Source organism: Taudactylus pleione, unplaced genomic scaffold, assembly GCF_031769625.1.
Source record: "Taudactylus pleione unplaced genomic scaffold, aTauple2 ptg000139l, whole genome shotgun sequence".
NCBI lineage: Eukaryota > Metazoa > Chordata > Amphibia > Anura > Myobatrachidae > Taudactylus > Taudactylus pleione.
Genome location: NW_028284541.1, coordinates 6,423,011 through 6,544,906, shown reverse-complemented (window position 1 = coordinate 6,544,906; position 121,896 = coordinate 6,423,011). Strand labels below are relative to the sequence as shown.

Below are 121,896 nucleotides of genomic sequence, written 5' to 3'. Positions count from 1 at the left end.
AGGCGTCTTGACGGGATTCTAGTTTAGAGGTTCTGGTAGATAGTGAGGAGAGATCTGATTTCATGGATGATGCAGCTTTATCCAGTTTGGATTCTAGAGAATCTCTAAGGTCTGTGATAAGGGATCGCAGAGCCATTATGTCCTCTTTGGTGGATAGGGCTGAGTGTGGCGAATCCTCTCCATCCGTCTGGGGGGGATCAGGGGAAGGTGGGTCGGTGGTTGCGGAGGACTTATCGCCCTTGGAGAAGTGTTGGGTGATATCACCGCACACTAATTTTCTAGTATTAGCGTTTGACCTGTTCATGGGGTTGGTGGGGACGGTCGTCAGAGGATAGTGAAATGGTTGAGGGGCTTTTGAGCCTTGTTGAGCAGTGACAGGAGGCGCAAAATAGGGGGAATCTGCAGGTATGCACAAAATTGAGCTGTGAGGTCTTCGTTGAGAGAAGAACCACAGGAGGGCACTACCCCAGCACTCTCAGGGGGTTATTGATTCAAATAGCGTAAATATATCAATAACACATATCCATTGGTGGAGGGGGTGATGCTGTGGAGACTGGATTTGCTGGAGGGCGGTCAGCAGAACCCCCAGAAGTAAAATAGAAGTCTACAGGTAGGTCACAGTTAATATGGGAACCCCAGGAATCTCCTGCAGTTGCAGTGGCCGTGCAGGGGGAAATTGAGGGTCTGGAAGTTATCAGTGCAGACAACATTGATATGATGACCAGAGAATCAGGAGGGGTACATCTGTAACTGTCTAGGGGGCAAGGGTGCCTGGTGGGAGTGAGATTGACTACTTAGCTTTACAGTATGTGCCTGATGAAGGTCAGTAGCCGGATGCCTCTAATTCAAGTCACAATCTGATTACTTCAATGGTTCCAGGCGCTGGGGGGGGGATCCACCCATAGTTCTTTGAGTGGATGTAGAGAGGGGCGACCACTGGGTCGGATCACCAGCAGCTGTGAGGCAGACAGCAGACAGAGTGTCTCTAAAATCCAGCAGAGAATTTTTTTTTTTAGATATTTAATTTTCTATGTCAGTAGCAGAGAGCCTAAGCAGCTATAAGGGACTTTGCTGCTGACACCCACAAGCAAGTCCCCAGTCAGTAGCGCTAACCCCAGGGATATAGTAGCAGGAAACCTTGAGTGAGAGAACACTCAAAACAGACTCCCAGGTACCTGTTCTCCCGACCAGCATGAGGTCCTGTGTCTGGCAATGGGCTGTCCAAAATGGCGGTTGGGCCCCCCCATGGGTCCGCTGTTCTGGGCTCTGGCCGACCCTCCAAACAGGTGAGGAAGCCAGTGGTAGGTGGTAACGGCGTCTCAGGGGCTGAGCAGGGATGAGATTAGTGAGTCGCCGGGAGCTGGAAGACGGTGAGACGTAGCGGCCGAGCGACAGTAATTAAGGCCGCGGCTCCGGGTTTGTAGAGGCCGAGGCTTGTGGAGGTGTTGCAGAGATGCGCTGTCAGCAGTGGAAGGGAGCCGGTGGGCTAGGAGCTCGACCAAGGCAGCAGGGTGAGTGCCGCTGGGCACGGGGATCCCCCAAAACAGATCCAAAAGGCAGTAAACAACGGAGAGCTGATATGAGGCACGTCCGTCCACACAGCCAACCAAGCCACTACCTGATCAATTATATTTTACTCAGACTTCACACAAGATTTTCACAGACAATCACTTGACATAATAATTGCAATGACTCTGCTAACCTTGGGATTGAGGATTAATTTATTATTATTATTATTATTATTATTATTATTAATAAAGGTATGAACCACAAAAATGTATTGTAGTCAATGTTATTCCCATGCACAATTTTAATCACCTGTAGATAAAAAAAAAAAAAAAAAAAAAATGCACTCTCCCAATGAATAGTATAAAAAATAAAAGAACATTTATATACACATCGCTTATTTGGGGACTATCTTTCAGAAAATCTTTGCACTCAGCGTTTTCTCTGTCTCTTTGGGATGGGAATTTCTGAAAAAGGAACAAAACAAAAAGGCATTAATGACTTGATTCATATATTCTCTTCTAGTTTAGTCATTTTGAAGAGATAAATACAATTAGCATTACTGAAATGGAATCTTTAATAGGGATGATGTGGAATATTTTAAAATCAAATTTGAAGCACAGTGAGATTAAATCAGAGGTGATGTGTTTCCCATTCCCACTGGTTAAGAGATTATAATCTGGTGTTCATTCTAGCACCCTGCAACTGTCACAATTAATGCAGTTCCACTTTTCCGTCTGGGGTGTCACTGTCTGCTCTGGTGCTTCAGGTGATGCAACAAGACCAGAGAGCGACACTCCAGGCAGAAAAGAGGACCTGCACAGGTTGTGACAGGTGCAGGGTACTAGAATGAACACTAATAATCAATAAATCTTATTTTTAAATTGTATAAGTAGTATAGCATTAGATAATAATATAGATAATTATTATATGGTGTGTGTAAAAGCATGCCTGTTATGTACACTGATGAACCAAAAAAAGATGACACCTGCCTAATATGCTGTTGCGCCTCCGCATGCCACCAAAATAACACAGTTCGCCCAATGTCTCTACTCTACAAGACCTCTGAAGGTGTAAATTGCGAGATGGAGACACCATGGATCAGACATGTTTTTCCAACACATGCCAGATATTTGACTGGATCAGGATTCGGTGAATCTGGATGCCAGAATACCACCATGAACTTTTCATCATGTTCCTTAAAACAAATTCTCAAACAATACAGGGAGTGTATCAGGGCGCATTATCCTAAAAGCCACTTACATCAGAGAATGCCGTTGCCATGAAAAGGCTGCACCTTGCCCGAAACAATATTTAAGTAGGTGGGATGTGTCAAATTAATATCCATATGAATGACCAGACCCACAGTTTTCCAGTAGAACATTGCCCAAAGCATCATATTCCCTTCCACCGGCTTATTTTTTCCCAGCATGCATCCTGGTGCCATCTCTGCCCTATGTAAATGGCGCACACATAGCTGGCTGTCCACATGATGCAACAGAAAACAGGATTCTTAAGACAAGGTAACTTTCCATTGATCCAAGGATCAGTTCCAATACCCACATTGCCATTGTAAGCGCTTTCGATGGCAGACACGGGTTTTCATGGACACTTTGACTGGCCTGCGGCTACGCCGCAAGGTTCTATGCACTGTGTGCCATGACACATTACTCCCATCACAATCAATGAAATTTTCTGTAATTTGTACAACAGTAGCCCGTCTGTTGGATAGCCTTGTTGACCTCTCACATTAATAAATCTTGGCCACCCAAAACTCTGTTGGCGGTTAGTGATTTTACACTACTGTGACCACTGTCAATAGCAGGGACGGACTGGGGCTGTAGTTCAGCCCTGGCAGTACACCCTGTGCGCGCACCTTGGACGCGGACACTGGCAAAGGGGGCGTGCCGCGAGTCACTGTGGCCTGGTCACGCGGCACGCCCCCGTCTCTTCCCAGCCCATCACTGCTGTGGCAGTGCTTACCTCCCCCTGAGCGGCGCGGATAACCTGTATCCGGCACCGTGGGGGTGGAGGAAAGGGGCACTTCCTCCCTCCTCGAGCCGGCCCTGAGGCCATCGGCCCTTCTATCATTTGCCAGAAGTGCCCGATGGCCAGTCCGGCCCAAATTTCAAGAAGTGTCCGCAATTTTGGCCACCACTGTATATGTCACAGTGAAGGCTTGGGTTAAATAAAACCTATACTTAAGGTATATGCTTTATATGGCTCCTCACTTACTCCTTGTGCTTGGGCTGCGATGATCAGTGTGCCTGACAGGTATGAGTTGCCCTCTGTCACTTTGATGCTGCAGCCAGTGTCAACACTGTTCTGGCTGCTTCCCTCTCACAGCTGTACCTCAGCGTTGCTATTTAGAGCTGTCCCTGGCCGTTTTATATTTAGACACACTGAGTTGGCCCCGCCTCCTAACCCTCAAGCTCCTATCGGCTGCCGGTCAATCTCCTAGGAACTGGATCATGCTTAATATGCTAGCTGCCCTAAGCTTCTGCAGTTTCCTTGAAAATTGCCTGTCCCAGGATTCTCCCTATAATAGGATTTTGGTACTTACCGATAAATCCCTTTCTCCGATTCCACAGGGGACACTGGAGTCTCAATACAATGGGTATAGGAGTGGGTTAACCGGGAGCTGGCACACAAACTAAAAGTAGCTAGCTCCTCCCCCTCTCAGGGAGGGTGTCCAGTGTCCCCTGTGGAATCGGAGAAAAGGATTTATCGGTAAGTACCAAAATCCTATTTTCTCCTTCATCCACTAGGGGACACTGGAGTCTCAATACAATGGGGAAGTCCCAGAGCTTACATCCCGGGTGGGAGCGCGCTGAGAACCCTGCAATTCTGCACGGCTAAACTCAGAAACGGAGGCCGCAAATGTATCAAAACGATAGAACTTAAGGAAAGTATGCTTTCCTGACCAAGTAGCTGCTCTGCAAAGCTGGTTCAATGAAACCCCCCGAGCAGTCGCCCATGAAGGACCTACCGAGCGCGTTGACTGCGCTGTAATGGTACTAGGTGGTTGTCTGGAAGCCACCACATAAGCCTGTCTGATAGCCAGGCGAATCCATCTTGAAATGGTCTGTTTGGAAGCCGGCCAACTTGGACGGGCCAAATCAAACCTAATAAATAAAGCATCAGATTTACGGAGAGATGCAGTCCTGTCCACGTAAATCCTAAGAGTCCTGACGACATCCAATAATTTTGAATTAGGAGAATCGTCTTTGAAAACTGGGACCACTATTGGCTGATTTATATGAAAAGCAGTCACTACCTTGGGAAGAAAAGATTTTTGAGTGCGCAACTCCACCCTATCTTCATGGAAAATGAGGTAGGGAGGGCGACAGGATAAAGCACTGAGTTCTGGCACTCGCCTTGCTGAAGCGAGTGCCAACAGCAGAACCACCTTCCAGGTTAAGTACTTTATCTCCACCCTGTGCAATGGCTCGAAGATCTCAGACTGAAGGAAAGCTAAAACGAAGTCCAAATCCCAAGGTGCAGTGAGCGGTACGAAAGGAGGCAGAATTCTGAGGACTCCTTGGAGAAAGGTCTGAACATCCGGAAGTAAGGCCAATTTTCTTTGAAAGAAAATTGACAACGCAGATATCTGTACCTTCAAGGAACCCAGACGAAGGAGAGCTGTTAGACCAGCCTGAAGAAAAAGGAGGAGACGTGATATCCTAAAGACTGACGGAGGGTAACTATGTCTCTCGCACCATACAACATATGCCTTCCATATGCGATAGTAATGCTGAGAGGAGACATCTTTCCTGGCCCAAATCATAGTGGGAATCACGCCAGATGGGATCCCCTTGCTTCTGAGGACGGCCCTTTCAGTAGCCAAGCCGTCAAACGAAGCCGCCTAAAGTCTTGATAAACGAACGGCCCCTGCCGAAGAAGATCCTCCTGAAGGGGTAGGGGCCATGGTTCGTCTATTAACAGATTTTGTATTTGCCAGTACCATGCTCGCCTGGGCCAATCTGGTGCTACTAGCAGTACCTTGACTCTTTCTCGCTTGATTCTCTGAAGTAAGCGTGGAATGAGAGGAAACGGAGGGAAGAGGTAGATGTAATGGAAACTCTACGGAGCTGTCAGTGCGTCCGCCGCCGCAGCCCGAGGATCCTTTGTCCTGGAGTAGTAGACTGGTAACTGGTGGTTTATTCTTGACGCAATGAGATCGGCCTGAGGACAGCCCCACCTCAAAGTCAGTTGATGGAATACCTAAGGATTGAGTGACCATTCCCCCGGATGGATGTCCTGCTGACTGAGGTAGTCGGCCTCCCAGTTCTCTACCCCTGGTATGAATATTGCATAAATCACTATTGCGAATTCTTCTGCCCAAATCAAAATCCTGCTTACCTCCTTCATTGCGGCTCTGCTTTTTGTGCCGCCTTACCTTTTGATATATGCCACCGCCGTGGCATTGTCCGACTGAACTCGGATCGCCTGACCCTTCAATATAGGATGCGCCATTTGGAGGGCATAAAACACTGCTCTCAACTCCAGAACATTTATGGACAGTCTTGCTTCCCGTTGAGTCCAGTTCCCCTGAAAATGCTTCCCCAGGGTCACTGCTCCCCACCCTCTCAGGCTCACGTCTGTAGTGAGGAGTATCCAATCCCACATTGCAAATCTTCTTCCTGCCAACAGGTGGGAGGAATTCAGCCACCAGAGGAGGGATGTTCGTGTTTGAGGCGCTCTGATGTAGAAACAGGTGGGATCCTGACCACTGGGAAAGAAGATCCAATTGAAAAGTATGGGTGTGAAATCTTGCATATTGTATCGCCTCGAAAGCTGCTACCATCTTCCCTAGAAGACAGATAGAGATGTACAGACACTCGGCGATGTTGTAAAACCATGCGCACCAAGTGCTGAATGGAGGCAACCTTGTCCTGGGGCAAGAATCCTCTTAGTTCCTTTGTGTCTAGTATCATTCCCAGGAATAGTAGGCATTGTGTGGGGATCAGGGAGGATTTTTTTAAATTTAGGATCCATCCGTGTTGTAAGAGAATACTCTGCGTTAGGTGAATGTCCCTTAACAAGTGATCCCTTGACGAGGCCTTTATCAAGAGATCGTCCAAGTATGGAGGAACAATCACAATACCCTGACAATGCAGCAGGGCCATCATTTCTGCCATAATCTTTGTAAACACCCTTGGTGCTGACGAAAGACCGAAAGGCAGGGCCTGAAATTGAAAATGTGAGTCTAGTATTGCAAAACGAAGAAAGGCCTGATGTGGGGGCCATATAGGTATATGGAGATAAGCATCCTTTATGTCGAGGGACACTAAAAACTTGTCTCTCTCCAGACCCGCTATCACGGATTGGAGAGATTCCATTTTGAATCTTAAGACTCGCAGATAAGGGTTTAATTCCTTGAGATTGAGAATGGGCCTCATGGAGCCGTCCGGCTTGGGCACCACGAACAAACTGGAATAAAACCCCTGTCCTTTCTGGTGGGACGGAACTTTCACTATTACCTGTACTGCCTCCTGGATTTCTACTCGTTTTTCTGTAACCAGAGGTAAACCGGGTCTTGAAAAAACGAGGAGGCTGCATCTTGAAATCCAGCTTTAGGCCATGAACAATGACGTCCCGAACCCAGGCGTCCTGACAAAACTGGTTCCAAATGTTTTTGAAACGTAGGAGACGAGCCCCACCTCTGGGATCCCCCAAATGAGAAGGGAGAACGTCATGCGGCAGGCTTTGCAGCTGCTTTATCCTGCTGTGAGCTGGAGCTGGAGGTAGCTGACGCCGCTGCTCTACCCCGGCCTCTGGTACCCCTGGAGAAAGCCGGGGCTCCTCTGTAACGCCCTCTAAATCTCCCAGGGGCACGAAAGGACCGAAAAAAAGATAGATATTTCTTGTTCATTTGAAATCTCCTATCTGGATGTTTCCATGCTATAGAGAGAATATCATCCAGCTCTTCCGATGCTGGAAAAGTAACGGACTGCGTTAAACTTTTACCAAAAATAGACGGTTTTGCAGTTACCTCTACATCCTCCACATGTAACACTTGGCGTACTGCAGTAATTAAAGCGTCTACGCCCTGTGATGCAGGTTCAAATTCCTCAGGAATCTGAACCTCCTCCTCTTGCACTTCCCCCTCCTCTGGGTCCTGAAGCTCCTCTTCCTCTGATTCATCCCAATGTAAGGGATTATGAATCAATCTCTTACTAAGGACCTGAGTAGATGCAGGGGGTGCCTGGGACATAGCTTTTGTAAGTCCCTCTACCGATCTGGCTAGAGATCGAGCCCAATCTGGTTCAGCTGCTGTCTGTATTTGCCTATGTCTCTGCGAGCTGCTTCCAACTCAGATGACAGGTTTCATATAACTGATGCTAATTGATCCGACCACATAGGCTGGCTCACATTAACAGAGTCCTGCGGCTGAGACATGCAATTATCACACAGTAAGGAAGCATTAGGCTGTCCCTGTGTGAATTTTTCCCCACAAGTTTTGCAGGAAAAGGATTTTTGGGCTGCCTTAGACCCCTTGGTAGACATCCTGTAGTGTACTGTTTACACACACACACACACACTGAAAGGAAATAAGAATAACAATTCACACTCTAGGACTAACTGAAAGGGGCATAGAGGGGGATAAGCAATGTTCCCTACAGAACTGACTGAATAGCGCTGTAACAATAATAGCAAGTGCTGTATAACTGAGTACTAGCCTGACTCGAAGACACAGTCTGCTCTTTCCACTCCAAAATGGCCTCCCAGCATTCTTTAGAAGCGCTGAAGCTGATGGGAGGCAGGAGCAGAAGACGAACTTAGCCGCCGCCGCGCCCCCCCCCCCATCCCCCCCCCACTCTGGCGCCCTCCGCGCGAGCGGAGGCACTGTGGAATGCCCGCCTTTAATAATGTCCTGGCTCCTCTGCTAACCAGGGAGCCAGGAAACACTAACCTTGGCCCTGCCATAGCTGCCGGCGGCAGGCATGTGCCGTGGGAGGCCGCTACGAGCACTGTAAACAGAGTGTATCTGGGCTCCCCTGGAGACTGAGATCTCTGTAGCAGGAGACCTCAGCGCAAACCTTATGCAGCAGTGCTGAGGTCTCCCCCGGCAGCTCCATCGGTGTAGACAGGCAGGGGCAGTAAGCTGCCTGTCCGTCCTTCTGCTGATTGGAGATCTTTATTAATTAAGCCCTAAAAAGGGAGGCATACGTCCAGCTCCCAGGGCACACTTTTTTTAGACTAGACTGACCTGGGGGGGTATAGAGAGGGAGGAGCTAGCTACTTTTAGTTTGTGTCCCATGCAAACGCCTGCCGTTTGTGGACGGCCCCACTGACATCACCAGCTCTCTGGGGCTTGCGGGAACGAGACCCTACCACAAGGGTCTCGTCGCAAGCCCGATGGTCGCGATGGTCTTGACCATCGCAACCATCATCCAGGCCGCTCGCATAAGCTGTGGGTGGTAACCCACAGCTATGCGAGCGGCGAAGAGGCCGCAACTAACAAAACAAAAGCCCGTCCTGATTCAGAGCGAGCCTCTGAATCAGGCCCTTAGTCTCTAGGAATATACTGGGCTTAATAATGTCCCCTATGTGGGAGCTGATGCGTCTGTCAGGTATGGCTACTCACTGTCCCCTCAGCCTGTTCAGTGCTGTCTGCCTGTCACTGCTTCTACTCAGCACTGCTCCTTGTAACAGCGCTGCTTCAAGTGTCAGCTATGTGGGGCTTGTGTGGGTGAGCTGTCTCTTACTCACTCAAGGCTCAGCGCTACTGCTGCAGCCTTGTCCTCTGTAACCTGCCCCACCTCCTGGGTTTCCCTCTCCTATAGGCTGCTGGCCGAGCTCTTATGAGCAGCTGGGGGAAGGCCTGGCTTCCCCCAGCTTCCACGGACTTCCCGCTCTGCACTGGGGGAACTCACCAGGCCACGCCCCGACCAGCGCGGGTCCACCTCCCGCTTCCCCATAGCAACAAATCAGCTTCGAGGTAGCATTTAATAAAGTACACTCTATAAAATGATAGGTACAAGCTAATTGGTTACTAGGGCAATTTCTACACTGGTCCACTTCTGTGCTGTTCTCACTGTTTGATACAACAACCCCATAATCTCATCACACCATGTATAGGTGACAGCAAAGCACATGGGCAGCCTGAATCTCTATTAATCAGGATCCATGTTAGTAACATAGGAATGCTGGTGGTGATGAAACTTGTTCATGTCACCAGTTCCCAATGAATTATAAGCTTACATTACTTAAAATGGTTCAGCCCACAAAATGGCTGCTCCCACTGTATGCAAGTGGCAGGTCTATTTACCTGCGATAGTAGGAACCACCTTAATGAGATGGTTACCTCATAAACGTGTGGCATTGAGAGCATGTCTGCATGTCCTGGCTGCACAGAAGTGTCCCCGCTGCACTAATGCTACGCAACATCGGGTGGGGAGGATCGATTGAGGAGTGTGATGGATGGCGAGTAAGAGGGACAGAATGAGCGGGACGGATGGCGAGTGCGAGGGACAGCATGAGGAGTAGGATGGATGGCGAATGCGAGGGACAGAATGAGAAGTGAGAACTAGTGTCAGCTGCCGCGACTCCCCAGCTGTCAGTCACAGACATTAGTACAGATTGACAGCTGGGCGGTTTGTAAAAAATGCCCCAGGGAGAACACTGCATCCATACAAATCTTATATCCAATTGCAAACTAGTATTTAATCTTAGACCACCTCCATTTAGTTTTTTTTTAACTGACTCACCCACTCTATACTCAATGTTTCTATTTACCTTATGTTCCGGATTTCCTCCATTTCAACGTATTTACAGTTGTGTCCTCACTCGTATTTGCTGCAGTCACGTCAAACAGCTCCTCGTGGCGCGCCTGGTCCCATGACACTGTGCTAGCGCGGGTGCCTTTTGTTTTGCCGAAAATGTATCTAAGTCGCAATGTGATGCGACTAGGACGCACCGGGAGACTGCGGTTTAACGCGATATGCGACACTTGTGTAACCGTGTGCCGGTTAGCATCTCCATCAGCATGCCAAGTGCTACGATGCATCGGCCACAGCTTTTTTCCCCCACATCAAGTGCCATGTACATTCTCAGTCGCACACAGATATACACGTGTCACATATCAAATTTATCAGACTTAGACGCATTTTTGGCAAAAAGACGCTAGAAGAGTTGCACAGGACCTGGCGGATCACTCACGACAGGCATATCGCGCTGCATGGCGTACTGTATATTTGTCCCTCCAGCTTACCAGATACACATTGTATACAAGTAGTAGGTAACAACGGTACCCTGCACAAGATATTAATGGTGACCCGGTGCTGAGATCTTCACCTTCACTGCTGGATGAGGAACCCTCCTCAGGAATTGCCGGCATGTTTACAGGCTTCTTCTTTGCCACGATTGTGCTGCCTGCAAAGAGATTGACATCCCACAGTCGGTCACTGGATACAATGGCAGCATATTTGGTGGTAGAAACACAGACTGCATGGAGAGATCCCAGTAGCAACGCTCACAATACACATAAAAAGATACCCACATTGAAAATGAGTGGTGGCAAGAGGTGGCAGCCCACAACTGAAATAAGTGGTTCTTCGTATTTTCTAAAGTGCAAGTAAAAGTGTTGTCCAAAATGGCATAAAACCATAATTGTTATTCTACTTTTCTTTTTAGTAAATACCCTTGTGGCTTGTACCACTCTCTACTCCCATGTAAGAAAAATTGCCAGGATGCTGGAGGATCATTCTTTGCACCCCCTCCCCAACATTAAAGATCCAATAATTGGTACAGGAGGTGTGGCAACATTTCAGTGGGAGTATGGTGATGCCCAAAAGAGCTTGTCTAGTGCCTTTCAAGAGCTAGGCTACCCATACCACCCCCCTCTAAATACCTACTTATTTCAGCACAGACCCGAGCCCTCAAATCAGGACAGTTGGTGGTGTGTCATTGTGCAGCTATGGAAGGGTGTGGGTGAAGGTGGTGTAAATGTGGCACTTGACAAGATCGGCTTCATCATCTGCCAATCAAATGCTATATTTGCTATAAATCTCCTGGCTCTGCAGGGATGCATTACCCACATCCCTCAAATGGATCAGGTTTATTATGTGCACACACTATGCCAACATGCCCCCATTCACTACACAGGTTGCTTACCAGCAGGTGATGAAGTACAGATATGCACCACACCAGTGTTTCCTAACTCCAGCCGTCAGGGTCCCCTAAGTGCACGTTTTCCAGATCTCCAAGTTAATGCACAGGGTCATGTGTCACTGTCTGACATATTTTAGAAGATCCACAGATGGAGTTAATTATTTCAATTGTGATACTGAGGAGATCTGTAAAACCTGTGCTGTTGGGTGTCCCTGCTGCAGACTGGAGTTGGGAAACACTGCAGTACACCATAGTAAAGAATGAGACATTGCCTTTCATTATTCCAACTTCCATTCTATTTTTTGCCAGTCTAATTGCAGATTTGTTATGGTTGGTTATTGTATTTCTGCCCCATGTTAAAAAATTACAGTGTGATTAGAACACAAAAAAGCCCATTCATTAGGCTATGTATCTCCAAGAATTTGAGGTTCTACATTTACTAAGCACAAGGAACAGACACCCAAAGGTTCATTTGTGACTTGCAAACAATGGCGTGCCCACACTTCTGCAAGTGACTTCTCTCATCCACTAAAAGCCAGGTATGGCCAAGCTGTGGCTGTCCAGCTGTTGCAAAACTACATGTCCCAGAATGCTTTACCAGCTGATCGGTGGGAGTGTATGTTGGGACTTGTAGTTTCACAACAGCTGGAGAGCCACATATTGGCCAGGCCTGTACTAAGCCTTGTGGAGCCACCTCTGAAACATACATAGTGTAATGGAGCATACACACAGCCAGATTGGTCAGATCTGTCAGATGAACGATTTGAACGATTTTACCAAAGATTTGAACGATTTTTGACTGCACTAAAATGAATGGAATCGTCCAAGTCTGACTGCAAACACATCAGATGTCAGATATCGTTATCGGACCATCGGGAACGCGCATCGTTCAGGCATGTCAGATTTTCCTTCAGATATGAACGTTTGAACGATTTTTGAAATCGTTACCATTCAGATTCAGAGTAAAAATCTGACCGTGTGTATGCACCATTAAGAGCGAAAAGTTGCTTCTAGCATTTTAGGTCATCTCCTCGGTTTAGCCTAGTTTAGGTCTTAAAATAATCATGAGAACAAGGAGACATAGGTAAAGTCTTTATCAGTTAGTGTCTAGAAAAGCACTTTCTACAAGAGTCCAACTGCAAACCAAAATGGGTCTCATTAGAAGAAGTACTAGGATGAGAAACCATCAAGTGTTTTTGCAGTATAGAAAGCCCCCCCTGTAGTTGCACCTTCTCTACCTTTCAATTCCCCATAATCCCTTTAAAATACCACCAATTACCTCCTGCTAATTTATTAATGTGTGATAACGTTCTCACAATATACTGGTTTAAGACATAACCTAGAGTAGTGCTTCTCAACTCCAGTCATCAAGTACCTCTAGCAGGTCATGTTTTCTGAATTTCTTTCATCATGAACAGGTGAGTTTATCTATTTTGCTAGTTCAGTAATTATCCCACCTGTTTCCAGACAGAAATCCTGAAAACATGAACTGTTGGGGCTATTTGAAGACTGTGGTTGAGAACCACTAGATGCAAGGAACATGAATGACATCACTGGAAGTTAGGCATTCTGCCACATGAGGCATGGCCAAATCCAGAACAAAAAAAAAAAGCTCAGAAGTCGTCTGTAATATGTGCGGGGTACAATTGAGCAAGAAAAAAATTGCTGTTATAAAAATTGAGTTTGGTTTTAGTAAAAATAGTCCAGTACCTCCCACTATGAAACACAAGATGCCGGTCAACAAAAGGAGAGGCTGCAGTGTAGAACATATGTAGGTAAGAATAGGACACATAGTTATCACTTTCATTTCTACACAAATGCCTCCTGTGTAGAGTGTTAGGGGTAAATTTACTAAAGGGAGAGTTTTTAGAAGTGGAGATGTTGCCAATAGCAACCAATCAGATTCTACTTAACATTTTACTAGCACCTTCTAGAAGATAATAGCTAGAATCTGATTGGTTGCTATGGGCAACATCTCCACTTCTAAAACTCTCACTTTAGTAAATTTACCCCTTAAAATTTGTTGGGCATTTTAGATTTAGTTCAACTTTAAATAAGGAGAACATGAAACGAATTCCACGTTTTGCATGATATCTAGAAACACTGTTACATAGGTAAGAGTTTCAGTGGAAAGAGCGAGATACCTCTCTTCTGTGCTTCCCGCGCAGCCTTCCTTCTGGCTCTGCCTATCCTTTGCCTCTTGGCCCTTGCGCTCCCATGATCAGACCCAGACTCAGAAGATACCAGCTGAACCTGTCGGTGCCGCCTGGATTTGATAGACTGTTTAGAGGGATTTACAGAGAAAGGAGAACGAAAGAGTTTATTTGCAGCCAAAGTCAAAAATCTGTAACCAACCCGTAATCAGTTCTAGAATAGTGGCCTCTGGAACAGGGCTGCTAATTGCAGTTCTCAACAATATTCACCAAGGCCTAATGCTATACTCTGGCTGATCCCATGGGGGTCTGTTTGTGCCAAGCAGCCATCTGACAACCAGACCCGGTAGGCTTCCATCACATCATCCTCAGGCACTACAATAAGGTTAAAGCCACACAATCAGCCACACTAGCTAAATGTGGCAATTAAAGTAGTATATTTGTGGTCAGCATTACTTACCTTGTTTTGCACTATTTACACATGACGACATTCCTACCACCCAAAATGATGAACAAAGATCAAGAGTGTATCCTTACGTCTAGAGATATGTGTGCACTTATTTAACCAAACGTGGCAGTTAGAGGTCACAGGCTAACATGAAGGGGCGCATATTAAAGTATCTTTGCAGGATCCGTTATTGAGGGTTACCTAGGATGTAAGAAGGAGGGACTGCAGTGGATATATGCCACAGTCCCTCCATTTCTGACCGCAATAGCAGCCACCATAGGTTTCTTCAGGGGGTGCTATGTTGTCGAATTTACCAAGCTCGAGAATGCTCTGCCATATTTTCCAAGATCTTTTTCTGGAGAGGGATCCCCAATTCTGCCTGGCCACATGCTCCGACAGATGGTGCAAGCACATTAGCGTAGCGCAGCGTACTAGGGCTGCGCTACTGTGCTAAGCAGTAATTAAAGTGATTGTACATGCGATGACTTTACTTTATCGCTGACCGCCAAGATGGCCTCCTATCAGAGCCCTTGTCCCGGCGACTCAGAATGAATACATTTAGAAATATAAATATTTCTGATGGCTGCAAAGTTTCAGGGGCAGACTGCAAGAAATGATAAACATGCCAGAAAGGCTCCTGTGCCTAAGGTATTAAGGAGAATTCAGGAAACGTTACTATAGAGGGAAGGCGATGCCCCTAGGCACAAACCTAGAGAGAATTCTGTCACTGGCAGGACTGTATCATCACAGACCCCGGCTGCTTAATGCTACAGTTTTACATCTTCCTTTTAAGTGAACTAAGAATGACTGGCTTGCTGGAACTTTTTAGGGTATTGGAGTAAAACTCAGCGTTTCACTAGCCAGAGCAATACTTTACCTGTGTCGCTGAAGTATAACATTTGGATTTTATTTGTGCCAACATCTGTGCTCTCTCCGAACCCTAAAAATACAAAAACAAACATCAGCCAATACAATCACTTTATGTATAAAGCTTGCAGAGCGGTGCTAAGAGGTATAATGAATGCCTTGTACCACAGTATTATGTACCTCTGACTCCTGAGAAGTGCCTTCTTTGTCATCCTCATTTTTGGTTCTTGGTGCCTAGCAACAGTTAAAAATATTTGATATTAGCAAGTGTGTTGCCCATCATAAAGAAACCAAAATCTTCTGACCCCTGGTGGTCACACTTCATAACAGCAAAAATGGGCAGAATTAAAGTGGAAATACATTATAGTTGTGATCGTTTTCACTTAACCCATGACCAGAACCTTACGGAGTATTTGTAGACATTATTGTGACCGTGCCCTCAGTGATTACAGTTGCATAAAAATAGTATAACCTGTACAAGGGTAGATATTTTGCGTACTGAATATATAGGAGTATGCAGCATTATATGTCCAGTCCTAGCTCATATCAAGGAGTAGGCATGTCACTTACTAAACTGGCGACATTTTGTATGAATATTGGCTCCGCCCACAAAATGGCTACCGCCCCTCTTTAAGGTGACAAATGCATTTTACAGGGCAATAAAACCCCAAAGTGAATTCAACAACATGTCTGTCACTATGAGGATAATCTCAGTCATGTATATATTTACATACCCTTTTTTCCAGTTTCCAACGCTGATGTTCTGAGACTACAGATTGGAGGTTACCAGCAAATTCTTCCTTTATCAGGCTCAGAGCTTTATCTGGCTGTGATTTATCAGCAGAGATCAGGCATTTTGCTTTCTGATAGTGCTCATGAATATTCATAATTTCCTGAAAACCAGAGGAAGATCAGTCTGTCTGAACATATAGAACATAATCCTGACATCAGATCACTCGAATAGGGAAACAGAAAGTGTAAACTAAATAAACATACCTCCACAGTTTCTGTTGTAACCAGATCGGCTACTCTGTCTCTTATATCCTTAAATTCTTCTTTACCGACATCCCTCGGAATGCTCCTCTGTGACTTGAACGTCAGCTGCAGAACACACACATAACATGGTGATAATGAGTACAGCAGATAAGCTGGGAGAATTGCCATCTATAACTGTACAGGCTGAAGAGGAATTCCACAAAGTATGCTTTTCCTTAATGTTACGGCGTTTGCTTACTCTATCCAACCTCCAAAGGTTGCTAACTGCACATCTACAGATGCGTCCTCCTACACTATTGCTGCAGTAGCTCCAAACAGCCCTTCTCGGTGCGCCAGGTCCTGTCTGACTCATCTTTCACGAGTCTTTTTTTGTGCGACTGCAGCGGCTGAGGCTTTTTTCCACGCCACTGACCATCGTGCTTTGTATACGGATTCAGTCGCACAAAAAAGTACAAGTGTCGCATATCAAATTAATCAGGGCAGTATCGTGAAGCGTGTTGTCACACCCATTTGAAACAAAGATGCATTTTCAGGCAAAAAATATGAGATATGGTAAGAACTTACCTTTGTTATCTCTATTTCTACGAAGTCCATAGGGTTCCACAGGATACCTTGGGGTATAGGTGTGACGTCAGTCATCGGGCACCATAGAGTTAAGCTTTCAGCCTCCCAGGATGCACTAGGGTCCCCCTCCTATACCCCGCCCCCGAGCCAAGGCACCTCAGTTAGTTACCAAGCCATAGGCCGGAGGAGGAGAAGGAAGAGAGAGAAAGAAGATCTGGATACACACAAGAATCACACTCTCACCAGAGGGAGACGGAAAAACCGGTGACCAGAACAAAGCCCATCTGCAGCACAGGTGCGACAGGGCGGGAGTCCTGTGGAACCCTATGGACTTCGTAGAAATAGAGATAACACGGGTAAGTTCTTACCATATCTCATATTTTCTACTTCAGGGTCCATAGGGTATCCACAGGATACCTTGGGGATGTCCCAAAGCAGTATCCTTTAAGGGTGGGGACGCTCCTGTGCTGAAAGGAGAATCCGCCGCCCGAAGGAAGCATCCTGAGAGGCGAAGGTGTCAAACCTGTAATACCTCACGAAGGTATGGACAGAGGACCACGTAGCAGCCTTGCAGATCTGGACTGCAGATGCACCACGTCGAGCTGCCCACGAAGGACCCACAGACCTAGTGGAATGAGCCTTCAAAGAAGGAGGAACTGGCAGACTTTCATGAAGATAAGCTTCAGAAATAGCCATACGGATCCAGGCTGCCAAAGTTTGCTTTGAAGCAGGCCAACCCTTTTTACGGAAGCCATAGAGGACAAACAAGGCGTCCGACTTCCTAAACGAAGAAGTGCGGTCAACATAAGTCCTTAAGGCCCGCACAACATCCAAAGTGGCCTCACCCACTGAAAGACCAGGTGAGTTAAAGGCCGGAACAACAATTTCCTCGTTAACATGAAACTGGGAAACAACCTTGGGAAGAAACTCAGGCCGAGTGCGGAGCACTGCCCTGTTCCCATGAAAAATCAAGAAAGGGGGTCTACAAGAGAGAGCCCCTAAATCAGAAACATGTCTGGCCGAAGCTATGGCCAGAAGGAAAACAGTCTTAGCTGTTAGCCATTTAAGATCCACTGAGCCCAGTGGTTCAAACGGCGGTCCCTGAAGAGCCCTCAGGACCACAGCCAAATCCCAAGGCGCCACAGGTGGAACAAAGGGCGTCTGAATGCGGAGAACACCTTGCATAAAGGTGCGCACATCCGGGATTGTAGCAATCCTACTGTGAAACCAGACAGACAGGGCCGAAACCTGTACCTTCAAAGAGGCAAGGCGAAGCCCATGATCTAGTCCCGCTTGTAGGAAGGCAAGTATCCTAGACAGATGAAACTCCCGCGGTGCATAACCTCTCGGTCGACACCATTGGAAGAACGTATGCCACACGCGATGGTATATCCTCGCGGGCGACGGTTTCCGAGCTTGCAACATGGTACGCACCACAGAGCTGGAAAACCCCCTGGACCTCAACATGGCTGTCTCAACAGCCACGCCGTCAAAGACAGCCGAGCCAGGTCCGGGTGAAGACAAGGACCCTGCGATAGAAGGTCTGGTCGTAGCGGCAACTGCAGAGGACTGTCCACGGACAGACCCTGAAGGTCTGAGAACCAGTGCCGTCTGGGCCACGCTGGAGCTATCAACAGGAGCGTCCCTCCTTCCTGTTTGAATTTCCGGATTACCCGTGGAAGAAGGGAAACCGGAGGAAACAGGTATGCGAACCGGAACGTCCACTGGACGGACAGAGCATCCACCAGAGACGCCTCTTCGTCTCTTGTGCGAGACCCGTACACCGGCAACTTGTTGTTGTGCCGGGACGCCATGAGGTCGATCTCTGGAAGACCCCACCTGTCCACCAGCAGTTGAAAAACGTCCGGGTGCAGAGACCATTCCCCCAGATGAACGTCCTGGGGACTTAGAAAGTCCGCCTCCCAATTTAGCACTCCCGGGATGAAGATCGCTGATATGGCCGGAAGATTGCGCTCCGCCCATACCAGGATCCGAGACACCTCTACGAGAGCCGCCCGACTTCGGGTTCCTCCTTGCCTGTTTATGTAGGCCACGGTGGTAGCGTTGTCCGACTGGACCTGCACCGGACGACCCTGGAGAACCCGATGTGCCTGCTGGAGAGCATTGAAGACCGCACGGAGTTCCAAGATATTTATTGGAAGTGCCGCTTCTGCCGGTGTCCACCTGCCCTGGAACAAGTGTGGACCCGAAACTGCTCCCCAGCCCCGAAGACTGGCGTCCGTTGTCAACAGGACCCAATTTGGTACCCAGAACGGACGTCCCTTGCTGAGATGGGTCGTCTGCAACCACCAGGCAAGGGACAGGCGAACCTCCGGGGTGAGCACTATCGTCTGGGACTTCAGAGACTGAGGCAGCCCGTTCCACTTGGACAGGATCAGGTGCTGCAGAGGTCTGGACTGAAACTGGGCATATTCCACCATGTCGAACACCGACACCATGGAGCCCAGTAACCTCATCGCCAAGTGTAGAGACACCCGGCGGCTGTGCAGACAACTGCGCACCTTCGACTGTAAAGCAGAGATCTTTTCCTCCGTCACAAAGATCCTTTGCTGTCCCGAGTCCAATAAGGCTCCGAGGTGCAGAATCCGCCGAGACGGGATTAGAGTGGACTTCTGCCAGATGATTAACCAGCCGTGCCGTTGCAGCAGCGCAATGGTCAGGTCCAAGTGGCGTAGAAGGAGCTCTGGAGATCCTGCCACTAATAACAGGTCGTCCAAGTACGGCAACATGCGGACTCCCTGCAGCCGCAGAGAAGCCGCCATGACCGCCATCACCTTGGTGAACACACGCGGTGCTGTCGCCAGGCCAAAAGGTAACGCCCGAAACTGAAAATGGTCGCTGCGGATTGCAAACCTGAGGAACTGTTGATGGCGCAAAAGAATAGGGACATGCGAGCTGCAGCAGGCGGCCTCCCACTTTGGGATCCCCCAACGGGAGGCCCGGACCGCCAGGCCGCAGGCTTGTCATCAGGCTTAGGGGCCGGACGTCTGGTACTCCATGCCTGCTTCCGGGGCTTGGCCGATTTTTTGGGACCAGCCTGTCGTGGAAAAGACTGTGGTTTGGGCCTGCCCTGGGCCCTATAAGACCGAAAGGACAATGGTCCTGAACCAGAAGGAGCCGCGGCCGACGGGAGACATGCCGATTTGGCTGCCACCAGCGTGGCCACAATCTTGTCCAGATCTGGACCGAAGAGAACTTCTCCGTTAAAGGGCAACGCCTCCAAACCCTTTTTGGAGTCAGCGTCCGCCTTCCAGGATCGCAACCACAAGGTGCGACAAGCAGCCACCGCTGCTGAAGAAATTCGAGACACCAGTGTACTAATGTCTAAGGCCGCCTCGTTGATATAAGTGGCCAAATCACGGAGATTACCAATCAACTCCGTTTGTTCGGCCGGACAGTCAGAATCAAAGGACGCCTCCAATGAATCCGCCCAACGCTCCATCGCTCTGGCAACCCAGCAAATGGCCATAGCCGGCCGCGCTGCCCCCCCCCCCCGCAAGGGAATAAGCGGACTTCAGGCAGATCTCCACCTTGCGGTCCGTAGCATCCTTAAGGGAGGACATGAAAGGCATTGGCAATGTGGCACTATGGACAAGACGTGTCACATGAGAATCCACCTGTGGAGGGGATTCCCACTTAGCAAAATAATTATCCGCGAACGGATAAGCCACTGCCAGGCGCCTCTGCGGCTGGTATCGCTTGCCAGGCTGTTTCCACGCCTCCTCTAAATGGTCCATTAACTGGCCCGAAAGAGGAAAGACTGTGGCGTTACCCTTCACATCCTTAAAAAAGGAATACTTGGATTTAGCAGCTGGGGGAACTTCGTCCTCAATCACCAAGGCTGTGCGGACTGCTCGAATAAGTCCAGGAATAACTACCTTGGACCTAGCGTCAGCGTCCTTAGTATGGAGAGGTTCCTGATCGTAAGGATCCAGAATCTCCCCATCATCAGACGTCCCTTCGTCATCCTCATAAGGAGCCGACAGAGACGCCACCGGCCGTTTATGTGGCCGCATCACAGACTCCCCCTGCAACACATCCGACAAGTGCTGTACCGAACTCGTCAGGGAGTTAACCCACGCCGGCTGCTGAGAAACCGGGAGAGGGGAAATAGGGAGACTGCGGGGTACCACCAATTGTCTTGGGAAACCCTGCATGGGTGACGACACCACCGACTGCTGGGACAAACCCATCTGTGTAAACGCGGGATGCGGAGCTAACTGGCCCACTAAGGTTGTAAGCGCCTGAGCGAAACAAGCCCAGGGCGGCTCCTGTACCGGTGCTGTAACCGTAATAGGACGCGCCATCGACAAACACTGCCGGCAGAGGCCTTCCGCGCTACCTTCCCCCTCCGCTAAAGGTACTTTACATGTAGCACACTGTAGCCGGAGAGGAAAGTCACTTTCAGACATGATGGTACTAAGTATGTGACCCCTCTCACCAATTGTATTTTAAAGAGGTGAGAGACCACCCTGCAGCACCGCGCCGCAAGGGCTTAGCAGAAAGAACAGGGACAGTAATAAAGCTGACAGTCAGAATAGAGGATACAGGCAGCAGCGCTAGCACAGTCACATACAATGCAAAGAAAATCAATTCCTGCACTAACCAGCGCTGATCACTCAACTACGCAGACACAGGGTCTGGTAGGACACAGCGCTGCATACACAGACCTGACCACAAGCGGAGGAGAGGTATGCGGGGGGACCCAGACCAAGAGGCTTCCTTCCAGGCATCCAGCAGCGTTCACCATGCGTTCAGGAAGATGGCCGCCGAGGAGCAGAGAGGAGGCTGGCCTGGGGGAGGAGCGCTGCCACAGGGCCAGTCGGCAGTGTGCAGAGAGGGCTGTGTGCAGCAGGGGAGGCACCGGCTGTGAGACAGGGAAGGCGCGCTCCCCTGGCATGCATTTAGCCCCTGGGACGCCGCAGCGCTACCGCTCTGCTGCGGTCCGCTGTCCCAGGGGGGTAGTGGAAGCGCAGGTTCTTACCTGAATCCACGCTGCAGCCAGTCCCCAGGGAGCCCCCTGCCTGGGGACTCTGGACCATGTAACAGCGGGGACCCACCGCGGGACCCCGCTGCTTACCTTGCTGTCCCCCTTGAATCCGGCCATGGTCCGGAACATCTGGGGTCACCGCTAGCTGTGACCCCAGATGTTCACCAGCATCCCCGGATCGCTACCGGCGTTCTGGTACCGGCGGGGGTATAGGGAAGACAGCATGCACGTCAGGACTGACTGTCCATGCTGTACAACCAGATGTGCAGCCACAGCTGCATGTAGAAAAGCTTCAGGGGCTCTTCTTAGCCCCCACTCCAACAGGTGCACCCGACTCCGGCCGGGCACCAAACTAAACTGAGGTGCCTTGGCTCGGGGGCGGGGTATAGTGCATCCTGGGAGGCTGAAAGCTTAACTCTATGGTGCCCGATGACTGACGTCACACCTATACCCCAAGGTATCCTGTGGATACCCTATGGACCCTGAAGTAGAAATCCCAACACTCTGCAAGCAGAGTCGAACTGGACCTGGGGGCTCACTCACACCAGGCATCTTGCGCCACATGGTGTTTTGAGGCTCGGTGCAGGAGGACACATCTGTATGTATACTCCAGTGTTAAGTCGCATACACACTAGATGATACAGACCAACAACGGCACCAAATTGGGCTGCATGTACAGCTGACTGGGGATAAAGTTAGCGATCTGCGGGAGCGTGCATCGTTAGTATTTCGGACCATACACACTAGACGATTTGAACTAAATATCGTTCGACGATATCGTTATCATTCACTTTTATCGTCTAGCGTGTGTACACGGCATGAGGCTTAAGTTTTCAATATCCGCCCAATGAAAGCATCCAGAATGGTTCATAGTCTCAGGATACGGATTTCTGAATGTAAAAGAAGGAATCACAAGTAAGGATGTGCAACCTAGTGATAAGTCGGACACAGATTCCTAACACAGGCACAAGGGAAGGGGCATAGAATACTGCCATACGCCGGTATGAACAGTGCGAGATAAGTGATAATCCACACATCACCTTAGCATAAACTACAGCCACACATTTATTTCCCAGCACGCAATGTGACCGGCGTGCGCGTGACTTGGAGATAGGCATAAGAAAGCAGATTGAAAGGATAAGGTTGTTTTCAGTGAGCAGAATACAGTATTCTTGTTGAATAAATCTTTTTTTTTTTCCTTTGTAGGATTTCAAACGGTCAATGCATTTTACAGAATACCAAGGAAGGAAGAAAGTTTCGTCTATTTTTGTGCACCACAAAAAGACAAAACTTTTTTCCTTCCTTGGTATCATGTAAAATGTCAATATCTTTGTCACTTGGCTGCACCCACTAACTAATAAAAATAAGGGGTTCTCTATCCAATATTAATGTGTGCAGATGTATCTGTTCCTTTGTTTATCAAAACTGTCAAAGAACCAATAACAAATCAGCGCTGGAATAATATTGATAACCAGCCGGATATTGCGACGGAAGAACAAATGAAAGTGTTGCCCAACATCTCTTTACTTATATTAACAATTGAACATTTGCACAGAACGCTTTTCTTACCAGCGTGGGCATAGCTGTGAAATAAAACGCTTGGCTCCGACGCATTTGTCTGAAGATGTAGACTGCATCTAAATGCTGAGCGCTAATGAGATCCCCATGAAATTTTTCTATTTCACTCCAGTCCTTAAGAGCGATTCGTATCTGCAGGAGACGAAACAAGAAAATCACATTTTGTCTCTCTAATCCCGTACACCACAGGATGCCTGCAAGTCCAAATAACTGGAATATTGGCTGTAGTCTTTGCTTGCCAGTAACAGAGTATTTAAATGAGCTTCACTGCATGTGACATTAATCACCAACACCAAGTGATCAAGAAAGCAAACATCTGTGGAGAAGGTAACACAACTGGTGTTTGAAGTGGGACAGGGGGAGGCAACAGTGCGAAAAGCTGCTCACAAGTGTTTACCATGGGAACCAGGCAAAACAGTATTACGCCACCAGAGGTCTTCAAAAATAAAGCTCACATGTTGTTGTTTAGCAAATATACATTGGCCTTTTATGTTTAATGAAAGTTACCCATTTAAACTCCAAACTATCTTTTAAAACCTTAAGATACTTTCCACGTATTCCACTCAGTTATTACTTGAAATGAACAATCTAGAACTGATGATATTAGACACACTGTTTTATCCATTTGTCGAAGAATTAATGTACTGTACAGGTGATAATGATCAGAGTGTAATGTACGTGGCCAGATTTAAAATGAATCCACATTTAATTACAACACAGTAATCTGCAAACAGACCAAAATGCTAATTTTTATATTTCCACTATGGCAAATTAGATGGGAAAGGACACTCAGGTTTATGATTCGATAAGGTTATGCTGCCATTTTTTTCTGACATTTCCTTCTCTTCTTACGTTAGTGAGTAAAAATTGTGAATGGTGTAACTGACCATGCAATGAAACGGAATAGAGAGACACATTGGGTAACATTTACCAATAGGCATGCTTATCACATAAAGAATAACCATAAAAATTCTACCTTTTGTTTAGGTTGACATAGTTGCGTGTTGTATAAGCCATACATCAGGTATAAGGCACCCACTCGTATCTGAAATGTGTACGGTGGTAGGAAGTATGCACTGACCACAGACAATGCTTCTTTTGCGAACCTGTTGCTTTCTAGATTTCTCATCCCACCGCTGCGATGTAATAAAGATATTAATACATAACATTATGACAAGAACAAAAAAAAAAATCAAGTGCTGAGTTTATCCTCTGGCTGAATTATTCAATAATAAACCAAACATTTCCTGCTGATTTGACGAGCCTTACAGGGCAGCAACAGTTTGTCCTCTAAACTGTAAGCACTGGAGAGCAGGGCCCTCCACACCTTGTGTCTCACATCTGTCCCTCCGCATCCTGTCCATCTTTTGTGCCATCACTAACTATATAATCGTTAAGTGATTTAAACATGCTCTAAACTGTACGATCATACCTCCTCTGAGAGTCTACACATGTTCTGTCTTGATTCACAACTGTTCTCACATGATTTGTATGTTCAGGTCTCTTGTTTTATTTATTTCCTTGCTGTTCCAGCGCTGCTGAACTTGTGGCACAAGTAAATATTTTATTGTATTACATTTAAATCAGCGGAGGGGTGGACGCACTCAGGCTTAGCAACTATAAAAATAAAAAATCATGCCCACAGAAGCGTTATACTGTCAGCATAACGCTGTTGTGAGCCGATTGATTATAGTTACTAAGCCGTGAGTGCCGTCCACCCCTACACTGTTTATGCTGCTATCCAGGAAAGGCACCTTGCGCCATTGACTGATTATACATAGGAGTGCTGGGCATTTATCGGTTGATAGATATATATCTATGTATATATATACACATATCTCTGAATCTGTATACGAAGTGCAACAATGTTGCTGCTACAGCTTTTTTTCATTCCAAGTTTCATTGCGGATCATATACAGACTCGGGTGCACACAGATATACAGTACAAGTGTCGGGAGTCTGCTGGTGCGAACTAGTTGCATCGCATTGAGACTAGGAAGCATTTTCGACACTAGCAGAGTAGCACGGGACTTGATGGCTTACTCAAAGCCAGGCAAGTCATGCTGCGTAGCGGCTTGAGGCTAGATGTGTGATGATACATCTGTAGATCCTCGCTGAGGAAGGTTTCCGGGTGCGGATCAAGCTCCGGACAACAGAATCAGAGAAACAGAGGGGAGAGGGGAGCCCAGGACAAGAACCAGCCAAAGGGTGGGGGGCGGGGGTGGAGAAAACAGGGGAAAGCCCCACCCCTGTCTGGCTAACCCTATGGACCTGCTGTTAATGGCATCCCTGTTGCAGCTGCATCCCTGGTGGTCTAGCGGTAGCATAGAAATAACTGTGCACCAGCTGCAAGGAACAGCCAGTGACTGCCCATCCCACCAGCGGCAATAGCCGCTATAAAGACTGGTTCCTCAGTGTGGGAAGCCGCTCACATGGCCACGCCTGTGAGGAGGATGTGGCTGATGACAGCGACACAGTAGGCAGCAGTGCTGGTCGCCAGGGTGACGGAGCAGTCAGCGATACCGTGTGTAACGCTCACCGCTGACAGCCCAGAGCCAGGTAGAAATGAGAAGAAAAAAATAAATAGAAGTTAACAGAGGCTGCAGCACAGCCTTAATACAATAAAAAAATGTAATAAAAAATGCCCTCTTCCTTGAAGCACAAAAAAACCGGGTTTCCCGAGCTTCAGGGGTATAGGGGAGGAGCCTGTGCTGCTCCCAAAGAAGTTAACTCTTGGGTGCCCAGACTCCTGCAGCTCCACCTACTGTATACCCACAGCCCCAGTGTCCACCAGAGGATGATAGAGAAATTTTTTTTGCATGTGGGCTAAATGCTGGCTACTTTTCCATGTAGCCCACAAATGCTGGACAGCTTTATTGTTACACTGCAATTTAGATTTCAGTTTGGACACCCCCCTCCCAAATCTAAATCTCTCTGCACAATTTAAATCTGCCCCACCTGCAACGCATACTCCCAAATTTGAACTAAGCCCTAGGTCCGCACCTGGGCTGGCTCTGCCGAAAACAGTACCCACTGGTTATACATAATGTGTGGAACGGATCATGTTATATCAAACACAGAAAGCAAGATGCATATTATCTCCCTATCCAATAACAGTGTTGTTTTTGCAATTTCTAAAGTACACTGGTAAATTTGAGTATGGAGCAGCCATTTCTGGACTCAATACTCTTAAAAAATGCAGTCTAATAGTTCTCTAGGACAAATTGACATCAATGTAACTTCTTTGTGTGACACTAACACTATACACTTATACAGAGCAACAAATCAAATTCATATTTAGCCCTGATTCCCAAATTTCCGTAAGAGACCACGCAATAACTTACTGGAATATGGTAGAGAACTTCATTTCTTTCCATATTGACAAAAAATCCTCAAAGCGCACACTATCTGTTGCCTGGAACCGGCCGAGAAGATTCTCACAGTCTTCTTTCAGGCCAGGAAAACTCATGCTGTGTAGAGTCTAACAATGGCAATCCCTAGAACAACGGGAATAAACAGGAAGTCATGTGATACAATAAGAACTGACGCAGTACTGTGTATGTGGACTGTACAACAATTCATCCTGTTCATTTTCTCATTGAGGACATTGGGCCCGATTCAGAGATGGACGCTAATGCAATCGCATCTGCGATTTTGCACGGAACGCAGCTGTGAAAATATGCTGTTTCCAAAGCTTACCCGAGCATAGGGACACTCACTGCTGCCTTCTCATATCGGGCCGACGACGTGCAACAGCGTAAACATCGAGGCACATCGGGCAGCCACACAGCATGTAAATCAAGTCAGACCAGCAGCAAACATTGCAGCTCTCATGCTGCGAAGGAGATCGCAGTAGCTAGTTTATGCACGCACTCATGAAACAGCGTTTAAACAGACAGATACGGCAGCGTTTTTCTAACCAACCCCCTCATAACCTCCCCCAAACACTGAATACCAGTCACTCACTTTGCAAACGATTACTCTGTGCGAGCGCAATTGCAAAACAATCACTGCGCGTGCAGTTTACACGCATGCGAAATGGCAAAAGTCACTCGATCTGCGTAAATATCGATATTGCGTAAATCTCAGAAACGGGCCCATTGTTTCACATAGAGGTAAACCCTTATAAAACAAAGAACTCTAGATTACATATAAATGAAAGTAAAAGGGATTAACCATAGCTTGGCTGTAAAGACCAATATAGATAATCCAAGGATTTGAGAGTATACGTGCCTGCATTAACTAGATATTTAACTATGTACTGTGCATAACATTATATTTGTTTTACAATTAAAGTACTTTTAGGACCTTATTTGGCATTTCATAACCTCTATATCCTTTGCTACAAATATATGGCAGTTGCAGATGTGTGGTTGTATGAGGGGCAGCACAGATGGTGTAATGGTTAGCATTACTGCCTCACAGCACTGAGGTCATGGGTTTGATTCCCACCACAGCTCTAACTGTGTGGAGTTTGTATATTCTCCCTGTGCTTGCGTGGGTTTCCTCCGGGTACTCCGGTTTCCTCCCACACTCCAAAAATATACTGGTAGGTTAATTGGCTCCCTACAAAATTAACCCTAGTGCGTATGTGTGTGCGCATGTGATAGGGACTATAGAGTGTAAGCTCTTCTGGGGCAGGGACTGATGTGAATGGCCAAATATTCTCTGTAAAGTGCTGCGGAATATGTGTGCGCTATATAAATAACTGGTAATTAATAAATAAATTACCTCATCTCACCCTGGACTTGAACAGATATCAACATGTGCATAGCTACAGCAAGTGAAGCATACAGCTGCACTTACTAGCAGATAATCTGTCCATAATGGTTTCTGGCCTAAAGATAAAGCTTCTAACAAATTGAAAATGTGGAGAAAAAGAAATGAAATTGCAGAATACCCAGACCTTATATTGCATCATCTTAAGAACATGGTAGATGTAGGTTTATGGTCTGTCCATCCATTGATGACTTACTAATCTTTATGCCTGAAAGATGCACTCTAGCCAAGAATATTGCACTGTCCTCAGACATAGCCAATCACTGCATCTTCAGTGCTGCCAGTTAGATGCTCCTAATGTGAGTTGGCCAATCAGAAATAGACCAACTTGCAGACAGATCTTCCAATAGTTGTGGATGTAAATCTCTTTTCCTTCCTGTTATTAGGACAGATACATGGTGAGGATTGGAAGGAACAATTGTACAGTGCGTGCGCATTATATTAGATGTTTCCTCGCAAGGAAAAATTGTGAGCATGTGCTCTCCCACAGCCCACCCTCCCTTCTGCTGCTCGGGATCCAGCACTGCACCCCTGTTCTGAGTGAGTGAGCTGGCTGAGAGTGTTCTTGTGTGATTTTACTATCAGAAGTCAAATTAATTGTTTAAAACAAGGAAGAACTAACTTACCAAAACTGCACAAGGTTTCCAACTGCTGGGGACATCAGTAAATATGTAGAGAAATTGTCACAGGTCACTAGCTGGGGAGAATAAAAAAACAAAACAAAACAGAGCTCAGTGAAAGCTGAACATCTTCCCGACATTACTATACTGTAGCACATAGCACACAGGAAATTTGCAGTACAGATTAGTATGAGACACTGTTCCCCTGAAAGCACCTTTTCTGTTTCCCTGAACATCTTTCTCTTGTAGATTTTATCACTATCGCTGACATCTGGAAAGCTTCTACTATAATTCCACTAATAAAAAGCTTTCATAAGGAGCTATGTTGTTGTAAGATTGTCTTTAAACTTCTTTACCTCAATTGATGCAAAGTTACTAACTCATAGCAACGAATTAGCAAAAAACACAATTTAGGTATGCTAATAAAACAGGCTGCACTCCCCCCAATTGCTGCACAACAGTGGTTCCCAAACTGGGTGACCGCAGAGTAGTTGGTAGTCCCAGGGCCTGTGCTGAGTTTCTCGGCACCCAGCACCGTCCTGTGCTACACTATTGCCCCTTCCCTTCCCCGCAGCTTATACCAATAACTCCAGCTTATGGGTGGTGGGCAGGGTTTTTCCAGAGCCAGCCTTGTGGTGGTCCTGGCGCCCTTGTGCGGCCGCATTGACAGAACGTGCCTGGGTGGTCCAGTAACAAATAAAATTATGTGATAGGCAAAACCAGAGCTGGTTGCTACCAATCAAAAAATGTTGACAAAGAAGCGCAACCCTGTCCACCGCCACCACATTACTGAACCTAAATCACTTAAGCGACCCAGCTTCCGACAGGCCGACATGATAAGCTATACACACTAACCAATCGGCTGGCCAGACATCACAACTGGACGTGCATTTAAATTTGCTCACCCAGTTGTGATGCCAGTGTCAGCAGTTCCTGCGGCCAGTGTACGGATGGTCGGCGAGTTGCCCATAGACGCATGCACCGATATATCGGCTGTGCTGCAGAGCTGACCTGATGTGTCTGTGAACTAAGTCATTCATATACATATAGTCTGTACACACCCGCAGATGCACCATGCGATATGTCGTTCATCGCCTATACAAACGACATATCACATATGTACCCAGCATAAGGATGACAGGCAAGCAGGATTTACTTAATTTAATAATTTTTGCCAAGTTTCTCAAAAAGAAACTTTTGGCCTAGTGTTGTCAGGGGAAACATGTTGATACTCTAGGATGCAAAGATTCAAAACATTTTGGGGCCCACTGCTGTACAGGCAAAAAGATCTATTGAAGAGGGGGAATTCCCAAAAAACAAACAACTGCTTTATCACACTGTGATAGATGAAGTACTAACCGAACAGCTCCTGTCATGTTACGAGCGGAGTTTGAAAAGTGACAGGCGCTAGTATGCATGGCATGCGTCAGTCTACCCAGTTTATAATATGGCAGGCGCCAGTCTCCCCAGTTTATAATATGGCACGCGTCAGTCTCCCCCGTTTATAATATGGCACGCGTCAGTCTCCCCAGTTTATAATATGGCACGCGTCAGTCTCCCCAGTTTATAATATGGCACGCATCAGTCTCCCCAGTTTATAATTCGGCAGGCGTCAGTCTCCCCAGTTTATAATATGCCACACAGCAGTGTCCTAAATTCATAATAGGCTATATAGAAAATTGCACACAGCAAAGCAACAAAACCATAATGTACCTCATAACACCGCTGCAAATTCATTATTTGGCGCCAGGGCGGTCAGCAAGTAAGCAGAAACATAAGTCTTAAAAATGTGAAGCAGCCCCCTCCCCCCTTCAGACACATATCAACCTTTCCATAATTATATTATTATTTTAAAATAATACATTCATGTTCATAAATCAGAATATTGTTAATACAAAGGGGATTCCCCAATTGCAGGAAGCTCAGTATGTGCATGCCCACAGCCTGTCTGCAGGATACAGATCTGTGAGAGCAGATGCTGCCTATTACCAGGATGGGACATACACAGTGCAGCCGCCTGGACACAGTCTCCCATGCATAACGGTGAATGTGGAAAATTAGCCAGAAGGACGCGAGAACATGGAACAAGATCTAGTCCGGAGACGATTGACAATTGTCTCGGATAGGATTAGCCCTGTCCCGGAACTATATTCGACTCCAACTCCTCCGCTGGCCAGAAAATTTACTGCGCATGCGGATTCGGCAAAAATGCGTGCATGGCAAAAATGCGTGCATGCGTGCGTGCGCACCCAGCGACTGTGTTTGATGACGGCAGGGTGGCGTGCGTGCGTACGATCAGTGTCGCAGTTTGCATCACTGATAATAAAGTAGCCTGAAAAATAATGATGTGTGCTAGTCACAGTGTATGCCTGGGGTCTTCAACCTTGGCCCTCCAGCTGCTGTGGAACTACACATCCCAGCATGCACTGCCATAGTTTTAGCATGTTGTTATAGCAAAAAGGTGGCAGTGCATGCTGTGGTGTGTAGTTCCACAGCAGCTGGAGGGCCAAGTTTGAAGAACTGTATGCGTTTAAGCCTTTAACCCCGAATTTCTTCAGCCCAGCAGACTTTGTACGTGTTTTCTAATAATAAAATAGCATTATAAAACAAACTAGGACAATGGCCGAAGTAGATCATCTGTTGCTCTCCAGCTATTGATGGGCATGCTGTAACTTGTAGTTCTTCTACATCTGGAGACTAAGCAGCATGGGGTTTCATGTACAGTTTGAGTGGTATGAGGGTTAGCTTTTATGGCAAGGGGTGGATTTTCTTTTTAATGCCTGTTTTTTTCATTTTCTTTTTTCTTCCTATGCCAGCCAGAGCTGTAACTGCTAGGGATGTGTAAGCGGTGCAGCATACAGGCCGACATTTCCGTCTGCCTCCTCCAAGAGCAACTTCTAATGGCATCATCGCAGCCCCGCACCTGCTGTACAGAGCCAAGATTACCAGCATTGTAAAGCAGGGGGCTTGGCTACAATGGTGCGATTCAGCACAAGTCACATCATCAACCACCCGTTTTACTCTGGAGATTCGGGAGCCTACTGGCTGTTTCGTGAGTAGGCATGTAGTGCTGTTACTCAGAGTGCATTATCACACACATTTTATATAGACAGGTTAATAGGCTTCTGCTGAAAATGTATTATTATTATTACAAGTTATTTATATGGCGCACACATATTTCGCAGGGCTTTACAGAGAATATTTGGCCATTCACATCAGTCCCTGCCCCAATGGAGCTTACAATCTATTTCCTATCACATACACACTAGGGTTAATTTTTGTTGGGAGACAGTTAACCTACCAGTATATTTTTGGAGTGTGGGAGGAAACCAGAGTACCCGAAGGAAACCCACACAAGCACAGGGAGAACATACAAATTCCACACAGGTAGGGCCATGGTGGAAATCAAACCCACAACCTCAGTGCTGTGAGGCAGTAATGCTACCCATTACACCATCCGTGCTGTCCTCAATTAAAAAAAAAATCAAAACATTAACCCTATTATGTATGTGTAAATGACTGAAACATTATCTGTAGAGCACTGTATAAATAACGGTTAATAAATTAATACAGATGAAAGTTTAATGGGCAGAGTGAAAATGGTACAGTTTGGTGCAGTGCACTGACAAGCCCTGGATTATGCCATTTGGGTATGGGATGCCGGCGGTCGACACCTGTTTGTAGGTATCCTAACCCCTCTACTAACACCACCACCACCACCACCCCCCACCCTAGTGCCTAACCCTAACCCTGCTACTTGCCTTCAGGATGCTGGCGTCGGGATTCTGATAGAATCCTGGCACCCGAATCCTGATACCTAAGCACCGGATCCTATGTGCCAGGATATTGAACAGATCCCTTTGACTAAAATGCCCATGTAATAATGGCTCTCATTACTTGTACCGTACACATTTTACAGTGCATTAGCTAAATTCCCCCACTGTTTTTGGTTAAGTATGGGTTCCCCTGGTGGTAGGTTCACTTTGAACAGTATAAATCAATATTGGGACATCTTTACATTATATTTTATGGCTTTTTTTTTCACGGCTTAATATGTCAGCGGTGCACAGATCTTGGCAGACTTCTGTGTGCAGTGTAACATAAGTCACAACATATCATACACCGCAAAACACCACACATTCAGTAGATATAAAGTGGGTGTCATATTAAATTTAAGAACCAAACCATTTTTTTTATCCAAATTATGAGTTTTCCATGCATACACATAGCTGCTGACCTTAATAACTAGGGACAGCGCCAAGCTTTAAAACTTTTGTCCCTAATGTGTTACTTTAAACCTTTAGAATACCAAATGCACAGTATTCTGTACTGCACAATGAACACAACTCTCACCTACCTCTGCCAGTATGGGTACAGTGCTATGGAGAGTATGCTGGCGCTGTGTGCACCCACGAGGCAACTTCTAGTCTGGATGTAAAGCGAAAACTTTCTGCAAGTGATTCACTTCAGATAAAAACGGTTTCATTTATCTATTGTATGAGTTTCTTAGGTGTATATATAAAGGTTTTTGTTAAGGTGTCTTCTGCCTTTTCCATGTGGAGTCTCACTCCATCATACTTATATAGCATAACTTTAAATGGTCTGCAGACTAGGAGGATTGAGAGATAAGCTATTAATCATTTATCAAAGCACGCATATTCACTTATGTTTCCATTTGAGGTGTTGAAATACACTATACAAGCTCCTTTTCTTTTTAAATTGGTGTTCCCTGCTGGTTGGAGTTCAGTATACTATAAATAATTTGTGTATGTATATGTAGAACTGGCACACAGGGCCTCATTCAGAGCTGTACACTAGTCTCATCACCGCTGCGTCTTTGTACGCAGAAGCGATGCAATATTATGCTAATGGCGCAGGAGGCATCTTGCGCCATTGCCTGTTTCTGTGACCCGATGCACAGCCATCAGATCACTTGCGTGAACATCGGCTATCTGAGTAACCCGCAGGTAGCCGACACGCCTCCGTTTTCTGGAACGCTGTCATTTCCCCCTTCCTTGCCACCAAATGGGCACAGCATGTCAATCTTGCTGTGGCATAGTGGGCACTGCAAGCAATCTCGCAGACACCGATCAGGAACATGCTCAGTACAGATCCTGTGCGTGCACGGATTGTAAACCATTAGGTTTGCGTACAACTTTGAATTAGGCCCACTGTGCGCAAAAGATTGCAAACTATAATGTAGGTCGATGGTTGGCAGACATCTAACCATGGCATCCTTTAGTACAGAAGCCACCCAAGGTTACAGCCTATGTTCATACTCTGCAGCAGCATTCACCCTTGAGCATAGCACCTAACATAAGCACTATGGCCCTCATTCAGAGGTGGTCGGAGGATGCAAGCGGTCGCTCAGAAACCGGCCGCCTCTGTTTCGGTCGTTAGGCTGTGGGTTTACACCATAGACCATCCCGACCATCAGGGCTTACGACGAGACCCTAGGGTAGGGTCTCACTTGTCGTAAGCCCCGGAGAGCTTCTGGCTCTGTCAGAGCGGAAGCTCTCCACTGACATCACTAGTGATGTCAGTGGGGCCTCCCCCAAACGGCGTGGGAACGCCTCCGTTTGGGCTGCCACCCCCCCGGCCCGCCTTCCAAACGGGGCGAGCTGTCAATCAACATCGACAGCTCGCCCCCCTTTGGAAAGAGACCCGCTACGACCGGCGCTGTCGGTCGTAGCGGGTCTCACGCATGCGCACGAAGGAGTCGGCTCCCTCGTGCGCATGCACACTGGACGAACATCGAGGCGGCCGCGTGGTCGTAGACCGTATGGCCGCCTCTGAATGAAGCCCTATATGTACTGGGAGTTATTACCAATCGTGGAACACATACTGACTGATATTTATGTAAATGTTTTACAGATACTCTAAAACAAATGCACTGAATATTAGTTGCCTAGAACGAATTGCAAATTGAACACTAAATAACATTAATGTAGTAGTGTTTGAGAATTATTATATTAACATGGAGACAGTTGGCAAAAACAATAAAAAAAACCTCAGAAATCTCATTTGGCTTTGCGCTTTGGGTGTAGTCTCAGGATCCAACATGGTCAGACCAAATTTATAACACTGCTTTGTGATGTACTAAAACACATAAAAGGTTACATTTCACAATTCTTTTTATAAACAGACATATCAGTTTTACTAGGTACAGTTCTGATCAAGTCACAATCTTCTATATATACCTCATTCAGAGAAGGACACTTTTGGACAGTAGCTACATCTTTGGACATAGCTGCTGTGCAAAAATATGGCAATGCCTGCAGGAGGTGTCTGAAGGAAAAAGACGCCTCCTGCTGGCACCTCAGATCCCATGCCTGTGTCTGAAGACACAGCACCAGCGCGATATGCACAGCTGTCCCTGCACAACAGGGAGGTGCCGGGCTGGAGAGGCGGCACCACCTTCTCCATTTGCCAGGCACCCGCTGAGATTTGGTTACCAGCAGGCACCCGGTGGCTCCCTCTCTGCAGCCAGATCCTACAGTGGGTGTAGGGAGAGGCGTCATGACATCAGTGCAGAGTGCGAGGAGCTGCCGAAGGGCGGCGGGCGCAGGGATTCAGGGTAAGTATAGTGTTGTGTGCATCTGTCATGTGTCAGGGGCACTACTTCTGTGGGCATTATGTGTATAAGGGGCACTAGTTCTGTGGCCATTATGTGTATAAGGGGCTTTTTGGACAGTAATGTAGACTTAGACTGGTCAAAGGCCATAGTGTGGGCCCTCAAGACCTTGCTTCATACAGGTGACGCAATTGCTCTCGCCTATCCCAAACTCAAGTCAAATCTATATGGTGAATGTATTTTTTACATAGAGCTTGATGGCAGAGAAGAACCAGAATCAATCTAGTGTGCCCATTTATATATTTATACAATCCTCAGATAATCATCTGGAAAAATACAAAGGAATAAATAGAAAAATACAAAGGAATAAATATTAATAACTATTTCTAATGCATGATTAAATTCTCCTACCATATTAGCCTGTCAGTAGGGTAGTTCTTCAAATGTAACCATAACCCCCTACCATCCAGCTTTAGTGCATGCCCTTTTCTTCAGATACTTTTCTCCCAGAGCAAAAGGCATCATCTGAACTTTGTTGGCCCGTCTAACCGGATACATAACGGTCTGTCATTTACAAAAAAAATACAGCATTTCCCTCCAATACCATGGTAGTCACATCACAATAACGATATCAAATATTACTGCTCCAAGCAGAAGTCTTCGCGGTATTCCACTGGTAACCTCTCCACCAGATAAACTGGCTACATTGAGAACCACTGTGGAATCTATTCTTCAACCAATATTGGATCCATTTAACTAGCTCCAAAACTGATCCCAAAAACTCCAATATACAGTTCAGTCTTCAATGTGGCATTGTTTTAAAAAGCTTTATTAAAATTATTATGCTACATGGCTCCATCTTTATTAAATCACTCATCCGTTCAGAAGAAATTAAAAGCAGACATGTTCTACATTAGGTTTCCCCATGATTCTTTATTCCAAGCCATTTTGTATCTTTTAAATTGCTGGAGGAGACATTCTTCAATTTCTTCAACTAATTTCTTCCAACCCTCCTGATTTAGTCAGAACACTCTCGCTAACCTGCGATCAGCACATTTGTACCAGTTTGCGAGAGGCATTGACCAGGCAGCACATGGCGGAGACCGGTTCTTTTACTGCGGAAGGCAATAAAATGTTTTTCTGCCAAGCTCACCAATGTGGGGGCCATGACCACAGCTGCTATGGCATAGGAGGGAGGGGAGGAGTCAAAAATTATCCGCACTCTAATTTGTGACTGCAGTGCAAGAAAAAAATGGCTGCCCCACTAGTGATTTGCACCAAAGAGCAGCATGCAGTGAATAATTTTTTGTGGTCCGAGGGTGTGTCTTGTACTGATATTTATGGAAGACTTTGTGTACAGTATGGAGAAAGTGTTATGTCACCTAAAATTCAAACAAAACACAGAGGACTACTATCCAACGGTGTTTGTGTTGTTCCATGACAATGCACGTCCGCACACCGCTGTTCATACTGTCAACACTCTCCAGAAACTTTGTTTTGAGGTGTTAAAACGTTCTCCCGATAGTCCGATGGGACAAGATCAGGACTATCACCTGTTTGGTCCCCTGAAAGTAGCCCCAAGAGGACAAAGATTCACGTCTAATGAAGAGGTGAAGACAGCGGTGCATTCATGGCTCGCAGCTCAGCCTAAAACATTTTTTAATGAGGGAACACAAAAGCTTATTGACAGATGGACAAAAGCAATGAAAAGCAGGGAGATTATGTTGAAATATAATTTATCTTTTCTGAAAGTTGATTAAATTAAATTTTACAGCCAGAGTGCAGATAATTTTTGACTCACCTTACTTAACGCCTTTACTCTTTGCCAGTGTTCTGGACTGGTCCCGTTACCGTGTCAATAATTCCGTTAATGGTTTACCTTGCACCATTTAAGCTTGTTTTATTTAGCATAGTTTAAGTGTGTCATATGCGTGTTTCATTCCTTTAAAAGATAAGCTGCATACACACACGATTTTAGTAAATGAACAATTTTAGGAAACGATTTTCGTTAATTTTTTTCAAAGGGACAAATGAACGAAAATAGTTTACTAAAATCGTTCATTTACTAAATGTAATGAACGATTTTTGCATATTCCCTTACTGAAAATCGTTGGTCAATCTGACTGAACTACAAACACGCATGAACGATAATCGTTCATCGTATTCACTCAAAGTGAACGATTTTTTCAACGATATTCTCGATAATCGTTCAAAAACTCGTTGTGTGTGCATGCACCGTTACTATTAAGCCTTTTGCTTTTTTTCCCCCCTTCATATATATTTAAAAAATAAATAAAAATAAGTGGTTTGAACACTTTTCTTAATGAATGTGCCATCTTCTCCTTAACCACTTCGCTGGAATATATATTTATTATCAAATGACAAAAATATTTAAACCTGTTTCAGCAATAATTATTATTATTATTTTATTTTTTTACAAGTATGCAGATTTGCTATTAAAATTATACTGATTAATGCTTAGCTATTTATGTAATTTTAACATTTAAAAAAAAACAAACAAATTTTTGAGATTTGAAAAAAAAAAAAAAAAAAAAAAAAAACTGCTGCGTTAACATATACATGGTGTGTACATACATATATATATTTATTACACATATACACACACACAGTGCCTTGCAAAAGTATTCACACCCCTTTGCATTTCTCATGTTTTGTTGCCTCACAACCTGAAACTAAAATGGATTGTTTGAAAGTGTACATCATTTCATTCACAGAACATGCCTACAACTGTGAAGTTGTATTTTTTTTTTAATATTGGGACTCAAACATCATTTAGGACAACATAACAGAAAAGTTCGGCGTTTTGTTATTCACACCCCTAAAGTCAGTACTTTATCGAGCCATCTTTTGCGTCAATTACAGCTGCAAGTCGCTTTGGATAAGTCTCTATGAGCTTGCCACATCTTGCTCCAGGGATTTTTGCCCATTCCTCAAGGCAAAACTGCTTCGGCTCCTTAATGTTGGATGGTTTCCGCTTGTGAACAGCAATCTTCAAGTCTGACCACAGATTCTCAATTGGATTGAGATCTGGGCTTTGACTAGGCCATTCCAACACATTTAAAAGTTTCCCCTTAAACCACTCGAGTGTTGCTTTAGCAGTATGCTTCAGGTCATTGTCCTACTGGAATGTGAACCTCCGTCCCAGTCTCAAATCACAGGCAGACTGAAACAGGTTTTGCTCATGAATATCCCTGTATTTAGCACCATCCATCTTTCCCTCGACTCAAATCAGTTTCCCAGTCCCTGCTGTTGAAAAACATCCCCATAGCATTATGCTGCCACCACGTTTCACTGTGTGTTCTTGGGGTGATGGGATGTGTTGGGTTTGCACCAGACATAGCGTTTTCCTTGGTGGCCGAAAAGTTCAATTTTAGTCATCTGACCAGAGCACCTTACTCCATACATTTGGGGAGTCGCCCACATGCCTTTTGGCAAACTCAAATCGTGTCTTATTTTTATCACTAAGTAATGGCTTTTTTCTGGCCATTCTTCCATAAAGCCCAGCTCTATGGAGTGTACAGCTTATTGTGGTCACATGCACAAAGACAGCAGGCTCTGCTGTGGAACTCTGCAGCGCCTTCAGGGTTACCTTTAGTCCCTGTGCTGCCTCTCTGATTAATGCCCTCTTTGCCCGGTCTGTGAGTTTTGGTGGTTTGGACACCTTCTCATTCAATGGTTTTTGTTTATTTAAATTTTCAACATAGTAGATTAATACTGAAGACATCAAAACTATGAAAGAACACATATGGAATTATGTCGTAAACAAAAAAAAAAAAAAAGAAAAAAGTGTTTAAAATATAAAACACATTTTGATTTGTTCGATTCCTAAAAAGTAGTCCCTTTTTGCTTGGAAGACAGCTTTGCACACTCTTGGCATACTCTCAATCAACTTCATGAGGTAGTCTCCTGGAATGGTTTTGAAGTAACTGGTGTGCCTTGCCTTAATGTGTTTGAGACCATCAGTTGTGTTGTGCAGAGGTAGGATTAGCACATAGTGGACACCTCTATTTGACTACTGTTGTAATCCATATTATGGCACCAACCGCTCAACTCAGTAAAGAGAAATGACAGTCCATCATTACTTTAAGACATGAAGGTCAGTCGATACAGAAAATTAAGAACTTTGATGGTTTTTGCAACCTGCACTTGAGGATACCTTCAAACGCTATGATGAAACTGGAGCCCATGAGGACCGACCCCATGAAGGGAAGACCAAGAGGTGAGGTGCTACTTAACAGCACCTCAGATTAGAGACCACATAAAGTCTTCAGAGTTCAAGTTGCAGACAAATCTCAATATCAACTGTTCAGAGGAGACTGCATGAATCAGGCCTTCATGGTCGTATTGCTGCGAAGAAGCCACTACTGAGCATGAAAAAGAGGAGAATTGTTTGGGCCAAGAAACACAAGGAATGGACATTAGACCAGTGGAATCCTGTAATTTGGGTCTGATGAGTGCAAATTTGAGATTTTTGGTTCCAACTGCCATGTCTGACACGCAGAGAAGGTGAGCGGATGGTTTCTGCATGTGTGGTTCCCACTGTGAAGCATGGTGGAGGAGGTGTGATGGTGTGGGGGTGCTTTGCTGGTGACACTGTTGGCGATTTATTCAAAATTCAAGGCACACTTAACCAGCATGCATTCTGCAGCACCATGCCATCCCATCTGGTTTGCGCTTACAGGGACAATCACTGTTTTTCAACAAGACAATGACCTCAAACACACCTCCAGGCTATGTAAGGGCTACTTGACCAAGAAGGAAAGTGTGGAGGCCAGGTCATCTGACGCAGCACTCCATCAATCACCCGACCTAAACCCAATTGAGCTGGTTTGGGATGAGTTGGACCGCAGAGAAGGAAAAGCAGCCAACAAGTGCTCAGCACTTATGGGAACTCCTTCAAGACTGTTTGAAAACCATTCCAGGAGACTACCTCATGAAGCTGATTGAGAGAATGCCAAGAGTGTGCAAAGCTGTCATCCAAGCAAAAGGGGGCTACTTTGAGGAATCTAAAATATAAAAACATTTTGATTTGTTTAACACTTGTTTACAAAATAATTTCATGTGTGTTCTTTCATAGTTTTGAGGTCTTCAGTATTAATCTATGTTGGATATAATTTAAGTAAACAAAAACCATTGAATGAGAAGGTGTGTCCAAACTTGACTGGTACTATCTATGCAAAGTTTTCTGTGGGGTTTTCTTTTTAAATCATATATAGCTGCTGCAGTGCTGCCTGGGAGAGGAGGCGGAGACACTGGGGAGAGGGACACCAGCAGGGAGCTCACACACAGTTACACAGTTACAGACTCAGACTGTGGGCGACCCTCACAGGAACGCCAATCACAGACTGGGTAGAGAGCAGCGCAGGCAGCCTTGGCTGCCCTGAGCCCTGCGAGATCGGGCTGTAGAAAGACCGTTCCTGCAGCCGCGCCTCCTACATTGTGGCTGGATCAGAAGGAGGGAGATGGGAAGAATCTGTGATGAAGCAGAGGGGCCGGCACTGCTTCCTGAGCTCGGCAGCTGCTGGTAGATTAGCTTCCAGCAGCTGCCCGTGGGCGTTTGACACGCGGTTGCACGAGATGGGACCATGTCAGGGAAAGCCCAGCTTGGCATGGTTGCATCTCATGCGACCACGCCAGGAGTTAAGGAACGTAAGCTATTTTACCATCTCATGAAATATATTGTAGTTATTTTGTACTCTTCACTTGCATTTCACAAAATATTTAAAATTTGATGTCACAGACTAGCTGTATACATTTCAGTAACAATGGCCTAGTTGACACAAGACAATTTGCTAGCATGTGTGGCCTGGTCCACGTATATTTATTGATGTAATAAAATACAGTTAGTGTTAGATCCAACCACAAACAGCAAAAAGGATAAATGGAGAAACATTTTGCACAGTCTGCAACATACAATCACACTGAGCAGATGCCGAAATCTAAAAGGTAACTACAACCTTTCGGAAAAAAAACCCCTAAAGTTTCTAAAAAGAAGTCTTATAAATTGAACATTATATGAAAAAAAAAAAATAGATGTTGACAGCGGAGAAAGTGCATAAAATCAAATACCAAGCAAACTGGACGTAATATACAGTTCCGCTAGCAATACATGATTTGTTTACGTTACTACAAGTGGGCAGCAGACTATAGATTTCATAGAGTTACACAATTGCCATGGATTCTTACAACTACAAGCAAGGAATTCGCATTCAGTCTTCTCAGAATTTTTTAAAATCTTTTAGTAAATGATTTTGAGCTGACCAGTTTATAACCCTCTTCAAACCCTGTGGAGATTACATTTTAAATCTCTGCCTTTACATTGCATTTAACATGTTTAACAATGGTATACATCAGGCCTTAACATGATCGGAGACAATATAAACTAAAAAAAGGAATACAACACAAAAAAAAATAAGATTTTTAGAAACTAAATCTTAAAAATTTATAATATTGCGTGAAGAACTGCTGGTATTTTTTCGTTTTCTTAAGAAAATATATATTGTGCGACTGACTACAATGCACCGCTGTTAAAGCGTTCTTTGTGCATAACGACATAGGAGATGTAAGTACAACATTTAATCACTGAAACAAGCTAAAGTTCTGTTGGAATAAGAATGAAAATGCAGAGGGAATTTGGACTCAATGATTTGTGTGACAATTTCTTTTAAGCATGAAAAAAAAAATAAAACTCAAGGTGCATATCTAAACTTGCATTGATATATATTTCAATGAAGAATATGTATCTGGATAGACAGTGCTGGAAGAGATTTGTACTTTAAAAAAACAAATTAAAAAAAAAAAAAAAACACACACACACACACACCACATGAAGACAGGAGAGCAGGTGTGGAATCGAAATGGTGCTAACTGAAATTGTGCGGTTTTGTAGACAGGCTGCTAATATCAGGTCTAGAAAATATAAATACACTGCTTTGGGTGGAGAAGGTTCGCAAGTGTCCAGAAGTAGAACAAATTAAGAATCAGTTAGCTTGATCGAGGGCCCTTAATAACTCCTCTCCCTGTAGTAGGTTCCGGTTTCCTTGTATAGGGGCGTTCACTTCGCAGTCATAGCCAGTTAGCTGAGGAAGCCCCGAGCTATCCAATGACTGTCCAAGCAATCGGCTGGCCATATCTAGAAGTAAAAGAACGTACAAACCTTAGAGCCAACTTCGCTTCAATATAATAGATCAAAAGTGGACAGGTTAGATCTAAAATGGCTAAAAAGAAAACTAAAGCCAGCCCTTTATGTACACTTACAGCACAACAATTTCCTTTCCACAGTAATGCTGGGTTCCTTTGAACAGGCGGTATATCTGTAGTGCATCAGCGGGTGTGTACAGAGGGTAGGTCTGTGAATGACGTCGTCCACACAGACATATCGCATCTGCCCTGCAACACAGGCGATACCGATACATCTGGCAGATTTATCGGCATGTCTGGCTGCGTACATGGACGACCCGCCAACTGCCCATACTCTTGCTGCAGGGACCCAGCGGTAACACATCTAACTGGACGGGCAAATTTAAATGCAATTGTGAGGTCAGCGCAGACACATCGACCGAACGATTGGCAAGTGTGTATGCACTTTCCAACCGTAAAAGTACCCATCCGCTAGACCAGGCTTGTCCAACCCGCGGCCCGCATGCGGCCCAGGTCGGCTCGTAATGCGGCCCGCATGCCTCTCAAGTGTCCCAGATTCAGCGGGACATTCACGATATGTCCCGCTGTTCCGGGATTGCTCACTGTAGTCCCGGCGCCCCCAGACCACGCCCCCACGCTCTCCTTCATTCACTGTGCCGCCAGCGTAATCACCAGTGGCGGGCTGGGCCGGGGGGCAGGGTGCCATGTGCCCCCCGGGCCGCAGCGTCATGCGGGCCGGTGCAGTCTGTGTCACTGTGACACAGACTGCACCGCGTGTGTAGCGCTGACCGGACGGAGTCCGGTCAGCGCTACACAGCACAAAACACAGCCGCCGGAGCCGGCAGCTTTGTGTTTGCTGTAATCAGCAGCCGCTGAGAGTCTGTCAGACTCTCAGCGGCTGCCGCTGCTCCCACTGCGGGAGCCATCTTCCGGCTCCCGCAGTGGGTAATGGGAGAGCCGTCGTCATGACGACGTCTCTCCCATAATGCAAAGCGGCCAGAGGAGCCGGTGGAAGCGTCGGGACCAGGAGCGGGAGTTTCAGGTAAGTGTTTTTTTTTATTTTTATTAAGTCTCTCTACTAGGGGGGGGGGATTACTATGGGGGCACTACCAGGGGGGGGATTTCTATGGTGGCACTACCAGGGGGGGATTTCTACTGGGGGCACTACCAGGGGGGTGGATTACTATGGGGGCACTACAAGGGGGGGGGGGGGGGGGGACTACTACTACTGGGGGCACTACAAGGGGGGGGGTACTACTACTACGTTACTGTTATTTTATTTTATGTGCGGCCCAAACCAAGTTTTCATCTTCTAATGTGGCCCAGGGAAGGTGAAAGGTTGGACACCCCAGCACTAGACGATTAAGTTGAGCGATTGAACGATATCATTATCGTTCAATCATTTGCAAAAATGCCTAAAACAATCAGCGATACTCGCTCCCGCTGATCGTTTAGACGTCTATCATCGGGCAAACATGCTGGACAACCTGACGATATCAGGTTCAGCATATTTGCAGATGATTGACGTGCCTACACTGAATGACTGCTCGTTTAGTGTAGGCACATCACAGACTGACAAACGACTGCACGATTACAATGTCTTAATCGTGCAGTAATTTTGAGGTCTGCTAGTGGATGGGCAGCTTTAGACAGGTCGCCGCGTCAACCTGGTGTGTACCCAGCTTAAATCTCCTTGAAGCCCTCAATGATTCCACAGGAACATGCAGTTTGATTGGTTAACATAATTATGCAGTACAATTTCCTCTGTACGCAAGTGGTGAAACATTCTCAGGTAGCACAATATGCATAAGTACCTGTGGACAATAAGAGGATTGTTCTCTGCTCGGCTCCAGTTGGCTTTTCCAGGTCTAAGCCTTTTACACGTTTCCACAAGAGAGAAGAGCTTGGCCCTGGGTCAACATTTGTTTGGAATAAGGCTCCCTGCAATTGAAAGAGAATGACTCATTAAAGCATTAAAAAAATATTAGGCTCAAGATACAATTTTAGAATTAAGTGTCACATACAAATAAATTAAATTTACTTTGAAGAGCAAATAAGAGGCACTCAAGTGAAAGTCATAGAACTTTACTGTTAGGGAGGTGCCAAGAGGACCAGGCCATGCAGTAAGGCTACACGTGCTTCCCAGGCAGGATGCTTTGTGGGAGCAGATAGCACTGCAACATTTTCCAACTGACTTATTTCGCAGGTGGTCGATAAAACCTCAGAGAGTGAATGGGGGTAACAGTGCGTTGCAAGAGGATATCAGAGGTGACCCAAAAGGCTTGCCTCAGGCAGCAATACATTGAGGACTGCCATTGGCTATAGGAGTATAGATGCTATGAGTATTGAGAACTAGGTATAGTGTATTAAGCTGACCATACACTGAATGATATTAGTTACAATCCGGTTGATGCACAACAGTTCTGAATCATTATTGTACAGTGTATGTGCATGAATGGTAATTGGTCAACACTGAAAACTGAATAAAACACATTTGCATTTGCTGTAATACACATCATGCCCAGAAATCATTCCTTGTATAAAGGCATTATTAAAGTGTTAAGAGTCAGCCCATCGTACCCACTGGTCAGATCATGTGCTTACTCATTCAGTGTATGGCCAGCATTACACAGATTTTAATTATTAAATAGCATGATATAGAAAGGTACACTCAACAACCGGAAATGCGGAGTTTACAAGTTTACACTGTAAACAGTAACACTGCCGTGTTAATAGGTTGTATTTTACAACCAGGGGCGTATCTTCCTATTGGCCAGGATGGCACTCGCCAGGGACGCCGACCGAGGGGGGGGGCGCCATTGCCGCCCGGTGGTGCCAACCGCAGCCAGTTCTATCCCTTTGTGGGCACACCGATTCCCTGCTGCCCGTCCCAGTGATTTCCCAGCTACCCGGCGCTTAGTATACACATAGACACTGAGTCTGTCACAATCACTACAGAGTGACAGACTCAGTCTGGATCTGGCAGCTCTGGGCGGCCGCGTGACCCCTTAGTGATGTGTGACATCACACACCATGCGTGCTTTGATAGAGAGGACACACGCCTAATGGCAGCATCTAGATGTCCTTCATAGCAGAGGTCAGGGAGCGGTCAAGGCACATGCTGCTCTGCTGACTCTGGCGGCCGGGACCTGCGGGGGTGAGGACAAACAGGCAGACAGGAGAAGTATACAGCAGAGGACTCGGGCCGGGGAAGTTGGGATCTGTCTGTGATGGGGTGATGGGGGCTGGGTGAGGGCGGTGATGGGGGCTGAGGAAAGTGATGAGGGCTGAGGAAAGTGATGAGGGCTAAGGTGATGGGGGCTGGCTGAGGAAGGTGATGTGGCTGTGAACTGAGGTAGGTGATGGGGCTGGTACGAGGAACGTGATGGATGCCGAGGAAGGTCATCGGGGCTGGCTGAGGAAAGTGATGGGGGCTGAGGTAGGTGAAGAGGCTAGCTGAGGAAGGTGATAGGGGCTGGCTGAGGAAGGTGATGTGGCTGTGGGCTGACTGAGGTAGGTGATGTGGTCTGAGGAAGGTGATGTGGGTGATGAGAGGCTGATGAGGGGCTGAGGACGGTGATGAGGGGCTGACGGAGGGAGTGGGACCAAGTTCCAACCCACTGGCCTGGTCTTGACTTTCTGGAGGGAGACATTCACTGGTCTGGACTTTCTGAAGCGACTGGAGGCTGGTCTCCTGCAATTAGCTCTGCAGCTATCTGTGACAGCCCAGCAGGTGAGGTCACTTAGTCTTCCGTAGGGGGGCTGGGTGGAATTAATGTTTGTTTTTATCCATTTTCTGGCAATGAATCAGTGTGTGATATTTTATATCCTGTGGGAGCAATCATTGAATCATTGGAGGGGGGCGCCAGTCCCTTAGTTTGCCAGGGGCACTCGGACCCCTAGATACACCCCTGTTTACAACCTTAGGAGTCCACTATTATAATGACAGTGTATAGCAAGCATTCAACTGCTAGAGCACTTTACGGGAAACTTCAGCAGAAATTGCACTTGCAGGCTAGAAGCAGGATTTACCCGGCAGCCTTGGCTGTACTATTCTACTATATACTTGAGCCGCAAAATGACAATATTCATTAGCAGCATAGCATGGACAATGGCTTCACAAAAAATAAAGAAGGCCGCACTGCTGTGTCTTGAAACAATACAGTCCACAATGTATAATCTATTTTAGATGTATTCATATAAGTAAAACATTATAAGTAAGGTATTTCTTGTGAGCACTGTGGCTGGAACAGATACAATTGGTACAATTTATTTTTGTTCTATATGAAGTTTTATTATTCACTGCTGTGATAATGTGTGCATATGGTATGTTTTTATATTTTACATATATGAATAAATCTGAAATAGATTATACGTTGCGGACTGTATTGTCTCAAGACACAGCAGTGCGGCCTTATTGTTTGTATTGCAGCGCGGTGGGCAATTTGCCTCTTAATTTGACGCTGCACAAAAGTCCAGGAATGATGATGTTCGTCCATGTAAGATGACGTTTAGCCTCTTTCTGAGTTCCGTTTTTTTGGAGGGAAAAATCCGAACTCAACGTGCAAACTCGAACCTATCCGAGCCTGCACATCCCTAATATATATTATATATACACACACACACACACACACACACACACAGGTTGAGTCTCCCATATCCAAATATTCCGGAATATTTTCAGCATGACTGAAATAATGAAACCTTTGATTTTTGATGGTTTAATGTACATAAACTTTGTCTAAGGCACAAATTATTAAAAAGATTGTATAAAATAACCTTCAGGCTGTGTGTATAAGGTGTATATGAAAAATAAATGAATTTCATGTATGTACACAAACTTTTTTTTGATGCACAAAATTATAAAAAATATTGTCTAAAATGACCTGCAGGCTGTGTGTATAAGGTGTATATAACAACACATAAATGCATTCTGTGTGTATATTTGGGTCCCATTTCCAAGACATTTCATTATAATATGCAATTATTCCAAAATACGGAATATTCCGATATCCAAAATACCCCTGGTCCCAAGCATTTTGGATATGGGAGACTCAACCTGTATATATGTTGAATACATTTACGCAATGAGAGGCCTTGTTACCTTATTTATTGAACCACTCTTGTATTATATGTGGAAGTTCACATATTCCAATAGATATAGGCACACAGCGGAGATTATATAAAGACTGCTGCAGATGCTATTGCCCAGTGTCATATAACCGAAGTGTAGTTTATACACATTATAAAAACCGGCACGTTTCAACAACCATTTGGTTACATCAAGGAACCAAATGGTTGTTGAAACATGTGCCGGTTTTTATAATGTGTATAAACTACACTTCTGTCATATGACACTGGGCAATGTCTATTTAGATCATGGTATTTCCTATATAAAAAGGAGCTTTGTGCAGCACTAGAACTTTGAGCAGTATATCCATTTGTAATATTTGCATTTTTTATTTATATATTTATATTGTACCAATATGCAACCAATTTGTAATTTTAGTGTTTATTATGTGTTAAGGATTTTTAGACATTAAAAAATATTTTTCTTCCCACTGTGCCCCCCCCCTGTCCCCGGCCTCATTGCTCCTATGTGCCCCGATATGCCAGCTATCAAAGTCTGACAATAAACCGATTATGCATATCTCTTGTGCAGCTAAACTCCAGATTGCAAAGGCCTGGAAACACCCTTCCCCTCAGACTCAGCAGGAGCTCCTCAATCGTGTTTGGTTTGTGTCCAAAATGGAATACATTTCTAGCCTTCAAAACAATACAGTGGACAAGTTTCACAATATTTGGTCTCTATGGTATAGGATCCACAATGCGACCTGTCCTGGCCTCGCCTAATCACTAATTGTCAACCCTGTTATTAGTCCATCATTTTTCTTCTCTCTTTTCTCTCTTCCCAGCTCACGCCCCTCCCCTTGTCCCCAAATCCATTCCCCCTCCAACCCTTCTGAGTTTATTTTATTTCTCTTTTCTTCTCTCTCCTTTCAACTTACTCTAATCCATTACACTGTGATTTATCACCGTGTATGATGTCTATTATAGATTGTAAGCTTGCGAGCAGGGCCTTCCTACCTATATATCTGTCTGTTATTACCCAGTTTTGTTCTATTAATGTTCCAATTGTAAAGCACAACGGAATATACTGCGCTATATAAGAAACTGTTAATAAAATAAATACTATATATATATATATATATATATATATATATATATATATACATACACACACACATACACACTATGCCCACTGTGACTACTAATTTTGTTTGTTATTATTTCTCCGATAGTACTTGTAATTCGATTATTGATTTTATTTAAATAAGTCTATATGACTTAACAGTTTGAGGCAACTCTTACGATATCCAGAGTTTTTGGCTCCCCTATCTCCACAGCCAATATCCTGATATATTTTGGTACCATTGGCGGCTTTATCTGCAGGATGTGAGCTCTTTGCACCTCACCCAATTTTATATGCTCTGTTTATTGCTATCTTGTATATGGGATTTTGTTTGTTTTTTTTCTCTTTGTCTTTTTTATTCCCCCCCTCCCCTGTCCCCAACTTCCCTCCTCATGATAGATTACTGTGGTTTACTCTATAAAATGTAACAGTTAAAATATAACAATACTAAAAGTGGTTTGAAAAACTTTCTATTTACTGTAATGGTGCATACACACGATCAGATTTTTCCTTCAGATATGAACGATAACGATTTAAAAATCGTTCAGTCGTTCATATCTGAAGGAAAATCGTTCATATCTGACATGCCTGAACGATGGACGATCAACGATGCGCGTTCCCGATGGTCAGATAACGATTTCTGACATCTGATGGGTTTGCAGTCAGACTTGGACGATTCCATTCATTTTAATGCAGTCAAAAATCGTTCAATCGTTCAAATCGTTCAAAACTTTGTTAAAATCGTTCAATCGTTCAATCGTTCATCTGACAAGTCTGACAAATCTGACCGTGTGTACGCTCCATTACTTTGTAATCTAATGGAGCGTACACACGGTCAGATTTGTCAGACTTGTCAGATTTGTCAGATGAACGATTGAACGATTAAACGATCTGAACGATTTGAACGATTTTAACAAAGTTTTGAACGATTTGAACGATTGAACGATTTTTGACTGCATTAAAATGAATGGAATCGTCCAAGTCTGACTGCAAACCCATCAGATGTCAGAAATCGTTATCTGACCATCGGGAACGCGCATTGTTGATCGTCCATCGTTCAGGCATGTCAGATATGAACGATTTTCCTTCAGATATGAACGACTGAACGATTTTTAAATCGTTATCGTTCATATCTGAAGGAAAAATCTGATCGTGTGTATGCACCATAACACTTCACTGATTTTTTGTTGATTCATGCTGTGTGTACTTGTTTTTGCTTTGTATTTTTGTCTCCCATTTTTCTAGATAAAAAAATAAATAAATAAATTTTTTCTCGCATGAATACTTGACTTTACTTTTGGTTAACACTTGAGCTGCATACACACACACACAAACGATTAAGTTAATGAACGATTTTAGTAAACGATTTTTTCCCTTGAAAAAATTAACTAAAATCATTTACTAAAGTTGTTCATTTACTAAATGTAATGAACGATTCTTGCATATTAACTTACTGAAAATCGTTCAGTTGACAAGTCTGCAAGTCTGACTGAACTACAAATTACAAACTACAAACGACAAACGTGAACGCGCATGAACGATAATCGTTCATCGTTTGACTCAGAAAGTGAACGATTTTTTCAAACGATTATCGTTAAACGATATCGTTTAACGGTAATAGTTCAAAAAATCGTTGTGTGTGTATGCACCTTTACGCTGTCTTCTATACACCCATTAGCGTCTTTTGGGAAACCTAGCACAATTCCCTTTTCATTAGACAGCTGCAGTGCCGGACCATTTAAATAACTCCTAATTAAGCGCCAGGTCCTGACTCCTTTCTGACTGAATATTGAGAATACAGCATATTAATTTGGTAGGCTCTAGGGCAGTGGTTCTCAAACTCGGTCCTCAGGACCCCACACAGTTCATGTTTTGCAGGTCACCAGGGTGGTACACAGGTGTATTCATTACTCACTGACACATTTTAAAAGATCCACAGGTGGCGCTAATATCTCACTTGTGATTCTGTGAGGAGACATGGAAAACATGCACTGTTTGGGGTCCGGAGGACAGAGTTTGAGAACCTGTGCTCTAGGGACACCACTGGTGCAATGAGGTCTCTAGTTGCTACTGGATCTACATGCTTACCATCAGTCCCGCCCACTAAATGGCAAACACCATTGTGGGCCAATTGGTGCGGTAACCATTTACTAAAACATAAGACGTTATACTTACGATTCCCACTGCCTGAAACAGAGGGCCATCACTTTCGATTTTACGTTTTCTCTGGACATTATGTAATGCAATCATTTTCGGATTTAATTCCTCATCCAGAACTGCAGGTCTGTAAAACAGAAAACCCACATTTGTCAATGGGCACTAAAGTGACTTAATGCAGTTACCAAAATGTTACCGGTTTGTTTGCACTACCTGACGCATCTGCCACTATCAATACTTACATGGAAATTAGGTCCTACACAAGAGTCAGTTTTGCACAAGCAGCAAAATTTGCTCAGCATTTTGCCATAGGTTTAAAGGAGCTATTAAAGCTATTCCTCATTCTGCTGTTTATATTTGCAGAGACTTGATCAGGATTTTATAATGCAAAATAAGTCAGTCATACTACAAGTACAGACTGGCACACTGGTATAAGCAGGGCTGTACTGAAACAGTCAAGCAGCCCTGAAATGCAAAGCCCACCACCCACATATGTAACTAGCTGTTGGAACTACCACCAACTCTGTACAGTACCATGGACAGACACTGGTTGCTGTACCTTTTACCAATACTAAACACAGGACTTGGAGGCCCCATTGTAATAATAGTCCAGTGCCCATATACAACGGGCTGCTGTTAGATTCTAAGGCAGCGGTTTTCAACCGATGTGCCGCGGCACACTAGTGTGCCGTGGCCGGTTGTGAAGTGTGCCGCGGGGCTGTCAGAGCCACCGGGCACATTTTACTGTACTTCAGCATCCCGGGCCGCTGAGCTCCTCTGGGAGACTCAGGCGCGACCGGGTAGTGACCTGCAAAGATGCGGCGGCGTGACATCACAGGTCACGCACGCCGCGTTGTCCACTGCCCCCCAGCCCGCTCTGCCAGCCAACGCCCTGCGCCAATCAGCCAGCCCGCGCTCTGTCCAGGAAGGCTCTGCAGTCTGCCTGGAAGCCCGCCCGCATGCGATCCTGCTGCAGTGTGAGTGACAAGGGGGGGGGGGGGGGGAAGAAATGTTGGTTTCATGGGGACCAGCCATAGTTTATTTTTCCTGGGAACCAGTCATGTCATTTTTTTTAGTGAGAACCAGCCATATGTTATCCAGCCATATATTTGCCTATTTAGTTGGGAACAATGTGTTTTGTTTTGTTTTTTGTTTCTGTGGGGCCAGCCATAGGTTTCTTTTTCTGGGGGGAGCAATTCTGTGGGGCGCAATGTGGTATGGTTGTTTTTTTTGTGGGGAGCAATGTGGGGTTTTTTTTCTGTTAGGCCAGCCAACGGGATTGTTTTATTCTTGTGGGGGCCAATGTAGTGTGGTTTTTATTCTTGTGGGGGCCAATGTAGTGTGTTTTGTTCCTGTAGGAACTAATGTAGTGTGTTTTTTCATAGTCCGCGCACACCGCATCGCCGGATAGTGTGCCTTGGCAATTTTAAAATCTTGTGTAGTGTGCCGCGAGTTAAAAAAGGTTGAAAATCACTATTCTAAGGGGTATATTTATTAAAGCGCAGAGTTTTAGTGGAGATGTTGTCCATAGCAACCAGATTCTTCTTAACATTTATCTAGCACCTTCTAGAGTTAGAATCTGATTGGTTGCTATGGGCAACATCTACACTTCCAAAAACCCGCACTTTAGTAAATATACCCCTAAGACACCACAAAGACTCAGCAGTCAGTCATTCAGAAGCTGAAAAAAAAAAAAAAAATTGCAGTCATACTAATTGCAGATTTCCAAATGGCTGAAATCGCTACGTGATGTGAAACAGCATTTTGCTGGCTTTAGTAAAAAGGTATTTAAATGGTATATAAATGAATGCATTAAAGGAGACAAATTTAATCGGGTGAGTTTACAAAATGAGTTTAGCAGTAAACTTTCACACTTTTTATACTCGCCCAATGTAAGAGTCCGAGAACATGCAAACTTGAATGTTTTTATACTCCAGAAAAAAAAAAAAAAAAAAAAAAACTCAGATGTTTTCCCAGTTTGAAGATAAAAAACCTCGACCAATGTGAGTTAACTGCTAAACGCTCACATTTTTTAAACTCTCACTCTAATACATTTAGCCCAAGGTCTTCAGTTAGGTTAGGTCATATATCACAAAATTGTCAGGTGACAATTTTTCATTGTTATGTTGATTAAAGAAACTGGTGTTATTCATCTTAATGAATTACCTTTTATTTAATGAAGCAGATATATTTGGAGTTCCCGGACGGGATCGGTCCTTTTCTACTGTTTTATCCAGTCTTACAGGAGAACTTGTGCGACTACGGCTTCCATTATACGGGGAGGCAGGGGCACTCTGGAGATCTTTAACCCCTCGTGCGGGTGACTGGACAATGATGGTTTTTGGGTCGTTCATTGCTTCGGTTGTAATTGGTTTCAAGTCAGCGGTGGTAGGTGCAATGGACGGCTGAAACAGATTGGTCATACTTCCTAGGGGCTGCACAGATTCACTCTCTAAGGCAGAAAGCTGGTCAAAGCTTCTCAGCTGGAAGTCATCATCCATTGGGATGTATGGTGCCAACATTTCCAAATCTAAATCCGTTTCCTGTAATAAAAAGAAAGATTCTTCATCACACTGCCTGGACCAAGGTGATTGTGTAACCACCATTATAGGTTTAGTTAAACCAGAATACCAATGAAATATGCAAGTATGAATGTACGACAACGCTCCAGGCACACTGTCAGTAATGCATATATATGCACCTGTGCAGAGAATGGAGTCTTTGCTTCTGTGTCTATAGCAAAAAGTTTCTCTACCAAGTCCATCTTGAACTCTCCGGAAAATTCACCGTCAACATCAAAGCAATACTCGGCGGGAGTACCGGGCTGCAGAAATAAAGAAACAAGGGTGGCCGCTTAATAAAAACCAATGGCACATTTAATTGTTCAGTAGATTTATAAATTTGAGAAGGTTTCATAAGGTCCCATTTATAACAGAAAAAATTAACCAAAGTACATAAAAACCATCTGCAACGGTGGATGTAGTATATACGAGGGCTGATCGAAAAGTAATGAGACTGCCTCTATTTTTCTGTCCCATAGGCAGAAGTGGCAACGATATGCTGGTTATTGTGAAGCTCATACATCGATGTGTCTGAACCTGCGGTTCGACTACTGCAGTCTTGTTTGGTCACAGTGAGTGGAAGATCTTCGTACGTTTCGTCATGGCGGATGAGGAAGACGTGTCTGAGATTACGTCAGATGTGTGATTGAATTTTGTGTTAAACTTGGAAAAAATCGGAAATTAAACTCATGAAATGTTACGGCAAGCATGCGGTGTAGAAACAATTAGCCGTGCTGCGGTATTTCGGTGGTGGAAGCATTTCAAAAAAAGTAATACGCGAGTGACTGACTATACGCGTTCTGGGAGACCTTCCATCGTGGTTACAGATGACAACATTGCCAGAGCTGCGGAGATGTTGCAAAATGACAGAAGGCTAACTTTAAACAAGCTTTCGGCTTCACTTGGCATCTCATTCCAACAGGCTCAGCTTATTGTGACAAAGGAACAGAAAATGCATCATGTGTGTGCCAGGTGGGTACCCAGAAATCTCACAGAAGAGCAGATATGACAACGAGTTGAATCATGAAAGAACACCATTGGAATGTTGGAGAGGATACCCGATTTCCTAACATCGATTGTGTCATGTGACGAATCATGGATTAGTCATTATGATCTGGAATCCAAACAACAGTCCAGTGTATGGAAACTCACATATTCACCTCTGCCCAAAAGATTTTCTGCGATTCCTTCGGCGTGTAAAGTCATGCTTCTGCTGTTCTTTGATGCGCACAGTATGATCCTACAGCACTGGGTTCCCCATGGACAGACAATCAATGGCGACTACTATGCAAACGTCCTAAAAACCCATTTGCGTGGAGCCATGAGGAATTAAACACATTTGCTGAAGAAACAGTGGTTTTAGCACCAAGACAATGCCTGACAACATGTTACTGCTGTTGCATTGGCCGCACTGACTGAAATTAATGGCATGGCACTGGCACACCCTCCATATAGCCCGGACTTAGCGCCCTGTGATTTCTGGGCATTGCCAACCCTGAAAAAACAACAGTGGGGAAAGAAGTTCTCAGATGAAGTGAAAAATGCCACAGCTGTAACATTAAAAGTGATGTCACAAAACACTGCATATCTTTGAATCGTCGTTGAAACGCTGCAAATATTTATTGAATGTGAAGGACGCTACTTTGAAAAAGAAAAACGCTCAGATCCTGTGGAGTCATTGGATTCTGAATATAAAAATAAATATAAATCAAAATCAGTCTCATTACTTTTCATTCAGTCCTCGTACAAATGACTTATTTTAAAAGAATACCAATAAAGAATATGGAGTTTTAAATGACCCTTCATAATTTAGAGAACGCCCAAACAATGTACACTGAAGTCCCAAAAATCATGGGATAGCTGCCTAGTAGTAGGACATCGTCCGCTCTAGCCCGGCGAAGTGCAGCAACTCGATGTGGCATCTATTTCACAAGTGAACGGAACACCTCTGAAGAGATGTTGACTAGTGTTGTCCAGATAGCTTCCCACAGCTCCCTGATATTTGTAGGGGCAGGAGCTTGGGTGCGAATGGACCTCTCCACTACGTCCCATAAACGCTTGATTGGGTTCACGAACCTGGTTGCCACACCATTTATCGGAACTGTCCAGAATGCTCTTTGAACCAATTCTGGACAACTTGGGACCAATGACACTTATGCATTATCCTGTTGGAATATTCCATTGTAGTTGGGTTACATTAATCCCAGGAAGTGCTGCAATTGGTCATCAAGAAATGCAACATAGTTACTGGTCAATGACGTGTTCAGGCAGACCAGTGGACCCAACCCATGCCACATGAGCACACCTCACACAATTATGGAACCACCACCAGCCTACGCGGTGCCTTGTTGACACATAGGTGCATGGCCTCATGTGGTCTGCGTCACACCCGAACCCTACCATTAGCCCAAAACTACTGGAACAGTGCCTCATCGGACCACGCCACATGTCAGTCGTCCAGGGTCCAATAAGAGACGTCACAAGCCCAGGTATTGCGCGGTGTCTGGTGTTTTAGTGTTAACAGAGGCAGTCTGGTGGGCCTTCTGCTCCCATATCCCATGGAAGCTAAAGAACGTTGCACTGACCTGCTGGATATACATCTGCTACATCCTGCATTGAATGTGGATGTGATTGGTGCCGGTCACGATTAAGCACCCGTGGATGGCCACTGTGCTGTCCACGGTATGTGGTAACGCCTTCCATGAGGTATTTCAGGTACATGCATGACACCGTAGATCGAGGAATGTTGAATGTCCGCACAACTTCAGAAATGGAATGTCCCATCCGTCAGGCACCCACTATCATGCCCTGTTCAAACTTCAATAATTCACGTCGCCTTGCCATGAGCAGCTTAGTTGGTTTTCCAACTGACTCACGAGATGTCAAGATTACAACTGATGCCGGTCTGGCAATTTCCAAGACGTCACAGTACGTTGACGCCAACCACCACTACCTTTAAATACTGCTATCACATGACTTCTGCAACCTCAGCGTAAATGCTTTTCTCTTGTTTATGTTCTATTGATTAAACCACAAGTGAAGCAACAGGGAAAACAAAAAGACCAAAACACGCTACATTACAACAATTTCGTTCACAATTGAAAATGCAATGAGATTGTCTGGCATAACTACTAATGGATCATTTTATTTGGCTGACAAAACTAGCCATGTGACCGGTCATTCATTAATCTGATAGTCAAGTATGTTGGCACCATTACTGCTATTGACTGCGAAATCTCAATGCTCTACAAATTCAGTGGACATTAATTATGCTGTGGCTTCTGTTAAAAGCCCCAATATAGCCCTGTCCTTACCTCTGTAGAGTTCTGGCTGCTGCTGCCTGATGGGCTGGAGGACCTGGAGAGCTGGGGAATGGTGAATGCCAACCGCAGCTGTTCTGGTCTAGACTCCATCTTAACTGCCACCTCCCTATTGAGGGCAGGGTCGGCATCAGTGCGCAGAGGCTTCGGCTTCTCTGACGCTGGAACAGGTGACACCAGCATGCTTTCTACAGGCTTACTGGTCGGGTGGAGCATTACATCATTATACAATGGGACATTGTCAAACTGCTGCTCAGAATCTAAAGGAGAAAAGGAGGTGTTCAAAGAAATTACTATCAGCATCTTAAAAAATAACAAAACCCAAAAAGCAGGAATTAAGGGCCGGATTTAACTTGGTAATCGCAGTTGCTAATACGTACATAAATCGGCAGGTTGTTGCATACTGCGCATGCATCGCAGTGTGCAAACCAGCCACTGCGATCACAGTGACTACGCAGTGGGGGAGGTCTGCAAAACGAAGGTGTGCCAGTGCGTTTGAACGCCATTGCATGGGCATGCGTAAATTATCCACTGCGATGCCCTATGTAGCCTGAGGCCTGATAGCGTGCGATGAGGTAAGCAATTTCTGAGTAAGGTCAGAGCTTGTGCAAGTGTGCCTGCGGCTGCGATGGTGCTCGATTGAACCAATGTTTTTGCAGTCTTGCTAAACGGATGTGTTGGGCAAAGTGGGCGTCTTTATGTAGTGCTGCGACGGCACAGCGATAGCAATGAATTAGCATACTATCGCAGCTGAACTGCGTGCACAATAGCAATCCTTGCTGAATCAGGCCCTAAGAGGTCTTAAAATATTAAATTGCCTACCACTAGAACTGAAGTCCAAAGTAATGATCTCATCCCCAGCATCTGGAGCAAGAATTGTGAGCGCATTAGGTTCCTCCTCTTTCAGTTCATCATACAGGCTGTCAGCAGAGCTATTCTCTTCATCCAATTTAGTAAAGATTGCAGGCATTTTCATTTCAGAAGACTCTGCAGACACAAGAGTGGGCTCTGTCTGGCCGAGGGACAATATCAGCTCTTTCTCTACAATGCCACTAATGAATGAAAAATGGTTTTTAGTCATTAATCACTATGGAGACATCGGATGTGAATGAAATAGATCAGTATTTTCTAACAAACCAAGAATATTTCAAGCTGTGGCCCAACAAATTAAAGACTAAAGCATGGAGCGTATATTCACATGCAGCGCCTGCAGAAGCGCATTGGTTTAATTAACTAAAATAACGTTGGCAGCGCAAAACAACTGTAGTAGTTGGCATCCTCAAAGTTACCTCTACCCAACAGCAGCATAACCCCCGGGCACAGTGCCTACTAATATTTGCACTTTAGCTGTGCGAGATAATAGGCGACATGTACATAAAGAATGTTGTGATGGAAAGCACTCACCTCAGTACATAGTTAACACACACAATACACTGTGGCTGCGAGTTCTTGGTGTTGTATATAACAGTGGCTTGTGTTTCCACCCAGACATAACCACCTTGCTTGGCCAGCATTCTGTACTGTCCTGTTGTCACCTGTCCCTTTGTGAACACTAGGGAAATAAAAAAAAAAAAAATGAACAAAGATTTTTTTTTTTATTTTAACAGAAAACTACTGTCTGGCCTAGGTATGCATAGTATGCAATTTCAATTAAAGAATCAAAAAATATTGTCTGTTCTATCTAAAACACTCTTGCCTTGCATAGCTTTAAGCTGGGTACACACTAAGCGATATATCGGATGATCTAGATCGTTCCGTCGTGGAGTGGAACCATATATCAGCCACATCGCTCAGTGTGTACGCAGTATCGCTTGCTCACGAGCGTCGTTAGTCGCATCTTCTGATCTGCTGTGCATGCAAGGCAGATCAGAAGGTCCGGCAACAGGTATCTGATGCGGCGGCGGCACGATATATTGGCCGGTCGTACACCAGACCGTGCATTGTGTATGGACTACCCATCACTGGGTATACACATCATCTAGTGTGTACTCAGCATTACAGTGATGCAATGGTTAAGTATCCTATTGTTCCCAGCTCCCTGGGTGGGAAAGAGTTCACAATACCATCTCCAAGTAGGTGCCCCCCAAAACATTAACACCACGGACAGTTCTACAGGACAAGATTTCTGCTAAGGTTGGCGTCATGCTGCTTAAGCAAGAAAGCATTGTCCTCCGAAACCTGTGTGATACACTAGCCCAGGGGTTCCCAACCACGGTCCTCAAGGCACACTAACAGTCCAGGTTTTGAGGCTAGCCAGACTGGAGCACAGGTGACTTAATTAGTACCTCAGTTATTTTGATTTAACCATCTGTGCTCAAGCCTGGATATCACCAAATCCGGGACCGTTAGTGTGCCTTGAGGACAGAGATTGGGAATCACTGCACTAGCCTAAAGGTGAGGATCTCAGAATAATGACAAATCATGCTGCTACTCCAGGAGCAGAGGAACCAACAGATCTTATTTATTAACATTTAGTTTTATAGTTCAAGCATAATCCGTAGCATTTTAGAACTGTGAAGAAACAGTAATAAGGCAGGACCTAATAGACAGGGGTAAGAGGGGACCTATTCTTGCACGCTTACAATCCCTAGGCCTCCGGGCAAAGAGCGTCCTACATGTGCACATTTCTCTAATAAAAATCTCTAAGCCACAAAGTACACGTTAAAGAACTACTGATAATACAGAGAGCCAAAACAAAAATGTTTAAAGCTCAATATGGACCACCACATTTGAATACTCTTCCCAGCACTTACTGTTATGGTGCGCTTTGGTCAGGTGGTCAGAGTCCAAGGCATGATAATACTCATACACTGAGCGCCCCAGGAGCTCCTCCGGCTCATAGCCAGCTAATTCTGTTACCCTAAAGAACAAAAATATAAAAGTCATACATTCCAGACATGCTAATTTATTGTTATTTTTTGCCTCACTGAAGTAAATAATGAGAAGCAAAGGATTATTTATAAAAGGTGCAGGGTGCGTGGTGCCCTGCACTGCATACCCTACAACCAGAGCACACTTGCCCCGTGCCAGCAAGTTGGTCCCTCCTCCTTCGCAGCTCCACCTTGCCAGTGACATCTTCAGGAAGATGACACCGTGCAGTCAAAGCAGAGACAGTGGCATTGTGGGAGCCTTTGCGTATCTTCCCGAATATATAACAGGAAAGATGGCATACAGGTGGGAGGGGGGACCGGCTTACCAGCACAAGCTAAGATGCAGAGTGGCCCGCTTCTCAGAAGAAGGGCCCCGCTGCACATTGGCCCCCTCGGGCATTAATATGCCCCTGATGAGAAGGCATATTCAACATGAAATGAAGGAAATATAATATACTCTGCGGCCAATAGGTGGCAGTGATGTACCAGGATAGAGGACTATCATTGCAGTGACCTATATTTCATTTCAAATGGCTGTTCTGTTGCGTACCTTTCATCACAGTATGAGAACTTCATGTCGAGGCTGTGGCGACTAAGGAACGTTTTACTGTCCAATGGAAACTCAATATTAGATGGGTGCGGGATAGGCTCGCAGATCAGCACCATGCAGGTCATGGGCGGCTTTTTGTATCCACAAGGGTTCTGGTTGTTGCAGGAATCATATACACGCATGTGCCCTGTGCAGTGAAGAACCTGAGAACAGATAAACATAATTCAGGTTTCCCAGAACTGCAGAATACAGGTGTGTTCACACACATTAAAAATGGCACCTCCCTGTATGTATGTGATGGATACACTCTAGTACTAAGTGACTAACAGGATAGAAGTAAAAAAAAAAAAAAAAAAAAAAAGGAGTTTGAAAAGAAAAGGCTAGTCGCACTAGTTAGTATTGTCCCTAATATTAAAGTCACTCCGGAGACTATGGTCAATGAGTAATGATCTTGTTCCTACACTTGTCACATTTTCCCACCTTCCACGTGGCAGACTTTACATTCACTGTTCTCCCTCGACTCGTCAGTGTGCACTTCATCCGCAGGAAGAAGCTCCTCTCTGTGATTGGTTCCTTACCCTTTTTTGCTGGTCCTATAGGAGGTGGTAGGATACGTGGGTTAATGTGAATTACATATTTTCATAAGAGAACTATTTAATAAGAACAATATTATCTATTTACAACTGAGCGAGGCTTGCCAATACAGACCACAGCACTCCCACCTAGAACGGACCATTAGACTGGCAGTCTGACCTGACAGCCACCGTTTATACCCCTTTTACACCGACCTGAAATTCTTGGGTTGATGCACGTGAACGGGCATCAACCCGGGATCTATGTCTGTGTAAATGGATCCACCCGGGTCCAGGGCCCTGGGGATCCAACTCGGGTACTTTGCAGGGTTGACTGGCGTGATCCGGGTCACAATGACCCGGATTGTGCAGCATTGCCGCCTGACATAATCTCCAAGTGTCCACTGCAACCAGTACCGGCTGAGCAGCACACCCCACCCACCCACCCTCCCTCCCTGCCTCTGCGGAGTGAGGTAAGAGGGTCAGGGAGGGAGAAGAAGAAGTACTGCTCACCTGCACAGGAAGAGCCGGGTAAGTGCTGACCCGGCTTCTGTGTTTACGGTGCCGACCCACTGCAGTGTAAAAGGGTTCTGATCCGGGTTGGAAACGTGATCCAAATCCCAGGTCAAACCCTTGACTTTGATATAAAAGGGGTATTACTATTTTCACAAGCATACATACATGCTCATTTGTGAATGTTATTAACCATTTTATAGATGAACTGCTTCTATACTGTACAGTGGTGACTTTAGAGTAGACTATTTGACCGGAGCCATTTTTAAGCCTATAAAATAGAAGCTAGTAACACCTCCGAGGCATGAGGCCATGAATGGCGCTAGTTCCTACTGACAGGCTGCCTTCTCATTAATATTGGCTGCATCAAGCGTATGTAAGCAATGGATACATTGTAAAGTCTGTATTGTATTTATAGGGATTGGCACCTTACAGCAGTACATTTATTTTATTTTGAAAGAAATTGAATTTGAAGATTATGTAACTAATAAATTCATGTCTGACACTCTGCAGTTGGTCCCAAAGCTTAAACTGCCTGTGCTAAAGAGTCGCTATGAAAACCAAGTTCTTTCGCATTTTGAATGCAGAAAGGTTCTTTCTGTTCAATTGGCAGTCTGTCTGCGAATCTGATGAAAAGGTTATATTTCATTCCCATACATTCTGCAATGCTTTGACCAGAAAGTATTGGTAACTCCAAATTACTAAACAAAAATATATTGTTTTTAGAAGATCTCTTGAGACTATCTACACATCTTCTCAATCGCAGTGTAAAAGGTTTCCACCATACAGACAGCGGTACAAATGGTACAGGGTACCTACCATTTCTGAAGGTCAGCATCTCCCTCAGTTCCTCATGATCACAAGGATGGGTGTAGTCAAACACACTGTGCCCAGTAAGTTCAAACTGTAAAAAAAAACAAAAACACTTTAAGCAGATGAGCTGAATTCAAGACTGTTCGAAAAATTCCAATCTGCAGTTGGCTTTGAAAGTTCGCCAGTGGAATTTGCCGTCAAGCGTTTCTAGCCCTAATTCAACCACAAAACACAGCAAAATAAAATCATCAATGGTCATCACAGCTCTATTCGTACACTAAGCTCTAAAAAATTTGGATTTATAGAGTGCAAACTGACCATGATAAAAAAAAAAAAAAAAAAATGAAAATATTAAAAGAAAAAAATATCGCCAAAACTTTGCAGGTCTGAAACAGCCTGCCCTAACATGAAACTATTAGTGCAAAATATCCTCACTAAATTACTAATCTCGACTGATAATCATGCTCTGTGCTGTTATAGTCTGACTTCATGCCCCCACAGGTCATGAAAAGACCCTAAGACACATGATGACCTGTCCTCACTAGGAAATCCATAGAGCTTTTATACACACACACAATGTTGCTGGAACACATGGATGGACAGGACATGAAGGATAGCAAAAAAAAAAAAAAAAGTGCTTAGACCTTTATTAGAATGCATCGTAAAAGGCACAAAACTTATGTACACAGTATGAGATTACAAAATAGCCAGTGTCTGATAAACCATTAATTTGTAGTAAGGGCACAAGGACTTGAGGGGGGGGGGGGGGTGACAATCAGTTGCGGAATAAAATGAGGAATGCTGAATTCATTCTATGTTGGTGGCAGCCACATGGCTTAATTCAAGAGGCTAATCTTATCTAGCTAGCGTTTATTCTAGCAGCCTGCACCAACCCGTGCAGTACCGCTTTCCTGCCTGCAGTGTTGCTCTCTGCTATGGTGCATCTAGCACACTTATCTAATGCAAACGAGCGACACTCCAGGCAGAAGAGAGGAACTGCGCGGGTTGCGACAGGTGCAGGATGCTCGAATAGAATGAACACTAGTTATCTAGCCAGCCCAAGGCAGTGTTAAGAGAAGTTTTTAAAGTGACTACCAGATGGCTGTCCTCATGTGACTATGTAACTTACTGCTAATACATTTGCATGGATTAGGTTTTGCATAATCTTAGTTACCTGCAGAAGCACAGTATGAATGGCGATTTTCTGAGCATGCATACACACTATGCTGTGTGTCACATGGGGAGCTACAAGCTTATTAGCCTAAGGTGCCTGGAACCCTTAACCAGGCCCTGAAGAGAGCCCAGCAGAGGAGAACCCTGTCCTACCTGTGTAAGTCCCATGCACTTGTTGACGTTCTCAGATAAGTAAATCATATCTCCTTCCTCAGTCAGGACTAAAACAAATCCTTCCAACGCTTTCAGATAAAAGCAATTGAGCTGCTTCTCCATTTCAGACTCCCCATCCAAATCACCTGAAAGATACAAAAAAAAAAAAAAGATATATATATATATATATATATATATATATATCCCTTGTGACCATATGTCAGTTATAAGGAAGATCATTGTAATAACGGAACATGGTTTCGTATTAATAATTTATCTTGTTGAGTTGACCTTTGATGATGGATATTTGGAATTGCTATAAATAGTTTTGAGAGGAAAAAAAAAAAAAATGTTATGTCTGAGCTTTCGGTTGCTATAACAACTATAACAAACATCTGGTATTATTTACTGGAGACTAAAAGGGGTGTACTACAGTCTACTTCTTGGACATCGTCTGGGACCTAAACACTACTCTCAAGTAAGTAAATTCCTCAATATCTTGAGACCTCAGCTCTTTAACCAAACACCCAGATTTAGAAGCTGCCTTTCTGTTGTGTAGCTAAACCTGTAACACACCAACATCATAGTATCTGGTGCTGTAGTGAATCTCAGTGGCAAACACAGGATTTTGAAAGGGGGATAGGGTTTCCAAATTCTTAGTGCCCCCAGATGTGGTACCACCTTCATGAGTTAGCTCCAACCCGGCTCTGGCAGTGGGCACAGCAGCCAATGAGAGTCTGGGGAATCAGGGGAAAAACTAATCATTTTGAAAATAAATCTTTTTTTTTTTGTGAAAAAACTATTTGACATGTTAATCATACTCAAACTGTTCAGGATATATGTTCCGTTAAGAGCCTCCCTTAAATGTTTATCTAGCACTCCGTGAAGAGAGTCTCAGTGGAGAATGTAGTGATGGGAGCAGAGCACCCGCTATCTACCCAGTGTTTCACACTTACCTGCATCGAGCAGCCTTCTAATGCGCAGGTAACTGATGGCGAGTCTCATTATGGAGGCTTTATCCAGGTGCGAGCTGACATTGTGAGGCAATGGTAGCTGGTGGGATAGTTCATAAAAGACCTCAGACTCTTTACTTCTCCGACATCTTGCCGCATCTCGGGATTTCTCCTTCCGACGCTCAGAACTGATCCTGCAAATCAGATTTGACACATTGAGCTAAGAAAACAGGAGCGATACAATTTACTCTGCATTTAGGATGAACACAAAGCTGCAGAAGCTTGCTCTGGCTAGCAATGTACTGAATGTGGTTCTACATTAAAAAGATGATACAACTATCAGAATATAAATTTTATTGTGGATTTCATTGTAGAATACATTTGAAACAAGCCTTGCAACTAGTTGAATGAGTTCTGTATGCACTCCTACAAATCCCACTCAGTTGCAAGATTTGTTTCTCCTGTGTTCTACAATGGTATTACTAACACAATGGTTTATGGCTAAAGAATCTGCAGCTAGAGTTTGTGTCAATGTATATGTAATATATTCTGGTACTTACAATACTACACTAGAGGGCGTCATTTCTCCAAAAAAAAAAAAAAGAAAAGAAACTTACTCATCCCAATGAAAGTGACGCAAAACTCCGTTCTCACTTGTGTACGCAGCAATGCAACGCCCTGACATATGGGGCAGCTGGTACACATTACACACTGTCGCCCGACATGTCGGGCACCGGCTCCATTCACCTGCCTGGCGTCATTCACCACATTGACAGATATGCAGTACATGCTGGTCAATGTGATGAACGACCCAGAGGGAGCACGCAAGGGCGGAAATAGTGGGTACACACTTGCCGATGTAGACGACATGTCGACCAGATCCGCCAGATTGTGCGACATATCGTCTAATGTGTACCCAGCTTCAGTGAGAGCAGAAACTAAGACTAGCACAGATTAGTCCACCCACCAACATCTGCAGCTTTCTAGTATTTAGTCATGAACCCTTCAGCTTCTTGGGATTTCCCCCAAGATAAAAAGAGCACTGAAGAAAAACACATCACATTAAGAAGTCACGCTAAAAATGAATGAAAACAATGAACACAGACTGGCGCAAATTGTAGTGAGAGAATTTACTTTAGTTTACAGCCAAGGAAAAATAGGGGCTGTCCATAAACCCCACTGAATTTCTATAGTAATAGGTAATTTTTCTGGCACTAACCATAGTATTATAGCATTCTTGCTGGGCAATTTTCCTTATTCAAGAAAGAGCTATTCATTAATAAGAGAAATAGTATGTTATGATACCCATATGGAATGGGTATCATGACATAAAATAATTTGCTATTAAAAATAGATATCGATCTATATCATCAGGTCTTGACAAATCCCAGGGGTCAGGTTGCCATGGCTACCAGATTCTGCTGCCTGGCTACCAGATTTTGCAGTGAGGGTGCCTATAGTATTGTGGAGTTCATTTCATGCACAGGAGTGCATGTGCTGAGTTTCGTGTAATCATTGTCATATAATCAGTGTGCCCTGGAGGTACGCCAATTCCAATGTTGACACAATGAAATTTGCTTCACAATTCATAGACAATGCAAATAATGTTAAATAAAAAACGTAAAAGTATATATAACGGCAGAATATAGAATCATAAAAAAATTATATATATATTATACACACAAAAAATTTTTACATTTTATGCTTTATTTTTATTAAGTCTTACCAACTCAGTTGTAACGCATTTCGCAGACAGGTCTTCCTCAGGCAATGACTGCCTAAAGAAGCAGCCGTCTGCAAATAAAAACTGGAGCGAAATAAACGGACTGCCAGCCTAATTAAGTAAAGCCTGATGCACATAATCTAGGTCAGAGGCAACAACCCATACTGGGAGATGCACCAACTGGACACCCAAATAGTATAACTTCCTACCCGGAAGGGCAAGGCCCCCTTCTACCCGGGGACGGCATAAGGTTTTGTATGCAATACGTCACGCTTATTTCCCCAAATAAAGCAAAAACAAAAATACTCATGTCCAGCAACTTCAGGCAATAAGGAAACAGGAAGCTGAACTGGAGAGTGCTGGAGGACAGAGTCATTTTGGTTGTATAACAATCTTCATCAGGTTCACCGTCCCCATAACTGACAGGATTGGACATTAAGGAAAACACATTCCTGAAGAGAATGAGTAGTCTGAATCCCTCGATATTTAAACTGTAAACACTAGCGTAAAGGGAAATCATAGGACTGGGGCTTAGAGAAAGTAGCATAACTGGCAGGGAAAACCAGGGACTTGTCAAATTAATCAGAACACTTGAGAGTTAACCAAAAGTACCCACCACTGCCAATAGAAAAGTCAGGGAGCATTGCATATCTGATAAGAACATAATATCGGCATACAACGCAAGCTTTAACCTCCCGACTCCAGATCATAAGCTCATGGGACAGCAAGAGACAATGGCAATAACAAACAATGAGGGAGAAAACAGGTAGACCTGTCTAGTGACCACACCCAGAGAAAAGGTGTCAGTGACCTATCCATTAACACACTCTCAGCTGCAGGACATGAATACAACAAAAGGATCCAGCCTATAAACCCATCGTCCACCCCAAAACGAGAAAGTACATCCCACGTATGAGGCCATTCAACCGAATCAAACGCTTGGGCCACTTGAAAAGACACGACCAAAGCATCCCCCCACACCATCATGAATGAGCTGTAGGTAAGAAAACAAACATTTCAAATTAATGGCAGTCAACTTTCCTGGCATCAAACCAGTTTGATCAGGATGGATAATTTCTAAAACTACCTTATAAAAAGACGTAAAGCGAGAATTTTTGCCAACATTTTAATATCAGTAGACAATAGGGAAATGGGGCAATAAGAATCTGAATAAGCCAGATCCTTACCAGGTTTGGGGATCAGCAGAATCAGAACCTCCACCATAGACTAAGGTAATGAGCCAACCTCTAAAAAGCGCAGCAAGAATTTCCAGTAGTATAGGGACAAAAACTCAGATGGGACTTAGAAAGTTTAATAGTAAGTACATTAATACTAGATACTTTACTAGAAGGAAATGATTTAATTGCAGCCTCCACCTCCTCCACAGAAATGGGGGGACTCTAGGGGCAGTATTTAAGTTGTTTTAGCGCGCCCAATCTCCTGTCTAAAGTGACGAGAAATTGCGGGGCGCTATTCAATTGATGCCAATTATCACGCTGATCATACCCAGAGGCTGGGTTTAGCCACGTAAAACAGCTACACCTGGCCAAAGTGCTGGGCGCGATTGCGGAAAGTGCCATTTGGGCGAGCTGAAATGCCAGAGGTGGCAGCTGATCGTGCCCAACAGGAGCAAAAATTGATCAGTGGTTCAGTGCAGGCACCCTCCATTGAGGATGAACATGGCCAATCTGTCGTTATCGGCAGACTGACCGGCATGTTCGGGTGATGACTAATGTCGGAAACGACCAGCAGGAGCGCAAATCGCTGGTCGTTTCCAACATTTACATGCCCGATTTACGAGCGATTGAACGATAACGATGTCATTATCATTCAATCGCTCTGTTTAATTGGGTATTGGATGTGCGCCTTACCAGGCATCTACAAGGCTCACTTCTGCTACTGACCAAGGAAGAACAGTACAACCACAGGAAGGGGGCTGTTCACCCACTCTCCACCTAACTAAAGTGTTATCTAACAATGCATTGAAAAACCAGGAACATTGGGGCAGTTAGGAATTCACAGCATTTCGAAAGTATATCCAAGAAGGAGGAGCGGGGGTTGGTGTAATATAACCAACTAGCAAAATAACAGGGGAAGCATGGAATGTACCACTGAGGAAAACAAAACAACCTAATGGATCTATCTGTAATTTGAGGCATACAACACAGACTTATAGATCAATACAGAGAACCCCCTTGAATTATAGCATAAAGTATAATAAAAGGACCAGCACCCACCCAGGGTTTCTTTAGGGAAACAAATTATTTAAACTAAAGACAAATGTGAAAATAAGTTAACTATCAGGGTGGAGGGGGAGGTAACTACACCTGTGTGCCTTAAAGTCAAGACACAACCAGTCCAAGAGTTAAAAAAAACAAAAACAGAAAACTTAAAATATGCGCAACAAATACAAAATAGAGTCTGCCCACATAATGGTAGAACAACAAAAACTTCCAAGCGCTTTCCCTATTAAGATAATAAAATGTACATATACGGTAATAAATGAGGTATTTTTCTACTATAAGATACAATACGACAAATAGTTATAGGAGTTAAGTTTTAAATAACAAGCATAGGGTAATCCGTAAGAACTATATGATGTGTGACCCAGGGATGGTGCAATACGATGTAATGATACATAGTGTGCGTCGTACAACAGCGCAATGTGTGCTGCATACAACAGCACAATGTGTGCTGCATGTAACAGCTCCGCACCGTTCACTGCATCATCACATCTGCTGTGCAGAAGAGCAGATGGGACGATGCAATGAACTACGGATTGGGAGTACATATTATACGTTGTGTACAATATATCATTCCGATCCACATCAGGATGATCTAAATCATATTGTGTGTATCCAGCTTAAGTCCCGTAACAGTCTTAACCTGGACACACTGACCTGGATTGTTGTACCTCAGCAGAAAAGTTTAGTTAAATAGCAACACGTCCGTTAAATTCCAGTGGGTCCGTGGTTCTGGCTAGGCGCAAGACGGTGTCCTGGTCCTTGTAAAGTAGAATTTTATCCAGAAATGTCCTTGGAGGTGCTCCTGGTGGGTATATATGGTGAGCCCGTTCAACAGCGAATTGGGGAACGAAGGCATCACATCCAAAGGCGGTAGCCAACCAGTATTCCAGTTTTGGGTTAGTACCTTCCGCCTTTTCAGGCAAACCAACAAAGCGAATGTTGCTGCGATGAAGGCACCTCCATGTCGAACCATGTATACCAACAATCCAGTGTTTGAGACTCCAGGGAGGTCAAAAGTGCTGGGAGTGGAGATCTAGTAACCTCAAGCATGGAAATACGGGTCTCCATTTCTCAAATCCACTCCCTGATCTTCTACATATCCTGACGGAGCAGCGAGATATCAATGTTCCTCCGCCCCTCTGTCAGTCAGCCTTTTTTAAGAGAGTCAGTAATGGCCCGTTAAAAATGTTTCATGGTGACACCGGAAGCCCCTTAGAAGAGGGCGATATTTGCGAATCATCAGAAGGAGCCTAAGCATTCGCCGTAGGAATTGACGGTCAGGGGTAGAACAAACAAATATTTTCAATCTGGCAGCTGCTGAAGCCTGGCATCATTTATTCATTATAAAGAAGAAGGATGCAAGGGCCACAGTTACAATGAGGGGGCCACACAGTCTAGCAGTATTCAGAGCACACTGCAATAATAAAAATCCCCAGAGGCAGTGAGATGCAGGAACGATAACTTCAGCCCCAAGCACTAAAAGTCCACTCATATAGGACACACAGCAAGCCCAACACCAGAAGCAGGCAGCACAGTGCCCCGGAGGAGAGCTGAACCACGAATCAGGAGTAGGGAGGCTTCACACTGAATCTGGGCAGGAGGTCACAGCATGGACACTGGAGCTCAATACAGCCGCGGAGCTTATGACAAGAGGCCGGAGGTAGGAAACTAGAAAGGTCACTGAAGGCTAGGAGGATCAATGTAGAGGATAAAACAGCTGGAGCGCTTAGGACACACGTTCTACTCCATTGCCATCAAGGCCACCCCCTCCCCTTTATAGATATTTTTATTGCACATTGATTTTATGTGCATAACTCAAGCAATTCAAAACGTCTTTTACTTACCAGAGAAGAAATGAGTAGAGGAACTTTAGCCTGAAAGCAAACCCAGTGTACATACATTGGGCGGAATTCAATTGATTTCGCGGCCCGCATCTCCTGTCTAAAGTGACAGGAGATCGCGGGCCGCTATTCAATTGTGGCAGCGTTTCACGCTGATCACACCCAAAGTGGTCGGGTTTAGCCGCGTAAAACGGCTAACCCCGACCAAAGTGTGGGCGCGATCGCGAAAAGTGCTGTTTGGGCGCCCAAACAGGACACTTTTCGCCGATTTCAGCCCGCACCCCTCTGGGGCTGCGAGCTGAAATTGAGTGCTAGCAGCTGATCGCACCCGACAGGAGCAACAATAGAATAGCTCCGTCGGGTGCGAAGGGGAGAATAATCAATTGAAATACACCCATAGAGTGTAGAGTTAGATTTCTTACTTTTTAATTTTTGTGTTTCCAGAACATATGAAATCACTATAACATATGCATGTATTTGTTACGTGAATAGTCAATAACAAAAATCTAGTTATTAAGCACAATATAATATGCTGGTACTAAATAAAAAATAAACTGCAGGACAATAGTTAGATCACAAACGCATATACGTGCATTGTGGTATGGCTCCCCATGTCAGAGGAAAGGGGGAGGCACACAATGGCACATGGCTTGAGGTGAAGCAGGAAGGGGCTCATAATTACAAGGCATTTCTACAAAACCACTAAATCATCATCATCTAGGATTATGACCAAATCAAAATTTCAGCTAGAATTATTTAATAGCGGGTAAAAATATAACACACACTACAGCCAGATCACAATATTTCAAGCAGAGCTGCACTTAAGCTGGGTACGCGCTTATAGATATCATTAGTTCTAACGACATATTGGTAGCGCGTCGGCGAGTGTGTACACCAGATATGTCTGAATAACGTCGTTCACAAACATCAGGTCGGCCCTGCAGCACAGCCGATGCCGATATATCGGTACATCTGCGTGTGTGCAGGCAACCCGCCGACCACCAGTACACATGCTGCAGGGACCGCTAACACTGACATTACAAATGGGCCGGCATTAAAGCTGTGTCCACCAACTTTACAAACCAAGGAGATTGGGCAGAGAAAAATGTTGAGACCCTAAAACCCAGGATAATTAGGGGGAGCGGCACTATATACACAAACATCAAATGATGTACGATGTAAGCATTTCCCAAAACAAATTCATAGGCTGCGATTGAAATGTTGTAGACGCCCCCTGCTGGATGCCTATATGAATAGGTGCCAGATGGAGCAATTCAATTGGTTCTCCGTTCAGGTGGCCATTATTAATTATTGCAGCAACAAGCACCGGGTTTATCCGCACAGTCTAAAGAAGTGATTAGGGCACCAAGACGTTTTGGCGCACAAATCACCATTAGGGCACCCCCAAAAAAAACAGGCTTTGGACACATTTCTTCTCGCACCGCAGGAGGCTTCAGGAAGAAAGGCGTGTTCCCCACAGCTACAGGCATCCGAACGGAGCACAAACTGAACTGCTCTGTCGGGGCGCCTATTCGTAGCATCTACAATTAATCGCTCCTATAAAATCCTATTCAAGTGTGTGTTGAATAAAATGATTACATCAGAGGATGGTCAATCCTGGTATTGTAGTCACAGAGGCAATAAAGCAGTGCTTCTTAAATCCAGTCCACGGGACACATTAGCAGTGCATGTTTTCCAGGTCTCCTCACAGAATCACAAGCGAATTACAACCACATGTGGATTTTTTTAAACTGTCAGCAGTGCACACCTGTGATCCAGCAAGGAAATATGGAAAACATGCAGTGTTCGCGTGTCCGAGAACTGGATTTGAGAAGCAGCGCTGTAGAGAACATTGATCACAAATGGAAGTCCATGTGAAAACAGATGAGAGTACCCAACACGTACTTGCTACTGCGGAAATACAAGTCATAATCGCTTTCTGTATAAACAGTAAATTTGTGCATTGAAACAGAAGAATGTGACCCACAATATACAGATAAACTACCCCGCATAGGGAGAATAGAGATTCTAATCAATATTTAAGACTTTAAAGCATTTTTGTGAAATGCTCTCTAACCATCATGAGAAAAGTGGCATCATCTGAGCAGAACATAAGGGCTTATTGAATTTATATCACATTTAAGTGCCAGTAATGCGATTTTCAGACATGAACACCAGATAAATATAGAAGTAGCACTCCCTGGAGTGTGCCGGCGAGATAACATCAGTGTATTGTATACATCTGCATTACACAGGAGTATTCTCAGCGCTGCAGACTATTGCTTTTAAATGAGGAACAGTACAATTGAGAAAATAGAGAAATAGTGCTTTAGGGCAGTTTAGACATATTCTGGCAGTGGGTCTGCACTTTACGGTTCAATACAGGAAATATACTTGGAGATTACAGCACTTTGCAGATAATATGGGATAGAAAGCAGACCTAAGCCAAATCTGAAAGCCACTGAAAGGCTGCACATGAATGAGCTACAAATTGCATTAGCCTTGAACAGTCCCAAATGGGGCTACGTCACATATCTGTAACCAAATCCCAAAAGTGTGTAAACAAAGAGAAAATAAGTTTCGTTGTGGGAATAACAGATCCACTTAAGGAAGGTATCAAGATCTGAGAAGGTCTAGAAGTCTTAAAATGTACCAGGCCACCCTATAGGCTCTGCAGGTGGACATTCACTTACTAGTTCACTCCACAAAAATGGCTGCTTCCAGTGTGTTCTGTTTACCATCACTTTAAAGCAGTGGTTCTCAAACTCAGTCCTCAGGACCCCACACAGTTCACGTTTTCCAGGTCACCCAGCAGGTGCACAGGTGCAGTCATTACTCACTGACATTTTAAAAGAGCCACAGGTGCAGCTAATTATTTCACTAGTGATTCTGTGAGGAGACCTGGAAAACATGCACTGTTTGGGGTCCTGAGGACCGAGTTTGAGAACCTGTGCTTTAAAGGGATATCTGTGTTGTAGAGTTAGATTTCTTGTGATACATACACACACACACACACATACACACACCTCCCTATAAAGATTCTTTGTTTTAATCAACAGAATATATACACACCTGAAAGTGCGATTAGGAAACAAATACTGGGCCTGGATCAGTAATGGACAGTATTGCACAGCAGCAAGGAAGCGGCTGTGTAATACTGCATAACTGAAATGCAGGTGGTGTCTGTAGGAAGTAGACACCTTCTTGCTGCATCTGCAATCCGAGCGTAGCATCCATAGACACTGCCTCGGATCACCATCGGTCAAGATGGTTGCTCCTTTGGCCAGGCTTCCTAAGCCGAGAGACTTTACTCACCTGGTCAGTTCCTGTCCACCGACATAGATCGTGGCCTTGTCCCTCAAAGACAGACATGCCCCCTCTTCGCCCCCCAAACTCCGCGGCAAGTTAATCATGCCGCAGCTTGTGGTATACGCGAGCGAGATTGCACATGCGCAGAACAGGTCCTAAGAATGAACAGACCCCAATATATCGGAGATGTATGCAAACCTGATGGATTATATACATCTCTGAAATCAGGCCCACTGTCTGCAATGTACAGACAGCATTAAATTTAAAAAAAAAAAAAAAAAAAAAAAAAAAAAGGACCAAATGTAACTCAATAATGATCGCATAAAAATGAAAAATGTAACCTAAACAAAAATAAAAGTTTCAATTTTGCTCAAATTAGCAATATTTTATTCATAAAACAGGTAGCTGTAAAAAAAAAAAAAAAACAATAAGAAAATTATGTCTCCCTGCGCAGAATAAAGCTTTAACTACTTATTGTACTTGTATATAAAATTTTTCCCAACTGTTGGAATAAACACTCGTTACTATTTATGCACTTAAGCCGCATACACATTGGACGATATTTATGAACGATAATATCTTTATATCGTTCAAATAGTTCAGTGTGTATGCACTTACTGCTCGCTCCCACAGGTCGTTAACGATATCCCCAGTTGTCTGTCCATGCAGCTCAATCTGGGGATATCGTTAGCGATGCCATGCTGCCACATGGATGGACAGACCCAGTCTGTCCGTCCACTTAGTGGGTAAAGGCGCGTTGAGTGCTGCCTGCTCCTTACTCCACCACGTGTGAGCCATCATTACTTGCTTCTGGAAGCCATAGCGAGTCTCTATCCTACTCTCCACTCCTCTCACCATGTTTAGTTTTAGCATTATATTTATGGTTGTCTTATGAGAATGGGTATGCAATACCAAAGGCTGAATAGCCACCGGTTCTCATACCGACGCCAGAAGCCAAAACAGGACATCCAGACAGGGGCACGTAACCTTCCCCTCACCCCTGGGATTTCGGCATGGGGCTAAACAGAGGCGTCAAAATGCTGATGCCCATCTTTAGTCCTGGGTCGGCATTACGCCATCGGAATTCCGACGGCCCGCATTCCGGGTGGCTGTAAACTAACTGCATCCAGTCTCATGCATTTATAGAATATTAATGCAAGTGTGTTCTTTCCACTGTATGGTGCGGCAGGCTCCTGGTGGCATCCTACAAATTAAGGCCAATACCCTGGAATTTATCAGGGCAAAATGTTTAAGCAACTGTGTTTTTCTTTAGTACAATTATTTATTAAATACAGACAAGAGTGACAAACCGCAACATCAATATGCAACAGGTTCTTGCTTGGGGGATCCAGTCAAGATGCTGGACTTCAGGATACAGACACCGGAATCCCGATGCCCGTCAGGGATCAAGATACAGATGTCTGCATCCCGACCCCTGGCACCCCGAAGGTAAGTATGCGGGTTAGGCACAACCAGGGGGAGGCTAGGGTTAGCCATCAGCCTGAGAGGGTTAGGTTTAGGATGCAGGAAGGGGGGGGCAGATTTAGGCATCAACTGTGGAGGATTAGGCACCACCGGGGTGCGGTTGGTGTGGGAGGAATTTACCAGCCAGTCAGGATGCCGCTGTTGATCTTCTGACCGCCGGCATCCCGTCTGACAGTAAATCATACAGATTCCCTTGCTTGGGTTGTCAGGACATTCCCAGCTGGCAATTCTAAATAAGGTGATGTGTCAAATCTAAACCTAAAACCATCTATATAATAAAAAAACCACTTTGCCAACTTTTTCTAACAATAGCAGTTAAAATAAATAAATGCTAGTTTATCTATTAAATGGTCAGTAATAGACAAGTACGTTTGTGCCAGTCATAACAGGCTTCATGATCTAGAGCAGTGGTCAGGGAACAGGGGTAAATTACCCCACATGGGGTAAAAATTAAATTCCTGGGGGTAATGGACGGACAGCCGGGCATGCATATAAAATCATTCTATAATATAGAATGATTCATATGCATGCCCGGCTGTGCCTCAGGGACGCTCAAAGCCGGATGCCAGCTGAGATGTTGTTACCAGCGGGCACCCGGCTCCTTCCCTGCAGCGGCGCGTTAGCCGGAGGCTGGAGTTCTCTTCTGAACTCCAGCTTCCGGCTCTCTCCATGCGCACTATGGGAGGGACATCATGACGTCTCTCCCATAGTTCCAAGGAGCAGCCGGGCGGACAGGACGGCGGCGGATGCAGGAGCGGGGATTAAGGTAAGTGGTTTGTTTTGTACAAGCGGCACTACAGGGGCATTATATGGGGGCACTACTATAGGATTTCCTTCCTTTCAAATCAAGGGGGTAACATCGGCGTATCTAAATATATTTTGGGGTAAAAGGTAAAAAGGTTCCCTGACCCCTGATCTATAGGGACAGGCTACACACATGAAGTTTAGCAACAGCCATTTTATGAGAAGTTCCTGATTTTCTTGTTTGGAAATCAAATAGCAAAACCAGCTTGACGGAGAGTAATTCAATTAGGGACCTTCTTAGAACAAGAGAAGATGTGTCTAACAGGAGCTGCACTCAGACCTGTTTGTCCAGTGAGTAACAAACCTCAATTGGGATAGGATGGCCAATTTGGGAGCACACACCCACATATGTAGCCTGTGTCAGGTTGATAAACAAGTCTCCTACTAGAGTTTACATTTGTGCAGCAGTCTGCTGTGAATTAGAGATTATGTCCAGCAAGACCATTGTTTCTCTAGGTTCACCTCTTTATTCTTCTGGGGTAGATAGATATTTTCCTGTTCCTTCCGTCATTTGCCTAGCAACATATCAGCAAAGAAATATGTATTTTCCTAACGTCTGCCACCCTTAGAGCTGTCAAGTTATTACATGCAGTGGCGTAGTTACTTATTGCCTTATGTATATGAAGCACAGAGGTTAATAAAAGTACTGACTTTAGTTTGTCAAAAGGGCATCTCAGAACACAGACCATAAACAGACTGCTTTCCTGTTTATTGCCGAAGCCTCTAGTGTTCAGCAATAAAATGAATTTAGCTTAAAACCCAAGGCCATTTACCTTCAGGTATGGAGCCTATTAAGCATACAGCACTAAAGAACTAAATTTGGCTTCGGAACACCCCTTGAAAGAGAATGTTCGCTATAGAAAGGCTTCAAAGTTTTCTGCATGAGCCAGCAACATACACACTGTGTATACAGCAGGAGACAAGAACAAGAATACTAGGTCACACCCAAGGTCAGTGGGGCACAAAAAGACAGCAAGGGTAAACGTCATCAGCTGCAACAAAAAACTTAGGTGCATCCCGCAACAGACATTCAGATTGTAAACAGATCTAAAAATAAGTCATCCTATCCCATGCACATTATATATTATATTCAGAAACCTAGCCACACAAATACCTGGAACACCAGCAGTTCAGAAGCTACTGCTATTCATCTCCACTGGAAGAGCCCATTCTCTAGCTAGTATATTGAAGAGTACAGGCCAGTTAAGATGTCAATGTAATCGACTAAATCACAGGTTCTCAAACTCGGTCCTCAAGACCCCAAACAGTGCGTTTTCCAGGTCTCAAGGTGCCCATATATCTGCGACAGATCGTCGCGATGCGATCGGAAAAATGCGATCGGGTTGCAGCATCGTGGCAATCCATGGCTGATGGATGGGGGCCTTCACAGAATCAGGAGTGAAATAATTAGCTCCACCTGTGGATCTTTTAAAATGTGTCAGTGAGTAATGAATACACCTGTGCACCTGCTGTGTGACCTAGAAAACGTGAACTGTGTGGGGTCCTGAGGACCGAGTTTGAGAACCACTGGACTAGATCAATGTTTCCCAACCTCGGTCATCAAGGTCCACTAACAGTCCAGGTTTTATAGGGATATCCATGTTTAAGCACAGGTGGTTAAATCTAAAGGTGCATGTAAGTAATGAATGATTTTGGTTGAACGATTTTCGTTCAGTTTTTCCCTTGAAAAAGTGAACGAAAATAGTTTTACAAAGTAGTTGGTTTTACTTTACTTAAACTATTTTCTGTTTGTTGAAGGAAAAATGTTGCAACTTCTATTGAAAATCGTTCAGATGGCCAGTCTGACCAAACTACAATCGACAAACGTGAACGCGCATGAACAATAATCGTTCATCGTTTTACACTGAACAATTAAGACACATGTGCTCAAGTAGGAGTCCCACTATAGAAAGGAAATAGAAAAATTGTCTGGATTCGTGACAATCATTTGCTCTTAAATGAAGACAAGACTAAAGGCCCCCCATACATCAGCAATCGATTGAAAAAAGGAAAAGATTTTTATACACAATCGATTGCTGATGTATGGGGGACTTAAGGGGGATATCCAATTAGCTGCTAGTTACCTCGCCTGGGGCTATCCAATTAGCCCCAAAGTCGGCACTTATCGGGGTATTTTTTTTTCGGGACCTGATGTGTCCCGAAAAAGAATCCACGATAATTGCCGTTTTTCGCCTAAAAAAAGGCGAACACACATAGGTGCCGCAAGCTTATGTGTTTTTCGGGAGAACTATCCTATTATTTTGACCAAAATAATAGGATAGGGTGAAAAAAAAACCATCAGCGAATAGCGGGGATAACTGTCATAAAAAAAACCAGTTTTTCGCTGATCGGAGGGGTCAATTAGCCCCCGAACAATGTCCGGGCCTAATTGGATGCCTCTCTAAAGAATTAAAGTGCATACACACAACGATTTTTTGAACGATTTAACTAGAACGACGTCGTTATCGTTCAATCATTGAAAAAATCGTTCAGTTTCTGAGTTATAACGATGAACAATTATCGTTCATGCGTGTTCCCGTTTGTAACCTGTAGTTTATTCTGACTGAACAACTTTCATTAAGGTAAGTTACAAAAATTGTTTGTAGTTCAAAAAAAATCGTTCATTACACTTTAAAAAAAAAAATCTTACAGATAATCATTCATAAAATCGTTGTGTGTGTTTGCAGCTTTAGTAGTTGATTTTCGAAGGCGTAGAGCAGAAATTACTAGTATCTATTAGCGATCAGGATGTAGAGATTATAGTCATTTAGATTTTTGGGCATTTAGGTTTCATTGAATCTGATATGGTTTATAAATACGCTGTCTCTAATGAAAGGAGCACAACAGTGCCTTTTTTTATTTATTTATTTATTTATTTTTTTAAGGCGTTTAAGGGCTTCAGGTGTAAGCAAATCAACTATGTTGAATTTTTACAGATGCTTGAGAGCATTTTGACCTTTGGTATCATTGTCTGGGAAGGCAACTGCACTGCGAGTGAAAGGAGTGCATTAGAACGGGTTGTTAAGACCGCTAGTAAAGTCATTGGTGTACAGTTGCCAATCATTCATAATCTTTATGGGCTTAGGGTTCTAAAGAGAACCAGTAGTATCATATTGGACCCTAGTCATCCCTTTCACAAATTTTTTCATAAACTCCCGTCTCAAAAGAGGTTCAGAGCATTGTTGGCGCACACAGGACGCTTGCAGGACAGTTTTCTTCCATCTGCAGTGCGCATGTTGAATACTATGAATGTATCTGTTTAGTCAATATATTTATTATTGTTTGTGTATTTATTGTTCGTATACCTTTTACCATGGATTGCTGCTTTACTGTTCATTATTGGTCTGTCTGTACAAATGTAATTTCGTCTGTCAAACTCGTTTCCCGATGACAATAAAATTCATATTCGTATGGGTATCTTTAAAACTTGGGCAGTTCGTGTGCCTTGATGACCATGGTTGAGAACCCCTGGACTAGATGGATGACAATCAGCTGTATTAACAACCGTTCTGTACAGACTGTACTTTAAAAATGTATGCAGACTTAAGCATATTACAAAGCAGCCAAATTGTAAGGTCTCAAGTCTTATGGGGCCCGTACATCTGAGATTGATTGCCCCAATGCCCTGTTCTGCTGACACCGAGTAATCAGGGAAATTTAACATGTTGAATCAACAAGTCGAGGATTTTTTTACATGTTGACTTTCCCCGATCAGCCGTTGGATTGTCGATCCGCAGACCGGGTAATCGAGGCCGTACATGTATAGTGCTTGTACTAGGGCAGGTGTGAAACAAATCATTCATGATTCAATTTACTGGAGCTTTAATTTACTATAGGAAGCATTTATTCACTGGACAACAATTAGTTAAAAACACTAGTAGCGTTAATCTTTCATTTTGATCTGCTGAAAAGACACTTTCATTTGCACACACTACAAGTACAGGAGATGGTATCAACTGATAAAACTTAATTTTGCACATTATGTAGTGTAGAATACATTATAGTCTGTATGATAAGGATCGAACATAGCAAAAGCATGTATGAACAGAAGTGTGGGGATAAAAAAAATATATAAAAACAGTTTTCCAGAGGAAATTCCACAAAAGGGGGATGGGTACGGGATCCCAACAGGGCTAGAATGCAGACACTTGTTCCCCTCTCCGATGTCTGACCCTAACCTCCCCCTAGTGCCTAAACCTAACACCCCCCCCAACCTCACAATTACCTTCAGGATTCCGAGCAACGGAATCCTCGTGGTCAGGGTATTGACTGCATCCCCACAAACGGTTCCGTCTCATTGCACACGTAACTCTCAATAGGTATAAGGAAAGCTTCTTTGGTCGACTCTACCCATCAAGGCTCTCCTCATAAGCATACTGAAAGTGTGGCGCAAATAAATCCTAGTATGGTCAGAGTCAACTATAATTATATATATATATATATATATATATATATTAAAAAAAATAAAAAAAAAAACGAACTGACCTGGCTGCATAGATATAGGTCAAGAACAGCTGCATGTTGAAGCCAGATTGACTTTAAAATTGGAACCATTGTCAGGATGCTATATCAACTCCATTTGCTAACATTTCATAATCTCAAGGAAGCATGGGGAAACCAGTAGCAGTGGTCAATTGTGAGTGGAAGTGCATGTTCCAGGATTTTGATATGCATGCATGGATTTGAACTTCAAGCCAAAAACGGGCAAGCAACTGCAAGTCAATTGACTGCAAATTTCAGCTGGTGCCGATAGGCAGAGTAATAATGGGAGAAAAATAAAAAATAAAAATTTAGAGATAGATATCTATCTATACTTCCGAGGGCAACTCCACTGTACAGAATATATCATAATCAAGCTAAAGTACTCCTCACACCTGCCAAGGCAGATTTCAATATCCACTGGTGCAAAGGCAATGGTCTACCAAGAGTGGATGAAGGGGAGATGAGATTTAGCCTTCACACCTTGTTCTTGCCAAAAGTCTGGTGCCCCAATCCATGGAACTATGCACCTACAGTGCTGCTTTTTGCTATAAAAGAAGTACTCTGGTGGTCCAAGAATGTTTTGTCTTTTCCTGGCATGGTTTAGCTGCTGTTTCCTCAGGAGACTAGAAAAATGCTAATCTCTGCTTAATGCTATAGTGTTCATCTCCTCCCCATTTGCATTCTGATGGAAGGGAGGTCTTCCAGGATAACAATGCCCCCCCATAACACAGAGCACCTGTGGCCACCCAATAGTCTTAGGTTTTCCATAGATCATGGTCTTCCTGGTCAGCAGATCTAAACCCAAATCAATTATTTATGGGATACTCAGGAACAACAAATGAGACCCATCTTTCCACCACCAGCTTAAGCTGGGTACACACAATACAATGGACGGTATTAAATTGTTATAGCGTATCCGATCTCCCATCTAAAGTGATAGGAGATCACGAGGCTCTATTCAATTGTTGCCGATTTTCACGCTGATCGCACCCAGTAGTCGGGTTTAGCCACGTAAAACGGCCACCCCTGACCAAAGTGCTGGACGCGATCGCAAAAAAAAAAAAAAAAGGTGTCGTGTGGGTGTCCAAACAGGTCACTTTTCACCAATTTCAGCTGGGGGTGCAACAATTGAATAGCTTCTGTTGGGCACGTAAGAGGGCGAAGATTTAACTCCGCCCAATGTGTACCCAGCAATGGTGCAATGCGATCCAACGCTATATTGCACACACCACATACACTGCATGATGGCGAAATGAGTCGGTACATGCTGCATGTAACAGCATTTGGTCGTTCACCATATCGTCCCATCTGCTGTGCAGCTCAGCAGATGGGATGATGCGATGAATGACAGTCGTGCACGTGCTATCGGGCATACACATTGCAGGATCCGTACAGTATATCTTTCTGATCTGTGTCGGAACGATATATCGTATAGTGTGTACCCAGCTATAGTGACTCATGGAAGAATGATGATACATAACCACCTGCACAATGAGAGACTCCATTGGCTTTTTTTTTTTTTTTTTTTAGCCGCCATCTGCACACTGAACAGCTGTAGTATTGGCAACGTAATGTCTTGAACTCTATCAATACATTAACCAGTGTGGACAGAATCTGAGGTAAAAAGAGGTAAAAGCAAGGAAATATTCTCAATCATCAATTCCCATAGGGTCTTAATATTCTTTAAGCAGAAGTCTATTTTATGAGGCACCCAAGCACAATGCAACTTCTACAGAATACAGACTTTTGCCTTTTTTTAAGCACAGATTTCATCCAGTCTTTGTACATATGCACATTTTCAAATAAACAAATGACAAAAATATAATACATGGAGGAGTTAACAAAAGGAACTCAGGTCATAGAAAAATGTGTTGTCTAGGTTGAGACACCTGTGTTTTAAAAAGGGTTTTATCCTTTAATCTGTAAATGAGATAAAGTAGAATAGTAATCAAGTCAATTAGCATAAAAGGTCACGAAACTCCATGAACCTGACAAGTAATTGCTATATAAGGAAACAGCCAGATCATAAAAGAGAATCAAGGAAAACCAAAGTTACATTTTAACACACTCCCGGCTTCCCCGTTGTTACACAGCCAGCGTATAGAGCAGAGGCTCCGGTGTGTGGTATATGGGGCACCGTTTGCTGCTCTGCAATAGCTCAGACCTCTAGCTTTATCACCAATCATTTGCCTTTCATTAAAGTAGAAATCGGCAGCTACAAATGTAGGTTAAGAAGCAGAATACAAAGTACAGAGTGAAGTGTGTTAAAAGTAATACAATGAGACACTCATAAACAGAGGTCTCCATAAATGCTAGATAAACAGACTAGCAAGTAATTAGGTAAAATGCAAAAACTGTAGCATTCACCAGGTTTAGGGCACCCTTCCCCACAATGTAACTTCACAGAACTGCAGCCACCTGATTAATGAGTCACAGAAACTGCCTAAAAACTTTCCTTTAAGAAAGTCGGGCTTATCATCAACATTCCTACATGCCTTTTTCTATACACTGCCACAATATACTGAAAGTATTAGCAAAGCCACTGTAAAGCTAATTGGGGGGCATGCATTTATGCAAGTTCACAACTAATCTGTGCGTATAATAGTGACCATTTGAGTTCACACACCTCCAGTTTTTCTGTCAGATCACATTGGCACTCCTATCAATGCTTGGAAGCAGACCTCAGATGCAAACTCTACAGCAACATGAAGGAGAGAGAATACATACATCTTTAACCATTTGCCTGGCATGGTCGCATTTTTCTGACCACACCAGGAAGTGCTTTATCTAATCTGGTCGCAATTTTTCGACCAGTCAGATAAACAGCGTGGGCGGCTGCAGGCAGAGAATCTTCCCGCAGCGGCTGCTCTCAGAGGGACATTCTGGTCCCTTTGCTTGCCTGCACCCTCCCCCAGTGTCTGCTGTGCTGCCGATAACAGGACCCCCCCATCCTGCGGCTGCAGAGATTAGCAGCCGCTGGGAAAAGGTAAGTTAACCCCTCACACCCCCAAGTGTACCTGGCGACTGAAGCCGCTGTGAAATGGAAAGTCACGATGTTTCCTTGTTGGTGTTCCAATTAGGTGCTAACTGCGAGTAGCAAGTTTTTTTAATAAAACGTTTTCGTACACCTGAGAATTCTCCAATTCAATTAAAAACTCCTATTCGCGGTACTCACAGTGGAGTTTTGCGAAATGACTGAAATGCCATGTGTATGAAAAGTGGGGAGACCCTCCGGGACCCCTCAAAATTGATAATTTTGTTAGCAGGACCGTATAGAAAGCTGTTTATGGGAATTATAAATGCACTGAAGGTTTCTAAATGGTGTAAAATCGCTGATTGTGCTTTTTGTTTTTTTTTTAAATGCAAATTAAAAGAAAAAACAAATTGGGGGGGGGGGAATTGGTGTAGTTTGAAATATTGTGAAGAAAATTATAAAACAAAAAATGAATACTGTAATTAAATTTGGTGTGCCTAAAATAATGAAAGAGTTGTTTTTTTTTTTTTTTTTTTTATTAAACTCAAAAAATGTATTGGACTAATTAAGCCAATTAGAAACTTCCAATTGCCTTATTAATCATTAGGGAGAGTGTCCAAGGTATTCAGCAGTGTCCCGACTAACTTTAAAATAAAGATTTTCCTTTCCATCTCTCACCCTCAGGGAGATGCGAATGGAAAAATGCGAATTCACTCTGGTTCAGTGAAAGTTGCTAATTGGATTGAAAAAAAGAATTCGCTATGCGAATTCGAAGAGAAAACAGCAGCTTGCACTTCACACCTAATTGGATAGACCTCTTAGAATGAAACAGATATCAAATTGCAGAAACACACTTTAATCCTTTTTCTATAGCATATTACATATAGTTGGTGCTGCGTTTCTACAGGCTACCAACTTCACCTTAAACCAGGCCAAAAAGTTGGCAACATTACCCTGATTTAACATATGGGATGGGTATGATATGCAGACAGCTCCCAACACCAGAAGCCCAATCAGTGAAGATCCAGACAGGGTCGTAAGTACCCCAAACCCTTCCCCTCCCCCCAGAGCCTCCCTTGGTGGTGTCTAACCCCCCTGGTAGTGCCTAACCATAACCTCCTCCCGGTGGGGCCTACCAAAGTTCCCTGGCCCGCACCCTAAACCTAACTCTCCCGGGGAAGGTGTCCAACCCTAAACTCCGCCAGGTGGTTCCTAACTCCTCCCTCCTCGGAGTCTAACCCAATTCTCCCCCATCCCCAGGGAAACTAATACTTACATTTTGCCAGGCGGCAGGATTTTGGCAAGGGTATATCGGTAGCCGGCATCCCGTCTGCAAGCATATTAAATAAATCCCCAACATAAAATTTTGCCCGTGCTGCTCCCCACCTCTGGACACTCTCCCCATCAGACTTTCTACAATCATTCAAACAGGTTCTCAAGACCCATTACTTCATTAAAGCCTTCCAGCTCTCATCCTAACTCGCTGCTATATGTTCCTTCCTCCCCATCTACCCCATCTGTGTCACACCTGTTTGTCTGCCCCTCCCTTTTAGAATGTAAGCTCTTACGAGCAGGGCTCTCTATCCTCATGCTTCTCCATAGCTTACCGTCATCTACTTAAGTTGCCGATGCACCGTGTAGGGCGACTGCAGATCAGTCGGCAGACGGATCGTGCGGTCCCCGCAGTCCGCAGGATAAGCCAGCTTCCCCCTCCATCTGCATGGGATCGTACATTGCATCCCAGATCAGATGGTTTTGCAGGAAGATCTGGGGATGCGTTGTATGACCCCGCGGGAGCGCACAGCACGATATCAGGTACGATATCATGCCCATACACGGCATGATATAGCACCTATATTGTGCCGGTCCCTCAAATCGTGCAGTGTATGGGGCCCTTTACTCCCTACTAGGGCAACCATCACTTGGTTGCTTATGCTCTGCTGCTTATGTGGGTGTTATGGCCGCTAATGTAGCAATGTATATGATCCATGTCCTTGTCCTGTATTGCATTGTATTATACCGTAAGTCACTGGTCACCTATTTGGTTATGTACTTTGTAAGGCGCTGCGGAACACTTGTGGCATGCGCCCGGCATCTAGTCTCCCTATCGGCAGCGCTTGGGGGCTGCCCGGCGTGTCCATAAGTGTCGGGCACAGCCCTAAGAGTGACGAAAAGGGGACGAGTCTTATAGACATGCCCCCTTTTCAATGGCCACGCCCTCTTTTCGGGCGCGCACACGGAAGTGCCCTCTCCAGCTCCGGCACCCATTCTGCCCCCGGAGCTAGAGTGAACACAAACAGTAAGGCTGACATTTTTGTTATGCCATCTGATTATGCTTTTCATATGGGCTAAGGCACATTTACCTACTTATCTGCCAGAGATCCGGCAGGGAGAGGGGCATTGTGCCAATAATCGCATCATCACAGGCCACTCTGTGAGATGCCAAATTTTGCACAACTAAGTGACGGGTGCGAGACCATGATGATGCAATTCATAGTTACAAATTGCATCATCGCACTTACTTCACGGGAGTGGCCATGATCTGGTACTCTCCCTGATCCAGGACAGCTTCCCCAAATCGTGAGCCTCCCAGAAAGCTCCAGGAAAGTACAGCTGGGTACACACCTATCACACATTCGATACGATGGTTCGATCGACAAGGCTCCCATTCGGAAGTGCAGATCACAGTCCAGATACGAGCGTACACAAATACAATCCAATGTCCGACCTTCGATCCCACGCTGCCGAAATATCTCAAGAAAAGGATTGTACCAGCATACACGTTTTCCCGATTTCAGTGGGTGTACCTAAAATTAACTTAATGGGCAGGCAGGGGGTGCGATAATGAGACCAAAACATACCTACAAGAACATTTTCAGGCCATTACGTCCGTTCATTCCTGAACTAGTACAGTAGTTTTAGGACAAAAGTTTTTTTGTCGTCATTCTCCAGCATGAGTTTGATATTGAGAAAAAGAAAGGGTCGAGCTTGTATTCTTACAGCTATGGCAACAACAAATCAAGCTATTAGGAGTATAGGTGGTGGGGTAAAGGTTGTAAGGTAAAGGACGTATGCTTGTGTCCACTATCAATTGCAGTACTACACAGCCCAGCAAGTTGTGGAACTACACCCTCCAGCAAGCCAAGCCTTGCAGTATAGGTGGTGGGGTAAGTGTAAACAAAATGGCGAATATGTACATGAAGAGGAGCGCAGCACACAGAATGCTTCCTGAACTTCCAGAGTTTAAATATGCACACCCAGAGAGGCAGCCCCAGGTTTGGTGTACATTCGTAAGAACAGTCTGGAGAGCAGTGGAAGGTGCATACACACAGCGCTTTCAGTATGACCAGGCCCTGTCGAATCAGATGAAAATTAAACTGCACAGAAGATTAGATTCTCCGATTCGACAAGTTTTCATCTGAAAACAGAATCAAACGTGCGTACACACTCTTTCGATATCAAGCAGCTCGAAATCGGAAGAACGGGCCGACGATTGTATAGGTGTGTACCCAGCTTAAGCAAGTGTGGATTAAGGTTGTGAGGGCAGACTGGCACATATGACCCTGTGCCAAAACACCATGTCCAGCCTTCCACAACCCAACAACAACCAGGGCCTCCTCCCCTCCTTAAAAAAATAAAAAGTGCATCCATTACAATTAACCTTGAAGTGGATGACCAGCGGCAACAGGCTTCACTCCTTCCTGAAAAGAACGCGAAACTGAGGGTACCGTGAGCACATGCTGACCTACAATGGGCAGTTGTATATTGGAAAAAACTAGTCTGGTATGGCGAAACAACCTTCTGCGACATGGAGATGGTGGGGTAAGAACTTGGCATAAACAAGAATTCATCCTGCCTTGTGTCAACAGTTCAGGCTGATGTTGGTGGGGTAATGGTGTGGGGAATGTTTTCTTGGCACACATTAGGCCCCTTAATACCAATTGAGGACCGTATAAGTGGCAACACTTCGTATTGTTGCCGAATTGTTTCCCCCCACAATCTACCTATCTAATGGCTTATTATGCTGGTTTCACATCCATGACAGAATTCAGTGTACTAGAAAGGCCTCCAGTCACCAGTTCTCAATGTAATAATACAGCCCTGGGATGTAGTTTATTTACAGCATGAATGTGCAGAAACTGCATGATGTCATCATGGTTCAAAATCTCTGAGAAATGTTAAATGTTTTCAGGACCTTGATAAAGCTATGCCATAATAACATTCAGGCCATCCAGGTTGAAGAGGAGGGAAGGGGAAGTTCCCAGTACTAGAAAAATCACTACTTTATGCAGATTTCCGCACCTTAGGAGGGTGTGAGCAGAAATCCGCCATAAGTGCGGTCTCGGGGGTTGGTCACCAAAACAATAGAATTAGCACCCGGCCCCTTAAGACGGGAGCTCAGTTTTCTCAAACAATGGAAGGATTTGTGTAATTATGTTAGCTTTAATTTTGCATTGAATAAATACGGTGTTCAAGCAAGAATTTTTTTGTAATTAAATCCATTTAGTAACATGAGTGTTTGGCAAAGCATGCGCGATAAATCCTAGGTCTATATAAAAAAGTATTCTTGTTCTCCACAGAACTATGCCAGTATGATAGACAGTTACTGCTAAAAGCATAGCTGCTAATTTACTTTAGTACTAGTCCACCTAGTTTTCATCTTGTTTTTTTCTAAACACAGTTGCCTCTTAAGGCCACTACATACTAGGTATATTGAGCGATTCGGCCGATTCCGACACATAGTAATGACAAACCGTTCATATCATCCAGTGTGTACACACGATACAGATGCACGCTCCCGCGGGTCGTTCATCGCATCCTTAGATCTTTTGCCCATGCAGAGATATGAGGATGTAGCTAGTGATGTCACGCATGAAGGAAATGCTATAGGAAACACGGGCCCCAAATTCAAAAAGAACACAACCATGCACACACTTTCTAATAATCATTAACATTGCCTGAAGAGAATAGTGGTAAATATAATACTGTTCTATGGGAACGTCTGTGAAAGCACGGAGTTCTTATCTCACTATGCTGCCAAACAGCTCTGAGATACGTTAATGAATAGGTCTCCAATCTTCCCTGAAGGGAGGTCCAATTACCTATGCTTCAACAAGTGCTGTTCTTTAATGACCGTGTGTGGAGCAGTACAAAGCAATACACTGGTAGAAATACGTTAGAAGGGATTATCGCTGGAAAGCAGCTTTGTGGTCCACTGTTCATTTTTCAACAGAAGTTATATTTCCCTTAATGCGGACTACAAATTAAACGTGTTTATGCTATTCAAAGACAACCTTGTATTAAAAAAACACAAAAACTTTAATATGATTAGCAACGAGTAATTAACAGTTTACAAAGAGGGCACTGGTGATCAACCGAAGCTTTTGAGACAAACCATTTTTGCCATTACTAAAGGCCCCCAAACATCAGAGATTGATTGCAGCAATCGTGCAATTTGCACATCGATTGAAAAAAAGGGAAAGATTTTTATACACAATTGATTGTGGCAATTCTGCAATCGATTGAAAAAGGGAAAGATTTTTATACACAGAATCGATTGCAAATTGCACGATTGCTGCAAACCATCTCTGATGTTGTCTGGGTCTTAAGGCCCCCCATACAAGGTGCAGGAGTGAATAAAATTACAGCTTTTAAAATCAGATTTATCTATGAGCCTACAGGAATTTTAAAAAAAGAAGTGACTCCAAAAGTAAAAAAAAAAAAATTAAAGGAACATTGGCTACCTGGCTCCTGTGAAGTGCCGAGCCATTATGCAGCATTTGATGGAAGAAAAGATCCAAAAAAGCTGTATGGAGGGCGTAACACGAATGCCACAAGATAAAACGGACATCATTTGTGTACAAGTTCTACAATAAACATTGAATACTCAAACAGCTTCCAAGAACAAAATACCAAAGTGCTGCTATTAAAGGAAGAGAGTCACAAATTATTATTCTCACGTTGACAGGCGACAGTTCCTGCTAAGGATTTAACACAGACTTGTGGAGTTTTGCTTCGAAAACTACAAACACACACAGACAAAAAGACAGCATGCCTATCTTTAGCACTTCTATTTAGATACTGCATAACAAAAACCTGTAAAAAGGTTTCTCTGTGGTTTCGAGCCCATAAGGTGGTTTGCCCAAACAAAACAAGAAAACTATGACACCCTATAACACAGGGATAGTGAAATGATGCTGAAAAATTACACCATGCTATTATGTATCATAGTTAATCGATAACTGAGCATTAAAACGAGTTACTCAAGAAGAAAAATATTGTTAAGAGCATCAAAATACTCTCACTGCACTACCAGGAATAGGCTGGACACAAAAGCAACAATTATTAAACATTTACTTTATACAGCGCACACATATTATGCAGCACTTTGTAGAGAATATTTAGCCATTCTCATAAGCCCCTGCCCCAGTGGAGCTTACAATCCCCATCACATCACATGGACACACACAGGTTAATTTTGTGTCAGAAGTCCATTAACATACCAGTATGTTTTTGGATTATGGAAGGAAACTGCAGCACCCGAAGGAAACGCACGCAAGTACTGGGAGAATATACAAACTCAAATTGCATCGCAAAGCAGGAACAATAATACAACATGAAGGACTTTGCAAAGGCCAGGAACATGCACTTAACCTGCCAGGAATTATTAACATACTAATTTATGAAGGATTGGTAACCAAACATTAAACACTTATTTTATAGCAAACATTGGGCCGAATTCAATTCAATGTGAAGATGAATAGCAGCGGGAGGGAGCTCCGCCATAAGTCGGCAAACAACTGCGTGCCCGGCACTTTTGCCAGATTTCTTCTCGCATCTCCAGGGGGTTGCGAGAAGAAATCCTTTAGCCGCCCAAACAGCAGCTGCGGGAGTTCCCTCCTGCGGCTATTCAGCTTTGCATTGAATTGAATTTGGCCCATTGTTATTTACACTGGGAGTAAATGTATCAAACCTTAGAGATAATGGAGATAAAGTACCAACCAATCAGTACCCAACTTCCATTTTACAGTCCTTGTATGAAAAACAACAGGAGTTAATTGGTCAGTACGTTATCACTCTCTAAGCTTTGATACATCTCCCCCACAGTATGTTTGTAGTAATGCTCTAAACTAGTAAATAAAGAGACTACAGAACAGTGTTATAAGCGGTGCTGTTATACAAATCATGTTTACATTACAAATGCCAGTGCTTAAATATAGAAAAGAGATTGTTATACTTTAAATTATATTCTCATTTACACACCTAATGTAAAAGCAGAGTAAAAAAAAAAAAAAAATTTACAAACTGGAATTCACTGGCAATGGACAAGTAGATTACTAGATGTCAGGCTTATTAAAGCCACAGTACAAATAAATTTGTCATCTAGAAAACTAGTCCACAACTGGCAATTTGCATTATGTAAAACATTTCTTAAACAGAGGTTTATTAATCTAAACTTCTAACAACATTAAAAAATCAAGTAGGCCCACGAGCTGCAAATGAAATGGAAGCAAGGTCAAGGATTTCATACCAAGGTATAAATATTGCTATACACAAACAGGAAGTACACACGGCAATACTTCATAAGACTGCTGCAAGGAGCTGCATATTTCCAATTAATAAATGTTTTCTAATGACAATTACAATAAAATGTGCATTTTTTTCAGAGACTAAAGGCCGATACAATGCAATAAATAAACCGTACAATAAAACTGTGGCTTCTAAAAAGGTAATTTGGCTGAGATATGCTGTACACCGAATAGCAAACTCCAACAGGACATACCCTAGTAACATAAAGGACAGATATGTGGCATCTTCATAATAATAAGTAACAGCAGTTTTGTGTTTATTTCACTGCTAAACCATTTGCAAAGTCCCATTTATACAGCAAGCCTACTTCAATGTCAAGAACTCATCTGCCATTCCCTATAGTAAAGCCGCAAGTCTGCCCCATGAGACATAAGTACTAATTATTTCCATAATGAATGGGCACCAGTGATGAGAATCTTCCACCTCCAGGCACTCCAATAACCACCCACAAATGCCAACATGGAGACCACCATAGTATATGCAACAGTAGAACACTACAGCAAATACTGGTTGGGAGTCCAGCAAGTTTCCACCCAATTGTCACTACGCTGACAAAATAAAAATGAACGTGTGTGTGTGTGTGTGTGTGTGTGTATACACATGTGGTAAGGAAAATAGATTGTAAGCTCCACTGGGACACAAATTGATGTGAATGAATAAATAACATTTGTAAAGCGCTGCAAGATTTGTTTGTGCTATAACTTATATAAATAATGCTATTTAAGCTTATAAACAGCAAATAGTAACTAATATAGCCAGACTACATTGTATAGGGGGTAAGTTCCCTGATAGGCTACTCTCAGACATCAGATGGCTGCAATCAGTAACACTATACTGCTAAACCCAATAAAGTGATATTTCCCTGACAATGGGGCATACAGCAGATCTAGGGGAGAGGGGGGTGTGGGGGGAAAGAGTACCAGCCAGCTCAGGGCTTCAGAAGTTTTGGTGGAACTCTCAGATACTCCAATAGAGCAAGAATACAGGGAATGGGGAGGGAACCGTCTCCCCCATTATATGCCGTGAACTTGCCCCTGTCTGCCATGAAAATATGGCTCATCAATCACTTACCCCCTTCACACAAGCGGCCCCTAGCGGGGGAAGCCGGCACTGGGTTAGGAGAAGCCCCCACCACACGCAGTGGTATGGCAGACTTACCTCTTTTTGTCGCTGACGACTATCCCCTCCATGCCAGCCGAGGCAAGGAGGTGTCCGGAGCTGCGGCAGGCGCGGGGTCTGTGCTGGCCGCTCAGACACTGAGGCCTGGAGGTGGACGCTGGTCACAGTCCGCTCAGGTAACAGAAGCCCGGTGACCTGACAATGGCTAGCTGCCTGCCTGGCTGGCAGTGATGAGGTTAGGCCGCGGCGGCTGGTGCTGGTGACGCAGTACGTAGCCGGTACGTCGCTCTCACGCTCCGGTGTCTCTCCGACTTTCTCACACGCAAACAAAAAAAAGCAGGGTCTGCGTTTACGTCACCGCTGTGGGCGTGGCGGCTGGATCAGTTGCTGACGTCATAGCGCGGACCAATCCGGGAAACTGAAAGCCGAGCCCCCGGTTCTCCGGCCACGCCCACGTTTGGGAGTCAGCTGATCAGGGCAGGGGGTGTAACCATGGCGAGGTACGGGAGTGCGAGAAATTACAGGTTTAACCCTATAGCTGCCAGGCAGGGCTCTGCGGCAGAGTCACAGAGGCCTGTTTATACCCATTACCCACAGCTTGGCTTGTTTCACACAGGCAGCAGCTTTCCAATTGCAATCACTGATAATGGGTTGAATACATAACATTTGACTCTAGATAATGATTTGAAGCCCAATTGATTGAAGTTGGGAAGCCACTGTGAACACAAGAATAATGTATTATGTGCCTATAGAGACTAATACCTCTTTTCCACCAACAACCCAGGTCTGACCTGGGTTTTTGTACATGGTTCCGACCCTGGTCAGACCCATTTATACACCTTTTACACCGACTGAAATATCCCGGGTTGATGCACGTGAGCGCGCATAATCCCGAGAATTTAGTCGGTGTGAATGGATCAACCCGGGAATCCGACCCTACTCCATTGCAGGGTTGAGCGCAGGTTGTTCCCGTGTCACCCTGCAATGTAAACGGCGCGGCCCGCCTCAAGATGACCCGTGTCGCGCTGCATGCCGCCTGATTGGCCGGCTTCAGTGGCGCTTGGAGATGACATCATCTCCAAGCGCCCACTGCAAGCAGTGCCTGCCAGAGCGGCACGAAGCAGCGCATCGCACCTGCTCTCCCTGCCTCCGGACCGCTGCAGGATAAGGTAAGTAGGTCGCGGAGGGGGGAGGGAGGGGAAAAAGCGCTTGTCACCTTCGCCGGGCAGCCAGGTCAGTGCTGACCCAGGTCAGGTGTAAATGGTGCCTACTCGGGCATAGCCCGGGTCGGCACCGCAGTGTAAAAGGGGGTTGCCCCAGGTCTGATCCGGGTTGGAAACGTGTTCCAAATCCCGGGTCAGACCCAGGGATTATGGTGTAAAAAGGGTATTACACTGCACCTTCTATCTGGGTTACTCCCAGGTCAGCCCTGTTCACACTGAACCCGGGTCTGCTCTGCTAAACCTGTGAGGTCATAAAAAGTGGGAGGAGAATGCTCCACAACCACCAATCAGCTCATTTTAGGCATGACCCAGGTCAGATAACCTGGGTTGCACCGTTTACACTGCACCATTACCCGGGTCCATCCTGGGTCCAACCCTGGTAGCTCCCTGGGTTCGATTGCTGGGTCACTTGACCTGGGTTATTTTTCAGGGACCCTTTTACACTGAGCTGCGACTTGAGTAGACCCAGCAAAAACCCAGGTTTTTGCTCTGGTGTAAAAGGGGTATTAGGTTGGCAAGTATGGCTGCTAATTAGGGAAGGGGATATTAGAGGTTGTGTTTGTATTTGTGTCACATCTGAAAGGCATATAGCGAACTAGACTTCTCATTTTGCAGGAAATAAAAGTCTTGGGTGGTATTCACATTTGTGTATAGAAATTACCCACAGCTATATGAGCAGCCAGGAGGCTGCTCTAAAAATTCAGAAGGACGGCCCTGATTCAGAGCGAGCGCTCTGTCAGAGCGTCCGGCTCTGAATCAGGGCCTCTATCTATAAGCTTTTTATTTTCTTATGATAATGTCAGACACTACATTCAAGTGAGCATTCTGAGGCTAATCCCAGCAATACTTACAAGGCACCTTTATTTTTATCGTGTGAAACTGCCCCTGTGTTTTGACATTATCATTTCTCTCACAGTATAAACGTTCTACTAATACACTGCTTGGTTTCCCGTTCAGTTTTGTCTGTTATAAATGAGGTCCCTAGTTTCACAAATTAAATTCACAAAGTTCTATGACAATAAAATTCTAATGTTCTTTTTAATGTTTTTTTCTCTCTCTCTCTCTATTGTTACTGTTATTGGTATAACACATTAGAAAAGACAGCTTGGGAATACTAATACTAGGCAGTTCTGCAATAACTTTGCGGTTCTGCAATTGGAATATCTATCACTAGGGAGAAAGATCACAGAGCTGGAGATCACTGCTCATGTTTAGACAGCACAGCAGCAGGGTGAGGCCTCTTTGTGATACCACAGAGTATCTGATTGCCATTTTTGGAGTGTGGAAGGAACTTGTTTTTCTCTTGAGACAAATTGCATATCATTTCCCCTCCTTTGTTTTCCTGAGAATAGAGCCGGGGTTCTCAGCCTTTCATTCCAAGGCTCTCCAAACAAATTTCAAAACACATTTAAGGACCCTCCAGTTCTTCACAACATTTTTTTCCCTTCAGCTACAGTACTAAAAGCTGCAGAGATGGGCGGGTCCAGTTCTCAGAGAACCAACAACCGAATTTAGGGGTTCTGAGTCGAACTGAGTCCAGGTTCGAAATCACTTTAGGATACGGAGTTGACCTGAGCCCCGGTTTGGATCTTCCCTTGGTCTGGAACTTGGATTTAAAAAAAAAAAACACTAAGCTTGGGTTTTGTATTGCATCCTAACAGGTCAAAGTAATTTTAGCAGTTTTTTTTATTTATTTATTTATTTCTTACAAAAAAAAACAACGATCCAAATCCAAAACAGGAAGATAAATCCGTATCCAAAATCAAAACAGGGGGTCGGTGTACATCTCTAATTTAAGCACATATATAAACTACAAAACAAAGTTTTATATACATGCTTGTGAAGCTCCCAGTTCACTGGCAGTATGGTGTAGGGACATCCCCAACCTCTGGAGCAGTCTCTCTTATGTTAGGTCACCCCTCTCTATCTCAGTCACCAGTGGGTGTAAAGTCATATGCAGGTTTAGTAACAAATTAGCTGATGAGAAGCTCATCCATGTGTAGTGGCGCAGTACAGACAAAGAATAGGACGCAATCTCTCAGTATTTAATAAATACATTTTATTTACACCACTTTCGTCTCTTGCACAACTCTTAAATAAAGCACATACAAAATCAGAGGCTCACACAGGCAGTCTCAAGAGCTGACATTCTCTCTACTTTGGGACTGTCATTCTGCCCCTTATTTATTACCAGTTATTTATATAGCGCACACATATTCCGCAGCGCTTTACAGAGAATATTTTGCCATACACATCAGTCCCTGCCCCAGTGGAGCTTACAATCTATATTCCCCATCACATGTGAACACACATACAAACACTAGGGTTAATTTTGTTGGGACCCAATTAACCTACCAGTATATTTTTGATCTCTTACCTCTGTGTTGTGTGTGTCATGTCTTTTTTAAAATATTTTCTTTAAAATGGGGGTAAATGCGCCAACGGCCTGCTGGCACTTGTGATTCTACAAGTGCCACAGGGCAGGCTTGCTGAGATCTGTAGTCCCACTGTGAAGAACAATATTAGTACTATAAATTAACCCATTACCCCTGCACCCACCGCCACCAGTGGTACGGATTGATCATTTGGCAGGGGAGGGACCCCATTTTCTGGGGGTTCCCCACTTTCCAAAGATTGCCAGCCCTGGGCTAGCTGGTTTTGGGCTGGAGAATGCTTTGGTAGGGAGGCCCCACGCTGTGAGTCTCCCTGCTGCGGCATTACTATCCCAGCTAGTTTAGCCCCATGCTGTTAATAGGAAAATAGGGGGAACTGAACCCCACATCAGTTTTTCACCCCAATTTTCCAGTACCAGAATGGGTTCAGTGGTCCAGGACTGGTTTTGCTTTTGGAGGGGGATGGGAGCTTAAAAAAAAAAGTGATGTAACACTTTCTTTAACCCATAGCACACAGAAGCCTGCACAGATCACATTGATCTGTGCAGTGCTTCTGCTGAACACGCAGCTCACAGGCACTTCTAGTATATGACTGAACTCACACACTTGCAGACACAATTCCATACACAATTGGAGAGAATACGATTCAGTCAAACACAATTCTAGTCAATCAAACACACACAAGTAAATGTGTGTGTTTGATTAGGAAACTCTCAGGTGTCCCAGCAATGGTGAGCATGTTTCAAACTTGGACAGACAATTCTTAGTAAAATATACTCCAGTGACTCCTCTCTAAAGGGGTCTATTCATCATCACTTAACTTATGCAAAAGCAGGTGAAAACTGTATCACACAGATACCTCCTGGATACTAATGTGCCTCAATAATTTCCACAAATTAGTATGGAGATGAAGAAATTATGAAATTCATCAAGTTCTGAACACCGAAGGGGGAGGTGAGGGGGTGAAAGACAGCTGGGAGTAGAGTGTGTGTGTGTGTGGGGGGGGCAGACGTAGTGAAGCAATCCTTATGGATACCTCACCTGTAGGGGGAAAAGAATCACTTATCCAAAAAGCTGACTCCGCAAAAAGCTTCTCGGAAGTGATACTTTTGTTAGTGAGGCATGATAACCCTGGCAAGAGATATCTGATGTTCCCAGCTGGACTACACACCCGACGCTTTCAACCTGCCCTGCTCACTACAGGTTGGAGCAGGGGAAGTGACCACCCCCTCACCGTAAGTGAGCAGAGGAGACAAGCACCACGCTGCTGTAGGTTCAAGTGCCTGAACGCCAGGTGATTACATTGACGGGGCGTGCTGGGGCCGGGGAGCATGACACCATCCACGGCAGATAAAACACGCTGGATACAAGTTAGCATATATCTGGGCTGGGATGCCAGCACAGATAATCTTATACATAATCTAAAGGTACTCAAAGCTAATTAACGGCAGTCTATGAACTTTGTTCGCACATATTCCGGATGACTGATTGGGTGTGCATAAGAGAACAAGCTCATTTTTAACAAAAAACTGGTACCGTTGAGCACCGATCTCCTGAATAACAAGAATGGCTTTTTTATATTGTATTAAGCCTCTGACGAAGTTGTTTACAACAGAGAAACGCGTTAGACGGACCCCGATTACAGATCCCGGTTGTATACAGATTTATACCCACTGGTTTATGGAGTTTAACATTGAGTGATTCTACTGTCCGGTCCCAATGCAAGCCACTCTTTAAGCACACAGGAACCTAAGAATTACCCTCAGCGGGATTGCCCAGAGCTGCAGGCAAGACACCCCCGGGATTTATACTGTTATTGGCATTCACGTTTTCTTTGGGACACGATAATTCACTTACATTTTTGACCTGCAGGTCAGAGACACCTTTTTTATTCACCAGTGACATTCAATATCTTCTATTCCAGGAGCGGGATTTCTGTATATTATTATTATAATATTTCACATTCATTTTACTATACCAATGGTTATTATACCATTAGGATTTGACTTATATATATTTTTTATTTTATCTAATTGGTTGATCATCTATGAAATATGAATAAATGCATTTTTTATGATATCCATCTTTGTGCGTGCATAATTGTGGGTTTCGTTCTGATCGAAATGAATAGTACACACACGTGACCATTTGAGTGAGTACAAGTGAACACACTGTATTTACAAGTAACAAACAAACCATTAACATACAAAGCATACAGTATACTCAACTTTTGTCTATATATTCATATGACACCGGTAATTAATCATCTTCAACATAAGATGTACTTCATCTTCATTCGGGGAGCCCTCGTTTCAATAACGCCCAGGTAGTTCAATATACAGTCAGGTGCATAAATATTGGGACATTGACAGAATTTTCATATTTTGACCTCTATTCACCACCACAATGGCTTTGAAATGAAACAAAACAAGATGTGCTTTAACTGCAGACTTTCATATTTAATTTGAGGGTAATTACATCCAAATCAGGTGAACGGTGTAGGAATTACAACGGTTTCTATATGTGCCTCCCACTTTTTAAGGGGCCAAAAGTAATGGGACTATCTACTCAAAAGCTATATCATGGACAGGTGTGGGCTATTCCCTCGTTATTTCATTATCAATTAAGCAGGTAAAAGGTCTGGAGTTGATTCTAGGTGTGACATTTGCATTTGGAATCAGTTGCTGTCGACTCTCAATATGAGATCCAAAGAGCTGTCACTATCAGTGAAGCAAGCCATCATTAGGATGAAAAATCAAAACAAACCCATCAGAGAGATAGCAAAAACATTAGGTGTGGCCAAATCAACTGTTTGGAACATTCTTAAAAAGAAAGAATGCATCGGAGAGCTCAGCAACACCAAAAGACCCAGAAGACCACGGAAAACAACTGTGGTGGATGACAGAAGAATTATTTCCCTGGTGAAGAAAACCCCTTCACAACAGTTGGCCAAATCAAGAACACTCTCCAGGAGGTAGGTGTATATGTGTCAAATTCAACAATCAAGAGAAGACTTCACAAGAGTGAATATAGAGGGTTCACCACAAGATGTAAACCAAAAACAGGAAGACCAGATTAGAGTTTGCCAAACATCATCTAAAACACCCATTACGGTTCTGGAACAACATCCTATGGACAGATGAGACAAAGATCAACTTGTACCAGAGTGATGGGAAGAGAAGAGTATGGAGAAGGAAAGGAACTGCTCATGATCCAAAACATACCACCTCATCAGTGAAGCATGGTGGTGGTAGTGTCATGGAGTGGGCATGTATGGCTGCCAATGGAACTGGTTCCCTTGTATTTATTGATGATGTGACTGCTGACAAAAGCAGCAGAATGAATTCTGAAGTGTTTTGGGCAATATTATATGCTCATATTCAGTCAAATGCTTCAGAACTCATTGGACGGCACTTCACAGTGCAGATGGACAATGACCCGAAGCATACTGCAAAAGCAACCAAAGAGATTTTTAAGACTAAAAAGTGGAATATTATGCAATGGCCAAGTCAATCTCCTGACCTGATTCCAATTGAGCATGCAATTCACTTGATGAAGACAAAACTGAAGGGAAAATGCCCCAAGAACAAGCAGGAACTGAAGAAATTTGCAGTAGAGGCCTGGCAGAGCATCACCAGGAATGAAACCCAGCATCTGGTGATGTCTATGCGTTCCAGACTTCAGGCTGTAATTGCCTGCAAAGGATTTGCAACAAAGTATTAAAAAGTGAAAGTTAGATTTAGGATTGTTTAGTTTGTCCCATTACTTTTGGCCCCTTAAAAAGTGGGAGGCACATATAGAAACCGTTGTAATTCCTACATCGTTCACCTGATTTGAATGTAATTACCCTCAAATTAAATCTGAAAGTCTGCAGTTAAAGCACATCTTGTTTTTTTCATTTCAAAGCCATTGTGGTGGTTAATAGAGGCCAAAATATGAAAATTCTGTCAATGTCCCAATATTTATGCACCTGACTGTACATTGCAGGCATCCTACTGCAGTCTCAGATCCATGCATGAGCCAAGAGCCTTTGTCTAGGTCTTGATTTATATACCCTAGTATATGGGTGTTGGCGTTCCGGATATTAAGCCCATATTATTTACATACTAGGTACCCACTGATTGGTAAAACGTAGCATTGACCAAACTTATCTCTCTTGCACATGCTCTGTAAGCACTAACATATACTCAGACAAAGAAATACAGTAATGATGTATCCTAATGTCTTGAGATAAACTCTCAAAACTCCTTTGTGTTGAATCTCAGATTACCCGTGCTTAGCATCTCTACACATCTTACAATGGTCAACCTATTGGAATGTGGCTAACTGTCTGCTGATAACACATATAAGTATGAATGGCTCATTATATCTCTCTGATAGTAATGACAGGTACAAGCCAGGCCTCAATATTTATGTCTTGTTTGACCTCACGGTGATTTGACCATTCTATGCAAAGACTGCAACTACAATCTCCTTTCAAGCCTCAATGGGGCCTAGCAAGGGTTGTGTGTTACAACTTATATGCCTATGTAGATATTAATTATTTAACCCACTGGTTACAGTGCGGTATTTTAATATACACACAATATATTGCACAGTTTCCAATCACAACCCTTTCATATATTGTGTCCATCTTTGTTTTTTCTTTTTTTTACTGCCATTTTTGTATCCGTCAGATATGTTGTATGTATCATTGTTTGTATTTAATTATGTTTATTATCAATTAAGATAAAGTGTAGTGAATTATTGCTATTTGCTGTAGTCTCAAGTTTCTTAAATTCAGACACAGAACTATGGTGTGACTTAGGGCAGAATCATTGTATTATACATTTAGGCTGGAACCTAGTGCAGTATACTGTACTCTTTCCATCTCCAAGTGGAGCATGATGAAGGCCTCCAAAACATTTTTTAAACTCGCATCGAGTTTAGGACCTGATTCAGACCTGCTCGCTAGCAACCGATCGCTCGTTGCTGGTGATGTTTGCAAATGTGCGCATGCGTATAGTTCGCAGCGCGCGTGTGTAAACTAGTAAGAGTGATCGGGATACGCCCAGAGGAATGAGTGACAGGAGAGGCTGTTTGTGGGTGGTAACAGGGGCAGGGCAGTAGTAACAGGGGAGTGGAGTTGCGAACGCAGGCATGCCTGAGTGTTTAAACACCGTTTCAGAGGCGTGCATAATTAACAGCCAGCGTCATAGGACATGTCACTTGCTAGTAATATACACTGAAGTGCTTGTGGCAGGGTATAATCAACCTCAAGCGCTGCAATCGCATCCGATGGTGATTGATGTACCAATGGTTTCATGGACATCCTGGAGATGACGCATGCACGTGGGCGTCTTTAGACAGGCTGGTGGGCGTCTACAAACAAAAAGTGATCGCTCGCCAAAACAAAGTGGGAGTGCTTATGACTTGCCCTGCGAGCGCCTGCCTTGACGTCACTTAGCCGAATTTCCATATGCTCGGAGCGATCGATCGCAGCTAGCGAACGGGTCTGAATCTGGTCCTTAAAACATAATCACCACTAGTGATAATTATGTCATAAAGAATAGGCCCCAAGGCAGTGACACTAAAAAAGAAGGGGGGGGGGAGATTTCTTTAAATGTTGCTGCTCTTCATAGTCTCGTTATGAATTTATAACACATGGTGATAAAAGAAAATATAGTCCTGTTTGCCCTGGTGTCCATAGTGCAGTTTACTATTATACCAGTATATTCTTCATCCCTACTGGTCTACCTGGGGACATTTGCCATGACTATATTTTATAAACCATTGTGATTTCTAACTTAGAAAGGAACTAAGGGCCTAATTCAGCAGTGCACACTAGTGCATTGCTGAACGCAGATCCCTGACGTTCGAGAATCTGCGCAGGCGCCAGGCCCATTCTGCGCATGTGCAGAACTGGTCTGCGAGCCCGCACGGAGACTGGCAGAAGACTGTCAGTGATTGACAGTCTGCTGCTGTCTGGGGGTGGGGAGGGGGCGGGTTTGCCCTCTGTTTCCCAAAATGGAGGCGTGCAGCCGCCGTTGGGGTGCAGGGAAGAAGCCAGGATCTCCATCGGCTGATGGAGATTTCTTGGCCTCTTACTCTAACCTGCGGCGGCCGACTGCGGGACCCCATGGATCATGCAGTGGGCCGATGGTCCGCAGAGTATCCGATGCTGCGTTGGACAACGCAGCTCGGATACATAATGCAGCAGGAGGTGCGATGCCTCCTGCTGCATTACCATAATTGCAAGGATCGCAATTGCAAAGCAGCCTGCGTGCATACATCATATCTATAGCCTGCGTGCATACATCATATCTATAGCCTGCGTGCATACATCATATATCTATAGCCCGCGTGCATACATCATATATCTATAGCCCGCGTGCATACATCATATATCTATAGCCCGTGTGCATACATCATATCTATAGCCCGCGTGCATACATCATATCTATAGCCTGCGTGCATACATCAGATCTATAGCCCGCGTGCATACATCATATCTATAGCCTGCGTACATACATCATATCTATAGCCTGCGTGCAGCTTTGCAATTGCGGTCCTTGCTGAATCAGGCCCTAAGTGTCTACGAATAGCATTTACACAATATAATTACAATGTCACACTACCTGGAAAGAACAGAATACGCAACCTTACTGCCACTGGCAAACAAGTCTGGAATCAGCATTGCTTTCACTTCCACATGTGTTAAAGCTAAACAACAGACCATTGTTCACTAATGTGGAGGAAAGGGCATCTAAAAATAATTATAAGTAAAAGAGCGATCTATTAGGATGCTATGTGAATGTACTCTTTTGTATAATTATATTTGCAACTGAAACAGGAAGAACAATATTTTTGATCTCACATTTTTCTGTTCAAATGCCTCAGCTGAAAGTCCTCTCACTACAATGCTTTCCCATGCTTTCTTAGCCACCTTTTGAGTGGTAATTGCATGACACAGCTTGTATAGAATATATTAGGGAGGTTAAGGACCCTTTGCATCTTGTTAAGATTTGAAATACATTATTATGCCCAATATAGAGGAGACTAATGCTGAGTTGGCCCCATAAGTGTAATTTAAGCACTGAAATTAAACTCACATAAAATAGCATATTTATGCCCATATACTGAGTTGGAGGCATTTCCAGAATGCATCCAGTTCTGTACCTACAGCATATGCGCCAAGATTTCATCAGGTGTTCCTCAGATACATAAGGTGGCCATACACGGTGAGATTCAAAAGTTGGTCAGATTTTTCCCTTCAGATACAGGATGATTTGTATTTAAAATACAACTATTTCACATAAGACCATACGATTTGATCAATCACATCACATAATGTGTGTCAATTCCTACACGATCAGTTGAGATCTCTCTGCAAAACCATCTGATCTGCGATCCAACTAGACGATGGCGGGGACGCGCATCAGGGTCGCAGAAGACTCAAAATACAACTATTTTCAAATGATTGGTCTGTCCAACCTGTAGAAACTGCCCAAATCGTGTGATCAATAGTCCCGTGTATGGCCAGCATTACACTCAAATTGGTCATAAGCACATTTTATACATACGTTTTGATAGCAAAAGAAAAACATTCTCTATTTGGTTTAACTGTAAAGGTGCGTACACACTGGGCGATTAAAGTGGACTAAAGTGATTAAAGTCCACTTTATCGTCCATTTTTAACATCAAAACGATGAACGATAACGACGACTCGCGTTCCCGCGGGTCGTTCGTCTTTATCGTTCATCAAGTAAACATGCAGACCAACCTGACGATGTCTTCAGGTTGCTGCATGTTGGGGAATAGGGGAGAGAGCCTGGTGCTGAACGATATCGTTAAGCGGGTGTGCTCAATGTCATGAATGATATTGAGCACACCCTGCCGGGGACACACTAGACGATATCGCTCAGGGAGCATATCGTGTAGTGTGTACGCTCCTTAACTGTATGCCAATCCTATAGCTTTTGTTACGGGATGTCACTGCCAATCCTATAGCTTTTTGTTACGGGATGTCACTGCCAATCCTATATCTTTTTGTTACGGGATGTCACTGCCAATCCTATAGCTTTTTGTTACGGGATGTCACTGCCAATCCTATAGCTTTTTGTTACGGGATGTCACTGCCAATCCTATATCTTTTTGTTACAGGATGTCACTGCCAATCCTATAGCTTTTTGTTACGGGATGTCACTGCCAATCCTATGTCTTTTTGTTACGGGATGTCACTGCCAATCCTATAGCTTTTTGTTACGGGATGTCACTGCCAATCCTATATCTTTTTGTTACGGGATGTCACTGCCAATCCTATATCTTTTTGTTACGGGATGTCACTGCCAATCCTATATCTTTTTGTTATGGAATGTATGCCAATCCTATATCTTTTTGTTACGGGATGTCACTGCCAATCCTATAGCTTTTTGTTACGGGATGTCACTGCCAATCCTATATCTTTTTGTTATGGGATGTCACTGCCAATCCTATATCTTTTTGTTACGGGATGTCACTGCCAATCCTATAGCTTTTTGTTACGGGATGTCACTGCCAATCCTATAGCTTTTTGTTACGGGATGTCACTGCCAATCCTATATCTTTTTGTTACGGAATGTATGCCAATCCTATATCTTTTTGTTACGGGATGTCACTGCCAATCCTATATCTTTTTGTTACGGGATGTCACTGCCAATCCTATATCTTTTTGTTACGGGATGTCACTGCCAATCCTATATCTTTTTGTTACGGAATGTATGCCAATCCTATATCTTTTTGTTACGGAATGTCACTGCCAATCCTATAGCTTTTTGTTACGGGATGTCACTGTGAATCCTATATCTTTTTGTTACGGGATGTCACTGCCAATCCTATATCTTTTTGTTACGGGATGTCACTGCCAATCCTATATCAGGTATTTCAGGTACTTTCAGGGAGCAGATGTTAAACAGTTATTACTTTTCTCCAACTTGGTAGTTACAGATTACTCATAGTTAGCAGCAAACAGCACAAATAGGCTTTGTAAATAGAAACAGGCGTTTACAGGAATATGTACCCTTGAATAAAACAGACTTTCTCTACATAGTGACTTATATACTGTATTGTCCAAAAGCTCCTGTGACTTGTATTTGGCCAGTCCCTCAGCGGCACTGTGCAGAATAAGCAATATACTGTACATACCTAATAATTCATATAAATGGTACAATCCAACAAACAGTGCCTTGCGTTTGGAATATTTGACTAATAGATCGGCATCACTCACCAAACCGACATACAGCAATAAAAGCCAGGAAGTCAACAGTTTTTGCTAATTTTAGCTTAATCGTAGCCTTAACCCCTACCCCTAAACCAGGGGCGGTTTCAGAGAAGAGGGGGGCCCATGTGCAGCCTCTATGCAGGCCCCCTCCTCTCTGGCAGCACAGTAGACTCTGTCTTTGTGCCACATACCAGAGCAACGGTGAATTGATGCCGCGCACATGCACACAGCAGAGAGAAGTTGGGGGCAGCCCAGCAGTTCGGGAATCCCTAGGCACGCCCACAGAGTGGTGAGAAATTGGAACGTAAAGAGCAGCCATTCTACCAATGTGATGCCCAATGGGGGCATGACACATGGCCACACCCCCTTTTCATGAGTGTGCCTTCACCACACACACAATGGACCTCATTCAGAGCCGCTCTCAAAATGTGAGCGCTCGCTCTGAATGAGGGCGGCCGCTTCCATTTACTGAGCCGGCCTCCTGGCCGCTCGCTAGGCTGTGGGTTACCCACAGCTTAAACGAGTGACCAGGATGATGGTCGCGATGGTCAAGACAGCGCGACCATCGGGGCTTGCAACGAGACCCTTGAGGTAGTGTCTCGTCTGCCGCAATCCCCAGAGAGCTTTCGGCTCTAATAGAGCTGGAAGCTCTCCCACTGACATCACTGGGGCCGCCCTCAAACGGCATCACTGGGGCCGCCCACAAACGGCAAGCGTTCGCTTGGGAACGCCTCCGTTTGTGAAACCACCCACCCGCCACGCCTACAAAATGGGGCGAGCTGTCGATCAACATCGACAGCCGCCCCTTTTGTAGTGAGCACAGCCAAACATTAACCCGCTTGCGAGCGGGTCTGAATGAAGTCCAATGTCCCAAGTACCTCTCCCAAATTTTATATTTCTGGCAACAAAAAGCAGGGACTTCACTTCCCTAAGATATTAAATACAAAGTAAACTACTCATGCTAGATCGATAAAGAGTTTAAATAGTGTCATGTTGATTTTTGTTTTGGAGTCCCACAAAATCTCACGTAGAAACAACAACATTATACCAGTTGTGCAGACAGAGCCAGCCCAAGCTTAATTTGTTTGATCTGTGAATGTAGATTTTTGCGCCCCATAGTGGAATAAACTATTTATCAAGGCGGTTTTGCCAAACATCAGCACTCAATACATAATTATGTCTCACATCAGTGACTCCAACGCATAATATGCAACACATCAGTGCCTCCAACACATATTTTTGTCACAATACATAATATGTCCCATATCGGTGCCCCAATACCAGTGGCGTAACTCGGGTTATTGAAGCCCAGGGCAAGTTAAAATTTGGAGCCCCCCCCCCCCAAGTATGCACGCGCGGTGAAAAGTGGGCATGGCCACATACCACACCACCATTTCTCGTCACTCTGGGAACATTCCTCTCCATTCCATATGCACCTTAATGCCCCCAGCAGTAGTGCCCCTCTTGCAATGTCCACTGTAGTAGTACCCCTTATACGGTGACCCTTATACAGTGCCCCCAGTAGTGCAACCTTATACAGTGCCCCTTATGCAGTGCCCCCAGTAGTGTACTCTTATACATTGCCCCTTATAGTGCCCCCAGTAGTAGTCCCCCCTATGCAGTGCTCCCAGTAGTGGTACCACTATACAGTGCCCCCAGTAGTGCTCCGCACTCCACTGACTTGAAACCACTGTCCTAGACCGCGGCCGGCGCCCCCCCGCGCCACCGGTAGACGGCGCCCAAGGCACATGCCCTGCTCGACCCCCCTCCTAGTTACGCCACCTCCACAATACATAATATGCCACACATCAGTGCCACAATACATAATATGCCATACATCTCAAAACTGAGATCTCCATGAGAAGCGTGGCATCCAAGCCCCCAGTCTCTCACTCACAACCCTCCTCCAATCCAAACAACTCACATCCTGAGCTCAGCATGGTGCTCCAAAAGGGTCAGGGTACATTTTTCCATTTGCAAAACGGGCAAGGAGCAGCACCATGCTAAACCAACCTAGCATTTACCAACAAAATACACATTCTGTCTGTAAATTTATTAAACATGTTGTATACCCGGAGCACCCAATATGCCCATTCACATCCGCCCCAAGCAAACCCATTCACCCAGCACCTACTAACCAATTCAGCAACCATTGCCTTCCCCACCCATCATCCACTCTCCTCAATAATACATGAATTTAACCCCCTATTAAACCATTCCAACAAGAAATCATCAATCCTCCGCTGAAAATCCATTAACCTATTCCTCTCCATTCCATTATTATTATTTCATCCTCCTGGCACCCATTAACATTTTCATCTGCTCTACCAGCTCCCATAAAGATCTTCCCACACAGCATCCATTAACCTATGTACTCATTAACAACCCCACTCAGCACCTAATAACTCCCCCCCACCCAGCACTGATTTACGCCATATATTAATCATTTCACCATCCCAGCACCCATTAACATTAACACATTTACTCACCCTCTCAGCACTCATTACACTATATATATATATATATATATATATATATATATATATATATGATTAATCCGGCACTCACGTATCTTCATCCAGCTACCTGTGTGCCTTTGTTATACGTAATACATAAGTAGCCTACAAGTTGTCCAGTAAGAGACATGGCACTCCAGGATTTGTGCAAGAATGATAAATGTCTTTTTATACCATATGTTTTAAGAATACATCGTATTCCTCATATTAACAGTCAACGTTTCTGGGCCTCACCGGACCTTGTCATCAGGACAGAGTAGATGTACAAAATAGAGTCCTCAACAAATGTGAACTACAAACAGAAACATCTCCTCCGTCCCGATGACAGGGTCCGGTGAGGCCCAGAAACGTTGACTGTTAACATGAGTATTTTTAAAACATATGGTGTATATAAAGCCATTTATCATTCTTGCGCAAATCCTGGAATGCCGTGTCTCTTACTGGACAACTGGTAGGCTACTTATGTGTGTGTGTGTATATATATATATATATATATATATATATATAGTGGCAGTATCACCAGAGGTGGCACTGGTGAGCAGCAGATTCTGTGTGGGGCAGGAGAGATCTGCCCACACAGAGAAGAAAAGGAGTCTGGGATGTTTTGTAAGGGCTGCCAGGTGGAGAGAGCTCAGGTGTGGGCTGATGAGGCAGACCAGTCAGAGAGCCCAGTGAAGATGAGTGAGCCATTGGGAGGCCAGGAGGCTGGTGTCCGAATCTTGCAGGAGGCAAGGGGAGACCACAAACTCTCAGACTGTGACGAGAAGGCAGTGAAGCTGCAGGCCGAGGAAGCCAGGACCTAACCTGGAGGATACAGGGAAGGCACAGAGACAGACTATGTGTGTGTAGTTGTGTCAGCCAACTAAAGACCAGGCCTGGAGCCTGTGTTAACCTGCAGGAAGCAGGGCTAAGCTGACTTGGGACTTTTGTTTGCAGACTAGCTGCTCCCTTATAGAGAGGGTCGAAGAAGTGAGTTAGTCGCCCCAAACAGGGGCTAGGTTTGTTTGTTATTTTCTGTTTCCTGATTTCACATGCTGGGAGTAAAGCATCACCCTGTCTATGTCACCTGAAAGCGCACCTAAACACTGTACCCATTCACCCTCTGCCGAGCTAATAAACCCCAAGACATCACTATATATATATATATATTGTGACACAGTCAGATTAGGGGTCCCTCTCCTGGGTAGAGGACTCCTTCCTTACACACACAGCAGCTGGGAAACAGTACACCAGTCTGGATTCGAGTACAAGCTGGTCGGCGCCAGTCTTTATTGTGCAAAACAGAAACAACAAAAAGAAACCATAAACATAAATCCTAGCCCTGGCTGGGCTCTAACTTTACAGGTGGTTCCCTCACTACAAGAACCTGGCAGGGCCTAATGCCCTCACCAGCAACAAAGGCACAGCACAGCACTTACAGATAGGTTTTTCCAGTGTCTCTGAGCAAACTCCCTGCCTGCTCTCCCAGGTGAGACACTCAGCCCTAAACAAACTAGGCTTATATTGGCCACTCTCAGGTGGAAAACCCTAACAAGCCTGTTACCAGGCTGCAAGGCCCAAAACCTGGAGTGGCCGTGGGTGGAGCCCTCCCTCTCCTCTCACCCACAATTCTCAGGTCCCAAACCGGCTTTTCAAAAAACCGAGACTCAAGCCTGCTACACTGCAGACTTTCTCCTGGGGGTTTAAAACACATAAGACAGGAATCTGGGACAAATGTACCTGCCACAGACCACTTTACCAGTGATCCTATCACAATATATATATATATATATATATATATATATAATAGTCCCAAAGTCCGGCACTCTCAAAAAGGTATGCACCTTAACCCGGTGCCTCTACAAAAAATCCATGTACACTTCTCCATAGGTGTGGCACTCAGATGTACACAATAAGATATGAAGCAGATTGTTAATCTGCTTTGTATCTTATTGTGTACATCTTAGTGCCGCACCTATGGAGAAGTGTGTGTGTGTGTATACATATATATATATATATAAATATATATATTGTAACAGGACTGGATTAGGGGTTCTGGGGTAGATGGACTCCCTCTTCACACACACAGCGGATGGAAAATAGTACACCAGGGTGTCGTGCTAACTGGTCGGCGCCCTGCAGCAGCACTCTGGTGAGTATAAAACTAGGGCTCAGGAGATGGCAGTGTAAATTGGTGCAAGTAGAGGGCCGGCCCCAAAGGTGGCCTGGGCCCCGTAGCAGTCCCATTCTCTGCACCTACCAGGGCTGGATTAACAAAGGGGTGGGTGGAGCTGCAGCTCCAGGCCCCATATCAAAACAGGCCCACTGCCCACAGATCCGATCCTGCTGTGTGCTGCTGGAGACAGGAAAACATTTCCAGCCTGCCAGCAGCGGCCAACTCACGCCCCCCCCCCCCCCCTCTCCTCTGCTCTCCTTGCCAGCTGGTCCAAGCCCAGGGTTTATTTATTTATTTAATACAATCTATAGGGAAATAGGCATTGATGCACAAGGATAGATGCTATATATTTCATATTGGTCTAGCCACAATGCAGAGTTTCTTGGTGGGCTGCATGGTATAGTCACACAGGAATGTTGGCCAAACGTGATGAGGATGTGAAAGAAAGAATGTGTGAGGTTATGTGTGGACTGTGAAAGGGGATGTAATTAGATATGGAAGCTATGAAGGTTATGTGGGCGGTTCTGTAATCTGACAAGCTTGCCTGAAGAGTTCAGTTTTCAGGGAACGCTTGAAGGATTGGAGACTAGAGGAAAGTCTTATAATTAGCCCTATAGATGGTCTATAGCAGCGCACCCCTAACAGTGCATGTTTTCCACATCTTCTAGTTGGTGCACAGATATATTTATAACTGGCTGATACATTTTGAAAGATCCACAGGTGTTGCTAATTATTTAATTTGTGATACTGAGATCAACATGCAGCACTAGTAACATTGTATTATATTACTATTTCTATTGTGGTCATGGTGTTGGCTGGGGAGGGGGTTTCCAGGCAGACGGAAACCCCCCCTGCCTATGGTACTTCCCCCACCCCACCAACCAGACAGAGCCTACTCCCACACGTGTGTGTTAAACACACACACACACATATATATAATATATATGTAGCAAACATATATTATACAGCCATGGCCAAAAGTGTTGAGCACAAGTATTGGTTTTCACAAAGTTTGCTTCTTCAGTGTTTTTAGACCTTTTTGTCAGATGTTACTATGGTATACTGAAGTAAAATTACAGCATTTCATAAGCGTCAAAGGCTTTTATTGACAATTACATTAAGTTTATGCAAAGAGTCAATATTTGCAGTGTTGCCCCTACTATTTCAAGACCTCTGCAATTCGCCCTGGCATTCTGTCAATCAACTTCTGGGCCACATACTGACTGATGGACGCACATTCTTGCCTAATCAATGCTTGGAGTTTATCAGAATTTGTGGGTTTTTGTTTGTCCACCCGCTTCTTGAGGATTGACCACAAGCTCTCAGTAATGTCTGGGGAGTTTCCTGGCGATGGACTCAAAATTTAAATGTTTTGTTCCCCGAGCCACCTAGTTATCACTTTTGCCTTATGGCAGGGTGCTCCATCATGCTGGAAAAGGCATTGTTCGTCACCAAACTGTTCTTGTATGGTTGGGAGAAGTTGCTCTTGGAAGATGTTTTCGTACCATTCTTTATTCATGGCTGTGTTCTTAGGCAAAATTGTGAGTGATCCCACTCCCTTGGCTGAGAAGCAACCCCACACATGAATGGTCTCAGGATGCTTTATGGGGGAATTGGTCCATCATGGGGATTTCTCGGTACACAGAAACTCCCCTGTGTGCTGTAGTGTGGGGGCCTCTCTGTGTGTGGGGGCCCTGGGATGACCACCCCTGTCACCCCCCCCCCCTTTATCCAGCCCTGGATATACAGTATATATGTATGTGTAAATGTGTATGTATATGTATAGATATATATATGTATGTGTGTATATGACTCACCTTTATAAAATGAGCAGGTCCCGCACTGCAACAAATCACTACCGGCCTGTGGGCCTGATCAGAGCTGAACGCTCTGACCAGAGCGCTCGCTCTGAATCAGGGTCCTCCTACCTGTTTTTGGAGCGGTCTCATGGACGCTCGCATAGCTGTGGGTTACCACCCACAGCTTATGTGAGCGTCCATGATGATGGTCACGATGGTCAAAGACCATCGCGACCATCGGGCTTGCGACAAGACCCTGCGGTAGGGTCTCGCTTCCGCAAGCCCAGGAGTGATTTTGGCTCTATCAGAGCCAAAATTACTCCCACTGACATCATTACTGATGTCAGTGGGGCCGGACTCAGACGGTAGGTGTTCCCATGGGAACGCCTCCGTCTGGCAGCCACGCCCCCAGCACGCCCACCAAAGGGGGCGTGCTGTCACTCACCATCGACAGCACACCCCCTTTGGTGCGAGACCCCGAGCGACGTATTTCTCGTCGCTCGCCGGGTCTTGCGCATGTGCAAGACGGAGCTCCCTCCGTCGTGCGCATGCGCATTCGCCAAACATCGACCCGCTTGCGAGCGCACTTCCCTCGCGAGCGGGTCTGAATGACCCCCTGAGACTGCAACCAATCACTACCTGCCTGTGGCTGCAGCCAATCACTACCTGCCTGTGACTGCAGCCAATCACTATCTCCCCATGACGCACCTCAGCTTATTCTAGCATGCTGCTATACACCACGCTAATAGTTTCTGCCACGTCTGGCCCCACCCCTTCCCAGTTGTGTCTGATCGCCCACTTTAAACTTCTTTAGACGCTGTAATGCTGCTTTGTGCGTCTTTAGAGGCAACCATCAAAACTTGCACCAGCCCCATGGTAGTTGCAGAATCTCCTACAGACTATGGTCTCCAATATACTGATTTAGAATCTGAGTTTGCAAACACATCAGTGCCAGTCCCATAACACGCCAGAAAGTGCATCTGATTTGCCACCTCCCAGGAGAGCCCAATACATATCTGAGAGGGTGCATCTCAATTGGTTCTGTGACTCTGGACGCACAAAACATGGGAAGCGTGGGACTTTTTAGCTAGTTGGGCACATGCGCAGTTGAGAAACATCAGACATTTGCGTGAATATCTGCATCACTTACGACTCAGAATCAATCTCTTTATATGTCCTTTTTCTGTATTTTAACTATGACATTGCTGTCATTGCTAGGTAACCATATGGCTTTGTCTTACCAGTAGTTTTCTGTACATATTCTATGTGGGGAGGTCTGATGACATAGATGTTGGACATTCTGAGGTGAATTTAAGGGCTTTCGGTGGAGGTCTCACAAAGCATTTGATGGGTCCAAATGCTTGACCCGGCAATTTGCTTTTCTGTGTTAAAGGAGTATATGTGACCTGTAGCCTCTTTAGTAGTAGGGATTCCTAATTACATTAACATTAAGTGCCATCTTTCCTTTGTTCATTTGTAGATTCGCACATTACGCTATTATTATAAACGAGAAGGGGAAGGAGATCAAGGTTTATCAAGGTAGGCGCTAGTCACATCCCCACAACATTGACCACACCCCTCACATCACTGGTCACACCCCCACGGTGCTGGACGCATCCCATGCGGTAGCACACAATAGGCCCTTCATAACTTTCTGCTCCAGGCCCTTGCAGACCTTAATCTGGCACTGTAGCTATGCCTTTGCCTGTGGGTGACAGCTGGTCTGAAAATGATTGGAAGAGGATGCAGTTAGGATACCGGAGGGTTAGGGTTAGGCACCACTAGGAGGGGTCAGGGGGGAGGTTAGGGTTAGACACTAAGGGGGGAGGGTTAGGGTAGGGGCGGGAAAGGGGAGGGTTAGGGTACTTACTTGATGCTGTTGGGATTCCGACCCGTCTGGCTGCCGCTATCGGTATTTGAACCGGCGGCTAAACAGCCTCGGGCATTACTTACTGATTCCATTGGAAGAGTGTGTACGGTGACACAATCCTTTCAGTAGATTATTTGAGCCGATGCAGATGTGAGATCTGCTGCAAAATTGGACAGGTGTGGAGACATATATTGGGTGTTGAATCTGCTTCCAGGTCTCCAGTAAGATTGTGTCAACAGTCTGGTCTGGAGTTGGATCTCCGGAGGATTGGAAAAGTGTCAAGTCATGCAGCATCATATCAGATTATTCATTTGCTTTATCCATTATCCTAAATTAAAACTGCAGATAAAATGAGGGGAGATGTTTGAAGGTACAGTATAAGGGTGACAGGCCAAAATTTGTTATACAGGGCCTGATTCACTACGGATCGCAACATACAGTAGCATCCGCACACAGTTCAGTGCAATAGTATGCTAATCCACAGCGATTGCAATGCCGCAGCAGCACTACATAAGGGTGCCCACTTTACTTTACAGTTTACACACACATCTGTAATGGTTAGCAAGACTGCGTAAACATTGGTACAATCAAGTACAATCGTACCCATACGCACAGTTAAGACAGGTCAGACCTTTCTCAGGAATTGCTTACTCCAGCGCACACTATGAGGCCTCAGGCTGCATATGGTATCGCAGTAGATAATTTATGCACGCCCATGCAACAGCGTTCAAACACACTGGCATGCCTGTGTTCGGCCGACCATCACCCCGTCACCACCCACAAACAGCACTTTCTGTCAATCACTCTATGATGGGCCTGTATAGTCACTGCAGTCGCAGTCCCGATCACAATGACTGGTTCATGCACTGCGATGCATACGCATGCGTAGAACGCAACAATCGGCCTATTGCGTGCGATTAAGCTTGTTGAATCACGTCCACAGTCCTTACAGGTTGATGTTATTAGAATTCTTTTTCTGAAGCAGTTGCTATGCAGGACCTTATTGGATGATGCAATTCAAAATCCATATCAGTAGCCATCATCCAAAGTCTTTTAAAAAAGCAGGAACTACTCAGATAGTATCAATGTAGGATGAAATATCACCACAAAATTGCTGCCAGTAGCTGGGCATCCTTTATATAGGGCTGTGACCTGCATTGTGACATCACAATGCATGCAGGTCCCAGATATCCTGCAGTAGCACTCTGTTGAGTATAGAAAAGCCAGGGCTCAGGAGATTGCAGTGTAACTCAGTGCAGAGAGAGGGCTGGGCCCCAGAGGCAGTCTGGGCCCTGTAACAGCCCCATTCTTTGCACCTACTGTAGCTACGCCCTTGCCTGTGGCTGACAGTTCTTCTGCCATAGATTGGAAGAGTGTGTACGGCATACTTGCCTATCTTTTGCTTGTCCTCCCCGGGAGAAGCCTGCGTAGGACAAGCAGATGGGCTGTGACGGGGAGGGGCCTGACGGGAGCACATAAATGATGCGATTCACGTAGAATTGCGTCATTAAGCCCTGCCCCCTACATGGGGACCCACGATCGCCGCGGAAATTCTCCCCATTCTGCCCACTTCACTAGGAAGTGGGCAGAATGCAGGAGAAATGCCTACCCTTCTGGGGGTATGGGGTGTTACCTGAAAAATCGGGAGTCTCCCGCGAGATCCTAATCCAGTGGTAGCTGTGTCAATTCTGAGCTGACTTGCTCATCCAATGGACAACTGCCTGGGGGTATAAACAGGACTCCAGGTAATAGGAAGTTGCCTTATCAACTTCGTTAATCCCAGATGGTTGCTGTTTGCTTCGTTCCAGGCTTCACAAGCAATCTTCCAGAGACTTTTCCAAGTGTTATTTTCAGTATATACTCTGTACATCTTCTATGTACTGAGCCCTAGTGAGTATTACAAGTGCCATATTCTTGTGCAGCAGTGAGACAGAACACCTTTGCCTGTGTGTGCTATATCAAGTGCCATATCCTTGTGCAGCAGTTCGACAGAACACCTTTGCTTGCGTGCAACTCCAAGTGCCACCTCTTGGTTCAGTGGTGCGTCAGAACACCTTGCCTGTATGCAACTCCAAGTGCCACCTCTTGGTGCAGCAGTGCGTCAGAATATCTTTGCCTGTGTACTCGCTACGCACAGTTGTGTACAGATACGGATCTTCATTCTGCTTCAGGGTCTGCAGTATATCCTCATTCTCCTCCAGTGTTAGCTGCAGAACTTACTCCTCAGTGGATTTCCTTTCTCTGGTCTCCCACAGTGCCACTTCAGGAAACATTTCTATTGTGCTTACTCTGTACTATTGGTACAGAGATTATATTACCAGTGGGCCAGCTGTGTTCTCCATTCCCACTTGCATCGGATGCCTGACCAAGGGACCGCGACCTGCTTGCTGGTTGCAGCTGAAACCCATATCCCGCTTGGAGGGGTCACTGGTGAATACCTCCCGGCAGGTTAGACTCCGCACCTTAGGTCAGGTCTCGCTAACATCCAATGCTTGTGGATGGGGAGAACGAACATCCAGGATCCTCGCTCCTGATTCCTTCCTTAACCCCAGACCACAACTCCCAGCCCCTCAGTAGGGGACTCCATGATGCCAAGCGTGACAGTCTGGAGTTGGATCCCTGGAAGTTTGGACAAGTTTGTACTCATCTTAAGTCATGCAGCAACATCTTAGATGAATAATTAGCTTTATCCATTGTTTCTTTAAAAAGAAAATATATATTTTATATATATATATAGCAGTCCAGACAACCGGCACTCCTTTAAATGTCATAAATATAGTTAGGTACTTGCCTTGGTGCCCTCCCCGGGTGTAGAAAAACCGCACCAGTAATAAATAGTAGGTAGATTGGCGGCACTCACAGGACTTCCAAAAATCAGGATACTGAGTCGGTAAGAAGAGCTAATGTTTCAATCTCCTTTAATCGAGATTTTCCTCAGAGACCAACAAATACAATACAATACAGTAACGGGTATAAATAACAACAGGACAAACTCACCCAGGTGCTCACAGCATGAACATCCGGCATCGGGAACGCGGTGCAGGTGGGGCGACGTCATCAAATCATGTCCCAACCCGCCGCGTCTTTCCAACGTCGGTATAATGAATCACCATGGTGACAACCCCACCACCACAAATAACAAAAGCGTGTAACTCACGCACATATCAAAATCCATTAAAATAGATATAGGTACAATAAAGTGTTTGCTCAGGCTAAGAGCATGGACAATAGAAACACGTAAAGCTGACCAATATAGCATAAATTGGCAGCATAGATCAATAACATAAATACTGTAAATGAGGGCTAATCAATACAATGTATCATAGATATAATAAATCAAACTCCACTAGAAAACACATACAAACGACCGACTGACTCGATACGAACTGGCAATGACCAGAGATAGAACAAAGAATAAAACTACAAAGTAGCAACTAGTTTGAATCAAAAGTTGTTAAGTCTGAAAAAAAGAAGTTAGATTATAATACAACACACATTCAGCAGGTACTACTAATTATAGAAAGCAAGATAAAGATACATTTTCATTTAATCCAAACGGAGCTACACAGTTCAATCAATCAATTACATCAATCCATCTTGCCTCCTGTTGGAGCAGGAGTTTCTCTCTATTACCTCCCCTCAACAATGGAGGGATATGGGCCCTGATTCAGACCCACTCGCAAGTGGGCGTACGCACGTTCGCCGTACGTAAAAAAATATTTAAATTCAAGCACTCGCTCGTATTTTCCTACGCAGCTAAAAATCCGCCCCAAACTCAGGCGACCCCTCCTCTGACTAACGAGCGTGCCAAATAGCGAGCGTACATCCCCGAAATGGCTTGAAGGGAACGCACGCACAAGTACAAACCGGAAGTGGGACTGTCAGATTCCGATTACCTGCTCGTTTTTTCGGCCTACCTCCCTCAATCGTATCATGCCAATCAATGTATCAATTAGCTTAATTGTTTTTTTTTTTTCAACACAATGCAATAAACTTTAATCTTGTCCGTGTTTGTATTTGCTCGCAGAATACGTACGGCTGAAACCTTCGCTTTTATTGTTCAAAAGACATGTTAGCCCCAATTAAACAATTGTTCTATTTGTTTGTCTCCCCACAATTTTTCTGTGGTTCATTTCTTTATTTAAATTTGCTTACGCATGTCACTGCATCAAGCCTATCATAACTCTCAAGAGATTTCTGGCCCTGTCGAACACATGACTCATACACTAACCAATAGAATTGGTCCTGTTAATTTCCCAAATACATTAGCCAATCAAATTGTTTTGGGGTGCTTTATTAAAATTATTTTGTCAAAAAAACACCATTGCCATCATGAGATCCGCCGCATTCACCAGGCGCGAACTGCTGGTGCTGACGGAGGTGATGGACAGGAGGATCACCAGTCAGCCTCCACCCATCTCCAATAGGCGCAAGCGTTCCGCATATGCGGAGGTACGTCGACGCCTGCGCTCCTTCGGCTCACGCCGACATATTGGCCAGCTGGAGCGCAGGTGGTCGGACCTGCACCGGCGGACGCCCCGCTTGCTGGCATGCTTTCGCATGCAGATTGCGGAAAGTAAGTGTTCTGGACTGTGGTTATCAAGTTTATCTTGTGGGCCCTAACTGCGTGTGCATGTTTTCATGTCTGTCCTATAGAGTAATTGTAGTCATATCTGCATGTGCATGTTTTCATGTCTGTCCTATAGAGTCATTGTAGTCATATCTGCATGTGCATGTTTTCATGTCTGTCCTATAGAGTCATTGTAGTCATATCTGCATGTGCATGTTTTCATGTCTGTCCTATAGAGTCATTGTAGTCATATCTGCATGTGCATGTTTTCATGTTTGTCCTATTGTTTTTTTTTTTTTTTTTTTGGTTTCCTGTTGAAACTAACCACAATTTTTTGGTCATTTTTTAGGGGCCCAGCAAACACTACGGCGGCATCGCCACACAAGACGCCGGTCCCGGCCCCTCTCTCCAATCCCCAATTCCTCTATTACCCCCTCCTCCCCAGACCCTGTGGCCGAAATTTCCGGCCTACTTCCCCTCCAGCCCAATTCCCCCTCTCCTCCATCTGTCCCTCCTCCAAATACCCCCTCCCAGGATCCTGAAAACACCTTGCCCCTCGGGTTGGGGAATGTAGCCACCTCCGAGGTGGTCCAGGGAGTGGCTTCTGGCTCTGGCGTTTTGGAGAACGGTATGTTTTTAAAGTTTATTTTGGACACCACAAACTGTTTGTATGTAATCATGTGTCGTCCCCATTTTTTTAGACTTTTTGTCGCCTTAGGGTATTTTTGGGGGTTGTCTTTACCTGTTCCTGCTGATGTCACCATACACATATCACACCTGTGTGCCTTTTTTTAGGGCCCTTGTATTTTTGCCCTTAGACATTTTGGGGTGCTGGCTTTTATCCGTGTAATGTTTTTTGGGCCCACAAGCTTGTAAGTTTTGGTTTGCTTGTTTTGTGTTTTTTTACAATGTTGCTTCATTATCGATTTATTAATCCAGAAACTTTTGTCACCCACAGAGGAACAGAGGCGTCGGGAAGAATTCGTTAATTGTGTGGGCCATATGCGGGAGCAGGTCACCGGGCTGATGCAGGCCCTTGACCATCTGTTGGTCCTCCTTAGGAATTAGTTTTTTTTTTTTTTTTTTTACAAATTGTTTCTTAATAAATCAGTTTTAAATCAAGCTCTGTCTCATGCGTTTGGAGTAAATCCAAGATTCTTTACACTGACATAAGTAGACTCTTCAAGCAAGGTTTGCCACAGAATCTCACTACAGATTGTGTGTTGTATTTTGAATGCAAACAGGCACAAGAAACACCTCCCAGTACCAATGTCATTTTACTTTTTTGTGGTGGTCAACATGATAGTTTACACCATTTTTCAGGTTCCTATTTGGTGGCCAAACTGCTTAGGACAATCTTACGAAAGCAACTGATTGGACACGATTCCTTGTTGTGTTGGTTAGTACCCCGAAAACATATTACATTTTAGCTCCACTTGCTTCATTACTGGGTTACCCCTTAGGTAAAATTATCGTTTGCGAGTTTGTTTACACTTGCTTCTAAGGTGCCCAAAAAGGAAACAAATTACACTCTCCAAATATTTATTCACAACACAAATAAAAATACAAAGTGGTCACTCACAAACAAAACACACAGTGATAATCAGAAATACACCACATACCAAAAACACTAAACAAACACACAACAAATCAAGAACTGGTTGACGAAGGTCCATGCCCACATGATGTCAAAAATATGGCGTTGCAATATTGGTGTCAGAATATATTCCCGAAGTTTCAACAGAAAGGTTTTTGAAGGGTAGCAGGAAGTAGTCATCGTGGGAGTGCCAAAGATTATGCAAACAAACAGAAGATGGTGCAAGAATTAATATAAAAAAAGATGAACGTTAAAAAACCGTAACACATTGGGTATATACACTGTTGTTTGATCAATAATTACCTAAAATATCGGGCCACCACATCATCGCGTATGGCCCCCCCACATACTGACCTCCGACCAACCTCGGGGGGGCCATCCTCAGGTAAGGCATCCTCTGGCTGCATTGGAACACCACTCCTTATGGCGATGTTGTGAAAGATCCCACACAGGACCACAATTTTCGAAACCATATCCGGCAAATACATGAGCTCGCCACCAGAGCGGTGGAGGCATCTGAATCGGCCTTTTAAAAGGCCGATACAGTGCTCCACCACTTGCCTGGTGGCTGTAAGTGCGGTATTAAACTCACTTTGTGGACCTGGTGTGGGAGCCAAATAAGGAGTGAGCAGCCAGGGCATGCAAGGGTATCCACTGTCTCCTGTGAAAAAGAATAGACAACATCAGGATCACTGTGTATCAAGCTTAACATTGTTATGTACTAAAGGTCTCCACTTACCCAGAAGCCACGCATAACCAGCTTGTAGGTTGGTTAATTTGTGCCATATCCCTGATTGCCGGATGATGAAGGAGTCATGTGCACTTCCTGGTAATTTTGCATTCAGGGACAGGATCTGGAGGGAGGCATCACATACCACCATTACATTCAGGGAGTGATAGTGTTTCCTGTTTCGAAATATGGCCTCCAGCCGTGCTGGAGGCTGAAGTGGTATGTGAGTACCATCCACAACCCCTATGATGTGTGGGAAGCCAGCTATTTGGTAAAAATTGGCCTTGGCCACACTAAGGGCACCCATATCCAAAGGCATTTGAATAAAATGATGGAGGTGCTTGAAAAGTGCCTCCATCACTGCCCTCAGGATCCGGGAAAAGGAGGATTGTGAGATGCCCGCCACTATTCCCACCGTTGTTTGAAACGATCCTGAGGCACAGAAATGTAACACCGCCATAAATTGCGTAAGTGGTGGTATTGCTGTTGGACTGTCAATTTGCCGCTCAAGATCACTCTCTATTAATGAGAGAGTGTCTATGATGATTTTGGGAGGAAGACGGTAGCGTCTTAAAACCTCATCATCGGGCATTCCAAAAAGGGTGACACGTGTTCGAAATATCTGGGGCCTTGCACGCCTACGATGCCTACGCCTGGGACGAGATTGAGGTTGGTCGGCTTCCGGGAGCATGGCCAGAACAATCCGCCCTAGATCAACCTGAAATGGCAAGATTGGAATGTAAGGCTTTGGACCCATCACAAAAGACAATTAAAAACAACTTAGCTTGATGATACCATCCATTGCTGCTTACATGCCGGGGTATTGTCATGATACGTCCAAACTGAAATTAATCACAAAAATAATTTGACAAATTTCACTCTGTGCATTTTTGTTTGTAAATTTTGTGCTAGACAAAACTTAAAATATGCGAAACACACATTTGGCAAAAGAGCAAAACGACATTGCACACAGTACATCAAAATGGGTTGAAATGTTTGCCAAAAAAGCGAAAGGGCAGCCACAAATAATTTTACAGGATTAATAAGCATTTAAAAATGCGCTAATTTGTTCGCAAATACAAGTCACAATAGTAAGTAGTAAAAATGCGCTAATTAGTTCGCAAATACAAGTCACAATAGTAAGTAGTAAAAATGCGCTAATTAGTTCGCAAATACAAGTCACAATAGTAAGTAGTAAAAATGCGCTAATTAGTTCGCAAATACAAGTCACTTTACAAACTGAGAAAAATGCGCTAATTAGTTCACAAATACAAGAAAAAAAATGGACTTACCAAGAGCAAATATATAAGAGTCCAAATCAAAAGGTCTTTGGGTCCGAAATTAATAAAAATCTAAAATATATGAAATTATGGTTCCAAAAATTAAAAACAATAAGAAACACAATGAGACAACAATTGATCAAAAGTTAGACTTCACAAAACTTACCAAATCAAGAAACGAGGCCAAAAAAATAAAAAGCAAAAAAGAGAAGGGAAAATAAAAACGCAAATCTAGCAAACAAAAAAAACTCCAAACGCCAACTCCTTTATCCGCAAACAAGAAACTCCAGCCAAGGTAACCTCCAACAATCCAAAAACGCCACCTCGACTCGAGACACACCAAGCCATAAATAGTGTTTCGTTTCCCGCACAAATTAAGGAGGGATCATAGGAACGCACAATCAATGATGCGGCCGCAAAATAAGGACGCATGTATAAATACGTCACGAAAACACATTAAAATTCTGGTGTATTTCTTGTTTGGACCTCAGACATGGCGACAGACCAGGGAAACAATGCCCAAGAGTCAGGCGGTAAGTCTTTCATGCATTTTGTATCAATGATTAATTAGAAACATAAGATTCGGCAAGTTGTGAATTTGTGAAATCTGAATATTTACACAAATAGGTGAGGAGGATGACATGGAAGAGGCTGCTGGGCCCAGTATTCCGGCCAAAGCTGCCAAAAAAAAAAGGCAGCCACATTTCACAAGAAAGGAGATGGAGGTTTTGATACAGAAGTGTGTGGACAT

The 121,896-nt window shown here is 44.4% G+C and overlaps 2 protein-coding genes across 9 annotated transcripts; both read right to left on the bottom strand.

The window, feature by feature from the left end:
- Nucleotides 1-1,777: 1,777 nt before the first annotated feature.
- Nucleotides 1,778-30,838, bottom strand: SNAPC1 (small nuclear RNA activating complex polypeptide 1). 8 transcript variants are annotated; one of them, XM_088473769.1, is made up of 13 exons: nucleotides 30,628-30,838; nucleotides 28,645-28,715; nucleotides 28,215-28,394; nucleotides 26,584-26,736; nucleotides 24,216-24,375; nucleotides 23,231-23,371; nucleotides 16,087-16,191; nucleotides 15,825-15,983; nucleotides 15,271-15,324; nucleotides 15,101-15,163; nucleotides 13,767-13,902; nucleotides 10,807-10,884; nucleotides 1,779-1,973 (listed from the first exon to the last, which is right to left on the bottom strand). In XM_088473769.1, the coding sequence occupies exons 4-13, from the start codon at nucleotides 26,706-26,708 to the stop codon at nucleotides 1,939-1,941; spliced, it is 1,056 nt and encodes a 351-aa protein (XP_088329895.1). In that variant the 5' UTR covers nucleotides 26,709-26,736; nucleotides 28,215-28,394; nucleotides 28,645-28,715; nucleotides 30,628-30,838; the 3' UTR covers nucleotides 1,779-1,938. The 8 variants fall into 8 exon arrangements, with proteins under 8 accessions (XP_088329899.1, XP_088329903.1, XP_088329900.1 ...); XM_088473772.1 differs by having other exon boundaries at nucleotides 28,645-28,711; XM_088473770.1 differs by having other exon boundaries at nucleotides 30,643-30,838.
- A 10,197-nt stretch (nucleotides 30,839-41,035) lies between these two features.
- Nucleotides 41,036-92,136, bottom strand: HIF1A (hypoxia inducible factor 1 subunit alpha). The gene is made up of 15 exons (XM_088473737.1): nucleotides 91,814-92,136; nucleotides 64,205-64,395; nucleotides 63,249-63,394; nucleotides 61,929-62,013; nucleotides 60,505-60,617; nucleotides 60,025-60,227; nucleotides 59,358-59,464; nucleotides 58,009-58,156; nucleotides 57,427-57,656; nucleotides 56,599-56,864; nucleotides 53,425-53,547; nucleotides 52,890-53,266; nucleotides 50,742-50,850; nucleotides 44,188-44,314; nucleotides 41,036-42,365 (listed from the first exon to the last, which is right to left on the bottom strand). Exons 1-15 carry the CDS (start codon nucleotides 91,843-91,845, stop codon nucleotides 42,214-42,216), a joined length of 2,409 nt encoding a protein of 802 aa, XP_088329863.1. The 5' UTR covers nucleotides 91,846-92,136; the 3' UTR covers nucleotides 41,036-42,213.
- Nucleotides 92,137-121,896: the final 29,760 nt, after the last annotated feature.

Coding starts and splice junctions, on each gene's coding strand:
- SNAPC1 (XM_088473773.1), bottom strand. CDS start 26,708: ATGAGTTTTCCTGGCCTGAAAGAAGACTGTGAGAATCTTCTCGGCCGG. Junction 23,372..24,215: donor TATGTCAACCTAAACAAAAG/GTAGAATTTTTA, acceptor CGTCTCCTGCAG/ATACGAATCGCTCTTAAGGA. Junction 15,164..15,270: donor GCACTTCTCAGGAGTCAGAG/GTACATAATACT, acceptor TTGTATTTTTAG/GGTTCGGAGAGAGCACAGAT.
- HIF1A (XM_088473737.1), bottom strand. CDS start 91,845: ATGGAGGGGATAGTCGTCAGCGACAAAAAGAG. Junction 57,657..58,008: donor TGTGTTAACTATGTACTGAG/GTGAGTGCTTTC, acceptor TTCATTCATTAG/TGGCATTGTAGAGAAAGAGC. Junction 53,267..53,424: donor AGACTCCATTCTCTGCACAG/GTGCATATATAT, acceptor TTTTTATTACAG/GAAACGGATTTAGATTTGGA.